The sequence below is a fragment of the Schistocerca piceifrons genome, chromosome 2 (genome assembly GCF_021461385.2).
Source record: "Schistocerca piceifrons isolate TAMUIC-IGC-003096 chromosome 2, iqSchPice1.1, whole genome shotgun sequence".
NCBI lineage: Eukaryota > Metazoa > Arthropoda > Insecta > Orthoptera > Acrididae > Schistocerca > Schistocerca piceifrons.
The window spans coordinates 516651841-516796019 of NC_060139.1; the positions used below are offsets into that span (position 1 = coordinate 516651841).

Consider the following 144179-nt stretch of genomic DNA (forward strand, 5'->3'; position numbering starts at 1 on the left):
TTGTAATGGTTTGAAATTATGCGTAAAGTTTGTTGCAAGTCACTAAATGCTGTCATTCTCAAATACTGTAGGACTATAATTTGACTATTTGCACGTTGTGAGCTTCGGTTCATTTTCACTCTCCATCCCTTTCAGAGGTAGGTGGTTCTTCCCCCACTGTGGTTCTTCAAATGTTCAAATGTGTGTGAGTTCTTAAGGGACCAAACTGCAGAGGTCATCGGTCCCTAGACCGCCTCACTACTTAAACTTAGACTAACTTATGCTAAGAACAACACACACACACGTATTGAAACACATACAAAATACTGGATTTACATTTAAATAACTTGAAATTAAATAAATATTCCTACAGCTGGACCATAAACATGCTCAAAAAATTGTTCAAATGGCTCTGAGTACTATGGGACTTAACATGTGAGGTCATCAGTCACCTAGAACTTAGAACTACTTAAACCTAATCAACCCAAGGACATCACACACATCCATGCCCGAGGATGGATTCGAACCTGCGACCGTAGCAGACACGCGGTTCCGGACTGAAGTGCCTATAACCGCTCGGCCACCGCGGCCGGCTAAACACGCTCTAATACACATTACGAAATACATAAACAGATTAAATAAACATATATCAATGGAATAGAAACAGAAGTAGGCCAGTAGCCTAATGCCTCTGTACTTTCTAAAACACAGTAAATATTTGACTAATTTCTTCATGAATAGTATATATCGGATATAAACGAAAACAAAGACGAATAAATATATTTATAAGCATGCTGCTACCGGTTTTTCGTGTAACTGTCAAGTACATATGGCCTGATGCGATCAATAGTAATCAGCTACTTTGACCTCCAATAAGTCATGTACTATTCAAGCTACATGCCTGTAATTCATACCAATTTTGGTTTACGCTAATAGCTTTCTAAAGACCCATCGATCGATAAAATCGGATGAACCGTTTACATTTTGAAAATTAGTTGCTGGGTGTTATTTGTATAATTTACAGTCAGATAGTAAACTTTAAAATAATAAAGATAATGAAAATCTCATTACACCATCAGAATCGTCCTGCAAAAATGATAATGTACGTTTCTTTTTACGGTATCATGATTCTTCTGATTATTATTAATTTCTACATGAACCGTGAAATGTCTCCCATTACGGTTTCACAAAGTCCACCATTTTTGGCACTCCCCGCATACAAGTCTCCTTCATCGACACAAAGCACAGTCCTCGACACAGCGTCAACATGGAATTCCCAGCAACGCGGTCGGCCTGGACCACCCGCTGGGGCTGCCCCTCTTGCTCTGGCTAATGTTCGGCACAACGCGGTTGCTGATGAGCCCCAGTTTGCCGTGCGGCCTGTGCAGCCACACCAGCTCCGAACTTAGAATATTTTCAGGGCGCCACAACTCGCCCGTTACCTCGCGGTATCTAATGGCCATCATTAACATCTGTATGAGGTGTGATCCCCACAGATAGCAACACAATTCTGCAGTCGTTGTGGCATGGAACCAAATGGCGCCTGAGTGTCATTTTGAGAATTTTGAGAATTCCTTAAATTGCATCACAGACATTCCTTATTGGTGACAAAGGTGAAAAATCAGGAGATACAGTAAGCTGTACATTACTCACCAGTGTTAACTGCATTGTGCATTATCCTGCTGGAATATGCCATTTAGCATTTTTGCTATGAGAAGAATTGCCATTGTTGCCGCATATTGCCGAGAATTGAGCCTTCTTTCAACAACTACCAATGTGACATCCTCCCGGAGTGTTTTATATTCTGGATATCCCCAGCTGTTGAAAAGTAGATGTTTAGATGGATTCCTCTGACAGCTGGTACAATTCTTGTTTTATTAATACACAACTGGTTTTCTGGCTTAAAACCGCACCATCAAGTGCAATCGGTATGACACCAAGGAACCCCTTGTTGGAAAGGGTAGAAGCGGCCCACAAAGGCGACTGGAACGGACTAGTCGCTTGTGTGGGGCGCTTCTGTCCTTCCCAACACCGGGTTGCCCTCCGTCACGCCTGTTGTACCTGGTGATACGGCTACATGCCGTGAAATCGGTTGTCATCAAATCTTGTTATCATATCCAACACAAACCGACGTCGTGATTTTACGAGATGGTGACAAATGCATCTAAAGAATTGCTGCTTCCTTCGACGTATCAGTGGGTCGTCTGCAGCCATGGTCGATCAGATCAGTGCAAACGGAAGAAATACCTGCCGATGAACAACATATCAATATCCTGCTGCACTCTGTCTATACAAGATGCAAGTCTTGTTATCTGTGGCTAGTGTCAGCGATAAACAACGCGAGGCAACTCGTGTTTTTGGCCCGGATTTCAGTTGCTGCCATCTGTCTATTCATCAGAGCCAGTCGACCATTCTTAAGATCTACGTACATCCAACATGACGTCAGGGCAGAACCAGCAACTTGGATAGCAAATTCGTTCTTGTAATTCCGTCACAGTTGTGTTTTGTTAAGCTGGCCACTAGTTTCGAACTATCAAGTTCATTTTCAAGTCAGGCCTATTAAAGCTTAAATACAAAACATTTCTAATAACAAATAAAAATGACATTTGGAAAACAAAATACTGTTCTTTAGATTTCCATAGGTGTTCAGTGAACTTCAACATACCTGCAGTAATAGTGCTTGGTTAGGGGTCTATAAATTCACACGGAAGTAGTACACACAAGATACATAGTCCCATGGAAGGTCAGACCAATTTCGCACTGTATCTGTATTTATGAAGTGCAGTTGAACTGGGCTAAGCACTAGCGCTGGGGGTGGGGGGGGGGGGGGAGGGGGGGGATTTCCATAGGAAAACAACTAACGTCGCTAGTGTCTGGTTTGGTATCCGTGCGCGCGCCTACAGCTAATGGTGCGTCGCTTCTCAAATCCAAAATGTTCTTGTGCATCTTTATACAGCGCGTCACATGACAAATAACAAATGACAGTTTTTGCTCCATTATCAAAACTTACGGTGATCTGTACATATAAAAAAACAATTATGACATTAGTATTAAGCAGTCTACACTACTGGCCATTAAAACTGCTACACCACAAAGATGACGTGCTACAGACGCGAAATTTAACCGACAGGAAGAGGATGCTGTGATATGCAAACGATTAGCTTTTCAGAGCATTCACAGAAGTTTGGCGCCAATGGCGACACCTACAACATGGTGACATGAGGAAAGTTTCCAACCGATTTCTGATACACAAACAGCAAACAAATGGTTCAAATGGCTCTGAGCACTATGGGACTTAACTGCTGAGGTCATCAGTCCCCTAGAACTTAGAACTACTTAAACCTAACTAACCTAAGGACATCACACACGTCCATGCCCGATGCAGGATTCGAATCTGCGACCGCAGCGGTCGCGCGGTTCCAGACTGTAGCGCCTAGAACCGCACAAACAGCAGTTGACCGGCGTTACCTGGTGAAACGTTGTTGTGATGCCTCGTGTAAGGAGGAGAAATGCGTACCATCACGTTTCTGACTTTGATAAAGGTCGTATTGTAGCCTATCGCGATTGCGGTTTATGGTATCGCGACATTGCTGCTCACGTTGCTCGAGATCCAATGACTGTTAGCAGAATATGAAATCGGTGGGCTCAGGAGTGTAATACGGAACGCCGTGCTGGATCCCAACGGCCTCGTATCACTAGCAGTCGAGATACAAGCATCTTAACCGCATGGCTGTGCAGCCACGTCTCGATCCCTGAGTCAACAGATGGGGAAGTTTGCAAGACAACAACCAGCTGCACGAACAGTTCGACGACGTTTGCAGCAGCCTGGACTATCATCTTGGAGACCGTGGCTGCGGTTACCCTTGACGCTGCATCATAGACAGGAGCGTCTGGGATGGTGTACTCAACGACGAAACTGGTTGCACGAATGGCAAAACGTCATTTTTTCGGATGAATCCAGGTTCTGTTTATAGCATCATGATGGTCACTTCCGTGTTTGGCGACATCGCGGTGAACGCACATTGGAAGCGTGTATTCGTCATCGCCATACTGGCGTATCACCCGGCGTGATGGTATGGGGTGCCATTGGTTACACATCTTGGTCACCTCTTGTTCGCATTGACGGCACTTTGAACAGTGGACGTTACATTTCAGATGTGTTACGACCCGTGGCTCTACCCTTCATTCGTTTCCTGCGAAACCCTACATTTCAGCAGGGTAATGCACGACCACATGTTGCAGGTCCTGTACGGGCCTTTCTGGATACAGAAAATGTTCGACTGCTGCCTTGGCCAGCACATTCTCCAGGTCTCTCACCAACTGAAAACGTCTGGTCAATGGTGGCCGAGCAACTGGCTCTTGATGAACTGTGGTATTGTGTTGAAGCTGCATGGGCAGCTGTGCCTGTACACGCCATCCAAGCTCTGTTTGACTCAATGCTTAGGCGTATCAAGGCCGTTATTACGGCCAGAGGTGGTTGTTTTGGGTACTGATTTCTCAGGATCTATGCACCCAAAATGTGTGAAAATGTAATGACATGTCCAATGAATACCCGTTTATCATCTGCATTTCTTCTTCCTGTAGGAATTTTAATCGCCAGTAGTGTGCGTTAACACAATTTCATTTTCGTAGTTTACATTGATATTAACGTACCTCTAACAGATAATTCGTTAAAATGACGAAACTTTATTGAAAACTTGGGCTTCAACGTTTACATTCTTACATCGGAATGATATACACAAAACAATTTCGACACAGGTCTCACTCACGAATGAATAACACTAGTCTAATGCAATAATTGTCGGCTGTATATTAACGCTGGCCGCCTAGCAACCTGCAGTATCCTGTTCATAAGACAACTTATGCCCAAGCCCTTGGACGTTCAATTAACAAAGACGTATGGCTATGTAAGCCAAAGGCCTTACCGCAGTGTTAACACCAGTTCCCGTCAGATCACCAAAGTTAAGAACCATTGTGCTTGTCTAGCACGCGGGTGGGTCACCGGCCGGTCTTCCGAGTGCTGTTGAAAAGTGGAGAGCACTCAGCCCTTGTAACGCCAAATGGGGAGCTTCTTGACTGAGAAGTAACTGGTCTGGTCACGAAAACTGACAACGGCCGGGAGAGCGATGTGCAACGTGCGTCAATTGGTCGTATAGGTGATCAACTCTGGGTGTTTAACGGCCGCTACCATACTTTAACTTCTTAAGGAACTTTGTATTTGAGAGGTATGAATGTGCTCCAGAGTAGTCTGAACTTTTGCTGCTTTATTTACGGAACTGAGAACAGACAGAGTATGGGTTACTATTCGTCGCTACCATTCCCGTAACGCTCTCAACGTAACTTTATTGCATTGATAAGGGTAGTTTTTATCTGTACCTTGATACCTTAGGACCACTTCCAGTTTATCTGAAATGTCCTTTCTTGAATAAACATTATTCAGTATAATTCTCTGTCGTCTACATCAATTACAAACATTAGAAAAGAACTCATGTTATTAAAGTAATCGTTTAACTTTTATTTTGTATTTCTGTCTATTTTAATAACTCGCAATTTTAGCAAACGCACAGACTACTGACTGCAGTATCACAGCTACAGATTATTATTTGCAGCGAATTAGCTGCTGGGCATGAAAGCAGACGTGCGAGGCTCGGTCCTATGATTATATAGAGCTATTATTTTTAAGCTCCATGGAAGCTGAGAGCTATATCGGCGGTAGCGTAGCTACTGACAGGTCCAACCTAGCCGGGCAGGTCTCAGCAGAGGAGCCAGACGAAATGTGCCTCACAACGACCCGTCTTATATCCTATATATCCTATTCCCTACCCTCTCCTCAGTTACCATTCCTTTTCTTTCTCTAATTACCTTAACACACCACTACCTTGTGGTTGGTCTCGGGAGGGCTGAAGGCTAAGGGAGAAAACCCTGAAAGAAAATCTGGAATGAGGCCCCAAAGGCGGTTGGAAGGCGTACTACGTCCCCTTTCGGCAGCTCCTGCAACTGAAGTGATACCAGACGTATTGGCTTGCCTTTCCTCTGGATATTATCATTTAGATCGAGAGGGAGATTGTGATGATTGGGCAACTAACGTGTCTTCATATTTATCGCTGAGGCTTGTAGCATCCTGGAGAGGACACTTCAGCGACGTCCAAGGACTTCGGCACAACACGGGAAGAGGCAGTTACCGGTTATAAGCTCTGTCTGATTGGCGTAAGACTCGAGTGCCAGCGGCCACTTCTGACGATGAGAGAGATCATTGCATCTCATTGGACAGCCACCGCCCGCCTCAAGATGGGCAGCCACAAGCCAATAAGGTGCTGTCCCGCCACTATCCGCCTGCTTCACGGGGTGTGTGGAGCTTTGAAGTATGAATGTTGACATCGCGGGACTGCAGGCGACGCGGCTTCCAGACGCGGGCTCTATCAGGGAGGATAATTAATTACACATTCTTCTGGCAGGGGAAGTCTCAAGACGTAGGATTTGCTGTTAAAATCACTCTCCTGGACTGTACTGTGCCACCATCCGGTGGAATAGAGCGAATTATTGCTTTAAAAATATGCTCCTCAAGCGGCAGTGTCAACATCCTAAATGTATACGCTCCCTCCTTATCATCCAGCATGGAAGAGAAGGATCTGTTTTATGATTTACTCGGTGACAGAATAGCCAAGGTACCTAGCACCGAGACACTGTATATTCTAGGGGACTTTAATGCTAGATTTGGATCAGATAATGACGTATGGCCGAATTGCCTGGGACATCATGGGGTGGGAAAAATGAATGAAAATGGCCAGAGATTGCTTGAAGTTTGCTGCTTTTATGGACTCTGCATTACAAACACATATTTCCAGCTTATGGATCAGCACAAGGTGTCCTGGAGACACCCGCGCTCTCATCACTGGCATCAACTTGACTTAGTCATAGCTGGGCGTACTGGTCTCAAAAATGTGCTACTGACACCAAGTTATCATAGTGCCGATTGCAACACTGACCACTCCCTGGTTTCGTGCACATTGAGGCTCACTCCTAAGACATATCACCACGCTAAACCGTTAGGTCATCCCCGTATCAACACAGATCATGTTCATGACACACAAAGGAAGCAGGATTTTGCCAGTAATTTTGAAAGCGCTTTCCCAGGAAACGTGCAAGCAGAAAGGAATGTTGATAAGAAATGGGCAAAACTCTCGGGTGCAATCTACAACTCAGCAGTATTGACCTATGGAATAAGAGGAAAAAGAAATAAGGACTGGTACGAGCAAAATTTGGAAGAAATGGAACCAGTCACTGAGGCTAAACGGAAAGACCTGCTTGCTTACAAAACAAACCCAAATGAAGGAACTCGAGATGACCTACGAAAAGCAAACATCCAGGAGATGCTCAAATAACTACTGGCTGAATTTATGTGCAGGTATACAGAAAGCGGCCGATTCTGGGGATGCTAAGGCAATGTACGATGGTATTAAGAAAGCAATTGGACCAACTGTCAGAAAAACAGCTCCTCTGAAGTCCAAGACGGGTGAAGTCATTACTAATAAAGGGAAACAAATGGAACGCTAGGTTGAACACTACCTCGAGTTGTATGCAGCCGAGAATGAAATTAGCAAGGATGCATGTGACGCCATCAAACAAATGCCTGTTATGGAAGAACTAGATGCAATGCCTACTATGGAAGAATTCAGCAGAGAAATAGATTCTCTTGCTAACGGAAAGGCCCCAGGTGAAGATGGGATCCCTGCAGAGATTATTAAGTATAACAAGTCTGTTCTTCTCAAACATTTATATTCACTTATCACAACCAGCTGGGAAGAAGGCTATGTCCCGATGAGTATGAGGAATTCGAGGATAGTTACTCTATATAAACAGAAAGGGAACAGAAGTGACTGTAACAATTACTGAGGCATTTCATTACTAAGTGTAGCCGGGAAAGCTTATGCAGAGTCATCCTAATGCTATTACAAATCTTAGCTTCCAGAACCTACCCAGAACCTCAGTGTGGCTTCAGACCTGGCCGATCAACCGTAGATATGATCATCTCCTTAAGACAGCTACAAGAGAAATGTCGTAAGCAGCAGAGGCCACTTTATATTGCTTTCATTGACCTCGTTAAAGCGTTTGATTTAGTGAGCAGAAATGGGCTTTTCAAACTGTTGCAGAAGATTGGATGCCCACCTAAAACTACTACAAATAATTGTCTCTTTCCATGAGAAAACACAAGCAACAATCTGCTTCAACGGTAAAACATCAGAAGCATTCCCTGTTAATAGCGGTGTAAAACAGGGGTGTGTGTCATCTCCTACATTATTTGGAATTTTCTTTTCCCTTCTGCTCAGATTTGCTTTTGAAGACAGTGAGGAAGGAGTGTATCTACATACGAGGTCTGATGGAAATCTTTTCAACATTGCTCGCCTGAAGACCAAAGTAAATACAGTTGTTATCCGTGAGTTAGTGGGGGTTAGTGTTTTTTTTTTTAACGTCCCGTCGACAACGAGGTCATTAGAGACGGAGCACAAGCTCGGGTTATGGAAGGGTGGGAAAGGAAATCGGCCGTGCCCTTTCAAAGGAACCATCCCGGCATTTGCCTGAAACGATTTAGGGAAATCACGGAAAACCTAAATCAGGACGGTTGGAGACGGGATTGAACCGTCTTCCTCCCGAATGCGAGTCCAGTGTGCTAACCACTGCGCCACCTCGCTCGGTTCCGTGAGTTGAGCCGGCCGCTGTGGCCGAGCGGTTCTAGGCGCTTCAGTCGGGAGCCGCGCTGCTGCTACGGTTGCAGGTTCGAATCCTGCCTCGGGCATGGATGTGTGTGATGTCCTTAGGTTAGTTAGGTTTAATTAGTCCTAAGTCTAGGGGATTGATGACCTCTTAAGTCCCATAGTGCTTAGAGCCATTTGAACCATTTCATCCGTGAGTTGTTATATGCGGACCATGCAGCTCTAGTAGCGAACACAGATGATGAGGTGCAGTATATAATCAACAAATTATCACATGCCTGTGAAAAATTTGGTCTACTCATCAGCCTTCAAAAGACTAAGATCATGGCGCAGAGTACTACCAACTTTCCATCCATCAGCATTGATGGCAATACTGTCCAGGTAGTTGATGACTTTACCTACTTGGGATCCACAATATGTAGCAACTTGTCCATGGACACTGATATTACTAACAGAATCGCAAAGGCATCATCTGTCATGGCTAGATTGAAGAACAGAGTATGATACAACGGACTGCTTACCACAAAAACAAAATTAAAAATCTACAATGCTTGTGTTATAAGCACCCTTCTCTATAGTTGTGAGACATGGACAACTCTTTCTAAGCATGAATTTCGACTCAACAGCTTCCATCTCCACTGTCTCCGGAAGATCCTTCAGATCTCTTGGAGAGACAGAGTACCCAACACTGAAGTCTTCCATCGTGCAAGCACAACCAGCATTTTTGCACTCCTGAGTCATCGACGTCTAAGATGGTTGGGACATGTCTGGCGCATGGATGCTAAACGGATACCGAAACAACTGCTGTACGGAGAACTTCAGGAGGGTGTGAGGCCAGTGGGACGACCACATCTTCATTTCAAGGATGTCTGCAAGAGAGACCTGACCAAGACCAGAATCAATCCAAGTCGCTGGGAAAGCATTGCAGATGACCGTGTCAGTTGGCGAGTAACTGTGCGCAACTGCGTCAAGCCCTCAGAGGACGATCGCACACAGGAACAAATCTGGAAGAGGACAAAGCGGAGTGATAGAGCGGCTTCTGTTCGAAGTCCCTCAAATTTCACATGTCCAAACTGCAGTAGGGACTGCCACTCTCGAGTGGGACCTCTTAGCCACAGCAGACGCTGCAGACACTGAACCAAGCATGTTACATCATTATCCCTCAAGGATGGACGGATGCCATTATCATTATTATTCTTTTTAAACAGAGCTGTGCATAGCCTGTAACCTCCCCCTTACTAATCGGCCTATCCTGCTTGCGATATAAAATATGACCGTGGATCGCGTGTATGCCTGATGGATTTTCACTAATTGGATAAGGCTATCTTTCCCGAAGAAATAATAGCGACAAGTAGGAGGAAAGTGTACAACAGACCCTTCTGATGGAAAAGTCTACTAAAAATTAAACCGACCAGGGTTATAATTTGGAAAAATGAAAGTTATTTTGTGCATTCACTCACGAACAACACTGGACAGAAAAGGAGTACCACTGATCTTGAATCAAAAAGTTACACTAATGAGTGAAAAGGAAATAATTAACGGTTGCCAGCCCTCTAGGGTAATTTAAACCCAAAATCCTGAGCAAGATGACGGGAAAGAAAAACATGTATTATTAAACACTGACGTGGCAACTGAAGGTTGTCATGTTTGTTGACGCTAATTTTAAGTGAGTATGTAATGATAAAGAAAACTGAGAAGTCACTCTTGTATTATGTTTGTCATTAAATTTTGAGAAAATCAATCAATTAACGATTTAAAAATATGTACTTAAACCGTATGTTAGTATTGAACTTCGTTACGTGAACAGTGACTTTCAGTGACCTCAACGTAACTTCGTCGAAGAAATATAGGAAAAAAGCCAGCACTTTTATTTTGCAGTTACTTATTTTGTAAATTGGATTTTAAATTATTGTGTGAACAACTGAGCCTTTTTTACTGACTTGAACAGAAATAAATAATAGAATACGTACCAAACCAAACAGCCATGTGCTCCAAGCAATATGTAAAAAAAAAAAGACTTCTGCACTCTTAATTTGTGCATTTCTTTAGATTTGGATTTTTTCCCAGTGATTGATTCCCAAACATGAGAAACGAAATTGCTTTACTTTACACATATACTGAAGCCTCTGTTGTACAACAGTTAATTGAAAGTAGACTGAGGCTAAAATTCTTAAAAGTGAAATTATTCATTAATACACTGGCTCTAAATATTCAATTTGTTTCTTATGATGACACAATCACCCTAAGTTTAACTGATTATTATTTAAATAAATTTTATCAATCAAATCACTTTCAGTTGTGCTGCTTGGTTAGCTGTTAATACTTTCTACCAATGAACAGTCTTACTTCAGTGCTATGCACAAGACGAAATTCAGAGCCGACGACGAATCTGTGTTGCTGGAACTGCTGCTGTTGTTGAAGACGGTAGCATCTTGTGGAGCACAGCTAATTAGAGGAAGGGCAACTGTAATTAATAAAGCCTCTTCCGCCCGTCCACTGTCCGTACTCCTGCTACTAGATATCTGGCCGGCGAGCATACATGATGCCGCCGAAATGGTACTCTCTACTGCGAGAGCGTTAACACCACACTTCCGCACACTACAAGCACTGGAACCCATCTCTGCCCCCCCCCCCCCCCCCCGTGCGCTCTGCGCAACAACTCCCTACCCAAAGATTTTACTATGCACAAGCACTGCTATTATCGTTGCTAGTTGATGCAAAAAACAATTACTTTGTCTTTTTCCCAGAGCTTTTAAGTTTAACAGTAAGACACAAATAAATACAGTGAAATATCAACAGACTTCTACCCAAATTTACACATTCGGTGAAGCAATGTCCTTACTTATTAAAAGAAAGCATTTAAATTACAAATATTTACATACAATTCAGCAAAAAATTTATATTTCGGTATCAGGTGCCATGCATCCTGCATTTCCGGTGTTACAAGCCCAAGTACTTAAATTACAAGTTGCTACAGGAAAAGATGCAACTGCTTTTCTCTCATGGACTGCTGTTTAGAAGTGCAACTACACAGCAGTAACGGTTAGGCACCGTCGCAGTTCAGACTACTGTAAGCTTTGATAATGGAGCAAACATTGTTATTTGTTATTTTTCATGTGAGGTATGTGACGCGCTGTATAAAGATGCGCATGAACAGTTTGGACTGGAAAAGCGGCTCGCTGTTGGCTGTAGGCGCGCGCACGGATACCAAACCAGACACTAGTGACATCACTTGAATTGGTATAGAGCTGTCTCCAATGGTAGTCCTTAGTTCAGTTCAACTCCACTTCATGAATACATATACATTGCGAAATTTGTCTGACAGTCCATGTTACTATGTATCATGAGTGTACTGCCTTTGTATGAATTGACTGTCGCCTAACCAAGCACTATTAGTGCAGGTGTGTTACAGTTCATTGAAGAACTACTGAAACCTTAAGAAGTGTATATTGTTTTCCAAATGTTGTTTTTATGTGTTGTTATACATGTTTTGAATTTTAGGTTTAATAGGCCTGGTTCGATAACGAACTTAGTAGGTCGGACTTAGTCTCTAGCTTAATAAAACACAACTTAAGGTCACCTCGTGTGTGGTTCATGCGGGAGGATCTGTGCCTATACTTCTTAGCACACTCTTGTCCTGAGTGCATCTCATCACCACTCGTTCTTCAATCATTTCAATGCAGCCAACAGGCCGTGTTATCTGGCTTTATCAGACTCCCGTGTTCATGAACGTGTTTTGGCGTTTTTCAGAGTCCGAGAGATGCAGATAAGCCGTCGCGCAACGTCCTTTAGGCATGCTGTGTTGCAATTTCTATCCGAAAAGTTAAAAAAAATGGTTCAAATGGCTCTGAGCACTGTAGGACTTAACATCTATGGTCATCAGTCCCCTAGAACTTACAAGGTAACCTCCCCATCGCACCCCCCTCAGATTTAGTTATAAGTTGGCACAGTGGATAGGCCTTGAAAAACTGAACACAAATCAATCGAGAAAACAGGAAGAAGTTGTGTGAAACTATGGAAAAATAAGCAAAATATACAAACTGAGTAGTCCATGCGAAGATAGGCAACATCAAGGATAATCCGAACTCAGGAGCGCCGTGGTCCCGTGGTTAGCGTGAGCACCTGCGGAACGAGAGGTCCTTGTTTCAAGTCTCCTCTCAAGTGAAAAGTTTTTCTTTATTTTCGCAAAGTTATGATGTGTCCATTCGTTCATTGACGTCTCTGTTCACTGTTTTAGGTTTAGTGTCTGTGTTTTGCGACCGCACCGCAAAACCGTGCGATTAGTAGACGAAAGGACGTGCCTCTCCAATGGGAATCGAAAACATTTGATTGCAAAGTCATAGGTCAACCGATTCCTCCACAGGAAAACACGTCAGATATATTCTATAGGACACTGGTGAAGGCTTGTGCGTCACATGACAGGAATATGTTGTCGACCCACCTAACTTGTACACTTGGCGAATGGGTAAAAAGATTCTTCTACATTGCCCGATTTAGGTTTTCTTGTGGATGTGAGAATTACTCCCAAAAAAGTGATGAAAGCATAAGAGTTTGTCACCTAAACTGCAACAAATGAATCCAACAGTTTCACAGTCGCACACTTTTCCCTGTGCTCTGTCAAAACATATGTTTTTAACGTTTTCAAATTTTTCCGTGTGTAGACCGTCAAATCCTGCATATGTCCAAGCAAATCTGAACATGTCCTGGAATTTTGGAGAACTAAGTTGATTATATGTGAGTGCCTGAACTTTGATAATTGTCTGAAAATAAAAAAATAAAATTTTACTTGAAACAAGGACCTCTCGTTCCGCAGGTGATCACGCTAACCACGGGACCACGGCGCTCCTGAGCTCAGAATATCCTTGTTGTCGCCTATCTTGCGCATGGACTACTCAGTTTGTATATTTTGCTTATTTTTTTCATACTTTCACACAACTTCTTCCTGTTTTCTCGATTGATCTGTGTTCAGTTTTTCAAGGCCTATCCACTGTGCCAACTTATAACTAAATCTGAGAGGGGTGTGATGGGGAGGTTCCCTTGTTAGAACTACTTAAACCTAACTAACCTAAGGACATCACACACATCCATGACCGAGGCAGGATTCTAATCTGCGACCGTAGCGGTCGCGCGGTTCCAGACTGTAGCGCCTAGAACCGCTCGGCCACTGGCGGCTCTCTGTTTGGATCTCCGTTACAGACGCCATTTTGAATGGTACGTGTAGCACTGTTGCCTTGCGCAATTTCATGAAACTATGTGGGCAGAAGCGGGAATATTCCGCGATGTCCCACAACAAATTCCACATTTTTTCAACTTTAATTCGCCGAGAAAAAAAAATGTTGCATTACCTACCCTAACCTCTCATACTTCTTCACAAGGTCATTTCTTTTCCAAAATGGCATGCGAGCAGACGCCAGGGACGTGCTGGCTCCAGTTGTAGGACTGCTTGAGGTCTGAGTGTGCTCGGCGTCGCGCGCGCTGCCCTGGACAGTGCGTTGTTGACACCACGGCCCGCGCACAGTGGCACGGCCCAGTACTGCTGGTCCGTCTGCACCGGTCTGCTCTGACTGGCCGCCGGCGCCGTCCTCTGTAAACACCGGCGCGCCCACACCCCGCCCCGCGGCTCATTACATCCGCACACCAATTAGGCTAAATGCAGCCGCCACTTCCCACTGCCGAGTCACAGCGCCACGCAGCGCCGCCTCACTGACACGCGCTGCGTCGAGCAACGCGGCCAGATTTCGGCCTCGGCACCGCTAAACTTTCGACAACTGTGCCGGTTTCGCAAACATAGCAACCGGCAGCGTACATCTCTGGGGGAAAAAACTGCGCACTGTTTCTGCACCTTGGATTGCATATCGTGATTTTCCACCCAGCTTTCACCCTACCTAAATTGTATCTGTAATTGTGTGTTTTTGTCAACTGACCAGACACCGTTACCTTACACCGTGCGACGTTACACAGTTATTAGCACGCCGGCTTCCTACACCAGGCAGACGGCGGATCAAATCTCCATCCAGACATCCAGAATTACGACTTAGGTGGTTTCACTAAACTGCTACAGGAAAACTCCAGGGCCTTCCGTCATACGAGATACAGAAGCCGTGATCGAATTTGCTCCCTATCCATGCCTTACCGCTTCCTTTCACGTTCTTGCCTCTGGATTATAATTTATCTTCGTTTATGCACGGTCCACCGTCCTCATTACTGAAAGGATCGCACGTCTGAATATCAGTACTGTTCGTCAGAAATGAAGTGTACAACATAAATGCAACTGCAACTGTCGTCTTATTTTTCGCCACAATCCTCGTATTGACCGTCTATCACCATCACTCAACACACACTTTCGTCTGCTTTATGACGTAGCAGATGATATTTTTCCGCTTTGCCTGTATACGGAACCTCTTGAGACACCAAACATTTCCACTACCTTGTTTACGGAAGCACCTACTATATCAGCACCAACCATTTGCCCACATTAGAATTCACTTAGCTCCGACATAATGCACTCTCAACTTCACAGAGCACTGTTCTGACCATGACTGACACAACCTATTCACGGAATTTCACAGGCGCCTTTCGTCGTGAAATACAACAGCTACTACTTTTACCATCTACAGAATGCTCTAGCACCATATATGTTATTCACTGACATCACCGAGCTTGGTAGTGCAATGTTAAGCACACTCCACTCGAATATTCTGATTTGGGTTTTCCCTAAATCGCTAAATGCCTGAACGGTTCCTTTGAAAGGTCATGGCCTGTTTCCTACCCCAACCTTGATACAATCTGAGCTTGTTCAAATGGTTCAAATGGCTCTGAGCACAATGGAACTTGACATCTGAAGTCATCAGTCCCCTAGAACTTAGAACAACTTAAACCTAACCAACCTAATGACATCACACACATCCATGCCCGAGGCAGGATTCGAACCTGCGACCGTAGCGGTCGCGTGGTTCCAGACTGAAGCGCCTAGAACCGCTCTGCCACAACGGCCGGCTCTGAGTTTGTCTTCCGTCTCCAATGACCTCATTACCAATTGGACGTTAAACCCAAATCATCCTTCCTTCTGATGTTTTAATACCTGTCCTGTCATCATGTCCCTTTTTCTTGGAAGTCTTTTCTGCACACTTCTTTCCTCACTGAATTTGTGGAGAAACACCTCATCTTTTACCTTCTCAGTCCACCTTACTTCGAACATCCTTCTATCTGGTTTCCCCACAGTTCAGGTTTCACTTCTTCTTCATAGTTGACAGTAAAAATGTCATTAATTCAATTTCTGGTGCTCCTCATTACTTGCATGTTCCTTCGGTTGGTTTACAGTCTCTAATCTGTACTCAGCAGGCTGCCCATAATGTGGTGTCACTGCCAGACACCACAATTGCTAGGTGGTAGCTTTAAATCGGCCGCGGTCCATTAGCACATGTCGGACCCGCGTGTCGCCACTTTCAGATAGCAGACCGAGCGCCACCACACGGCAGGTCTAGAGAGACGGACTAGCACTCGCCCCCAGTTGTACGGACGACGTAGCTAGCGATGCACACTGACGAAGCCTCGCTCATTTGCAGAGCAGATAGTTAGAATAGCCTTCAGCTAAGTCAATGGCTACGGCCTAGCAAGGCGCCATTAGCCTTACATAGCTTGTATCTAAAGAGTCTCACTTGAATCGCCACAATCTCCAGATGTGCAACAAGGATGGATTAAAGTTAAGTATTCCAGAAGCTACGTACTTTTCTTTATAGCATTCATTACGTATCCTGTTTCAGACCTCACGCCATCCTTCGTGTGTTTATAGCGTGCATTGCGGTCCCCTCAAATCACACTGTGTCGGCACTTCTGTCGACACATCACATAATATCCGGCATTTCCTGCAAATCTTCATCACTTCCACCGGGGATAACAATGCCGTAAGAGAATCTTATCACTGCTGTTCTTTTACCCAGAATTTGAATCACATTCCTCAATCTATCTTTTATCCCCACAATTGTGTTTTTCATGTAGAGATTTAACAGCAGAAGATAAATACTGTATCTTTGTCTTACACGCTATTTAATCCGAGAATTTCGTTGTTGGTTTTCCGTTTTTATTGTTCCTTTTTCGTTCTTATGCATCTTATATATTACCCGTCTTACCCTATAGCTTACACATACTTTTCTATGAATTTCGAACATTTTTCAGAATTTTACAATGTGAAACGCTTTTTATCAGTTCCTGGGATTGTGAGCTGATTATGTCTTGCTTCTCTTATAAACAGCAAAATCACAATGACTTCTCTGATTCTTTACCTCTCCTAATTCCAAAATTATCGTTACATAACAGATCCTCAGATGTGTTTTCCAGTATTTATATCGTTCTTGTCAGCAATTTCGATCTATGAAACATTTCGCTGGTTGATCGATAATCCTCGTTCTCCTCTGCCCTTTGTACTTTCAGAATTTCACGGATGATATTCCCGCAAAAGTCTAATGGTAAATGTCCAGCATCATGGATTCTACACGACAATTTGAATAATCGTCTTCTTGTCGTTTCTCATGTTGTGTTGTGTTGTTGTTATCTTCAGTCCTGAGACTGGTTTGATGCAGCTCTCCATGCTACTCTATCCTGTGCAAGCTTCTTCATCTCCCAGTACCTACTGCAACCCACATACTTCTGAATCTGCTTAGTGTATTCATCTCTTGGTTTCCCTCTACGATTTTTACCCTCCACGCTGCCCTACAATGCTAAATTTGTGATCCCTTGATGCCTCAGAACATGTCCTACCAACCGATCCCTTCTTCTTGTCAAGTTGTGCCAAAAACTCCTCTTCTCCCCAATTCTATTCAATACCCCCTCATTAGTTACGTGATCTACCCATCCTCAACATTCTTCTGTAGCACCACATTTCGAAAGCTTCTATTCTCTTCTTGTCCAAACTATTTATCGTCCATGTTTCACTCCCATACATGGCTACACTCCATACAAATAGTTTCAGAAACAACTTCGTGACACTTAAATCTATACTCGACGTTAACAAAGTTTTCTTCTTCAAAAACGCTTTCCTTGCCATTGCCAGTCTACATTTTATATCCTCTCTACTTCGACCATCATCAGTTATTTTGCTCCCCAAATAGCAAAACTCATTTACCACTTTAAGTGTCTCATTTCCTAATATAATTCCCTCAGCATCACCCGATTTAATTCGACTACAGTCCATTATCCTCGTTTTGATTTTGTTGATGTTCATCTTATATCCTCCTTTCAAGATACTGTCCATTCCGTTCAACTGCTCTCCCAAGTCCTTTGCTGTCTCTGACAGAATTATAATGTCATCGGCGAACCTCAACATTTTTATTTCTTCTCCATAGATTTTAATACCTACTCCGAATTTTTCTTTTGTTTCCTTTACTGCTTGCTCAATATACAGATTGAATAACATCGGGGTCAGGCTACAACCCTGTCTCACTCCCTTCCCAACCACTGCTTCCCTTTCATGCCCCTCGACACTTATAACTGCCATCTGGTTTCTGTACAAATTGTAAATAGCCTTTCGCTCCCTGTATTTTACCCCTGCCATCTTTAGAATTTGAAAGAGAGCATTCCAGTCAACATTGTCAAAAGCTTTCTCTAAGTCTACAAATGCTAGAAATATAGGTTTGCCTTTCCTTAATCTATTTTCTAAGATTAGTCGTAGGGTCAGTATTGCCTCACGTGTTCTAAAATTTCTACCGGAATCGAAACTGATCTTCCCCAAGGTCTGCTTCTACCAGTTTTTCCATTCGTCTGTAAAGAATTCGTGTTAATATTCTACAGCCGTGACTTATTAAACTGATAGTTCGGTAATTTTCACACCCGTCAACACTTTCTTTCTTTGGGATTGGAATAATTATATTCTTCATGAAGTCTGAAGGTATTTCGCCTGCCTCATACATCTTGCTCACCAGATGGAAGAGTTTTGACATGGCTGGGTCTCCCAAGGCTGTCAGTAGTTCTAATGGAATGTTGTCTACTCCCGGGGTCTTATTTCGACTTAGGTCTTTGAGTGCTCTGTCAAACTGTTCTCGCAGTATCATCGCTCCCATTTCATCTTCATCTACGTCCTCTTCATTTCCATAGTACTGCCCTCACGTACATCACCCTTGTATAAACCCTCTATATACTCCGTCCACCTTTCTGCTTTCCCGTGTTTGCTTACAACTGGTTTTCCATCTGAGCTCTTGATATTCAAAAAAGTGGTTCTCTTTTCTCCAAAGGTCTGACTAATTTTTATGTAGGCAGTATCTATCTTACCCCTAATGATATATGCCTCTGAAACCTTACGTTTGTACTACTTTTTGCTTGTTTCATATAGTGCATTTTTATATTTTGTCCATTCATTAATTAAATTCAATATCTCTTCTGTTACCCAAGGATTTCTACTAGCCCTCGTCTTTTTACCTATTTGATCCTCTGCTGTCTTCACTGTTTCATCTCTCAAAGTTACCCATTCTTCTTCTACTGTATTTCTTTCCCCCGTATTTGTCAATTTTTCCCTAATGCTCTCTCTGAAACTCTACAATCTCTGGTTCTTTTAGTTTATCCAGGTCCCATCTCCTTAAATTCTCACCTTCTTGCAGTTTCTTCAGCTTAAACCTACAGCTCATAACCAACAGATTGTGGTCAGAGTCCACATCTGCCTCTGGAAATGTCTTTCAGTTTAATACCTCGTCCCTCTTTCATTACTTACCTCCATTCCATATTCACCCACTACTTTTCCTTCTTTTCCTTTTCCTCCTATCGAATTCCAGTCCCCCAGGACTATTAAATTTTCGTCTCCCTTCAGTATCTGAATAATTCCTTTTATCTCATCATACATTTCTTCAACCTCTTTGTCATCTGCGGAGCTAGATGGCAAATAAACTTGTATTGCTGTAGCAGGCGTGGGCTTCATGTCTGTCTTGACTACAGTAATGCCTCCAATATGCTGTTCATGGTAGCTTACCCGCGTTCCTATTTTTTTATTCATTATTAAACCTAGTCCTGCGTTATCCCTATTTGATTTTGTATTTATAACCCTGTATTCACCTGACCAGAAGTCTTGTTCCTCCTGCCACCGAACTTCACTAGTTCCCACTATATCTAACTCTAACCTGTCCATATCCCTTTTTAAATTTTCTAACCAACCTGACCGATTAAGGAACCTGACATTCCACGCTCTGATCCGTAGAACGCCACTTTTTTTTCTCCTGATAAAGACGTCCTGCTGAGTAGTACCCGCCAGGAGATCCGAATGGGGGATCATTTTACCTTCGGAATATTTTACCCAATGGGATTCCATCATCATTTAACTATACAGTGAAGCTGCATGCCCTCGGGCCCGCATCTCGTGGTCGTGCGGTAGCGTTCTCACTTCCCACGCCCGGGTTCCCGGGTTCGATTCCCGGCGGGGTCAGGGATTTTCTCTGCCTCGTGATGGCTGGGTGTTGTGTGCTGTCCTTAGTTTAGTTAGGTTTAAGTAGTTCTGAGTTCTAGGGGACTGATGACCATAGATGTTAAGTCCCATAGTGCTCAAAGCCATTTGAACCATTTTTTTTTGCATGCCCTCGGGAAAAATTATGACTTTTGTTTCCCCTTGCTTTCAGCCGTTCGCAGTACCATCACAGCAAGGCCTGTTTTGTTAATGTTACAAGGCCAGATCAGTCAATCATACAGACTGTTGCCCCTGCAACTACTGAAAAGACTGCTGCCCCTCTTCAGGAACCACACGTTTGTCTGGCCTCTCAACAGATACCCCTCCGTTGTGGTTGCACCCTACGGTACGGCTACCAGTATCGCTGAGGCACGCATGCCTGCTCACCAACGGCGAGGTCCATGGTTCATGGTGGAGGTTCCTAAGCATAAGAGATTTCCCCCCTTGGGTTGAGGAACATGTCTGTCTCCTGCAATAAGTACACAACAACGAACTGATTTGCAGCTTGTATAGGGTGGTCAGGAATAACCTGGTAAGCTTGAAAGGGTGTTTCAGGGTAGGTTGTGCTGTGAAATAACTGTAAAGAAAAAATTCTAGACAACGCACCGATTCCGAGTTAATTAGTATTGGAGTTAGTGAATCAGGATGTCGCAGGCGGCAAATTCAAGTGTCCCTCCAGAGACGGTGTCGCTAAACGTGTATTCGTTTGGTTTACTAAAACCGAACAAGAGCGATACAAAAATTGGTCATGAGACGGTAGTCAAGATAGAAATCGAGCCAAAGGCTGAGCAGTCTTGTGTGCCATCAGCTACGCTATGAGATCAGCTGACACCAGTTGTATCTGGCGGATCGCTTGATATTGCGTGCGCAACGGCATGATTGACTAACTTTGACGTTAGTTAACTCGGAAACGGTGCAACGTATCGAACTGTTTTTATTCACAATTATTTCTCATCACAACCTGCTCTGAAACACCTTTACATGATTTTCAGATGTTTCGACCACCCTGCAAACAGCTTCCAGATGCGTCCACAGTCGAGAAGTGTCGTATCAGCGAACCCCTCAGCAATCAAAGAGATTCCTGGGACAAAATAAAACATAGCAATGAACAATATCACACAAAATCAAACTCGTTTCCTCAACCCGAGAAAAGTGTTCTCTCCCCTGACCACGAGTAAGATGTATGACAGATACTGATTATTTGTTACATAGCACCACTTCATATCACAAATCTGACTGAGAAAATTGCGTGATTGCTTTCAGATATATACACTATTAAATCTCCATGTATGGTTAGGGCTCGTTACCCTTTTGGATGAGGGCGTCATATCTACAGGGTGAAAAATTGCACGGGACACTGACACAAAAAATTTTGTCTTATGTCCCATTTTTCTGTGAGGATCTTTTAAATCGGTGGGAGTTTTCTCTGGATGAAAATGAATTAAACCAACAAACTCTGGGAAGGTTCGTGGCACAATGAAAACACTTTCTCTAATGTGTTTTTCTGTGAGAACGAAAAGTAACACGAACCAGTTTTGTTTCTGTATTACCGAGAGGTACCAACGTTAACGGAATACAATTACTTTAATTAGAGTAGTGGATCAAAAACGCCTTCATTGACTTATTAACAGAGGCTACACCTGTGCGTCATATTCTGCCTAACACGGTCAAAGACTGCAAGTGTGTCCTTAATTCCTACTGCTTCTGCTACTATCCACCCAACCACATGCTCTTCTGATTCAACAGGGTTGCACCTCTCTCGTCACACAAAAAAGTGCAGAGGGCTCAAATGAGGGAACCAAGCAGGCCATGGTCTGGACCTCCATTGTCAATCCACTCTTCTGGAAATTGTCGGTTCAAGAACCGACGCACTGGGAGACTGAAACGTACCGAGGCCCGCTCATGCTGGAACCACATGTGCTGTATTGTAGCGAGTGGCGGGCCAACCAGCAACTCTGGCAAAGCTCTGGCGAGGAAATTATAATATTGCCTGTTATTTAATGGCCTAGGTAGGAGATTTGGTCCAACTAAACAGTCACCAACAGTCTGCTCACACATTCACGAACTTGGCAGGTGGCTTTAGCTCATTCAACACATGCGAGTTGCGGGTGTTGAAGACCCCATCACTCCCGAACGTTGCTTCATCTGTAAATAACACAAAGGATAGAGACGTAGGATGCATTTGACATTGTTCCTGATACTGTTGTGAAAACTAAAACTGTGCTCTGAGTGGATAATCTTCTGGTTCCAGGTTGTACACATGCTGGAGGTACGACTGCTAAAAGCGGTTATGCCCTCTACAGGATTTAAAAAATGCTCACAGGTAATTATAGCATTAGAGAAAATAGTCTGATTTGGTGTCCTGTGCAATCTCCAACAGTTTTTCGGTTCAAATAATTTTTACCCTATGTAACAGAGTCATGCATAGCTGCTATCGTATCTTTCTGAATCGATGTTTTTGTTTGTATTTCAATGCTCATATCAATGAGAGACGATTTCATTGCTGGGCTCCAACTACCTAGTTTTTGCTACTTTTCAAGGTCACCCAGTTACCTACCTTAAACAATTTCGATTTAACGCGTGGCGAATAGTTACAGTTTGGCTCTAAAGGTCCAACAGTTCATCACATCATTTCTGGTCATGTCTTGTAAGTTTACTTGCGCTTGAATCCAATCTGTTTAACATATAAAATTCCGGTTGAGCAAAAAGCTCAGTCCGCTGTAACATGATACGCAGTTTAATCAGAAAAAGTTCTGCCTCGTCAGCAAAATTTCTGTTTCATCAGCAAAAATTCCCTCTATGTGATAAGACTTGACACCCGCAACTGATCAGTTTTCTGTGTTAGTGGAAAGTGTCAACATGGCTTCCCGCAAAGTGCTAAACATCCCCCACTTGTTACAGACAAATATTTTGGTTTGTGGGTATCATTGGAGGGACGAATTTAAATGTGTTCACACTCAATGCAGAACCGTTTTGTGACAACGTTATGGTGGTTAAAATCTGTGATCGATTGAACTGCCAGGAACAATTAAAGAAGGGGCGGTGTGCAATGCTAAAGAAGGAAATTTGTGCTGCATTTATCAATTATCTGCGTGGTAAACCCTCTAAGTCCATTTCTGCTGGACACGACGTCAAGGCAAAGCTGTCGTTTCTTCTACACGGGAACGACAGTGTAACAGCAAGAGAGATATTCGAAATAAGCGTTCAGGAAGCACCAGAAAACATTTCGAGAAAATATAAAACTCCGTATCATGAAAAGTGGAATTGGCTGACAGTTAAAATGGATGTTGTTATGGAACAATTGTCTGCAATACTGCAAGAGCTTCGCGTAGACGACTATTACCATTCGGACCTGGATACAATGCAAGATTTTGCTGGAGCTTGTAACAAAATGCAGATATGCAGATGTGTGAATACCTGACATCCAATCAAAACTTCTGTATTCAAGAAGGCTACCAAGGAAATAGCAGTGTGATGCAAATAACGATAGGGTAATTGCTATAAACGTTTGAACTTGTATGAAGTCCAATGGTAGAGTCAAGATAAATAAGAAATGCATCTACGGTTACAGCTGCGAACTACTGTAAAGTGCATGGAAAAAGGTACATATCTTTCCATTCACCTACTGAACGTGACAAGAATGATTGTTTAAGTATCCCTGTGCATGCTGTAATAATCTAATTTTGTCCTCATCCCAATGAGAACAGTTCTTGGAATTTTGTTTGTAGACTTCCTCCGTATAGCTTCTGCCTACCTTCAACAGTCTGTCAGGTTTCTGCCAACATCGTGACAATTCGTGTTGCCCTGCTCTGTACACATGTGATATCTCCTGCTAGTCCTCTTTGGTACGGGTTCCACACACTTGAGCAATATACTATAAAGTCGCATGAGTGATTACTAAGTAATCCTCTTTGTAGATTGATGGAATTTTCCTAGTATCCTACCAATAAACCGCAGCCTGTTACAGGTTTCACATGCGACTGAATCTATGTGATCGTTCTATTTCCCGTCCCTAATATATATTACCTTAGGTATTTGTAAGAGTTCACAGATTCCAACTGTGACTCACTGTTATTACATTCACAGGATACTATGTTTTTTTTTTCGTTTTGTAAAGTGCACAGTTTCACATTTCTGAACACTTAAAGCAATTTGCCAATATTGGCACCATTTTGAACGCTTATCGAAGTTCAAATGGTTCAAATGGCTCTGAGCACTATGGGACTTCTGTGGTCATCAGTCCCCTAGAACTGAGAACTACTTAAACCTAACTAACCTAAGGACACCACACACATCCATGCCCGAGGCAGGATTCGAACCTGCGACCGCAGCAGTCGCGCGGTACCGGACTGAGCGCCTAGAACCGCGAGACCGCTTATCGAAGTCTGACTGAATATTTTTACAGCTTTTTTCAGACTGTACCTCGCTAAAGGTAAATGCATCATCTGCGAAAAGTCTGAGGTTGAACAGCAAGAGACCTAACCCAATTCACTGGGGTACACATGAAGTTACTCCTACATCTGTCGATTGCTCCCTACCAAGAAATCCTCAGCCCAGTCACAAATTTCGTCTGATAGCCCACACGATCATACTTTTGATAATAAGCCGAGATATGCTACTAGACCCAAAACTTTTAAGAAATCGAGAAATACTGCATCTACCTGACTGTCTTGATCCATGGTTTTCAGGATGTTACGTGAGAAAAGTGGGAGTCGAGTTTCACATGATCTGTGTTTCCAAATCCATGCTTGTTCTGTGCGAGCTACCTCATTATATTCGAGCTCAGGGAACGTTCTAAGATTCTGCAACAAATAGATGTCAGCGATACCGGACTGTAGTTTTGTTGATCGTTACCGCTATCTTTCTTGTAGACAAGTGTGTCCTGCGTATTCTTCCAGCTAATGGGCACGGTTTTTTGTTCGAGAGACCTACTGTAGATTATAGTTAACAGTGGGGCTAATGAAGTTGCAAACTGGGTATAGAATCTGACAGGGACTCCATCGGGTCTCTGGACTTTATTCAGTTTTAACTATTTCAGCTGTTTCTCAGTGCCACTGATACTAACATTTATTACAATCATCTTTAAGGTGGTACTAGAATTAAGTTGGTGCAACACTTGTGGGTTTTCGTTTATAAAGGAACACTTAAAAACAGAGTCATGAATTTCTGCTTTTACTTTGCTGTTCTCAATTTTAGTTTTAACGATTTCAGCTGTTTCTCAGTGCCACTGATGCTAACATTTATTGCAATAATCTTTTCAGTGGTACGAGAATTAAGTTAGCGCAATACTTCTGGGCTTTACTTTGTAAGGAAACACTTGGAAACAGAGTTATGAATTTCTGCTTTTACTTTGCTGTTCTCAAGTTCAGTCCCAGCTTTGTCCACCGGTAACTGACACTAACTCTGGTGCCACTAACAGCATTTACATACGACCATATTTCTTTCGGTTTTGTGAAAGATTTTTGACAGTATTCTGAAGGCTTCATGCTTTGCCCTCTTGACTGATAAATGCGTCTCCATATCTATAGTCTTACGATTTGCTTTAAGTCTATTATGCAGTAGTTTCTGTTTCTTTGGATTTTCTTTTCGGTGGTTACTATATAACATGGAGACTCTCTCCTATCATGAACTGTTCCACTGGGTACGTATCTATACAGTACATGGTCAAATATTCTTTTAAACTCTTCATGCTCCTATCCTCACTGAGGTATGACATTACTGCTTCTTTGTCTAATTTGCTGGACATGTAAATCATTCTACTTTTTTAGGTACCTTTGTAGTCGTTGCTGCTACAACTGTCTCATGACAACTGATACCAGTTTCGATGCGAACATACTCAAAAAGGTCTCTCTTTTGACTTTAGGTCAAATATATTTCCATCACGAATGGGTTCTAAACTACCAATTCTAAGTAATTTTCAGCGAAGGCTTTTAGTAATGCTTCACAAATTGTTTTCTGATGCCCATGACTAACAAACCTATGATTATACCAATTTATTGCTGGGTTATTACAGTCTCTTCCAATGATTGCACTGTAGTTAGGAAACTTACGTACATACGAGCTGATTTTTCTTTAAAGTTTGAGGTTACATCAGGATGTGAGTCGATTTGTCGATAGAAGAACTCTGCTGTAATTTTATGCTCTCCCTTGATACTGAGTCTTGCACAAACAATCTCAAATGCAGCTTTAATTAGCATCTCTTCATATTTGAGTTTCTTGTATATTGCGACAAACACAGCGCCACCATGTTACATTTCCCTGTCCTTTCGGTATACGCTTAAAATTTCTCCAAGATTTTTAGCAAGCTTTCTTTGACGAGTATTATGAGAGTTTCAGTGCTTTTTAGGAGCGCCTCTAACTCTTGGCACTTTGCTGCATATGCTTCGATAGTTAACCACTACGATTGCATTACCTTCACCCGCAGAAGGTGCTCCTTTGGATCTTACAATGCTACTCCCGTATTTCCTAAAGCCATCATCTACACCTACAACTACTAGATATTCCACAATCCAACGCACGGTGCGTGTAGGAGGGTGCCCTGTACCACTACTTGTCATTTTCCCTCCTATTCCACTCACAAAGAGAGCGAGGGAAAAACGAGTGGCTGTACCTCTCCATATGAGCCCTAATTTTTCGTTTCTTATAGTCGTTGTCCTTACGCGCGAAGTACATTGGCGGCAGCAGAATCGTTCCGCAGTCAGTTTGAAATGCCGGTTCTCTAAATTTCCTCAATAGTTTTTCTCGAAAGTAATTTCGCCTTCCCTCCAGGGATTCGCATTTGGGTTCTAGAAACATCTCCTTAACACTTACGTGTTGTTCGAACCTACCGGTAACAAATCTACCAGCCCGCCTCTGAATTGCTTCGACGTCTTGCTTCAATCCGGCCCTGTTCGCCAAATCATTTATGTATACAGAGAACAACAACGGTCCTATCACACTTCCCTGGGACACTCCTGATGATACCCTTGTCTCTGCCGAACACTAGCCGTCGAGGACAGTATACTGGGTTCTATTATTTAAGAAGTCTTCGAGCCGCTCACATATCTGTGAACCTATTCTGTATGCTCATATCTTCGTTAACAGCCTGCAATGGGGCACCGTGTCAAATGCTTTCCGGAAATCTATAAATATGGAATCTGCCTGTTGTCCCTCATAGTTCTCAGCATATCATGTGAGAAAAGGGCAAGCTGAGTTTTGCACCAGCGATGCTTTCCAATACCATGCTGATTCGTACACATGAGCTCCCTAGCCTCAAGCAAGTTTATTGCATTCGAATTGAGAATGTGTTCAAGAATTCTCCAGCTGACAGAAGTTAGTGATATTGGTCTGTAATTTTGCGGGTACGTTCTTTTACCCCTTTTTATCTACTGGAATCACGTACGTTCTTTTCCAGTCGCTTGGGACTTTGAGCTGGGCGGGAGATTCATGCAAGCTAGGTAAGGAGCCCATACCGTAGAGTACTCTTTGTAAAATCGAGCTGGGGTTCCATCTGTACCTGGTGATTTATTTATTGTCTAATCTTTAAGTTGCTTCTCTACGCCAGGTTTCCTTATTTCTATGTCGTCCATGCGGGTGTCTGTGCGATGGGCAAATGACGGTATGTTTGTACGGTTCTCCTATGTGAACGATTTCTTGAACGTCAAATTTAAAACTTGAGCTATCGTTTTTCTGTCTTCAACTGCCACACCAGACTGGTCAATAAGGGACTGAACAGAACCTTAGACCCGCTTAGCGAGTTTACATACGACCGTAACTTTCTCGGGTTCTCTGCCAGAGCTTTTGGTGAGGTGTGACGGTGGTAGTTGTATGATTTGCACGTAGATCTTTTCACAGACACACGAATCTCTACTAACCTTCGCCTGTCGTCATTTGTAGGGCCCTTTTGAACCTAGAGTGCAAGAGTCTTTGCTTCCTCAGCGTCCGCCGAATTTTGTTATTAAGCCATGATGGGTCTTTTCCATCGTTTATCCACTTACTAGGCACGTAACTCTCCAGACCACGAATTGCAATCTTCTTAAACTTTGCCCGTAATTCGTCTACATCCATCTTACTCGAACTAATTCACTAAGTGAGATGTTAGTAACTGTTTAACTCCTCTATCTCACAGAAACACTTTCCTAGCCCTCTTGGCTGATTTATTAACTTTCGTAATCATAGGTGCTATAATGACATTGTGATCGCTAATCCCCGTTTCTATATCGTCGATAAGGTTCGGCCCATTTGTAACTACAAGTTCTCTAAGATATTTCAATTGCGTGAGGGCTGCCGAACTAGCTCTCAAGACTACTTTCAGAAAAGGTGTTCAAAAGTATATGGCATGACTGTCTGTCTATACCCGCCGTAATGAATACATAGACATCCTAGTCTATACCTGGTTGCATGATCCGGGTATTTACGAGCTATTGACCGTACATTTTTTTGAATGACTAGAAGTGCCGCAAGGGAATCGGGTGGCCGGTAAAAACATCCAAAAATTAACTTAGCTTCACCTAAACATGTTATACGCGACCAGACGACTTCACTGTCACAGTCACACCTGACCCATTTAGGGAGACCCTGCAATTGTCGACCATACACCGCAGATCTAAGAAGCGTAGCCTAGCATGTCACAGAAACTTCGGAGTCTCTGGTTCAAGCTATCTAGTGGACTCACAACGACGGGGCCACAATCTGTTCTGGGGAAAAATTTGCAGAAATTGAGCTTTATTGAACCTCTGTCAGCAAGGCTGGTGTTCTCAACTTTCTCTGGCAGTGGATGGAAAATTCCAAATATGACCTCGGAGACCAGACGACAGGTACCGTTTGCTCCAAAGCGTGTCACAATGTGCAGTATAATGCACCCTATTCCCTCAATGGCTGTCAGAGTAGCTTCTTCAACACGATTAATGAAGCTTCCAGGAATACACACGGAGTCCATCTTGTATTCCTTCCCGTTCCTCTCTGCCGTTTTCATAAGGGGTACCGTTATTCGCGTCACATTTGAGCTGCTGACTATAAAAACATCTTCTGCAGTCACTGTCCTTCACACAGGACACAGTATGTTTCCCAACAGATGAAGAGAATCTCACTGACCGAGTTTCGGTTTCAGTGGAAGATTACTCCACAAACCTGTTGGTTAGTTTGATGGGTGCAACATTCCTTAGCTCTCCCTGATTTCTTTCTCCCCCGTACAGAACGCCAATCTGCCACTGTACCGAGCGAGGTGGCGCAGCAGTTAGAACACTGGACTCGGTTCAAACCCGCGTCCCACCATCCTGATTTAGGTTTTCCGTGATTTCCCTAAATCGCTTCAGGAAAATGCTGGGATGGTTCCTTTGAAAGGGCACGGCCGACTTCCTTCCCCATCCTTCCCTAATCCAATATGACCGAAGACCTAGCTGTTTGGTCCCCTCCCCCGTATCAACCAACCAGCCATTGACGCGTCAATTACAGTCACGTGGACGAGTAATTATGGGTCTTGTATTAACTGCAGGACAGACAATTCCACAGTGGAGGACAGCACTTGAGATACTTGTGGTATCTCTGGTGCACGACAGTTGGAAGACCTTCCATCAAATCCATTCGCAGAGCTTCTAATATTTTGCCTGCAGCCAGTACGATTTCCAGCTGCCTACGAATAGCACCCAGCTCATCTCCTTCCCGTGAGCAGCATACAGAGTGGGGCTGCATTATGCCTGGTGCAATATTTCACAGGACAGTAAACAAATAACTTTATACCAAGTTTGCTAATTCCCTCTCAGTTTATGAGTCTGATATGTCACAAGTATTACCAGTCGTCTTTTTAGAACTAAGGGATTAACAGCAGAAAACGAGATATCTATTACAACAACAGAGAAACGTTTTTCAGGTAATGGTCACTAAGAAAATTTGACAGTAGCGTTAATTCACGATAAATGAAGACAATATTTCCTCCTATTAAAAGATAGAATTATTGTGACACGATATGTTACTAAATTACGGGAACTTTAAATCACAAACACCGATTTAATACGAAACAGGTTATGAAAAACACTCTAAATTCACCAAAATCAATGCAAGCGTCCGAAACTACTCAATAATTATCCTCTTTCACATATAAATATGTGTGTAACGGAAGTAGGGTACCCGTGGTCTAGGAGTAGCGTCTTCGATTCATAACCAAAACGTCTTCGGTCCCGGGTTCGATACCCGCCACTGCCTAAATTTTGATAAACAATCAGCATTGGCGGCCGATGACTTCCGGCATAAGAAGTCAGCCTCATTCTGCCAACGGCCTTGTCAAAGAGGGTGGAGGAGCGGATAGAGGTTCAGGGCACTCTCTTGTCCTAGGGGTGGGAAATTGCCCCTAAAGGCGGAAGAATCAGCAATGATCAACGACATGAGGATGCAGAAGGCAATGGAAACCACTGCATTAAAGACACGTAACGTGTATCCACAGGACATGTGGCCTGTAATTGAAGAAGTGTCATGATGATCTCTCCACTGGCAAAAGATTCCAGAATAGTCCCCCATTCGGATCTACGGGAGGAGACTGCCAAGGGGGACGTTACCATGAGAAAAAGATTGAATAATCAACGAAAGGATAGCGTTCTACGAGTCGGGGCGTGGAATGTCAGAAGCTTGAACGTGGTAGGGAAACTAGAAAATCTGAAAAGGGAAACGCAAAGGCTCAATCTGGATATAGTAGGGGTCAGTAAAGTGAAGTGGAAGGAAGACAAGGATTTCTGGTCAGATGAGTATCGGGTAACATCAACAGCAGCAGAAAATGGTATAACAGGTGTAGGATTCGTTATGAATAGGAAGGTAGGGCAGAGGGTGTGTTACTGTGACCGGGTTGTTCTAATCAGAATCGACAGCAGACCAACACCGACAACGATAGTTCAGGCATACATGCCGACGTCGCAAGCTGAAGATGAACAAATAGAGAAAGTGTATGAGGATATTGAAAGGGTAATGCAGTACGTAAAGGGGGACGAAAATCTAATAGTCATGGGTGACTGGAATGCAGTTGTAGGGGAAGGAGTAGAAGAAAAGGTTACAGGAGAATATGGGCTTGGGATAAGGAATGAAAGAGGAGAAAGACTAATTGAGTTCTGTAACAAGTTTCAGCTAGTAATAGCGAATACCCTGTTCAAGAATCACAAGAGGAGGAGGTATACATGGAAAAGGCCGGGAGATACGGGAAGATTTCAATTAGATTACATCATGGTCAGACAGAGATTCCGAAATCAGATACTGGATTGTAAGGCGTACACAGGAGCAGATATAGACTCAGATCACAATATGGTAGTGATGAAGAGTAGGCTGAAGTTCAAGACATTGGTCAGGAAGAATCATTACGCAAAGTAGTGGGATACGGAAGTACTAAGGAATGACGAGATACGTTTGAAGTTCTCTAACGCTGTAGATACACCAATAAGGAATAGCGCAGTAGGCAGTACAGTTGAAGAGGAGTGGACATCTCTAAAAAGGGCCATCACAGAATGTGGGAAGGAAACCATAGGTACAAAGAAGGTAGCTGCGAAGAAACCATGGGTAACAGAAGAAATACTTCAGTTGATTGATGAAAGGAGGAAGTACAAACATGTTCCGGGAAAATCAGGAATACAGAAATACAAGTCGCTGAGGAATGAAATAAATAGGAAGTGCAGGGAAGCTAAGACGAAATGGCTGCAGGAAAAATGTGAAGACATCGAAAAAGATATGATTGTCGGAAGGACAGACTTAGCATACAGGAAAGTCAAAACAACCTTCGGTGACATTAAAAGCAACGGTGGTAACATTAAGAGTGCAACGGGAATTCCACTGTTAAATGCAGAGGAGAGAGCAGATAGGTGGAAAGAATACATTGAAAGCCTCTATGAGGGTGAAGATTTGTCTGATGTGATAGAAGAAGAAACAGGAGTCGATTTAGAAGAGATAGGGGATCCAGTATTAGAATCGGAATTTAAAAGAGCTTTGGAGGACTTACGGTCAAATAAGGCAGAAGGGATAGATAACATTCCATCAGAATTTCTAAAATCATTGGGGCAAGTGGCAACAAAACGACTATTCACGTTGGTGTGTAGAATATATGAGTCTGGCGATATACCATCTGACTTTCGGAAAAGCATCATCCACACAATTCCGAAGACGGCAAGAGCTGACAAGTGCGAGAATTATCGCACAATCAGCTTAACAGCTCATGCATCGAAGCTCCTTACAAGAATAATATACAGAAGAATGGAAAACAAAATTGTGAATGCGCTAGGTGACGATCAGTTTGGCTTTAGGAAAAGTAAAGGGACGAGAGAGGCAATTCTGACGTTACGGCTAGTAATGGAAGCAAGGCTAAAGAAAAATCAAGACCCTTTCAAAGGATTTGTCGACCTGGAAAAAGCGTTCGACAATATAAAATGGTGCAAGCTGTTCGAGATTCTGAAAAAAAGTAGGGGTAAGCTATAGGAAGAGACGGTTCATATACAATATGTACAAAAACCAAGAGGGAATAATAAGAGTGGACGATCAAGAACGAAGTGCTCGTATTAAGAAGGGTGTAAGACAAGGCTGTAGCCTTTCGCCCCTACTCTTCAATCTGTACATCGAGGAAGCAATGATGGAAATAAAAGAAAGGTTCAGGAGTGGAATTAAAATACAAGGTGAAAGGATATCAATGATACGATTCGCTGATGACTTTGCTATCCTGAGTGAAAGTGAAGAAGAATTAAATGATCTGCTGAACGGAATGAACAGTCTAATGAGTGCACAGTATGGTTTGAGAGTAAATCGGAGAAAGACGAAAGTAATGAGAAGTAGTAGAAATGAGAACAGCGAGAAACTTAACATCAGGATTGATGGTCACGAAGTCAATGAAGTTAAGGAATTCTGCTGCCTAGGCAGTAAAATAACCAATGGCGGACGGAGCAAGGAGGACATCAAAAGCAGACTCGCCATGGCAAAAAAGGCATTTCTGGCCAAGAGAAGTCTACTAATATCAAATACCGGCCTTAATTTGAGGAAGAAATATCTGAGGATGTACGTCTGAAGTACAGCATTGTATGGTAGTGAAACATGGACTGTGGGAAAACCGGAACAGAATCGAAGCATTTGAGATGTGGTGCTATAGACGAATGTTGAAAATTAGGTGGACTGATAAGGTAAGGAATGAAGAGGTTGTACGCAGAATCGGAGAGGAAAGGAATATGTGGAAAACACTGATAAGGAGAAGGGACAGGATGATAGGACATCTGCTAAGACATGAGGGAATGACTTCCATGGTACTAGAGGGAGCTGTAGAGGGCAAAAACTGTAGAGGAAGACAGAGATTGGAATACGTCAAGCAAATAATTGAGAACGGAGGTTGTAAGTGCTATTCTGAGATGAAGAGGTTAGCACAGGAAAGGAATTCGTGGCGGGCCGCATCAAACCAGTCAGTAGACTGATGACCAAAAAAAACTAAAGTACTGTTAGCTGTGTTCGAGGGTATTGCGGCCAAAATTTGTGAGATGCACAGTTGACGACACACTACCTAAATCTACATCTACATGATTGCTCTGTAATTGAAACTAATGTACCTGACGAAGGGTTCATCGAGCTAACTTCAAGCTATTTCTTTGCCCTTCCGCTGTCGAATGGTGCGCTGGAAAAACGAGCACTTAAATCTTTCTGTGCGACCTCTGATTTCTCTTATTTTATCATAACGATCCTTTTTCGCTATGTAGGTAGGCGCCAACAGAATATTTCGCAATCACAGGGGAATGATGGTGATTGAAATTACGCGATAAGATCCTGCCGCAACGAAACACGCCTTTGTTTTAACGATTGCATCCCAATTTACGTATCATGTCCGGGGCATTCTCTCCCTTATTTCGCGATATTTGGGAACGAGATGCCCTTATTTGAACTTTTTCTATGCGCTTCGTCGCCCACATCTCATGTTATTCTTAATTACAATCCCTAAACATTTGTCTGAATTAACAGCCTTTAGAAAAAAATGGTTCAAATGGCTCTGAGCACTATGGGACTTAACATCTGTGGTCATCAGTCCCCTAGAGCTTAGAACTACTTAAACCTAACTAACCTAAGGACATCACACACATCCATGCCCGAGGCAGGATTCGAACATGCGACCATAGCGCCCACGCGGTTCCACACTGAAGCGCCTAGAACCGCACGGCCACACCGGCCGGCAGCCTTTAGATTTGTGTGATTTATCGAAAACTGAAATTTTAAGGATTTCTTTTACTATCATGTGAACGACTTCAGATTTTTCATTATATACAGTCAACTGTCACTTTTCTCACCATACAGATGATATCTTGTAGAGATCACTTGGAATTGGTTTTGATCATCTAATGACGTTACAAGACGGGAAACGACAGCATCATCTGCAAACAATCTAAGAGAGCTGGTTAAATTGTCTCCTAAATTGTCTGTGTAGAGCATGAACAGCGGAGGCCTATAATACTTCTCGGGGAACCCCAGATGTTATGTTTTTATATGATGGTTTTCCTTCAGTTACTGCGAGCTGTGACCTTTCAGCCAGGAACTCAAGAATCTAGTCGCACAACTGAGGCAATACTTCATAGCAACGCAGTTTTATTAGAAGTCGCTTGTGAGAAAAGGCGTCATAAACCTTGTGGGCATCTAAAACTACGGAATCAGTTTGCACTCATTACTCCTTGAGTTAGTTGCATTGCACAAGAACGATATTTTCTGAAACTGTGATATTTGTCAATAATAGTTTTCTTCCAGCTAATTCTTAATGTTGGAATACAGTATATCCATACTCCTAGTGAAAATAGAAGTTAGTAATATGGGTCTGTAATTCAATGGACTACTTCTGTTTGTTTTGTTGATTCTTGTTGCGACTTTTTGTGCAATTTTACAGCCCTTAGGTACGGGTCTTTCGATGAGCGAGTGGTTGTACTTGATTGTAATGTGTGGAGCTTTTGTATCAGCATACTCTGAATGAAACTTGAGTGATATACCACCTGAACCGCAGGTCATGCCTTTATTGAACGATTCAAGCTGCTTCTCTACACTGAGGATATCTACTTCTAAGTTGCTCATGTTGGCAGTTGTTTTAGGTTCGAGTTCTGGAATATTTACTTCGCCTTCTTTGGTGAAGTAGTTCCGGAAGATTATGTTCAGTAGCTCTGCTTTAGTGGCACTGTCACCAGTGACATCACCAGTGTTCTCAGGCAGTGCAGGTATTGAATGTGCCTTGCCGCCTGCCGGCCGGGGTGGCCGAGCGGTTCTAGGCGCTTTAGTCTGGAACCGCGCGACAGCAGGTTCGAATCCTGCCTCGGGCATGGATGTGCGTGATGTCCTCAGGTTAGTTAGGTTTAAGTGGTTCTAAGTTCTAGTGGACTGATGACCTCGGATGTTAAGTCCCATAGGGCTCAGAATCATTTGAGCCAACCTTGCCGCCTATGTACTGTACATATAACCAGAATCTCTTTGGGGGTTTCTATCAGATCATGTTCCTGAAAAGCAAAATGTATGTTTGCAACTGACGATTATCCTGCACAGTATATCGCGATACCCGTACGAGTTTTAATGCATTCAACAAGAAAATCAGGTTTAAATTTTACATCAAGGTTTTGTACCTAACTTTTCGATATGAATTTACGTGATTTTACTTGGAGGCAAAGGAAAGACTGGGAGCCGGCTTACATACATAAATACACATTACCGCGCCAAAAATGAACACTGCAGCTTTAGTTTATCTCACGAAAACGACGTGAAATGTAGAGCACCACAAACACACATCCACATGAGGCGGCTACAGTGCTAGACTGGGAAGGAAGGTTAGGTTTAACGTTCCGTCGGTATCGAAGTCATTAGAGGCGGTGCAGAAGCTCAGATTGTGTCAAGGATAGGGAAGAAAGTCAGCAGTGCCGTTTTATAGTAGCCATCCCGGCATTTGCCTACAATGATTTAGGGAAATCACGCAAAAATCTAAATTTGGATGGCAGGACGTGAATTTGAACCGTCGTCCTCCCGAATGCGAGGCCAGTGTATTAACCACTGCGCCACCTCGCTCAGTACAGTTCTACAATTTGTATGTCAGATCACTAGCTCAGCATTGTATAATGTTATTGTCAACCATCTTATGGATGTTATATTAATGACATGACTATGAGACTTTCGTGTCTTCCTCGGCTAAAAACACGGTATTAACAGACTGATAGTTACAGTATACAACTACGGAATGAATGGTGTGCTTTAGCTTGCGGAAGATTGTTTAAGTGTATAAAATGCCAAAAACAGTATTTGCAGTTTGCTGCACTGTACTCTGTGTCAGTTGCTTCTTTGTGGTGTGAATTACTGGACAGCTTACAGAACAGCGGCTGTGTTGTGTTCAACTGAGTTCTGTAATTTGTCTATCGATTCAATGAGAATAAGCAGAAGTTGACTGGTGTGCAACTCAACCTTCCAATAGTCAAGATCGAGAAAAAATTTCGGCTGTGCTCTTTTGATTTTCATGCAGGCTACATGGAAATTGTTAACACAGAATCCAACAAAGATGATATACGTATTACAAAGATGATGTAAGTATTACACTGTTTCCCACAATACTGTCAGACATAGATATTTCCGAATTAGAATTGGTTTCCACGAATAACGTTATTCTGTAAGTCTGAAGAACAAGAATAAACGTTTCACTCAGATAAAAACTATTCCCTAGTAAAGAAATTACACCTTTAAGTGTAGGTAATGTGTTGTGTGCGCACAAAAGTAAATTGGAAATCGAAGGGATGACAGTCAAAAAACCTAAGCTGGAGTGTATTATGAAAACAGTTGGCATAACGGAAGAATATAAGCTGCAATTGGAAGAAGAAGTAGAAGCCATTGCAGATTTGGAAGCAAGGCTTAAGTGTTAATTTCGAACATATTGTACGGAAAAATCTGACGACTGGGGAATAAAGATATCAGTAACTATTATAAATACCAAACAGTAGGGGCCATGTATTGCAGAAATCACAGAAGAAGATGGTTTCGAGACCATTTACTGTATTAAAGGTTTGATGAAAAATCTGTTTCAGACCTCAATTCGCATTTGTATCTGCTTCAAAAGATTAGTTACATAGTAAAATGGTTCAAATGGCTCTGAGCACTATGGGACTTAACATCTTAGGTCATCAGTCCCCTAGAACTTAGAACTACTTAAACCTAACTAACCGAAGGACATCACACACATCCATGCCCGAGGCAGGATTCGAACCTGCGACCGTAGCAGTCCCGCTGTTCCGGACTGCAGCGCCTAGAACCGCACGGCCACCGCGGCCGGCCAATTAGTTACATAGTATCTAAATGTGGTGCACAAGACATTGTGCATCTAGCAACAGAAAAGTAATTTGCAGAATTTAAAGCCTACGGAATATCTACACATAATGAGCAATTATTTGTTAAAATTGTTAACTTAAGAATTTATATGGAAATTCCAAAAAATGTAATGGAGAAGACTTTCTAACTTGCATTGAGAAATGCAGGAAATATAAGGCAAAATTAAAGTCCATGAATACTCTCGGACAGAAGAACTGTAAGAAAGAACAGAGCTAGTCGTCAAAGCCATAAGAGAGATACTTTACAGAGAAGAATTAGATAGCTACTGGAATTCAATAAGTTAATTTCTTTATATTTCTCAAATTACTGACTGCAAACGGAGTAGATTATTCAGTTATAGATTTAAATTATAGGGTAAAAATTAAGCTGTATGTCATTAAAACTACACCACAACGGACATAAGGAAAGAATTGTTTACTTTGTGAAATACTATAGCAAGCAAAATACCAAGTCACAAAAACGTAACACAACATCCAGATAAGGTTTTATTTATAAAAAAAATTATGTTTACTTTTCTCATTTTAAACACACGAACTTTAAATGTAAGTAAAGTAGCAAAGTAATTTAATAATTGAATATGGAGAGATTTTCACCTGATGTTTCAGAATGTGAGTTTACATAGAGACTCAATCCAAAATAAGTTTAATAAAACAATATGAAATGCGTCATTACTAGGAGACACAGAAGTAAAAAAAAAAAGAGCTATTTCATTAAAAGAATTTGAAGTTCAGGCATTCCTAGAAAAGGTAAATGAAGAATTTCTGTTAATTTTTATTTGAAGAATGAACAGCACAGAAATTCCACTTTGCCCATGAATTCTGTAGGCATAAACCAGGGCCGTCATCGACCAAATGTGAGTGAAATGGTTCTCAGGCGTATTAGCGTGATGTACAAAGCACAATTAGGCTACTTCTGTCATCGTGAATTTTTTTTAATTTTTCACGAGCAGAACTGGTTTAGTTTAGCCATCTTGGATTCTGATTAACTGTTTCATTTGTATGGCTCCTAAAATACTAAACTGTAATTAGCTGGAGAGGGGAGGGGTCGACGGGAGGGGAAAGGGGTTGTGGTTAGATGATGTCATTGATAAGGATGATGAAATCGCTGATAAGACAGATAATGATGCTGATAAGGAGAGCGTATCCTGTGACGTCATGGATAACGCGTAGATCAAATAACTTCACAAATGTAAACAAAGTGTACTGGATTCTACCTCGATATTCGAGTAATATTTGCGACCAACAAAAATCGTTTAAAATATTGCAAGATGTTCGTAGTTCTGAGAAAAACAGTAGTAAATTACAGTTACAGTGAGTGATATGCAGTGTGTACAGGGACGAGGAGGAACAATAAATATGCAGAGACCGAGAACGAAATGCACAGATACATTAAGACATCATAATATTAGATGAGGCTTTAGAAGGTAAAATCTGTTGGAGGAGACAAAGAATGGTACACATCCAACAAATAACTTAGGACACAAGTGGCTCTGAGCACTATGGGACTCAACATCTGAGGTCATCAGTCCCCTAGAACTTACAACTACTTAAACCTGACTAACCTAAGGACATCACACACATCCATGCCCGAGGCAGAATCCGAACCTGCGACCGTAGCGGTCGCGCGGTTCCAGACTGAAGCGCCAAGAACCGCTCTGCTACACCGGCCGGCTCAGAAGAGAGGAATTGGCCGGGTTGTTAATTCTTCGTCTTCTGCTTTCCGTTTTGACGACCTGCTAACAACGTTAATTCGCATCAACTTTATGCTTCCTATATTGTTGTTACTCTAGTATTCCTTCATGCTCATACAGTGGTTGGGCAAACATATGAAACCAAGGCGAGAAATGCGTGCATGAACTTGATGCAGGCGCTAGCCAAGACTTCAGGAAGTAACGTCGTATTTGGCCACGAACGGAACCTGTGCAATCTCAGTCGTGGTCAAAACAGTGTTTACTGTCGGTGCATTAGCCAAGTGAATTCGAACGTGGGCAAATTGGAGGTATAAGTACGGTGAGTACTTCCATAACCAAGGTAGCCGCAGTATTCGGTGTTTCCTGAGACATCGTATCGAAGATTTGTACAGCGTAGAAGAAAAGCGGAAAAACATCATCCGCTAAACACAACGCGGACGAAAGTGTGTGCTGACTGTCCTTGACTGACGGTCATTCCAGATGATTGCGCCCAAACATAAGAGGAGAGGACGACAGCTGCAAAATTCACTGCAGAACAGACTGTCTCATCCGAGAATACTGTCAGCACCAAAACAACACGAAGTGAGTTACAGGGCAGGAAATTATAGCGTGAGTTGGTATTCCGACATCACTCATTAACGATTTAAATGCCTGTAACAGGGAAACGTGATGCCGGTGTCATGAAACCTGCACTATGGAACACCGAAAGAAAATGATTTGGTTTTATGTCACACTGACCGAGAACAACCCCGTCCCAAGAGTACAATTGCTGCCAAGAGTGAGTAATGCCCTTTGGTGATGATTTGAGCTGCCCTATGATGATATTCGATACGCCTCGTGGTTACTCTGTATGATCGTTTTACTGCCAAGGATTATGTGATCATCGTGTTCCCCCATTGTGACACTGTGTTCCACGACGACAGGCACCTCTTCACACAGCTCGCACCGTCCATGACTCGTTTTGCGAGCACGAGGATGAATTGTAGTATCTGTCCTTGCCACCTCAGTCACCAGATCTCAATATCGTTAGGTTTTTCCGGTCTACTTCGGACAGAGGGTTGCGTCATTGCTATCCTTGTTAGCTGAACTTACCTCTATTTTGCAGGAAGAATTGTGTAATATTCTCTTCAAAATCATACAGGATCTGTATTTATCCATTCCTGGACGACTGGGAGCTGTTTTCATTGCCATCGGTTTCCCTACACTGTATTAGGCGTGGTAATATATCGTGCTTTCGGTGTTTCCATATTATTCTTCAATCCTTTACTCGGCAATCTTCTTCGTGCTTCTGTCCATAATGTTTTGTTATAAGTCTAATTCTGTCCTGGAAAGTTATTACAGCCAAATTTTCGATATGGAAACCATTAGTAAATTTCTGTTCACTGTATTCCCACTTCTTTCAGACTTCTTTGCATCTCTAGGATACAGCACTGAGCGTAGTGCGGTTCTGTTTTTCACTGGAAACTGTATTAACTGCCTTGTCAATCACAACTGCTTCATTCAGAGGATATATCTAAAACACATAATCCTTCGTTTTCTGACAGCACCCATGATCGTCTGCGTCTGGGAATACAGGGTAAATCACCTAAAACTTGCACCGCAAATATTTCGGGAACGGAAACTGCTGTTGACGTGTGGTTTTCACAGAGTAGATTGGTAATCATGAGCTCTTATTGTTAGCCAATCTGCAGATTATAATACTACTTAGAACGTGCATTTTTTTGTACAAACATACCTTGGAAAAATGTTTATTGACATTAACAAAATGAAAGTTGGTAAATCAGAATATGAATGGTGTTTGTTGCAGGATTCTAGTGGGAGTCATTTACGAGGTATCCTACTCTGAAAAGTTTTCACACCGACACTTGTTTGTACCATTCAACCTGCGTAGTTGCTAGGTACAAAGTAGTTATGTTTTCTTACACTGTGCTTGTCTGTTCGTTGAGTGCTTTGCGACCTGCTGGTCAGTTAGTGTGTGATATTTCAAACACTAGGTCGTGAGGGGATGATGGAATTTACCAGTATAAAAAAGCCGACATTGTCATAGTTTATGGAGAGTGTAGAAAGAATGCAGTTAGCTCTTGTACGGTGTATGAGGCAAGGTATCCCAATAGATGTCAATCATCTTGGCAATTATGTATCAACCGCTTCAACCAGTTACGTGAAAGTGGTAGCCTAACACCTACTGAACGTAACAGAAGGAAACAAGTGACAGTGTAAGTAGGCTGTTTAGGTTTTTATGTTGGTAACGCCACGTAGCACTCTGTATGAAAATCACTGGCTGTGCTGTGTGCAGTCTGTGGCTGGTTGGCATGTTGGAATATCCGCTAGTGTAGTGTTGGGCAGTTGGACGTGAACAGCGCATAGCGTTGCGCAGTTGGAGGTGAGCCGCCAGCAGTGGTGGATGTGGGGACATAGATGTCAATCATCTTGGCAATTATGTATCAACCGCTTCAACCAGTTACGTGAAAGTGGTAGTCTAACACCTACTGAACGTAACAGAAGGAAACAAGTGACAGTGTAAGTAGGCTGTTTAGGTTTTTATGTTGGTAACGCCACGTAGCACTCTGTATGAAAATCACTGGCTGTGCTGTGTGCAGTCTGTGGCTGGTTGGCATTGTTGGAATATCCGCTAGTGTAGTGTTGGGCAGTTGGACGTGAACAGCGGATAGCGTTGCGCAGTTGGAGGTGAGCCGCCAGCAGTGGTGGATATATATATATGATGACATGAACATTAATAAGGTAAATACATTCTTTGTTCTCTATTAAAACCTTTCATTTGCTAACTATGCCTATCAGTAGTTAGTGCCTTCCGTAGCTAGAATCTTTTATTTAGCTGGCAGTATTGGCGCTCGCTGTATTGCAGTAGTTCGAGTAACGAAGATTTTTGTGAGGTGAGTGATTCATGAAAGGTATAGGTTATTGTTAGTCAGGGCCATTCTTTTGTAGGGATTATTGAAAGTCAGATTGCGTTGCGCTAAAAATATTGTGTGTCACTTTATTAATGATCAGAATAAGTAAAGAGAGAAATGTCTGAGTACGTTCAGTTTTACTCATCTCTCTCTGTATCAAATAACGTAGAAGTTTACCAGGACATTAATTTGTAATTTTTCTAAGGGGACGTTTCAACGGCAGAAGAGGGGTAAATCAATGTTCTTGCTGCTGTTGCTGTTGATCCGCACGTTAGCTCCCGAGCAATTGCTCGAGGAATTGGCATAAATTAGGCAAGTGTCCTCCGCATTCTCCATCGACGTATGTTCCACCCCTATCACATCTCTCTCTATAATGAGCCGCATGGAAACGATTACGAGAAATGTGTTAGCCTAACTCTTGTACATGGGCATTAACACAGGATGCTCCAGATATATCATATATCTTGTTTAGTGATGAACCCACATTTATCAATCATGGCTAGATACACCACCGAAACATGCCCTATTGGTCTGTTGGCACCCCCATTGGCTTCGTCAGGTGGAACGTCCGCGTCCATGTCAACCATCAGCTCACAGACCCGTTTTCCATAGATGGAACAATGTACGTGCACAAGTATCACAGCCCCCTATCAGACTTACTTCCACTGACAATAGATGTCTTTTCTATGCAGACTAGGAGGAACCTATGCTAACAACATCTACATCTACATCTACATCTACATCCATACTCCGCAAGCCACCTGACGGTGTGTGGCAGAGGGTACCCTGAGTACCTCTATCGGTTCTCCCTTCTATTCCAGTCTCGTATTGTTCGTGGAAAGAAGGATTGTCGGTATGCTTCTGTGTGGGCTCTAATCTCTCTGATATTATCCTCATGGTCTCTTCGCGAGATATACGTAGGCGCGAGCAATATACTGCTTGACTCTTCGGTGAAGGTATGTTCTCGAAACTTCAACAAAAGCCCGTATCGAGCTACTGAGCGTCTCTCCTGCAGAATCTTCCACTGGAGTTTATCTATCATCTCTGTAACGCTTTCGCGATTACTAAATGATCCTGTAACGAAGCGCGCTGCACTCCGTTGGATCTTCTCTATCTCTTCTATCAACCCTATCTGGTACGGATGCCACACTGTTGAGCAGTATTCAAGCAGTGGGCGAACAATTGTACTGTAACCTCCTTCCTTCGTTTTCGGATTGCATTTCCTTAGGATTCTTCCAATGAATCTCAGTCTGGCACCTGCTTTACCGACGATGAACTTTATATGATCATTCCATTTTAAATCACTCCTAATGCGTACTCCCAGATAATTTATGGAATTAACTGCTTCCGGTTGCTGACCTGCTATTTTGTAGCTAAATGATAAGGGATCTATCTTTCTATGTATTCGCAGCACATTACACTTGTCTACATTGAGATTCAATTGCCAATCCCTGCACCATGCGTCAATTCGCTGCAGATCCTCCTGCATTTCAGAACAATTTTCCATTGTTACAACCTCTCGATACACCACAGCATCATCTGCAAAAAGCCTCAGTGAACTTCCGATGTCATCCACAAGGTCATTTATGTATATTGTGAATAGCAACGGTCCTATGACACTCCCCTGCGGCACACCTGAAATCACTCATACTTCGGAAGACTTCTCTCCATTGAGAATGGCATGCTGCGTTCTGTTATCTAGGAACTCTTCAATCCAATCACACAATTGGTCTGATAGTCCATATGCTCTTACTTTGTTCATTAAACGTCTGTGGGGAACTGTATCGAATGCCTTGCGGAAGTCAAGAAACACGGCATCTACCTGTGAACCCGTGTCTATGGCTCTCTGAGTCTCGTAGACGAATAGCGCGAGCTGGGTTTCACACGACCGTCTTTTTCGAAACCCATGCTGATTCCTACAGAGTAGATTTCTAGTCTCCAGAAAAGTCATTATACTCGAACATAATACGGGTTCCAAAATTATACAACTGATCGACGTTAGAGATATAGGTCTATAGTTCTGCACATGTGTTCGACGTCCCTTCTTGAAAACGGGGATGACCTGTGCCCTTTTCCAATCCTTTGGAACGCTACGCTCTTCTAGAGACCTACGGTACACCGCTGCAAGAAGGGGGGCAAGTTCCTTCGCGTACTCTGTGTAAAATCGAACTGGTATCCCATCAGGCCCAGCGGCCTTTCTTCTTTTGAGCGATTTTAATTGTTTCTCTATCCCTCTGTCGTCTATTTCGATATCTACCATTTTGTCATCTATGCGACAATCTAGAGAAGGAACTACAGTGCAGTCTTCCTCTGTGAAACAGCTTTGGAAAAAGACATTTAGTATTTCGGCCTTTAGTCTGTCATCCTCTGTTGCAGTACCATTTTGTTCACAGAGTGTCTGGACATTTTGTTTTGATTCACCTACCGCTTTGACATAAGACCAAAATTTCTTCGGATTTTCTGCCAAGTCAGTACATAGAACTTTACTTTCGAATTCATTGAACGCCTCTCGCATAGCCCTCCTCACACTACATTTCACTTGTTTGTCTGCAAGGCTTTGGCTATGTTTATGTTTGCTGTGAAGTTCCCTTTGCTTCCGCAGCTGTTTCCTAACTCGGTTGTTGCACCACGGTGGCTCTTTTCCATCTCTTACGATCTTGCTTGACACATACTCATCTAATGCATATTGTACGATGGTTTTGAACTTTGTCCACTGATCCTCAACCCTATCTGTACTTGAGACAAAACTTTTGTGTTGAGCCGTCAGGTACTCTGTAATCTGCTTTTTGTCACTTTTGCTAAACAGAAAAATCTTCCTACCTTTTTTAAATTTTCTATTTACGGCTGAAATCATCGATACAGTAACCGCTTTATGATCGCTGATTCCCTGTTCTGTGTTAACTGTTTCAAATAGTCCGGGTCTGTTTGTCACCAGAAGGTCTAATATGTTATCGCCACAAGTCGATTCTCTGTTTAACTGCTCAAGGTAGTTTTCAGACAAAGCACTTATACAAATTTCACTGGATTCTTTGTCCCTGCCACCCGTTATGAACGTTTGAGTCTCCCAGTCTATATCCAGCAAATTAAAATCTCCACCCAGAACTATAACATGGTGGGGAAATCTACTCGAAATATTTTCCAAATTATCCTTCAGGTGCTCAGCCACAACAGCTGCTGAGCCAGGGGGCCTATCGAGACATCCAATTACCATGTCTGAGCCTGCTTTAACCGTGACCTTCACCCAAATTATTTCACATTTCGGATCTCCGTCAATTTCCTTCGATAGTATTGCACATCTTATCGCTATAAACACGCCTCCCCCTTCACTGTCCAGCCTGTCTCTGCGGTATACATTCCAATCTGAGTTTAGGATTTCATTACTGTTTACGTCTGGTTTCAGCCACCTTTCTGTCCCTAGTAGTATATGGGCGTTGTGACCGTTTATTAATGAGAGCAGTTCTGGGACCTTTCTATAGACGCCCCTGCAGTTTACTATTAGCACATTAATATTGTTATTTCCTGTTGCATTTTGCCTACTCCTACCTTGCCGCGTCTCAGGAGGCGTTTTGTCGGGCCTGAGGAGGGAATTCTCTAACCTAAAAAACCCCCATGTGCACTCCACACGTACTCCGCTACCCTTGTAGCCGCTTCCGGCGTGTAGTACACGCCTGACCTATTCAGGGGGACCCTACATTTCTCCACCCGATAGCGGAGGTCGAGAAATTTGCACCCCAGATCTCCGCAAAATCGTCTGAGCCTCTGGTTTAAGCCTTCCACTCGGCTCCAAACCAGAGGACCGCGATCGGTTCTCCGAACGATACTACAAATAGTTAGCTCTGATTCCACCCCGCGAGCGAGGCTTTCCGCCTTCACCAATTCCGCCAACCGCCTGTACGAACTGAGGATGACCTCTGAACCCAGATGGCAGGAGTCATTGGTGCCGACATGAGCAACAATTTGTAGTCGGGTGCACCCAGTGCTCTCTATCGCCGTCGTCAGGGCCTCCTCCGCATCTCGGATGAGACCCCCCCGGCAGCAGACAGAGTGAACACTGGCCTTCTTCCCCGACCTTTCCGCTATTTCCCTAAGGGGCTCCATCACCCGCCTAACGTTGGAGCTCCCAATAACTAATAAACCCCTCCCCCCGTGTGCCTCCTCGGACCTTGCTGAAGGAGCGGCCATATGTCCACTCACAGGCAGAGCAGGCGATGCCACACGGCCAGCCTCAACATTGACCCTCCACCTCGTGCGCCGTGAACGCCGCTGAACCCGCCACTCCCCTTGGGGAGAGGGTGGCCCAACCGCGCCCGGTACCCGCGAAGATGTCTCGACAGCAGGGACAGTGGATGAAGCATGTAACACCTGGGGTGTACCATGCGACGCACCAGACTCCCCACTGCCGCTACACCCCGAGGCAGCAGCCCGAATACGGCTGCCCGCGGCCATCAACACGCTCAGCTGTTCGCGAACAGAGGTCACCTCCTCCTGCATCCGTACACAGCAGTCACACATCCTACCCATCATAAGAAATCAATTTACTATAGAGAGTTAACCAACTTTTAACTAGACTGCTAATTCACTAAAGGCGGCTGATTGTTGACTAAACTGTGGTTGCTAGCCACGTCTTGTAGAAAACAATGAAAATAGCACTACCTGTCTCTGGACTTTATTGAAAACAAACACTAGCACTACTGCCACTATGGTTGACTAAAGGGACTCTCTCTGACTGTATTCAAAACAAACACGAAATCTATGGAACACTATTACTAGCACTCGACAATCCTAAAAGCAAATACACACTTAAGAAGAAGTGACAAGTAATAAAAATACAGTTAATACTTAAATTAACGTAGCTCGCTGCACAGCAGACGTGAAGCAGACGGCAGTTACGACGACACTGACACTACTGGCACTATGGCTGACTAAAGGGATTCTCTCTGACTGTATTCAAAACAAACACGAAATCTATGGAACACTAGTACTAGCACTCGACAATTAAAGCTTCCTAAAAGCAAAAACACACGGAAGAAGAAGTGACAAGTAACAAAATTCAGTTAATGCTTAAATTAAGATAGCTCGCTGCACAGCAGACGTGAAGCAGATGGCTGTCCAGCCCATAGTGCACAAAGTACTAAAGCATGTCCTGAGAATTATTTCCAAATCGTTGGACTGGAAGCAGAGGATAGCTACCTTGGTCGGCCCGTTCACCGAATTTGATGCCTGTAGACATTTTTCTGTTAGGAAGATCTAAATAAGTTGTCTACAAGGACATACCAACTACTCGCGATGATAAGGAACGACGTATTGCTGCAGCCTGCTCGGACATCTCTGCTGAAATGCTAGCACGTGCGCACCAATAGTTCCAAACTGGAAGAGTGTATTGCCTATGTCGGTCGTCATTTTCTACATAACCTGTTACGGTCAATTGTCTCGTTACTGGTCAGAATATATATAACTAGTGCATGTACTTGTGTTGTTCTTTAGCTTGTGTTACGACAGGTATTGTGCAAGTGGTGGCTAGGGAACTTACCTAAATACGATATCTCGTAAGAGGCTGGCACCAGAATCCTGCAACAAACACAACTGACATTCTAATTTACCCTACTTCTCGTTTAAAGGCTGGCACCAGAATCCTGCAACAAACACAACTGACATTCTAATTTACCCCACTTCTCGTTTGTTAATGTCAATAGGCATTTTTCCATTTAAAAAGGTGCAAGTTTGCACAGAAATACACTAAGTACTATTACAATCCGTTGCTGGGCTGACAATACGTGCGCCTGACTGCGAATCCATTCTGTGGAAACCGTACATCAACAGCACCTTCGATTTCCGAAAATTGCAGTGCAAGTTTTAGGTGATTCATCGTGTGTAGTTAATACTTTGCTGACCGTCTCCTGTTTTTCAGGATCCCAATATCCTCAGCAGAATCCTCCATTCCACAAGTTTTATCATCCTAACTAACTTTTCTGCTACGTATAGAACTTCAGGGAGGATCACTGTCTGAAATGTCTTAATTTTGCATTGATCGAAAGGTTATTGTTGTTGTAGATGTTCATACTGAGTTTGTATACTGCATTTACCTTCTTTGTTGTGTTCGCACGTCTTCTTTTTCTGTTAGACCAGTTTCTGTCCATTCCCCTAGTTATTTAAACCACTCTATCTTTTGAACTTTCTCTACTTATAAGTTCATCCATCTGACAGCTGTCTTTCCGTTCCTCATAAACTGTGCCACCCCGATAGAGGTCTGTAAACCAATTTTTCCTGCTTGACTTTGGAGCTGAATGGTTTCATTAATATCACCTTCTGAAGATTCTGTCGTCAAAACGTCGTTTGCAGATGCCCGACAGTCTCTCTACATTTTATTCTCTTTCATCCCCATGATATTCCACCTACTCCTTTATTTCTCGTGCCCATACCCTGATTACTTTATCAAGCAACGTGGAAGTGATTGTGTCATTCTGTCTGACCCCGCTTTCAAACCTTGAACGGGTCTGGAAGCCTTCCTCTAAACTTGGTCTTGAACGTCATGTTGGTTAAGGTGTGTTGAACAAGTTCGCTGTATCGAGACTCATTTCCTTAAAAATTGGAACAGTGTTTAACTATTGAATCATAGGCTTGCTTCTATGTTTTCGATAGGCGATTACCAGGTTCTGATTTAAGGTTTGTTCCGTGCGTTGTCTGCCCTTTCTGTACCCTCTTTGGTAAGCACCAGTTCGTGGATTGTGTCTCTTTTGCATTCTGTTCAGCAACGCATTTGAGATGTCACTGTTGTTAATGGTAATCCTTTGTAGTTTTGACGTATGGGATGAATTAGTGCCGTCGGTCACTCTTTTGGAACCACTCTTTCGGAACCATCTTTGCTCCCTAAACTATACTTACCGTATGTATTCGATGTTCCCTTTCTCGTAGGCACACTTAAGGGGCTCTGCAACAATACTGTGTACCCAAGAAACTATATTGATGAAAATAAATTTGCTATGCTCCTTACCTCTTACACATTTGGTAGTTTCTAGTCTTGATCTGATTCTTTCTGATTACAGATGAATGTTTCCAAAGGTGCTTAACAGGTAAGGAGCTCTGGAAAGTACTTGACCAAGATTTGACGGTTTGCCGTGTCACCGAATACTACCTTTCAGTTCTTGTTCTCAATCCTGATGTTTGAGCTAGTCTTGAGTGTTCAGCGAAAGTCTCGCGTACTACTCTTCCGGTTAAGAATTCATATTGATATTCCTGACACTTTTCGTAGTGTTATTGACATTGCCATTATTATCATTGCCTTTAGCTGATAAAAACCATAAATTTCTAAATGTTTCACCATTATCAAGTTATGTAATTTGTGCTTACACATCGTGTTGTAATGCAGCTGAGGAACAGGTCACGTTTCTTGATTGCCTCAACAATTCAGTGTTAAAAACGGTGAAGTTAATTTTCTTTAGATACATCAATTAAGAAAACAACTATCAAAAGGAAAAGATGAGTACACAGTAATTCGAAACTCTTTTGTTTCATTCTGTTATGCGGCATAAGACTGAACTGTGTTTGTTATCGACGGCTAGTCAGGCTCTCGTTACATTTATGTTGCTCTTCAGTGCTACCTGCTAGGCGCAATTGAAGATAGTAGCAAACAAATGGATATCACAATCTGAAAAAAAGTAAATCAACAGCAAATTAAAGTGAATTGAATGCACAAAGAAAATTTAAAAATTATTGATATGTGTTATCACTTCCCATAAGATTAGATGCCTCACTAACTATAATTCAAAACACGTAGCCACTGGCCGAATGAAACGCACCTTTTCTGCATTGTTATTCTAAATGTAAGTTCACCCCTGTCATTACGGTAATGATGCCCAGCTTCATTCCAAATGCTCTGAGATATTCAGTGTTCAACATATGAAAGCTGTGTCGTAAATAATGTCAGCGTTCTGTCACGCATCAGCTGCAAATGACACTATATTGCAATGTTACTAAGCACAGGCGTAAATTAAATAACTGTATTTAAAAACAGACAAAACGTTTTCCGTTATTTAGCAAATCACTTGACACATATTTAATTAATGCTCCCAAGGTACGTTGTTGGACTGACATACCTGACGTACTTGTATCAAATTATGGCGTATTTTGACATTAAAATGAACTTCTCACGTTATATTACTTTACTAAATTTCGGAGCATAGTATAAAAGTTTAATAAAATAACGTTAAAGCTGACAAACTGTATGACATGTATTCCATTATGGTTGCTAGCTGCCTAATTTTTAGAGACTTCTGTGAACATTACTACTTTCCTTAAGGCTAGTTTTCGTCGTGACCTTGCCCAGATATACTCTCCAAAGCCAGATTTAGGTGGTTACTTACATCACAATTATTCCAATGAGAAATACAACAAAGCGGCAAAGAGACTGGTATAAGCATGTGTATTGCCGACAGCAACGCCTATATAAGAAAACAAGTGTCTGGCGCAGTTAGATCGGTTACTGCTGCTACAATGGCAGGTTATGAAGATTTAAGTGAGTTTGAACGTGGTGTTACAGTCGGTGCACGAGCAATCGGACACATCATCTTTGAGGTAGTGATCCAATGTCCGACATCGTTGCGGTCGGAAAAAGATCCTGCAAGAACGGGACCAACGACGGCTGAAGAGAATCGTTCAACGTAACAGAACTGCAACCCTTCCGCAAACTGCTGCAGATTTCAGTACCATCAACAAGCGTCAGCTTTCGACACATTCGACGAATTATCGTCTATATGGGCTTTCGGAATCAAGCGCCCACTCGTATACACTTGCTGATTGCACAAAAGAAAGCTTAACGTCTCGGCTGGACCCGTCAATACCGACACTGGACGGTTGATGACTGGACACATGACGTCCCGTCGGACAAGTCTCGTTTCAAATTGTATCGAGCGGATGGACGTGCACGGGTATGGAGACAACATCATGACTCCATAGGCGCTGCATATCAGCAGGAGACTTTTCAAGCTGGTGAAGGCTCTCTAATGACGTGGGGCGTGTGCAGTTGGAGTGATATAGTACCCCTGATACGTCTAGATACGAATCTGACAGGCGACACGTACGTAAGCATCCTGTCCGATCACCTGCATCCATTCTTGTCCATTGTGCATTCAGAAGGACTTGGGCAATTCCAGCAGGACAATGTGACACCCCACACGTCCAGAATTACTACAGAGTGGCTAGAGGAACTCTCTTCTGAGTTTAAACACTTCCGCTGACCACCAAACTCCCCAGAAATGAACATTATTGAGCATATATATGGTTCTCGGGCGAGACGTCGGATGTCATAGTGAAAACTACACAATATTTCGTCAGCGCAACTGGCCGACATCTTCTGGTGCGACGAACACACTGCTAAGGCAATTTCTTTTTTCTTTATAGTTATTTTTAAACCTGTTGACAGGCAGGCCAGCAGCAGCATACTACGCCGCTCTTTGGCCTCAGAGAAACACAAAAGATACAAATGAAGACAATGTGAGATAAAAAATATGGTGGACATACAAACGGAGACAAACACTTTTTAAAATACATGGAGCCGTTCACGGGAGTAGAGTCCAAGATAAAATTTGTTCAGACACTTGGACACATACATAGACGAAAATTGTCACATGTGAACGTAGGTGCACAAAACGAATAACACTGAACCCCTTAAGCACAAAACGACAGCACACACAGAACACGAGGCGTTGATCTCCAGCGCGCGAATGTTCACTAACCATGTACGAGTCCGGGGACCTGCCAAGAGAGGAGGAGGGGGGCTGGGAGAGGGAGAGGGGAGACCAGATGCCATGGGCAGGGGAGATAGGGGGAAGGGAGGAAGGGGGAGGGGAAGCCTGGGGGAAGTGGGGTGGAGGAAGGGCATGGGGGAAAAGGAAAGAGAAGGGAGGGAGGTTCCCTAAAGGAAAGGACACAGGAAGGGAGGCGAGGATCAAAGTTGATAGGAGGGGTAGATGGAGGGGAGGAGGACATCATCAGGGAGGGGGAGCTGGCGGAAGCCACCTTGGGAGAGGGTAAGGAGGGTGGAGAGATGGAGACCGGGTCGGACGTGGGAATACAGTCGCGGCAGCGGGCGGGGGTGGGAGAGGATGGGCGAGACAAGTGGGAGAAGAGGATCGAGTTTGAGGGGGGTGTACAGGATGTGTATCCTTTCAAGGAAAAGGAGGAGGTGGGGGAACGGAATGAGATCATACAGGATCCACGTGGGGGAGGGGAGACGGATGCGATAGGTGAGGCGGAGAGCATGGCGTTCAAGGATTTGAAGGGATTTATAAAAGGCAGGGGGGGGGCGGAGATCCAGGCCAGATGGGCGTAACAAAGGATAGGGCGGATGAGGGATTTATAGGTTTGGAGGATGGTGGAGGGGTCCAGACTCCATGTACAGCCAGAAAGGAGCTTGAGGAGATGGAGTCAGGAGTGTGCCTTGGCTTGGATTGTCCAGAGATGGGGGGTCCAGGAGAGGCGACGGTCGAGGGTGACGCCAAGGTACTTGAGGGTGGGGGTGAGGGCGATAGGACGGCCATAGACAGTGAAATAGAAATCAAGGAGGCGGAAGGAAGGGGTGGTTTTGCCTACAATGATCGCCTGGGTTTTGGAGGGATTGACCTTGAGCAACCACTGGTTGCACCAAACGGTGAACTGGTCAAGATGGGATTGGAGAAGGTGTTGGGAACGCTGCAGGGTGGGCACAAGGGCAAGGAAGGCGGTGTCATCAGCAAACTGGCGAAGGTGGACGGGTGGTGACGGCTGCGGCATTTCCGCCGTATACAAAAGGTACAGAAAAGGGGAGAGGACGGAGCCTTGGGGCACACCGGCAGAGGGAAAAAAGATGTAGGAATCCGTGTTATGGATGGTGACGTAGGAAGGACGGTGGGAGAGAAAGGAGCAAGACGTGGTTAATGGGAAGGGCGAAGGTTTCGAGCTTGAAGAGGAGGCAGTGCTGGTGGATATGCTGGTGGATGCGTCGGGTGAGGATTGATACCAGGACCTTGCTGAAGACCGAGGTAAGGCTGACGGGATGGTAGGAGGATACGGCGGGTGGCGGTTTGCCAGGTTTAAGGAACATCAGGATACAGGAGGTTTTCCACAGGTCGGGATAGTAACCGGTGGACAGGACTACATTGTAGACCCTGGCCGGGGTGGAGAGGAAAGAGACAGGAGCTTCATGAAGGTGATGGTAGGTGACACGATTGTGACCAGGAGCGGTGCTGCGTTTTGTGCTGAGTGTAGCAATGAGATCCTGTCTAGTGATAGGGGCATTGAGTTCCGTGTGTGCAATGTTGTCCAAGAACTGGAAACCAGGTGCAAGGGGAGGGACAGAGGTGTCAGTTCGATCGCGGACATCAGGGAAGAGGGAGTAATCGAACTGGGGATCATCGGAGAGGTAGGAGGCAAAGTGATTGACCTTACTAAGGGTGTAAGGGAAGGGGTGATCATCATGGAGAAGAGGATAGTAGGGGGAGGGTTTAGTTCTGGTAAGGCGACGGAAGGCTGACCAGAACTTGGACCAGTCGATAGGTAGGGTAGCATTTAAACGGGTGCATGTCTGTCGCCATTCCCGGCGTTTCTTAGCTGTGAGCAAATGACGAATGTGTCGCTGGAGTTGATGGTGGTGTCGTAGTGTGTCCCGGTCATGCGTGTGGAGGAAGACACGGTAGAGACGGCGGGATTCACGGAGGAGGAGGATGGCCTGTGGGGGTAAGGTAGGACGGTGGGGATGGATGGCGACTGTAGGGACATGGGCCTCCACGGCCTCAGACAAGGTCTGCTGGAGAAAGGAGGTGGCATGGGTTACATCGTCAGGGTGGTGGTAGGTGAAGGGGTGGCTATCAACCTGGGTGGAGAGGGTATCCCGGTAGGCATTCCAGTTGGTACAGGAATAGTCATGGACGTACTTTTGGGGATGGTCATTACGAGTGTCGGGGCGGGGTCGACGACTCTCTGAAACGGTGAGGAGGATAGGGAGATTGTCACTACCAATAGGCTCCAGGACATCCACCGTTATGCGGACAAGGAAGTTGGGGGAGGAAAGGACAACATTGGGAGTGGAGTTGGATTCGGGACGGGTGTGCTGGGGGATGGGGATGAGGTCACCTTGAAGGGAAGAGAGGAACCGATGCCACCGCCGTAACTGTGCGGCGGAACGACTATCTATGTTGAGGTCGGCGGCGATCACGTAGAAGGAGAAGGTACGGTCAATGTGGGAGAGGAAGTCGAAGGAAATAGGGGCGTTAGGGCGGACATAGATGGTGGCGCAGGTGACGGTAAGGCCGGGGAAGAAGACACTAATGATCAGGTGCTCGGTGGGGTCGGGAAGGAGAGGTTGGAGCCAAACGGGGATATGGCGGTGGTGACAAATGGCAACGCGCAATCGGGAGGGGATTTTCGGAGTGGTGAAGGAGGCAGGGTGAAGTGTGGATGGTGTGGTGGGGTTGGAGGAAGGTTTCATTGAGGAGGAAGGCATCCACGCAGCTGGTGGCAAGGGTGTGCAGGAAGAGGTTCTTGTTGGTGGGAAGGGAGCGGACGTTGTTGAAAAGGATACGGTGCTGTCGCGACATGATAGGGAGTTAGACAAGGGCGCCAAGACGGGAGAATGTGAAATGGGCGTGGTTGTTGGAGTAGGTGGCATACATTTTTAGTTGGAAAACGAAATGGGCGGCGAGGGATATCTGTTGGAGGGTGTGGGGGCGCTGAAAAGGATGAACATTCTGAAGGATGATGGTGAGGAATCTGATGATGTCCTCAGCGGTACGGGGTGGGCGAAGGGAATTGCCGGGAGGGGTGGTGGTGTCCAGAGGGCGGACAGTAACGGTGAGTTCAGGAGTGGTAGGAGGGGGTCAGGCCTTACATTTCTGGGAGTAAGTAGGATGAGGGAGGTTACAGGTATTACTGGTGGGGGGGGAGGGGACTGGAGATTGGGGCACTGCCGTAAAAGTGGGCTTGCCTACAGTGCGGGCAGGTGGGGGCCTCGCGGCACTCAGATGTCGGGTGTGCATTATACCGCAAGCACCTTTGGCAGCAGAGGGATTGAGGAGGGGAACGGGAAGGGTAGCGTTTGTGAAAGAGAAGGGCACCCTCCTTCAGGAGACGGTCGATGGTGGGGGCGTGTTCAGAAAAGACCCGCATAAGGCGGGTGGGGCTGGCTGAGTTATGGGTGCGGCGAACCGCACGCACCTCCAGATGGGGATGTGCCTTGAGCTCCGCCAACACCTCCTCCTCTGTGATCGCCAGACTAAGCCGAGGGATCACGGCGGTGAGGGTCAGTGGGCGACGTGGGGGTTGGGGTTGGCGGGAGGGAGGCGGGGAAGGAGAAGGGGTGAGGGAGGCATTAGGGCCAAAGTGGGTGACAGGGTTGTGGGAAAGGAGATCTGTGTGGAGGGTAGGGCTGGGGGAGGAGATGAGCACCGAATCATGGCGAGGAGTGAGGAGGAAGATGGGGGCACCAGGAAAATTCTGGCGAAGGAAGAGGGTGAGGTTCCGGGCCTCAAGAAGGGATGGATCAGGACAGGAGAGGATGTAGCGGTAGGAGGAGGGGGAGGAGGAGGAGGAGGAGGAGGAGGAGGAGGAGGAGGGGGCAGGGGCAGGGACAGGCAGCGAGACATCCATGGCATCTTAAACAGGTGAATGGGGACAAGACGGAGCTTTTTTGGATGCAGAAGAGGAAGAGGTGGCACTAGGGCGATTGATGGCGGCGGAGGAGGAGGTGTGGGGGACAGGAGCAACTGGAAGGTGGTGTGGAGGGGCAGGTCCTGGTGCTGGAGTCGGCGCTGGAGATGGTGAGGGTGATGGCGACAGTGATGATGAAGACGATGAAGAGGGCGAAGGGGAAACTTGAGCGTGGGCCGTGGAAACGAAAGGGGCGGAGGGGGGCAGTGGAGGGAAGGGATCAGAGGAGGCAAGGCAGGGAGGAGCCAGGGATGGAGCAACAAACAGTGAGGGAGATGGGAGAGTGAGGAGTGGCGGGATGGTTTGACGGGGGGGGGGGGGGGGGATTGGGCACACCACGTGATGGTGGTGGCGCCGGTGGAGGGAGATGTGTATACTATAGCAGTGGTGGTGGCTGCAGTGGTGGTGGTGGGGGTTGTGGGGGTTGACATGGTGACAAGGGGAAAAGCATAGGACAGGACAAAGAAGCAAACGAGGGACGGTCAAGGCGATGAGAAACACAGAGGAAAAGAGACGGAGAAACGATGAAGGAGACTGGGGTCGAAGCCCCACTCTGCTGCTGCTGGCGGGGGAGTCGACCTGGCTGGCCGGCAGGTGGGGGCGCTGCTGCTGCTGCTCCTGCTGCTGGCCAGGACCACTGCTGGCCGGGACTGCTGCCAGCTGCTGGACGCTGGCTGGCTGCTGGACACTGGCTGGCTGCTGGATGCTGGCTGGCTGCTGGACGCTGGCTGACTGCTGGGCTCACTGCTGGCTGCTGGCTGCTGGCTGCTGGCTCCTGGCAGGAACCGCTGCTGGTTGCTGGCAGGAACCGCTGCTGGTTGCTGGCTGCTGGCAGGAACCGCTGCTGGCAGCTGGCTGAGACTGCTGCTGGCTGGGACCGCTGCTGGCTGCTGGCTGGACCGCTGCAGGGTGGCTGGAACCTGCAATACACCTAACGCTTCGATTAGAACCGAAAGGCCAATCGAAGGACGGTATCCTTCCGGATTACCGCCGGAGATCGCTAAGGCAAGACCAGAGCTCCCTATTTATGCCAGTCTTAGGCAGGAAGTGCGCATGCGTGGAGGCGCCAAATTCGATGGCCAATAGCGACGGTATGAACCGATAGCTGGAAGGACAGCAACGCCACCTACAGGATGAAGAACCAAAGACTTCGGCGCACGCGCGGAGGCTGCCGCCGCTGCTCTGCGCTGTCATCGGCCGCCCCAACGACCTCTGTCGGAAGCCGCAAGCGCGGAGGCTGCCGCTGTTACTCTGCGCTGTCATCGGCCGCCCCAGCGACCTCTGTCGGAAGCCGCAAGCAAAAATGCGCGTCCACGTAGGCGCCTTGGTTATCCTCCCGTTGTCAACAGAATATTTATGTTGGTGGCGAACCGTCATCCGTCTTATGACCAATTGTACTCCTCTCTGCTGGAAGCGACTTCAATATGGACAGTGCTGGATCCGAAGCAGTACTAAGCTGAAATCCCGTGTCTCTGTTTACAAGATTCGTCGATCTGCGTATTTCCACTGCTTCCTTAGTAACACTGCCCCAGTACGAACTCATCGATGCGAGAATTTTGGTATGTTGATAATTCATAGAATGGCCTGTAGTGAGACAATGCTCGGCCACTGCAGACTTATTCCAACATGTGCTCACCTCGACGTACTTTTTATTTAATGGACAATACTTTGAACAGACTGACGGCGTCGCAATGGGTAGTCCCCTGTCACCCATTGTGGCTAATCTTTTCATGGAAGACTTCGAGGAGAGAGCACTCCAGACGTCGGATTTGAAACCTACGTGTTTTTGGCGATATGTGGACGACACCTTTGTTATCTGGCCTCACAGCATTGCATCGTTGAATGTGTTTCTTGAGCATCTTAACTGGCTTCATCCCAACATCAAGTTCACGATGGAGATGGAGAAAAACGGCGAACTTCCATTCCTGGACGTGTTGGTACGGAGAAAAAAAGATGGCACATTAGGTTACGCAGTGTACCGTAAACCAACGCACGCGGGCTTATACTTACAGGCCACCAGCTGTTACCATCCTTCGCAACGAAGTGGCGTACTGAGGACGTTGGTCCACATAGCACGAGCCATATCAGACTCAGACAGCTTATCCAATGAGCTACTCCATCTGCGTACCACTTTCCAACAAAATGGATACTCCGAACGGGAGATTCACCGTGCCTTACAACCGAAGCGGGTTACCCAACGTGAGGAAGTGGAAGAAGGCGAAGAACAAAGGGGAATGGTCATCTTGCCATACATCGGACGGTGTATCTTCAAAAATAGGAAGATTATTGAAGAGGCATAAAGTTAAATGTCTCTTTCGTCCGCCCGCAAAACTCAGAGCCCTCTTGGGCTCATCTAAGGACAGCCTTGGCCTAAGAAGACCCGGTGTTTACGAGATTCCTTGTAGCTGCGGCATGTCGTACATCGGACAACCTTGTCGTACTGTAGAAGAGAGATGTACTGAGCACCGACGCTACAATCGTCTGGAGCAACCAGAAAAGTCTGCAGTGGCCGAGCATTGTCTCACTACAGGCCATTCTATGAATTATCAACATACCAAAATTCTCGCATCGACGAGTTCGTACTGGGACAGTGTTATTAAGGAAGCAGTGGAAATACGTAGCTCGACGAATCTTATAAACAGACACGGGATTTCAGCTTAGTACAGCTAGGGATGCAGCACTGGCCATATTGAAGTCGCTTCCAGCAGAGAGGAGTACTATTGGTCATAAGACGGATGACGATTCGCCACCAACATAAATATTCTGTTAACAACGGGAGGATAATCAGGCGCCTACGTGGACGCGCATTTTTGCTTGCGGCTTCCGACAGAGGTCGCTGGCGCGGCCGATGGCAGCGCAGAGCAGCGGCAGCAGCCTCCGCGCGTGCGCCGAAGTATTTGGTTCTTCAACCTGTAGGTGGCGTTGCTGTCCTTCCAGCTATCGGTTGATATCGTCGCTATTGGCCATCGAATTTGGCGCCTCCACGCATGCGCACTTCCTGCCTAAGACTGGCATAAATAGGGAGCTCTGGTCTTGCCTTAGCAGTGTGTTCGTCGCACCTGAAGATGTCAGCCAGTTGCGCTGACGAAATATTGAGGAGTTTTCATTATGACATCCGACGTCTTGCCCGAGAACCATAGATACAACATGTCCGTCGGGAAAGCCTCAAGCAACACATTATTAAGCATATTCTGGATGTCTTGCAACGTGCTGTTCAGAAGAGATCTCCACCTCCTTGTACTCTTACGGACTTATGGACAGCACTACAGGATTCATGATTTACATTCCCTGTAACATTACTTCAGACATTATTAGACTTCGTACTATGTCGTGTTGAGGCACTTCTGCGAGCTCGCGGGGCCCCTACACGATATTTGGTAGACATACCAGTTTCTTTGCTTCTTCTGCGTATATCCACGACAGATAATTTACTGAGTAACTGCACGACCACTCCAATTTCAGTACACCATAAATCCTATTAACACTCAGAACATCAGCCACCGTTTGCGTTCTGCATAAATCAATGATTATTACACAACGGCCTATTTTTATGTCAGTGTCTGATGAGAACATGTTGTTTCAGAATAATCTTTTTAAAAGATTAATTGCAAACATTCTAGTCGTAGAACAGATGACGAACTTCGAACTCTCAGGGCGACTGTGGTTATGTCTGCATGTAGTTGCACGTACATCACTGCCTAGACGATGCAAATTCCCCTTGCGTATTTGACTTCCATAAAAGTTTCTCAGTTGAACAACGATTCCGTAGAAAGTGCTGTAATTGACGTACAGTATATTGGTCGAACCCTCCTACGAGATACTGCGCTAGTTAAGATGACCCGCTCTACGATTACCGTAGTGGATCAGCGCGTAGGTTTTGCTCCTACCTATACTCTGTGAAGCTCTCGTAGATGGTGTTCGGAGAAGCAAATCTGGAAGCGCCATGGATTCTGCAGAAGATAAAAGCAGGGGCCTGTGACTTGAATTAGTGGTGCAAGCAGCTGGTTTCAGTGAAATAAGTTCCGGGATGCCATTACAATGCGTTTCTTTCCAAACACACAAAGTTAATAAGTTCCGAGAACAAGATAAAATCGAATATTATTAATGAACAGTATCTGAATACTTTCTATCCCCGATTGTAGTTATGAACAGCTTCAGAATATGTTCTGTCGCAGACTGGTGAGCTTTTCGAGCAGCCAGAATCTCTTCCATACATCTTAACATTTCGTAGCCCTCGTTTATTGAATTTACAGTTTTACTACACAGCGTTATTATTGCAATAAGGCCCTGATGACCGGTCGGTTCCTGCTAGTATTAGTTATGTCACAAAGAGAACAGTAATCATCAATAGCCAATACAGTGAAGTCATGGCGCTAATGACTCCCCTACATATATACTGTCGAGTAAGATTCGCTCTCGAATCGCGTGTTCCACCTTCGAGCCATGTGGTCCGGATGCTATCTCTGTCTCCTTGGGAATCGACTTCCCACTCACTGTCGGCTTATTCTTCATCACTGCTTCATGCAACGAATTGATTTCGACTACCTCCCGAATTTCAATAAACGCAAAATTTGGAAAATTAAATATCCCTCAAGATAAGAGACACCTCACAACGTGCAGCGTGAGTAGTAAGACGTAATATATATATGCGAGGGCTATTCACAAAGTACATTACGTTTTCGTTTGTGTCCGTTAGGGGCGGGGCTAGCGCGGCCATCTTGGTGTCATGGCATTTCGCCGCTCAGTCGGCATCCTGCAGTGCTAGTGAGAGGTTCGTGCTGTACTTCGTTGAGTTGCTGTGACAGTTTGAAATGTCAGCGTTAATTGAAAATGGAGCGAAGTGTGAAGTGCGTGCTGCAATAAGGTTTCTGACTGCAAAAAACTGTACACCGATAGAAATCTATCAGCAGCTTTGTGAAGTGTATGGGGACAACATAATCACTGAAGGTGGAGTGCGTCAATGGGTCATAAAATTTAAAAATGGCCGAACTAGCGTTCACGACGAAGAGCGAAGTGGAAGACCCAGCATAGTGACTGCCGAACCTGTCGAAAAAGTCGATGCCGCGGTCCGTGAAAACCGTAATCTCACAATAATGGAACTCTCTATGAGTTTTCCACAAATTTCACGAAGTTTGGTGCACTAAATCATTACCGAAAAGCTTGCTTACCACAAGTTTTGTGCAAGATGGATACCAAAAATCTTGACAGAGATTCACAAAAATCAGCGAATGGCTGCAGCGTTAACGTTTTTGGACGCTTACGAGAAAGATGGCGACTCATTACTTGATCGCATCGTTACTGGTGACGAAACATGTGTTAAGCATGTGAACTGCGAGACAAAATTGCAGTCAATGCAGTGGGGGCACACAAATTCCCCCCCAAAACCCAAGAAATGCATGCAGACAATGTCGGCAAGGAAGGTGATGGCGACTGTCTTTTGGGACAGAAAAGGTGTGATTTTTGTGGATTTCCTGGAAAGAGGCACTACAATAAACTCTCAAAGGTACTGCCAAACTCTGCACAACCTCAGAAGAGCAATAAAAAACAAGCGCAGGGGAAAGTTGGGCTCAAAGATCTTGCTGATTCACGACAACGCCCGGGCCCACACGACAAATGCCACTCGTGAAGTTCTCGAATCTTTTAAGTGGGAGTTGTTTCCTCATCCGCCGTACAGTCCCGACCTGGCACCGAGCGACTTCCACTTATTCCCAGCAATGAAGAAGTGGTTGGCTATGCAGGGTTTTGATGATGACGCACAGCTTCAAGAAGAGGTAACCACGTGGTTGAAGGCGCAGCGACCGAATTTTACAACGAAGGAATTTCCAAGCTCGTCCATCGCTACGATAAGTGCCTTAATTTAAATGGCAACTATGTAGAAAAGTAGTATTTAAGTGTGGCTTTCATCTGTATATAATAAACAAAATTTTCTAATACTTTGTTTATTTTTAATTCCAAAACGTAATGTACTTTGTGGATAGCCCAAATGCATATGAATAGTACTCGTATTTTCTTTCTACTCTGAACTTTTAGCCTCAGTGCCACGAGGTAAAGATCCTCAGTCACAACCGAACTGAGAAAAGGACCGTCTTCCAGATTACAATAGCAGCATTGCTGTTTCTACAAATTTTCCAGCAGGTGACTCAAACATTTGCCAAACTATCGGCTGCCGGAACTTCTAACCGTTTAGCCGATACTGTCGCGTGTGTTACCCAGACTGTTGCACGCCTCTCTGTCTGGCGCCACTATGGTCACTATTCCTTATTCTAATGTCGCCATATTCCCAAAGCTGCGAGGAGAGACTAGATACTTTTCATTTTTATCCCTGATAATGAATCCAGTAACGATAAAAGAACTTGTCAAACTTGAGCATGCGGTATATTTTACAACTGATCTCTTATTCACAAATGTCTTGATAGAATTTGGTGGGTTTGCGACTCTTATCAATGACATAAATCCACCAAATGAGATTCAGACTTTTGTGAATAAAGGATTAAAAGAACTGCCCAGAGAGTTAGCTGTTGTAACTGCTGTGCTAATATTAGTCTTAGTCGTAGGAAAGGGGAATTTTGTTAAAAATTTAGTAAAGGCGAGGTTGGGCGATGAAGTCTGGGGCCGCTGGCAGTGTGTGGTAATAGGCGGCAGCCAGTCGGCCAGACAGAGTAAACATGGCGCGGAGCTGCAGCGGCGTACTGCACGTACGATTTGTTTGGAGTGGAGCAACAGCGAGGCAGGGAACTGCAGCGTTGCTTTAAGTTATTGTGATGTATGAGGCGAGGCGGTAGGCCTGAGCCGAGAGTGCGATGTGTAAGTGGCTGATGTATGGGAATTTACCCCTGCCATAGTTTCTGTCTCTCTCTGACACTTCCTCAGGAGCGAGGGCACAAGCAGTACAATCCACTCTGTGAAACCGCACATTAATAGGACTTTCCATTTCTGCAAGTTTTAGCTGATTCACCCTGTATTTAGTTTTGTGTATAGGGTAGTTATTACGCTATTGTTACCAAAAATCCTCAGGTACACTTTCAAGCTACCCCGATCACTTTACTTCACCAAACATGTGCAAATATATTTTACGCAAAACATAGGTTTGATGCTACCGGTGTGGCCGTGCGGTTCTGGCGCTTCAGTCTGGAACCGCGTGATCGCTATGGTCACAGGTTCGAATCCTACCTCGGGCATGGATGTGTGTGATGTCCTTAGGTTAGTTAGGTTTCAGTAGTTCTAAGTTCTATGGGACTGATGACCACAGATGTTAAGTCCCATAGTGCTCAGAGCCATTTGAACCTTAGGTTTGATATTATTAGTAATATGTATGTCTACTGGTACTACTAAGAAGTTCATCAGTAGAGTATAAAGATCTGACCAGCAATAAATCTTTTAGGGTTATCCTAAACTGAACTACGACAGTGGCTAAGATTGCTATGAGAGCAGGCAAGTTATTGGATTGAACGTCTGCAAGTGTTATGTATGATTATGATTGATAACATCCGATGTAATTGAAATAAATTTTGGTTTTCCAGTGAAGAGAAAGAACAACCAATTTCCAGGACAACTGTCCCATCTTCAGGTGCAGCCGAAAAATTACAACTAAAATGTGACGACTATACTAACTGCCAACTCTAAACAACCCAACAGAACTTATACAAATATTCTAAAGAGGATAACATGTATATGTACAGAATGTCCATATGAGGTCTGGAACCGGGCGATCGCTATGGTCGCTGGTTCGAATCCTGCCTCGGGCATGGATGAGTGTGATGTCCTTAGGTTAGTTAGGTTTAATTAGTTCTAAGTTCAAGGCGACTGATGACCTCAGAAGTTAAGTCGCATAGTGCTCAGAGTCATTTGAACCATTTGTCCATATGAATCAATAAATAAGGGTTAACATAGCGATTCTGTGGTACATGACATGCAAAGAGTAAATCCATACCATATGTTCCTTGATCAGTCTGATTAGTCGGAAAAACTCTTGAAGAGGTTCCCACATTTAAAAACGAACAACCAACATAAATAGAATCAAAAGATTAACTATTAACGACACAACATCCTATAAACCACAATTCAAACTTACAACGGTCCAGACTTAAGGATGTCACTAACATAATTCCACATAAAGCGATATTGCAGCTATTTTTCTCTGCTTGCTTCTCCCATGGCTGTTCTCCTTGGAATTCGCGCTAGGCCTTTTTTTTTTTTTTTTGTCGTGGGTGAGTATTATTGAAACGAAGGGAAGCCTCTGTCTTTTTATATCGTGTAAATGACATGTGGTTAGTGTGTGTTCCCGAAATAAGGAATACAATAAGTAAAGCAGATGGTCCAAGATAGTTGTGGCTCTTGGATTGCAGCAGAGTTCGCTGGTTCTTTCGTTTGTGCACTCACAGGGGTTTCGTGTGGGTACTGGTTCAATTCAATTTGCTTCTTTTATTTTCAGCAATGAAACCTAATATGTGGTTTTTATTGTGTTTTGTTGATAAGGCTAGTGTTTGTCTGATTTATTCATTGGTGATTTTAATAAATATAGGCTTAGGTCTACGGCTTTTAGTTTAGTGAAACCACAGAAAGCGTTCAACGTAGTGAAAGTTTTGTGTACGCTGCCATACCGTGCTATATGACGTCATGAGTGGCATAATATGAGTTATATCCACTTATATAGTTTCGATTACATCTGTTGGTATTGTAATAAGTTAACAGCAGGAGTTATTATTTGTAATAATAGTGAGTTACTTGTACATGAGCGGAGTTGGCATGATGGCAGTGGTGATATTTTTAGAGTAGATTAGCTGAGAAACCTGTCACCCCGCTGTTTATTTATAGCTGTACCCAAGACTTAGTACATGTGGAATTTATTATTAACTTACAAACTTTTTTCGTACACAACGTTTGATGTAGTGTGATTTGCGACATGAACAAGGAGGTTTTTTGGTTTACAAACACCGGAGAGAGCCATGTAGAGTAGTTCATATGAAAACCAACTAGCAGCGTCTGCGTCTTATGCTTTGTTTATGGTCATGTATGTTTATGTCCATAGCATAAGCTCACCTGGAACTGTACACGTTTAAATCTAAACATTAAACTGTTAGGAATAAGCGGAATACTGGTTATGGAACATCACTCGCCTGCACCACTTCCATCAAAATTTCTGTGATGCTACTTCAGAGGAAAGTAACTTCAAGCTTCTGTGAGCGAAGGGTTTTGACGAGAGAGATAATGCATGATAGTCTCGATCAGAGATGCATAGCGTCTCGCTTCGGAAGGAGGTTTACAAAGAGGGGGTAAAGCCTGATGTTCTCAAGGTATATCAAGTCTTGCCTCACGATCATCAATGTACCGCATGGACCTCAGTCATTTAGGCATTGTGGTGCATTCGTAAAGACTCGAACGTTTTCTTGGCGCTTGTATACATAAGCAAAACGAAATCAACATCTAATGAGTAGACAACCAAATCACAAAACAAACTTTACAAATCTGCTTTTTCCAGCAAATAATATGAATAAAGAATACCGGAAGAAGCAGTTTGTAATACACAAAGCGAAATAAGTAAATCTGTATCTGTGTATACCAGCCAATTAATTCGATGTTGGTTTTCATTCGTAAAAATTAGATTGCCTCACTTAATTCTGTCAATGACGTAAACCTCCTAAAATACATCAGTCACTTAGTACGGAAAACTAACAATGCCATCTATTGTTTCTTCGTTGTACTACGAAAACAACAGAGTCATCTATTCGTTCTTCGCTGTATTATACTGTGGTGATTAAACATCCCAACTACGAAGTCCAACAGACGATTTTACATGAAACTTTCAGTTAAAATTTTTTCTGTGTTCAGAGAAAATGACAGACACAACAGTTTTACATAAAACTTTAAATCACGATATATTGTTTCCCGTGATTTGCTTTTGATGAAATAAAGCCCATACGTTACTCCAAACTGCGCTCAAGTTACCTGTGGAAACCTCATGACAATTCGTCCAGCAGGATTTGAGATAAGTATGTTTAAACAAACAGACATAAGGTTTGAGATTTTTATTATTAGTGTAGTTTTGGCGATAACTCTATGGTGCACACTGTGCCGCCGCTTAGATGGCGGCAGCACAGTCCGGCCCTTGGCATATCAACTATGTGTGGTGTATGGGGGCGTGTATGTGCTACTGGTAAGTCAAAATACAGAGTGAAACTTCCTGGCAGATTAAAACTGTGTGCCCGACCGAGACTCGAACTCGGGACCTTTGCCTTTCGCGGGCAAGTGCTCCACCAACTGAGCTACCGAAGCACGACTCACGCCCGGTACTCACAGCTTTACTTCTGCCAGTACCTCGTCTCCTACCTTCCAAACTTTACAGAAGCTCTCCTGCGAACCATGCAGAACCAGCACTCCTGAAAGAAAGGATATTGCGGAGACATGGCTTAGCCACAGCCTGGGGGATGTTTCCAGAATGATATTTTTCACTCTGCAGCGGAGTGTGCGCTGATATGAAACTTCCTGGCAGATTAAAACTGTGTGCCCGACCGAGACTCGAACTCGGGACCTTTGCCTTTCGCGGGCAAGTGCTCCACCAACTGAGCTACCGAAGCACGACTCACGCCCGGTACTCACAGCTTTACTTCTGCCAGTACCTCGTCTCCTACCTTCCAAACTTTACAGAAGCTCTCCTGCGAACCATGCAGAACTAGCACTCCTGAAAGAAAGGATATTGCGGAACATGGCTTAGCCACAGCCTGGGGGATGTTTCCAGAATGATATTTTTCACTCTGCAGCGGAGTGTGCGCTGATATGAAACTTCCTGGCAGATTAAAACTGTGTGCCCGACCGAGACTCGAACTCGGGACCTTTGCCTTTCGCGGGCAAGTGCTCCACCAACTGAGCTACCGAAGCACGACTCACGCCCGGTACTCACAGCTTTACTTCTGCCAGTACCTCGTCTCCTACCTTCCAAACTTTACAGAAGCTCTCCTGCGAACCATGCAGAACTAGCACTCCTGAAAGAAAGGATATTGCGGAGACATGGCTTAGCCACAGCCTGGGGGATGTTTCCCGAATGATATTTTTCACTCTGCAGCGGAGTGTGCGCTGATATGAAACTTCCTGGCAGATTAAAACTGTGTGCCCGACCGAGACTCGCACTCGGGACCTTTGCCTTTCGCGGGCAAGTGCTCCACCAACTGAGCTAGTGCTGCATGGTTCGCAGGAGAGCTTCTGTAAAGTTTGGAAGGTAGGAGACGAGGTACTGGCAGAAGTAAAGCTGTGAGTACCGGGCGTGAGTCGTGCTTCGGTAGCTCAGTTGGTGGAGCACTTGCCCGCGAAAGGCAAAGGTCCCGAGTTCGAGTCTCGGTCGGGCACACAGTTTTAATCTCCCAGGAAGTTTCATATCAGCGCACACTCCGCTGCAGAGTGAAAAATATCATTCTAAAATACAGAGTGTTTCTAAAAGAATGACCTGGTTTTGGACGGAAATAGTTACGAAACATGGGATGTGGCAGCAAGGCAATGTGTGTTGTTTGAATGGGCATGACCTAGTGTTTCAGAAAATCGCCATAGACGTCAGTCTGTGCGTCTTCTCAGTTTGCAGTCAGTCGGAAGTAAGATGGCGTCCGGTCAGCAGAAGATGTTTTGTGCGCTGCACACAAAAACATTCGTCGTTGGTGTCTCCAATTTGAAGAGACAGGAAGCTTGTGCAAAGGTTAAGAGTACAGGTCGAACTCGCACTTGTGATGACATGGTGGAATGAATTCAGCAATCTTTGAGCAACGTCCACGACAGTCTACTAGGCGCGCAAGCACAGACCTGGCAATACCTCCTACGAATGTATGGCGAGTGTTAAGGCGACGTTTGGTCTATAAACCACAAACAATAAGTGCAAGCTCTTTGGGTTGGTGGTAAATGGAAGCAGATTGACTTCAGCAATTCTCTGCCAGAGGACATGATACATTTTTACCACGGTTAGTTTCCATTAACGAAGCAACATTTCATGGAAGCGGTAAAGTAAGCCGGCATAACGAACGCATATGGGGCTTCGTAGCACTCCTTATGATATGATCACGAAAGAAACTTATCTACAGTGAAAGATTTTTGTGCGCTTTCTTGTGATAAAGTGTACGGTACTTTCTTTTTTGAGGAAAGCACGGGGACTGGAATGTGCTAACTTCAAATGCTGCAGAACTGTCATTTTCCGCAACTTCAGGAGGACGTCAATGGCTTCATTTTCCAAAAGGATGCAGCTCCACCGCACTGGCACAACAACATAAGTCAGTTTCTCAATGACACTCTGCTTCAACGCTGGACAGGGTGCATGAGACCCCAAGACAAAGCCCTGCATTATTGGGATCCCATACGTTTTTTTCTTGTGGGGATACATGAAGAAAAGTGGCATAGAAGATGTAAAGAATTGAGTGACAGCCACCATAACTTCTCTGAAAGCAGATACATTGCTTAAAGTGCATGACAAATTTAGCTTTCGTCTAGCTGTTGCTCATGCTGCTCCTGCTGGACATATAGAGCATTTGTAATAGCGTTGTTAAAATTTTAAGATATGTATTTTGCAATTAATCGCATGTTGTTATCACGATATATGGAGTTTTGAAGTAGATCATTGTTTTTGAAAATCCTTTATTTATACAAGGGAACATGTCGTGTACCCACTGACACCTGTAAATTTAGAGACTATGTATCGCTTTTTCTTCTGGTTTCGGTGTGCAATAGTCGACTATCTCGCTTTATGTGGACATACATTGCTGACACACTTAAGCCTGGGTAAGTTTATGTTGTGGTTTATGTGATGTGGAAGTCGTTAATACTCTCTGCTTACCGTTTGATTTTATTTGTGATTGTTGCACCTTTTTGAAACATAGGTATCTAAATTAAAATGGCTCTAAGCACTATGGGTCTTAACACCTGAGGTCATCAGTCCCGAAGACTTAGAACTACTTAAACCCAACTAACCTAAGGACATCACACACATCCATGCACGAGGCACGATTCGAACCTGCGACCGTAACAGCCGTATGGTTCTGGACTGAAGCGTCTAGCATCGTTCGGCCACAGCGGCCAGCATAGGGATCTAACGTGTTTCATTTAGGCCCTGCTGCTCGAAAGGCTTTCCATCCGGGCTAGGAATATATGAGATGGATTTTCTGCTGACATATCATATACTAGACAGTCGCTACATTAATACTTATTAGTTGACACATATGGACATTCTCTGCGTGTATGTGGTATCCTCCTTACAATATTACAGCAAGTTCTATTGGGCTTCTAAAAGTTGGCAATTTGTATAGTTGTCACATTTGAGTTACAATTTTTCAGATGCACCTCAAGATGGCGCAGCTTTCCTGGAACCAGGTTGTGTTTAGCTTTTATTGGTAAACAAAAATGTATTACAACTGTTGCGGATGTTACTAATCATCGATAATTAAATGGTGCATACCTTTTCTGGACCAAAGTAAGTGACTTCAAGTCTTTATGTACACTCTTAATAGTTCTAATATAGATTCCATAATGAAGTTGTTGGGTTCAAAAACTGAAATCATTTATTTATTTGTGAGAAATTTCATCCAGTAACAAATATATTAGAGCACAGTAATAATATGTACAGCTCCTTAAAAAAGCCTATGCAGCAGTTTTTTTAATTTACGCCACAAATACTTCGTACTACACGTGTCTAACTCTGAAAAATTTAGCTTACCTTGACGAATCATCGGGTGTGGAATAAAAATAGCCAAAATTTGCTACCTTTGTTATTTTCATAAGGTCTATGTGTGATAACATATAACAGCAAATAAAAATTGCTTCAGCAGTTCTGCGGTATGATAGTAACAATAATAAATTTATCAGGTTGTATTACCATAATTCAAAATTGCCGAAATATTCTGTCATATTTTAAATATATTCTGTAAAACGGCTTGACAGAACACAGTGTATAATAGCATCCTGTTAGTTGTTGTTTAACCGATTATGTACACTCTTTGACATAAAACTCGACCGGCGGCCGGCCGCTTCAGAGGCTAAGTCCGCGCCGATCGCGACATGGGACAATAAAACTAGCCAACTCGCTAATTCTGTAAGTCCGGTTATCTGCACAATCTGGCAACCCTGCAGACTGCGGCACTTCCTGGAGGAAAACTTATCCCATGATAGAGATACACTAGGCTGATTACGCCTGTGGTCTAGCGGTAGCGTGCGTTGTTTCCGTTTGTAATGGCAGTGGATCGAGAGTAGCTGGCATACAATATTTTCATAGCCTCTTCTGTCTGAATGCTGAAAACGTGAATGTAATGGTAGCGCAGATTCAATCTATTTCGCTTTCTGACACACCGATATCAAAATTTTATCCAGTACCGATTTTGCGGCGGATTTCCTGCAGACTGTCCTCCTCTGGACGCCGTATGCGGCAAAGCTTCGGGATCCATTTGCTGGCTACCGGCAGCGGCCGTGGCGACAGCAGCGGCGCTGCACTCCCCCGTTCTTTATCGAAAGCGCCTGCTCCCGCTCATCGCTTTTGATGATTTAAAACGCTTTATTATTAAATGTTGCTCCACAGTAAATTTCTACGATTTCCATTCACGCTCAAAAGCAACGGAGACAGACGCCCTGATTAGTAGGCGGGTATTATATTACATTAATCGGCAAGAGCTGAGTATGGCCCGAAATTATTTTTATAGACTGGGACGAAATTAAACCACCTCGCTACATTCGATGAATTTATAAATGCTTCATACCTCGTTTCTTTTCCTTTCAAACTCAATTATTTGTGCAACTTTTGGTCAATGTTCGGATGTTTTCGTCAAGCCGGGGTGAGCGTCTGTGGTGTAAAATGTATTACAGTTCTTGTTTCATTCCTTATGGTAACTCTATGCGATAAACTGTGTGAATACCTTGCAATGCATGCTCTGTAGCAGTGCAGGAACACTGCACATTTGGAGTTCCATGTATGGGTTCATGAAGTATTTAATGTTGATCGGAAGTGATAGTTAAGGTCATCAGATTTAGACCAGAAAAATTTGTCGTTTTGGAGGTTTCAGAGAACGGAAAGGAATTGCTAACGCCGGTGTTAGAAAACGTCTACAGTTAAATGCTATTGCAAAAATTTAGGAGAGGGGAACTATATTAATCAACATGTGCACTTCATAAACAACCTTCTGACATGTTAGACCTATATGACGAACAAAACTCAAATTTATATCGTTGACAGTCGCTTTGAATCTTTTCAGGATCTATTTTACAGTGAAGCACCTTGGCATTTGCAAAGCAGACATCCATGATATTAACTTAATTTACTAAGTCGAATCGGACGAAGATTAATGTTTAAAGGCATTCTTCAGATTTCGTATAAACAATTTTTACTAGCCGTTTGCAACTCCATTAATTAAAATGGAAAATAAAAGGTTGTAGTCAGCGGCTTCCACCGAGATTGGAACTGCTATGTCATACAGTACGACCACCGCAACGCACAAGGGAACCTCTTTTTTTTAATTTTGCTCTTTTTCTTTTACTTTTTTTGACGATTACCCCTTTTTTTCTCTCTTATTTTAAAGCCCCTTAGGAAACTGGCAATAAAAAAAGAAACTAAGTGCCACCGCCACTTTTCATCCTATAACAAAAAAAAAAAAAAAAAATCTGGTCCACTTCAGGCGTTGGCTCCTGATTAAACCTACCCCAAGAGCTGCCTATATACCAGGGGAAATATGGGAATTCAAGGTTAGGGCTATCATTACAAACAAAACAAAATCTTCCTTTTTCTGAATTTTATTTTTGTTTTGATTTTTGTTTTGTTTATTTTTGTTGTGTAATTGATCAGACGCCTTCTGCGCCCCGCTGGTAATATGTTGAGTCACGTCTTCTCGAAATTGGTGTGTTCCGTTCAGTAGTTCAGAAATGTTCATTGGTTCAAACTGGAAACCTTCTTCACTCTTGGCTTAACACATTCCAGCTGCGAGGCGGGTCGTGGAAAGCACTCCCAAGGAAGTTCGAGAAAAATTGTCTGTATTTTGGGTGGCGGACAACGACATAATGACGGTCGTTGAGGTATGTCCAAAAATCGAGTACAGAGTCTACAGTTTGTCCAACTAGGTAGTGAATGGCATGTCCGCGAATCCAATTCACAGCATTGGTCTTTGTCCGAGGAAAATAGTCACGTCCCGGAACTAATAATGAAAGGGGAGAATTCGATTCAGAATGTCCCGCGTTAGAAAAGCCACAATATGACGAATAACCTCTGAGCTAACGACACACTGGCGACCACAGACAGACTATGGTCACTGCGATGTTGCCTGAGCCTCAAAACGCAACCTTAAAACACACAAACAGGTGTTACTTATGTGAAGAACGCCGTTCTTGGAGTCCAGAAATTAATTATACTTTCTAAGTGTCTCATCTTACAGTGGAATCTATCGTACGAGTCTTCGATGTGGAAAACGAATGTCAAGTGAATTTAGCGAGGTAACGCCGGCCTACACCCGGAAGTAAATGCACTATCAGAGTGTTGACAAATACTCGCTACGACGCTGCCATTTCTCGGTTCTCTTACGGGGAAGCTCTTCAGCGAAATGCTTGCCGTGATTCTCCGATACGGTCCTTCAGAGTGGAGACGCGCGCGCACGTTTGGTTTTTATGCGGCGTTCTCCCGTAATGGTTTCTGACGTCGCCTTGTGGGCTATGTCTACATTTGAGACGTTCAATTATCATTAATCCAGAATGATACAAGTTTCAGCTTCCGGCGTGGAAGAAGGCTGTTGACGCCGACATTATATCATTTCAACGTAGGGAAAGCAAAACGGGTCATTCAATGTTTCTCATTCAACATAAAGCATGTGAGATAATTTTCCGTAACGTTCATAATCATCTAAAAATACAAACGAAGTAAAAATACATCTGAAGCTTATTCGAATTGAATATAATGTAAGATACCAAACGCTTTGCACCTCGATGTCGAATTTGTCCACGTGCAATCTTTTGCAGCACACAAAAAGAATGTCATGATTACCACGAGAATGAAGAAATTTGTTGGTATGGATGGAAGCAAGGAGAGACGCAGTCAACAAATATTCGATTCCTCATGGCATTCATTTCATTTGAGACGTAAGAAGAGTTAAAGCGGGATATTACTTTCGTTAACACGAAAGATATGCCGCACATATTGATAACGAGGAAGTCTGCGTCTTCATACGTTTCCTCCTTGAAATCTGTATGCTCTCTTATATACTAAGTAGCCTGATCATTGTTTCAGTAATGTTACCCTCTTGTTTGACCCCGTAACGATGAACAGATTCCAAATGCATGTCTCTGCATGAAAGTAGCTGTTCAAACCCTTCCTGCGTTGCTTTTTGTGTTTTATTGCTTGGAATTCCTGAAGCAGACCACTGTGCCTTCTCCCCTTGTGGGTTAGGTCTCAAAACTAAACCGCTTTTTATCCAATGACAAATTTATTCAGACAGCATCAGCACAAGACTGTCAAACAAAGCCTTCCATTTACAGTTGCAACACTCTAACCAGCACTGACCAAAGTGTAATCCACGGTCATGGTCCGAAATTAGCAGCTGTCTGCTACTGTGGCAAAGTCCGTACTACACTTTCGATTCCGCAGCTCAGCTCCATTTTATCTGGTAACACTGTGTAGTTGCAGAGTTGTGCCAGCATGTCTGTCCTCACACTGTCAACTTTATGTATCTCACTTCTCCTGTAGCGTTGATCACAAGGAGCAGAAGTAAATGAGTGTATTCTGCATGACGTAACATTCAGTATTCCCTTCTTTCATAGCCACTCTTCATGTGCATCGATACCAAATAGGAATGTGAAAACTCTTGCGAGTGAGAGAATGACAATAACAATCGTAACAAGAACAATCAAATAATGAATAATGTTTATTCCAACGCAGAACGAGAATGGCTTTAAATATAAAAATCTATATCTATATCCATATCTATTGATCTTTCAGTTGGCACAATGCAAATATATTCTTAGCATTTAGTTACTGAATTTAGTTCGGGATGATTGCAGAGAAAAGGAAAAGTCGGTACTTCTCGCTAGTGTAATATAATGTGAACCAGCAACTACCCTTTCCTTAGAACACGACTCAAGCAGGTCCCCAAGTAGGTACCAAGGCACTGCTGGATTCTGTTCCCTGACATTGCTCTGATGACGGTTAATGCAGATAGTTCCGATTATGAAATACAAAACGTATTGCAGGTTAGTTCCTAGGATAGTAACATTAAATTTGCGTTGTAGACGGCACATGAACGTGACGACTATCCATATTACTCATCAATATAAAAAGACAATATTATGGGAATTTAGCAGGATTACTCAACATGAATTCTGAAATTGGTTGACTGACCGCACAGGTGCTAAACGTCGTCAAGAGTATACGATGGCCTAATTGCATTAGGAATATGAAGATCGTCTTCGACAGCTCGCAACTTTCACATTGCTATCTCCACCCTACTCCAGATAGCCCTCGGTGGAGTTGCACTAAGTTGCCGTTGCGATGTAAGGCGTCCAAACCGACAACAGACCACATATTGAAAAATACAAGCGAGTTCTCTTGCAGCGTAAGCTTATTGTAAGTAATCTAAAAATTATTGGACAGGAACATTGTCCTATTAAAAAAAAGCTGTCTAGCAGGTCCTCTAATCGCTCCTTGGTACAGTCGTTTGACTATTGAAAATGGTTCCAACAAGTCACCATTAGAAAACACTGCTCTGTATCGCAATAACTCAAGATGTAAAGTAATACCACGGTACTACAAATGTCAGGGAACACCTTATCACAGATAAGACTGTCCTTAAGGCTTGTAAGCTCACATTTATTACAATAAATGACGTACCTGAAATGTTACCACTCTCATTATTACGTCAGATTGGTAATGCACGTAGTAAGTTCGTCGTATTCATGATTTCCTCTTCAAAGTAACATACCGTACTTATTATATAACACAAAATGACATTAAAAATTTAAGTTATTCACGAGCAGCTAGTTGAGAATATGTGTGAACTTCAAATGACACGACGAACCGTCTTGTTCCGCATATGGATTCAAACCCAGCTCATGCAGACTAAGCAAAGATTTCGTTACTGACGGAAACTAACAGTCATTCCTGATTAAGCATACAGAGAGTGATATACCTCGATTTTAGCAAATATCAACTTTAAATTGCATAACGCAAACATGTTTAACAGACGCGAATTCCTACCCATCATCTATTGTCCCTGTTAACGAACTACGAGAGATGTTAAATATTGCTTCTTCACAAGTAACTTACTTGAAATGCCGTGAGGTAAAGTTTTGTGTTGGACACGGATTCGAACCCAGAACCTAATCGGATTGCTATCGAAGCACAGTCAAATGTGACATATCGGATTTTCGCGGCAGTAGCTAGATGTTTTAACTGAAATGACGAAACATTAATTTTTTCCTTCCCAGGACTCCTACCCGGCACCTATCGCTGTTATATTCTAGAGAAAACGAGCGTTAAATATGGGTTTGTTGCGCCAGCAGCGATATGTGAGCATGTTTGAACTAGAAATAATATGACGAAGAGTTCAGCGCTCACTGGGAATAGAGCCCCACACATATCGTTGTTGACTACACACAAAGAGACGTCAGCTACCGAATTTTTCTCCACCAGCTGCTCAGAATAACATCTTGAACTTACAGTCATCTCGCAAATAGTTCTGTGTCTCACTGGGAGTTAAAAACGTCAGATATCGTTAGTGTTGACAACGAATGAAAATACATTAAAAATCAAAATTCTTATCCACCAGCAGATAGGTGTTCTCATGCTAGAGCTTGATAATGCATAATTAAATCTGTAGTGCCGGGCCAGGGTCGATCCCATTCACGCGTAATATGTGGAGATGTTAAGGAATCTGCAGTTTTGAACAAACAACAAATTGTAGCCGAGCTGTATTGTCACGAAGGGATCAAATTCCGCGTTAAGGGCGGTCTGAGTTGCATTCCCAGTTCAGAACCAAACTTATCGACATACAGAAGCTCAGATAAAAGATGGAATAAGTGTCCTGTGACCATACATAGCGTTTGTTTCGTCACTTGAAATAAATAACTAGTATAAGAAAGGTTACTGGTGATAGAGTTTCTACATGTCGCCACTCCAGACTTTATTGTGGTTCAACTTACCGTCTACTTGGCAGAGAAGGAAAATCATCTTTAATGTGAATTTTCAGACCACACTGCCATTACATCTTCTTCACTTGGTGTAGCCAGGAGAGAATGGACTCTGTCTCTCCCTATCTAAAATCATTGACAGAAGTGGGAATCCAACCCAGACCATAGGTATAACTACCTACCATCCGTCCAACAGACCACGAAATCCTCTTCTCTCATTTTTCTATCGTAACGCCGTTGCGCCACACTGGATGAGAATTCTGACACACAGGCGTCCTGTAGTAATTTGCACCATGTTCAGTAAATTCATTTACTTGGTTGACCGAATCACCATGAACTAGCTGCCTCGGCTACCCAGTGCATACATTCCACTCTATATTTTGTAATCACCGAAATAAAATCACGTAACTACCACATACACAGAACTGCCAACAGTGTAGGATGCAGAAGTTTAAATAGGAAGTGTTCCTTCCCACTTGAGCTATTCTATTGCGCTATCTGTTTGTAGAAAACGTCGTTCAGTAAAAAAAAAAAAAAAAAGAAAAGCTGTAACTGTTTGTCTCTGAGAAGTCAAGACCTGGCCATATGCATAATCTCACAGTGCTGTGGAATCAAAAAGTTCTGGAGGAATAGTTGTCGAGCTCTGGTGCTGTTGTAGCTACGTGTCAGCTAGTAGCGTAGATAAGATGTCGCGAGTTCGAATACATTCAGTGCTACATTTTTTAAAACGCAATTCTGCTGTCTGCTGAAGTTGTCAATCTAATGGAACTTTGAACATACTTCCCTTCACTTCTCAACCCAAAGTAGTCGCATGTGGAAAAAGGGCTAACTACTGTGACATTTTGTTCTGTTCAGGTTTATTAAGACAGCAGGCAGCAGATGCATCTCGAAGATGTGTAGGGAGAGCGCATCGTGCCATAATATGTCAGAAAAGTATTTTCTACATTAGCTGTCGTGTGGTAGTGAGATTTTGTTCTTCTTCAAACTTTGTTTGACAGCTTTAACTCAGAACAAGTTTTCTACATGCATGTAATCAATAAACTGCACGTGCATTGTCATACTGTCATAGATAACATCAGAGAATTCGCATATATCGTTGATGATTAATTTCTCTCTCATGTTTACTATTGTTTTAACAACACTAAAGGAAACCTTACGAAAATGGTGCACTGTATTATAAGAAATGAAATAAAACTAACCACGATAACCTTACGACGAAAGTATGTTTTAGTAAAACCGAGTATCTGTACACAAATGTGCCTCTATCGACACGAATTAGTAAAATACTACTCACTTAGATTTTGATTGGGTCTGTGTTTCATTGGTATGCTGTGTCGTACTCAAGAGGTACGCAAATGTGGCATTTCATAAATATAGTTACGTATTCCTAGAAACCCAAAATTCGTTTGTCAGCAGCGGAAAGAGGCGTTGCCTGTTGTGCAGCATTGTAAGTTTTTCAACATTGCACAATGAGCCGAAAGTATTTCCTTGCGATTTCCTTATTGATGTTTGATCCGACTCCTTGTAGCTCTTTCACAGAAGGGATAAAAACGTTGCAGTCAGGGAGACTGGAACTGCAAACCACAACAGACGCTTTTCCACATGACAGCACGTTACCACAGAGCTGGCGAGGAGGTATGGGTCTAAGCGTCCTCTTACGACGGCAATAGTGCCTAGAACTCGTAAACCGCTATTTAAAGGTCGAGATTAGTTGCGATTTCCACCTGCAACGACTTTCCTGGGCTGAAAACCGTAAATTTACAATCTTTTGTTACCCTTCAAGCGATAATAACTCAGATTATTTAATGGAATTGACAGGTAAAATCAAGTGAACTTTGAGGCTTAATTCCGTACACACCAGGAAGTAATTCGTCGATTACAGAGTTGCCATACATACGTTGCCTTGTTGCCAAATCTCAGTTACAGCACCAGCAGGAAGAAGACGAACCGATGTGATCCTACAGCGGGCTGGGAAGTGACCATAGCTGGTGTCTCCAAGTCGCGGCTGCTATGGCCTGGAATACGTAATGCGTCTGACTCGCTTACTGTGACTAGGTTTAGGGACTGGAGCGTAGTTACTAATAATACTCAGAACTGACTGCAAACTAAGCACCATAAATCAGTAACTCTCATTGTTGTTTTTATATTTCTTTAGTAAGTGTACTCAAAACTAAGAAACTCATTCACAGGCGTTTTCGTGCCTCGCCGATAGTCGAGCACAACAAACAAAAATAAAAAAGAATGTTTATATATATATATATATATATATATATATATATATATATATATATATATATCGGTGTGTGTGTGTGTGTGTGTGTGTGTGTGAGTGTGTGTGTGTGTGTGTGTGTGTGTGTGTGTGTATGTGTGTGTGAGAGAGAGAGAGAGAGAGAGAGAGATAAAAAAGAATGAGAGTGTAAAAAATTGTTGTAAAGAAATTGAATCATGATATTTAAAGAAATCTTTCATTGTAATGACACGTTCCACATCATTACGAAATGTCGTATTCATGATCTATGGAACAAGAAGTAATGTAATGTAATGTAATCTAATCTAATCACATCATATTGATGACTAGCCATAAAGAGTCATGAATTACCGAAATTTTTGACAATACCAGTAACCAAATCTAAACTTGAAAATAAAAGACGACAAGTTTTGTAATATACCGTAACTCCTATCAAGACCGTGTCGTCCCTGTTATCTAACCACGAAAGATGTCTGATATACCTCCATTCTGAAGTAACAAAGTGTGCATGCATTTAAAGATGAACTGCATGATGTGAAGTTCTGTGACGGAGATACAAGCCCAACACGTAATCGGATTGTTAACTAAGAAAAATCAAATGTTACGTATCGGTTTTTCTTACGAGCCGCTAGGTGTCTGAATCTAAAATAAGGATACAAACTTTTGTGCCTAAGAGACAATCGAACTGCACACCTACCGTGCATCCACGAATGTAGCTTAAGTATCAGTTTCTTACTCACGAACAGTAAGATTGTTGGCAACACATGAACAGACATTAAAAATGCGCGTTAATTTTCACTAGCAGGTGGGTGTGCACTTGATAGAGCTGGAAATGACATTATGAATATTTTTGTACTGGATCAGGATTCGGACCCACATATTTACCTTTGGAGGAGACCTAGAGAAGACTGCAGTCTTGGGAAAAGGAACGAAATGATTGAATTATACTGTTCCGAGAGATTCAGATCCTCGAAAGGGGAGATACGAATGCGAATCACAGTCCAGCACCAAATTTTTCAACGTCTCTAGTTCAATCAAGTACAAGTAAACTAAGAGCCCTGTCCCTTTAAATGGCTATCGGTTCATCAAATCAAATAAAATTTGCTAATGTAAGTAAGCTTACTGGCGACTGTATTTCTATTTACAATGACTTCCGCTATGTCATTTCCCAACGTAAACTGGCTCTGCCCAGTTGGTAATGAAGGAACGTGATGCTTAATGCTGATTCTGGATTATAACGTCTTTCTCTTGAGGTTACCAGAGGGAAAATAAATCTGTTTGTGCCTCTTAAAAGCAAATGCCTGAACCCACGCATTGCACCTGTGATAGTTCGTTCCACCAGACCATTGTGGCCACATTTCCCAGCCCCTGGAGTGTGCTGTAACGGATGATGTGCTTAGCTTACAAAATTAATCACGGTGGAAAAAATGCGAGTCTATTAAATGGTTAAGTAGAAGCAAGCTTCTGACGCAGAGATTATGCTATTCTCATGTCGGCAGGATGTAAAGACTCTTCTAGGCATCATAGGCTGGATGTGAAGCCATTTTGATTTTTCACAAATTCAGCAAATTTCTTAGTTCGAGAAAATCCACTGTGAAGTGTGAAGTTGCCGGATAATTCGATTATTACTGTTATTATTACTATCATTTAATTCATACCGCTGCTGGAACACGACCGTAGTCTTGAGGTAAAACGCGATACCAGCTAATATGACGTCTGGCGACCGAAAGGACATATCGACAAAATTTTTATCGCTCCTTTCCTCTCCGTGCTGAAGCTATGAGTGTAATTCAAGCGAATCTACTATATAATATTATCTGGTCTCGCGTTTTACCTCAAGACTACGGTCGTAGTGAAGAGTAATGTACTAAGACTGGAGTCAACACTCCCTCTGGGAAGTGCCGCAGTCTACATGTTGCCAGATCGAGCATGTTGCCAGACATAGAATTCTGAGAGGAGCACGACTGTATTGTCCACCTTACGTGAACGACTCGGCGGTCAATTTTTTGGTCTAAGACTGTATCTACAACACATATTGCACGCTGAAGACCCAGAAGAATTAAAAAAACAAAAGTAGTTTATGAGAGCAACGTTAACCATAGCGTTCGAAGTATTCATAGTATTGTATACGTATGTGTAAACGCCTTCCAATGACCACTCAAGGAAGACAAGGATACACAGTCTAGTTTCAATATTATAAATACGCCTCAGTTTGTGGATGAACTCAGACGTAGGTTGATAATAATTTTGAATATTTAGCAGCACTGTACCAATTGGTGTTAAACTCGTTTTCAACCAATGATTCCCATAGCTACAGGAACACTACTTGTGATACCTCTTAGACAAAATACTTAAGCAGTGTTATCAGACGAAAAGATCAACCTGACACAAACTGTGGGAAGTTTGTTTCACAACCTTCGTACCTGGATAATGAGCTTTTTCCTATTTGAGATATCTGTGAACGTTGCTGCTTAAGACGACTTAAACAGAAATTAAATTCCCTCAGCTTCGATAATGTTTAAAGAAATCGTCTTATCGGCACTAACTCGTGATTTGTGAATTGTTTACCGGCCGCACTCTGCCGTATTTCGCCGGTTGGATGGCAAAAGCTTACTGACAAATTTCAGACCGAAATTACTGTTACAGTGTACTTATGGAGCCAAATGAGTGGATTGCGTATTTTCCGGTGAGAAAGAGCACTGGCAAACAGTCTTCGCTACATGAGGTTATTTAAACTGGTGTCACTCTGGGCTAGAATTTATGGTCAGGTCAATGTTTCGGATGCGAGTTTTGCAACTGTGAAATACTTTCCTACATTATAGAAGCGAATATTAAATTTGAAATAATATTGCGAAAATTTTGTACTTGGACAGCTTATAATGAAAATACTTCTGTTTATTTCAAAGGGAAACAATAGATTTTCTAAAACATTGTCTGTCATACACAACTTGAAACACGTCATGTCGACCAAATCATGTTGAAGAACTGACAGCGACGTATATCGGAAGGCAGTAAGATCTCTTGCCTTTTGGTTTGTCAGTACTCGATAGCCATTTCTAGGTGCAAGTAAATGACGAAAGGCAGCGCGTTTTAGTCATCAAGTAACGTCTTCGTCAATTACTTTAGTTTTAATGTAATCTAAGAGTAATTGCTGATGTTTGATATTAACATGAAAAGGATTCCGTAGACAGGGAAATAACCTGTTCTTGGGAAACTACTCCTATAGTAACCAAAAGGCATTAAATGATCTTCAAGCACTTGTGTTCCAGCAGTGGTATGAATTAAATGATAGTAATAATAACAGTAATAATCGAATTATCCGGCAACTTCACACTTCACAGTGGATTTTCTCGAACTAAGAAATTTGCTGAATTTGTGAAAAATCAAAATGGCTTCACATCCAGCCTATGATGCCTAGAAGAGTCTTTACATCCTGCCGACATGAGAATAGCATAATCTCTGCGTCAGAAGCTTGCTTCTACTTAACCATTTAATAGACTCGCATTTTTTCCACCGTGATTAATTTTGTAAGCTAAGCACATCATCCGTTACAGCACACTCCAGGGGCTGGGAAATGTGGCCACAATGGTCTGGTGGAACGAACTATCACAGGTGGAATGCGTGGGTTCAGGCATTTGCTTTTAAGAGGCACAAACAGATTTATTTTCCCTCTGGTAACCTCAAGAGAAAGACGTTATAATCCAGAATCAGCATTAAGCATCACGTTCCTTCATTACCAACTGGGCAGAGCCAGTTTACGTTGGGAAATGACATAGCGGAAGTCATTGTAAACAGAAATACAGTCGCCAGTAAGCTTACTTACATTAGCAAATTTTATTTTATTTGATGAACCGATAACCATTTAAAGGGACAGGGCTCTTAGTTTACTTGTACTTGATTGAACTAGAGACGTTGAAAAATTTGGTGCTGGACTGTGATTCGCATTCGTATCTCCCCTTTCGAGGATCTGAATCTCTCGGAACAGTATAATTCAATCATTTCGTTCCTTTTCCCAAGACTGCAGTCTTCTCTAGGTCTCCTCCAAAGGTAAATATGTGGGTCCGAATCCTGATCCAGTACAAAAATATTCATAATGTCATTTCCAGCTCTATCAAGTGCACACCCACCTGCTAGTGAAAATTAATGCGCATTTTTAATGTCTGTTCATGTGTTGCCAACAATCGCAAAAGGTGTCGTTATTTCTGGTCAAACACTCACACATCTTACTGTTCGTGAGTAAGAAACTGATACTTAAGCTACATTCGTGGATGCACGGTAGGTGTGCAGTTCGATTGTCTCTTAGGTACAAAATTTTGTATCCTTATTTTAGATTCAGACACCTAGCGGCTCGTAAGAAAAACCGATACGTAACATTTGATTTTTCTTAGTTAACAATCCGATTACGTGTTGGGTTTGTATCTCCGTCACAGAACTTAACATCATGCATTTCATCTTTAAATGCATGCACACTTTGTTACTTCAGAATGGAGGTATATCAGACATCTTTCGTGGTTAGATAACAGGGACGACAGGGTCTTGATAGGAGTTACGGTATATTACAAAACTTGTCGTGTTTTAATTTCAAGTTCAGATTTGGTTACTGGTATTGGCAAAAATTTCGGTAATTCATGACTCTTTATGGCTAATCATCAATATGATGTGATTAGATTAGATTACATTACATTAGATTACTTCTTGTTCCATAGATCATGAACACGACATTTCGTAATGATGTGGAACGTGTCATTACAATGAAAGATTTCTTTAAATATCATGATTCAATTTCTTTACAACAATTCTTTACACTCTCATTCTTTTTTATCTCTCTCTCTCTCTCTCTCTCTCACACACACACACATACACACACACACACACACACACACACACACACACACACTCTCACACACACTCATACACACACACACACACACACACACACACACACACACACACACACACACACACACACCGATATATATATATATATATATATATATATATATATATATATATATAAACATTCTTTTTTATTTTTGTTTGTTGTGCTCGACTATCGGCGAGGCACGAAAACGCCTGTGAATGAGTTTCTTAGTTTTGAGTACACTTACTAAAGAAATATAAAAACAACAATGAGAGTTACTGATTTATGATGCTTAGTTTGCAGTCAGTTCTGAGTATTATTAGTAACTACGCTCCAGTCCCTAAACCTAGTCACAGTAAGCGAGTCAGACGCATTACGTATTCCAGGCCATAGCAGCCGCGACTTGGAGACACCAGCTATGGTCACTTCCCAGCCCGCTGTAGGATCACATCGGTTCGTCTTCTTCCTGCTGGTACTGTAACTGAGATTTGGCAACAAGGCAACGTATGTTTGGCAACTATGTAATCGACGAGTTACTTCCTGGTGTGTACGGAATTAAGCCTCAAAGTTCACTTGATTTTACCTGTCATTTCCATTAAATAATCTGAGTTATTATCGCTTGAAGGGTAACAAAAGATTGTAAATTTACGGTTTTCAGCCCAGGAAAGTCGTTGCAGGTGGAAATCGCAACTAATCTCGACCTTTAAATAGCGGTTTACGAGTTCTAGGCACTATTGCCGTCGTAAGAGGACGCTTAGACCCATACCTCCTCGCCAGCTCTGTGGTAACGTGCTGTCATGTGGAAAAGCGTCTGTTGTGGTTTGCAGTTCCAGTCTCCCTGACTGCAACGTTTTTATCCCTTCTGTGAAAGAGCTACAAGGAGTCGGATCAAACATCAATAAGGAAATCGCAAGGAAATACTTTCGGCTCATTGTGCAATGTTGAAAAACTTACAATGCTGCACAACAGGCAACGCCTCTTTCCGCTGCTGACAAACGAATTTTGGGTTTCTAGGAATACGTAACTATATTTATGAAATGCCACATTTGCGTACCTCTTGAGTACGACACAGCATACCAATGAAACACAGACCCAATCAAAATCTAAGTGAGTAGTATTTTACTAATTCGTGTCGATAGAGGCACATTTGTGTACAGATACTCGGTTTTACTAAAACATACTTTCGTCGTAAGGTTATCGTGGTTAGTTTTATTTCATTTCTTATAATACAGTGCACCATTTTCGTAAGGTTTCCTTTAGTGTTGTTAAAACAATAGTAAACATGAGAGAGAAATTAATCATCAACGATATATGCGAATTCTCTGATGTTATCTATGACAGTATGACAATGCACGTGCAGTTTATTGATTACATGCATGTAGAAAACTTGTTCTGAGTTAAAGCTGTCAAACAAAGTTTGAAGAAGAACAAAATCTCACTACCACACGACAGCTAATGTAGAAAATACTTTTCTGACATATTATGGCACGATGCGCTCTCCCTACACATCTTCGAGATGCATCTGCTGCCTGCTGTCTTAATAAACCTGAACAGAACAAAATGTCACAGTAGTTAGCCCTTTTTCCACATGCGACTACTTTGGGTTGAGAAGTGAAGGGAAGTATGTTCAAAGTTCCATTAGATTGACAACTTCAGCAGACAGCAGAATTGCGTTTTAAAAAATGTAGCACTGAATGTATTCGAACTCGCGACATCTTATCTACGCTACTAGCTGACACGTAGCTACAACAGCACCAGAGCTCGACAACTATTCCTCCAGAACTTTTTGATTCCACAGCACTGTGAGATTATGCATATGGCCAGGTCTTGACTTCTCAGAGACAAACAGTTACAGCTTTTCTTTTTTTTTTTTTTTTTACTGAACGACGTTTTCTACAAACAGATAGCGCAATAGAATAGCTCAAGTGGGAAGGAACACTTCCTATTTAAACTTCTGCATCCTACACTGTTGGCAGTTCTGTGTATGTGGTAGTTACGTGATTTTATTTCGGTGATTACAAAATATAGAGTGGAATGTATGCACTGGGTAGCCGAGGCAGCTAGTTCATGGTGATTCGGTCAACCAAGTAAATGAATTTACTGAACATGGTGCAAATTACTACAGGACGCCTGTGTGTCAGAATTCTCATCCAGTGTGGCGCAACGGCGTTACGATAGAAAAATGAGAGAAGAGGATTTCGTGGTCTGTTGGACGGATGGTAGGTAGTTATACCTATGGTCTGGGTTGGATTCCCACTTCTGTCAATGATTTTAGATTGGGAGAGACAGAGTCCATTCTCTCCTGGCTACACCAAGTGAAGAAGATGTAATGGCAGTGTGGTCTGAAAATTCACATTAAAGATGATTTTCCTTCTCTGCCAAGTAGACGGTAAGTTGAACCACAATAAAGTCTGGAGTGGCGACATGTAGAAACTCTATCACCAGTAACCTTTCTTATACTAGTTATTTATTTCAAGTGACGAAACAAACGCTATGTATGGTCACAGGACACTTATTCCATCTTTTATCTGAGCTTCTGTATGTCGATAAGTTTGGTTCTGAACTGGGAATGCAACTCAGACCGCCCTTAACGCGGAATTTGATCCCTTCGTGACAATACAGCTCGGCTACAATTTGTTGTTTGTTCAAAACTGCAGATTCCTTAACATCTCCACATATTACGCGTGAATGGGATCGACCCTGGCCCGGCACTACAGATTTAATTATGCATTATCAAGCTCTAGCATGAGAACACCTATCTGCTGGTGGATAAGAATTTTGATTTTTAATGTATTTTCATTCGTTGTCAACACTAACGATATCTGACGTTTTTAACTCCCAGTGAGACACAGAACTATTTGCGAGATGACTGTAAGTTCAAGATGTTATTCTGAGCAGCTGGTGGAGAAAAATTCGGTAGCTGACGTCTCTTTGTGTGTAGTCAACAACGATATGTGTGGGGCTCTATTCCCAGTGAGCGCTGAACTCTTCGTCATATTATTTCTAGTTCAAACATGCTCACATATCGCTGCTGGCGCAACAAACCCATATTTAACGCTCGTTTTCTCTAGAATATAACAGCGATAGGTGCCGGGTAGGAGTCCTGGGAAGGAAAAAATTAATGTTTCGTCATTTCAGTTAAAACATCTAGCTACTGCCGCGAAAATCCGATATGTCACATTTGACTGTGCTTCGATAGCAATCCGATTAGGTTCTGGGTTCGAATCCGTGTCCAACACAAAACTTTACCTCACGGCATTTCAAGTAAGTTACTTGTGAAGAAGCAATATTTAACATCTCTCGTAGTTCGTTAACAGGGACAATAGATGATGGGTAGGAATTCGCGTCTGTTAAACATGTTTGCGTTATGCAATTTAAAGTTGATATTTGCTAAAATCGAGGTATATCACTCTCTGTATGCTTAATCAGGAATGACTGTTAGTTTCCGTCAGTAACGAAATCTTTGCTTAGTCTGCATGAGCTGGGTTTGAATCCATATGCGGAACAAGACGGTTCGTCGTGTCATTTGAAGTTCACACATATTCTCAACTAGCTGCTCGTGAATAACTTAAATTTTTAATGTCATTTTGTGTTATATAATAAGTACGGTATGTTACTTTGAAGAGGAAATCATGAATACGACGAACTTACTACGTGCATTACCAATCTGACGTAATAATGAGAGTGGTAACATTTCAGGTACGTCATTTATTGTAATAAATGTGAGCTTACAAGCCTTAAGGACAGTCTTATCTGTGATAAGGTGTTCCCTGACATTTGTAGTACCGTGGTATTACTTTACATCTTGAGTTATTGCGATACAGAGCAGTGTTTTCTAATGGTGACTTGTTGGAACCATTTTCAATAGTCAAACGACTGTACCAAGGAGCGATTAGAGGACCTGCTAGACAGCTTTTTTTTAATAGGACAATGTTCCTGTCCAATAATTTTTAGATTACTTACAATAAGCTTACGCTGCAAGAGAACTCGCTTGTATTTTTCAATATGTGGTCTGTTGTCGGTTTGAACGCCTTACATTGCAACGGCAACTTAGTGCAACTCCACCGAGGGCTATCTGGAGTAGGGTGGAGATAGCAATGTGAAAGTTGCGAGCTGTCGAAGACGATCTTCATATTCCTAATGCGATTAGGCCATCGTATACTCTTGACGACGTTTAGCACCTGTGCGGTCAGTCAACCAATTTCAGAATTCATGTTGAGTAATCCTGCTAAATTCCCATAATATTGTCTTTTTATATTGATGAGTAATATGGATAGTCGTCACGTTCATGTGCCGTCTACAACGCAAATTTAATGTTACTATCCTAGGAACTAACCTGCAATACGTTTTGTATTTCATAATCGGAACTATCTGCATTAACCGTCATCAGAGCAATGTCAGGGAACAGAATCCAGCAGTGCCTTGGTACCTACTTGGGGACCTGCTTGAGTCGTGTTCTAAGGAAAGGGTAGTTGCTGGTTCACATTATATTACACTAGCGAGAAGTACCGACTTTTCCTTTTCTCTGCAATCATCCCGAACTAAATTCAGTAACTAAATGCTAAGAATATATTTGCATTGTGCCAACTGAAAGATCAATAGATATGGATATAGATATAGATTTTTATATTTAAAGCCATTCTCGTTCTGCGTTGGAATAAACATTATTCATTATTTGATTGTTCTTGTTACGATTGTTATTGTCATTCTCTCACTCGCAAGAGTTTTCACATTCCTATTTGGTATCGATGCACATGAAGAGTGGCTATGAAAGAAGGGAATACTGAATGTTACGTCATGCAGAATACACTCATTTACTTCTGCTCCTTGTGATCAACGCTACAGGAGAAGTGAGATACATAAAGTTGACAGTGTGAGGACAGACATGCTGGCACAACTCTGCAACGACACAGTGTTACCAGATAAAATGGAGCTGAGCTGCGGAATCGAAAGTGTAGTACGGACTTTGCCACAGTAGCAGACAGCTGCTAATTTCGGACCATGACCGTGGATTACACTTCGGTCAGTGCTGGTTAGCGTGTTGCAACTGTAAATGGAAGGCTTTGTTTGACAGTCTTGTGCTGATGCTGTCTGAATAAATTTGCCATTGGATAAAAAGCGGTTTAGTTTTGAGACCTAACCCACAAGGGGAGAAGGCACAGTCTTCTGCTTCAGGAATTCCAAGCAATAAAACACAAAAAGCAACGCAGGAAGGGTTTGAACAGCTACTTTCATGCAGAGACATGCATTTGGAATCTGTTCATCGTTACGGGGTCAAACAAGAGGGTAACATTACTGAAACAATGATCAGGCTACTTAGTATATAAGAGAGCATACAGATTTCAAGGAGGAAACGTATGAAGACGCAGACTTCCTCGTTATCAATATGTGCGGCATATCTTTCGTGTTAACGAAAGTAATATCCCGCTTTAACTCTTCTTACGTCTCAAATGAAATGAATGCCATGAGGAATCGAATATTTGTTGACTGCGTCTCTCCTTGCTTCCATCCGTACCAACATATTTCTTCATTCTCGTGGTAATCATGACATTCTTTTTGTGTGCTGCAAAAGATTGCACGTGGACAAATTCGACATCGAGGTGCAAAGCGTTTGGTATCCTACATTATATGCAATTCGAATAAGCTTCAGATGTATTTTTACTTCGTTTGTATTTTTAGATGATTATGAACGTTACGGAAAATTATCTCACATGCTTTATGTTGAATGAGAAACATTGAATGACCCGTTTTGCTTTCCCTACGTTGAAATGATATAATGTCGGCGTCAACAGCCTTCTTCCACGCCGGAAGCTGAAACTTGTATCATTCTGGATTAATGATAATTGAATGTCTCAAATGTAGACATAGCCCACAAGGCGACGTCAGAAACCATTAGGGGAGAACGCCGCATAAAAACCAAACGTGCGTGCGCGTCTCCACTCTGAAGGACCGTATCGGAGAATCACGGCAAGCATTTCGCTGAAGAGCTTCCCCGTAAGAGAACCGAGAAATGGCAGCGTCGTAGCGAGTATTTGTCAACACTCTGATAGTGCATTTACTTCCGGGTGTAGGCCGGCGTTACCTCGCTAAATTCACTTGACATTCGTTTTCCACATCGAAGACTCTTACGATAGATTCCACTGTAAGATGAGACACTTAGAAAGTATTATTAATTTCTGGACTTCAAGAACGGCGTTCTTCACATAAGTAACACCTGTTTGTGTGTTTTAAGGTTGCGTTTTGAGGCTCAGGCAACATCGCAGTGACTATGGTCCGTCTGTGGTCGCCAGTGTGTCGTTAGCTCAGAGGTTATTCGTCATATTGTGGCTTTTCTAACGCGGGACATTCTGAATCGAATTCTCCCCTTTCATTATTAGTTCCGGGACGTGACTATTTTCCTCGGACAAAGACCAATGCTGTGAATTTGATTCGCGGACATGCCATTCACTACCTAATTGGACAAACTGTAGACTCTGTACTCGATTTTTGGACTACCTCAACGACCGTCATTATGTCGTTGTCCGCCACCCAAAATACAGACAATTTTTCTCGAACTTCCTTGGGAGTGCTTTCCACGACCCGCCTCGCAGCTGGAATGTGTTAAGCCAAGAGTGAAGAAGGTTTCCAGTTTGAACCAATGAACATTTCTGAACTACTGAACGGAACACACCAATTTCGAGAAGACGTGACTCAACATATTACCACCGGGGCGCAGAAGGCGTCTGATCAATTACACAACAAAAATAAACAAAACAAAAATAAAATTCAGAAAAAGGAAGATTTTGTTTTGTTTGTAATGATAGCCCTAACCTTGGATTCCCATATTTCCCCTGGTATATAGGCAGCTCTTGGGGTAGGTTTAATCAGGAGCCAACGCCTGAAGTGGACCAGATTTTTTTTTTTTTTTGTTATAGGATGAAAAGTGGCGGTGGCACTTAGTTTCTTTTTTTATTGCCATTTCCTAAGGGGCTTTAAAATAAGAGAGAAAAAAAGGGGTAATCGTCAAAAAAAGTAAAAGAAAAAAAGCAAAATTAAAAAAAAGAGGTTCCCTTGTGCGTTGCGGTGGTCGTACTGTATGACATAGCAGTTCCAATCTCGGTGGAAGCCGCTGACTACAACCTTTTATTTTCCATTTTAATTAATGGAGTTGCAAACGGCTAGTAAAAATTGTTTATACGAAATCTGAAGAATGCCTTTAAACATTAATCTTCGTCCGATTCGAATTAGTAAATTAAGTTAATATCATGGATGTCTGCTTTGCAAATGCCAAGGTGCTTCACTGTAAAATAGATCCTGAAAAGATTCAAAGCGACTGTCAACGATATAAATTTGAGTTTTGTTCGTCATATAGGTCTAACATGTCAGAAGGTTGTTTATGAAGTGCACATGTTGATTAATATAGTTCCCCTCTCCTAAATTTTTGCAAAAGCATTTAACTGTAGACGTTTTCTAACACCGGCGTTAGCAATTCCTTTCCGTTCTCTGAAACCTCCAAAACGACAAATTTTTCTGGTCTAAATCTGATGACCTTAACTATCACTTCCGATCAACATTAAATACTTCATGAACCCATACATGGAACTCCAAATGTGCAGTGTTCCTGCACTGCTACAGAGCATGCATTGCAAGGTATTCACACAGTTTATCGCATAGAGTTAGCATAAGGAATGAAACAAGAACTGTAATACACTTTACACCACAGACGCTCACCCCGGCTTGACGAAAACATCCGAACATTGACCAAAAGTTGCACAAATAATTGAGTTTGAAAGGAAAAGAAACGAGGTATGAAGCATTTATAAATTCATCGAATGTAGCGAGGTGGTTTAATTTAGTCCCAGTCTATAAAATTAATTTCGGGCCATACTCAGCTCTTGCCGATTAATGTAATATAATACCCGCCTACTAATCAGGGCGTCTGTCTCCGTTGCTTTTGAGCGTGAATGGAAATCGTAGAAATTTTCTGTGGAGCAACATTTAATAATAAAGCGTTTTAAATCATCAAAAGCGATGAGCGGGAGCAGGCGCTTTCGATAAAGAACGGGGGAGTGCAGCGCCGCTGCTGTCGCCACGGCCGCTGCCGGTAGCCAGCAAATGAATCCGGGAGCTTTGCCGCATACGGCGTCCAGAGGAGGACAGTCTGCAGGAAATCTGCCGCAAAATCGTTACTGGATAAAATTTTGATATCAGTGTGTCAGAAAGCGAAATAGATTGAATCTGCGCTACCATTACATTCACGTCTTCAGCATTCAGACAGAAGAGGCTATAAAAATATTTTATGCCAGCTGCTCTCGATCCACTGACATTACGAACGGAAACAACGCACGCTACCGTTAGACCACAGGCGTAATCAGCCTAATGTTTCTCTATCATGGGACAAGTTTTCCTCCAGGAAGTGCCGCAGTCTGCAGTGTTGCCAGATTGTGCATATAACCGGACTTAGAGAATTAGCGAGTTGGCCAGTTTTATTGTCCCATATCGCGATCGGCGCGGACTTAGCCTCTGAAGCGGCCGGCCGCCGGTCGAGTTTTATGTCAAAGAGTGTACATTCTCACTGTATGTACAAATTGGCTTCTCAGTATCGGAACTGTTTAAAAGTCCAGACTGTGACTTTGACAATATATTATTTGTACTCAGATTTCTCTGAATGCGTTTACATAATAATTTTACAATTTTGTTCGAGAATACTAACAAAAGGACAGTGAACGGAAGCACAGCACTGTTTCTTTGTCTCCTTCCTTATGTAAAGATTTCACTTCAGCGTATTTTACCCAATCTTGGAATGTTCCAGTGATATATGAACAGATACACAAACAACTTAATACGTTACTAAATTTAGAAGAACTCTATTTAACTAACTTCACTGATCTTTTACTATAACTATAAGGTTTTTATTTCAAATATGTTATTGTGGGCATTATTAATTATATGGTAGTGAGGGCTATATCCATATTACTGAAGTTATCTGTAGTGGCTGGTTTGAAACACATTTCCCCATCTCGTTTCGGAAGTAATATCGCACCGAATGCCTAATTGTGCGAACTGTTAGACTTACTGCAACGTGGTCATTGCGATTTGCAGGAATGGAAGTATGGGAGTTACAGTGCATACCCTGATGAACTAGTAGTCCTGTCAGTCGAACAGTACTTAATATTCACTTGCGTTGTTTGCGGCCTACACAAAACTGTTAATATGTTTCGAAATCCGTGTTGTATACCTTCATCTCTGAAGTGGATTCCATCCCTGTAACTAACATACATTAATTTACAATCTTAGCATTATAAGATTAAAGGATCCATGTTGAAGATAGATGTATTGTATTTAATTTACTGTCTCTATGCACTGAAACGGGAATGAAACTGGTATAGACATGCGTATTCAAATACAAAGATATGTAAACAGCCAAAATACGGCACTGCGGTCAGCAACGCCTGTATAAGACAACAAGTGTCTGAAGCAGTTGCTACGTCGGTTACTGCAACTACAGTGGAAGGTTATCAAGATTTAAGTGAGTTTGAACATAGTGTTATAGTCAGCGCACGAGCGATGGGACACAGCATCTCCGAGATAGCCATGAACTGCGGATTTTCCGTCCGACCATTCGACGAGTGTACAGTGAATATCACGAATCCGGTAAAAGATCAAATTTCCGGCATCGCCGCAGCCGGAAAAAGATCCTGCAACAACGGGACTAACGACGACTGACTCGAATCTTTCAGCGTTGCAGAAGTGCAACCATTCCGCAAACTGCTGCAAATTTCAGTGCCGGGCCATCAACAAGTGTTAGTGTCCGAACCATTCAACGAAACATCATCGATATGGGATTTCGGGGCCGAAGGCTCACTCATGTACCCTTGATGGCTGCACGACACAAAGCTTTATGCCTCGCCTGGGCCCGTCAACAGCGTCACTGGACTGTTAATGACTGGAAACATGTTGCCTGATCGGATGAGTCTCGTTTCAAATTGTATCGATTGGATGGACGTGGACGGGTAAGGAGACAACTCCATGAACATGGACCCTGCAAGTCAGCAGGGGACCGTTCAAGCTGGTGCAAGCTGTGTAATGGTGTGGGGCGTGTGCACTTGGAGTGATATTGGACCCCTGATATGTGTAGATACGTCTCTGACAGGTGAGGCGTACGTAAGAATCCTGTCTGATCACTTGCATCCATTCATGTCCATTGTGCATTCCGACGGCATTGGGCAATTCCAGTAGGACAATGCGTCACCCGACACTTCCAGAATTTCTACCGAGTGGGTTCACGAACACTCTCCTGAGCTTAAACACTTCTGCTGGCCACTAAACTCCCCAGACATGAAAGTTACTGAGCATATCTGGGATGCCTTGCAACGTACTGTTCAGAAGTGATCTTTACCCTCTAGTGCTCTTATGGATTTATGGACAGCGCTGCAGAATTCATGGCGTCAAAACCTTCCAGAATTTCTCAGACATTAGTCCATGGTACCCTTTGTTCTTTCAACTTGTACACCCCACAGTGTTTCCTTCTTTCCTCTTTATTGAGCTCAATGTAAGCAGGCAGTGAGATTCTGAATATTGGTACCTCCTTCCTTCATAGAGACCTTTTCTTCTGTTATTTTCTTTATATCTTTGTTCCTGTACAGGAACTAGACTTTATTGTTTTTCCTGGACTCCTTATCCGTGGATAAATGGACAAAAGTCATTAAACTGCAAGCAGACTCCATTTCATTAACAGTTTATTCATCTGACGCTTTCGCTCACAGTTTTGATGAGCAAAGGATCATCCTGAGGATTTCGTGCTAGCTAGGTGCTGTAACGCCAAACAGAGGTCCACCACTCGCATTTCAAATAAATTGCGACATTAAAAATTCCAAATGTGTCTGAATCTGAAACGATAAAAGGGGGAAAATGGGATTAGACGGGAACAACTCAGAAAGCAGTCTAGCAGCTGACGCAGTTGATTCTGATAATCAGGAAAAAGCATCACGTGGATAAGTTAGGTCAATTTAACTTTACATCATTACATATTTAATATAATGGGTGAGTCACTAACTATTGCCACCAAGAAAAGTACGATAGGAGCTGAAAAGTTTGTGGGACAAAAGTTGCATGGGACAATGTGGGCCATAATATGACGTTGGTTTTTTGCTACTAGGTGGGGTCGCGTCAGAGATATGAATGCCAACTTTGTTTTTTCTTTTTTTTAATGGGATGCTCTAGTTTGGTACTTATTTTTTGATAGTGGCTATCTAGACGAATCCAATGATGTTTTACAGTAAGGTCCTTGAAGGTCAACGAAGGTCAAAAAGTTGGCATGAACGTCCATTTACAGAACGTGTTAGAAATGATGAGCATTGGATTCAATGCAGTGCTGCAATCTTGTATTCATGGATTGAGTGATATTCCTTATCGCATCGACACTTACTGAAGTGCATGCATGCTCTGGCAATTCTCTCTCACATATTTTCAGGCGTAGTTGGAACGCCTTTATAAACAATGTCTTTTTCGAATCCCTACCAGAAAAAATCCAGAGCCGTCAAGTCTGGCAAACGAGGCTGCCGCGACACATCTCCTCCGTGTTCAATCCAACGATTTAGGAACTGTCTCTGCAACTCATTTCTAGCCAACAGCGAAAAATGTGCGGGACACCCATCGTGTTGTTACCACAGTCTGTTCCTTGTTCCTAAAGGTATTACTTCCAATGTCAGACCTAATGTTTCTCGCAGGAATGTGGTGTACTTCCTACCATTAAGATTTCCTTCGATGAAATACGGGCCTATAGTTCTGACATCCAGAATCCCACACCACACATCCACCGACCATCGTTTTGGTGTGAAACTTGCCCCAGACAACATGGATTTTCAGTTGCCCAGTAATGCATGTTATGTAAATTAACATTTCCATGGAATAAAGCCTCGTCAGTAAATAAAATCAAATTAATGCGTCCTCCCACTGAATGTGAAGTTGAGCTTACCGGCAGAATTCAATGCTACGCATACAATCCGTACCAGTTAATTCTTGGTGGAGACTGATATGGTAAGAATGATTTTTATGCCAATGCGGAACACGAGCAATACTACTCTGGCTCATGCCAGATTCCCCTGCGATTTGATGCCAACTAACGCAAGGATCTCAAACCACAGTGGCAAGAGTACCAATTTCCGTTTCCTCGTTAGTAACTTTCCATTGCCGGATATGTTTCCGATGGTCAAAGATCCAGTTGTTCTCAATTTATCATACACATATTGAAATGTACGATGTGTAGGGTGAGTACGTTGAGGATATCTTTCAACGTATAAGTCTCTAGCTCTGAACAGAAGTTCGTTGGCATTCTGCGTAAATGAGAAGCATATCGACTTGTTCTTCGAAGGAATTCGTCATTCACATTCGCTTGATTCGACGATATTAGTCTTACCGTTCCTATTAGTGTTGTATTGCGAAACCGTCGAAGGTGTTTACATGTCAATGGCACTTTAGGTGGATACGCCGTATACGGTGAATTTTTACTATTTGCACGATATACGAGAAAATTGTCAGAGCATGTGCTTCGATAAGTGCCGAAGTGATAAGGAATGCCACTCAATCTATAATAAGATTGCAGCACTGCATTGATCCCAATGATCATCACTTCGAACACCTTCTGTAAATGGACGTTCATGCCACCTTTTTGACCTTCGTTGACCTTCAAAGACCTTATTGTAAAACATCATTGGATTCGTCTAGATAGCCGCTATCAAAAAATAAGTACCAAACTAGAGCATCACATTAAAAAAAAGAAAAAACAAAGTTGGCATTCAGATCTCTGACGCGACCCCACCTAGCAACAAAAAAACAACGTCATACTATGGCCCTCTTGTCCCAAGAACCATTTGTTTCACAAACTTTTCAGCTAGTATCACGCTTTCGGAGTTATTCTAGGTGACACTAGTTAGAGACTGACACTGTATATCTGCTTGTTCATCAAAACTTGATCTGCGTTGAATGGAGTGTCGTTTTCCGTGTAGCTAAAAGCCGAAAAAATGGAATGACGCTTCCCACGTTGTTAATGACTGATCAACACAAACACAGTGAGCGTGTGGAGCAGTAACACACTTTTCTCATTCACAATTAGTATATGCCCCTTACACTACATTCACTTCTACTTGCTGAAAATCTGCACTGGCAAAAAGTTACATGGGCACGTGAGGGACAGAAATTTGCAAACACCAAAATGTCAACAGATTACCATGCCTAGTAAGGTGTAGAAAAACCAAATAGCTTCCAGTCATCATGGGATGGATAAATACATCCAGTACGGTTTTCAGGGGAATCTTACACCATTCTTCCTTGAAAGGTCTCTGTTGGATTCCTTTGACGTTAATTTCTTAAATCTGTTGTCATTTACGGCATAAATTCCTCTTCTAAATTTACTGTGGCGTTTCTGACTATCTGGGAGGAGACTGAGTAGTGGAACGTGTTACTTTTACACATAAACAAGAACGATCATTCACACTACTACACTTTAAAACACAGTTTATATGTAATTCATGTCACACAGTCTCATACGGAACCTACACCCGCTTTCTTTTATATACTGTATATGATAACATACTGTCATCCCCCTTCCCTTCTGTGTGAGAGGATGAATGAGCAAATGTATTTGTAGTTGCATGCTGGATGGTAGCAGACAAGCCTGTCTGCTAGAGAACAGTAGGACCAACGTCGGAACAGGTAGCTACGCTTTCTAAAAGCAGAGAGGTTTCTATGCTTAGTATGGTCCTGTCTGTCTCTTGTAATGTTGGTATAGGAAGCTGCCTCTCTGGTCACTTCCGTTTGTATTTGGGAAGCACGCTCGGTAGGAGCGCAGGTCAGTCTGTCCGTGGCGAGCGTCTGAAGTGGTAAGATCTCCGGCTAAGCGCGTGTCTGCTAAGTCCGTAGGACAATGGATTTCTTAAGTTCAGCCTAACTGAAAATTTAATCACCTTTATTTCAGGTTTAGCTCTAAAATATCTAATGTTATCTTAAATTGCAACGCAGTGTAATTCGCGTGTGAAGTTCAGAATATCTTCCGGTAGTTGCTTTGTCACTACTTTGTGAGTAAAGTGGAACCACGTGTTGATCAGTAACTCTAACTAAGATCATCAATCTTAAATGCGAATGCTCGTGTGATTATAACGTCTCGTCTTGACAATATTTTTCAATATAGCAACTTTTCTTTATGTTCAACCCACGTGGGGTGTACTTTGTGAGACCAGTACCACGTGCTTATACAACTGTTTGACCCATCAGGTTAATAGTAAGACGATAGTAACCAGTTCAAGGTTTTTCTTTAGTAAATTGCGTTTCGATGTAATTTATTTTAATTATCAAAATTATTGTAGAGTTACACTCTTTGTGCAAACCAAGTTGACCACGTGAAGCATGTGGTGAAAGCATCAAAGTAGCCCTCAGCTATTCTTTTCGGGAAGATTTCACAGAGAGTTAGTATGAATTTAATATACCAGTGTGTGGTAATTTCATGACGGACAAGATTGCGCTACGAACGTAACTTCTTTGGGTGAAAATTGAATCGGTTGGTTGTGGTTAATTTCCTCTTGCATATGTTTCAACGTTCTTCGTGTTTTATTTTATGAATGCAGTGTTGTATGGAGTCTCCCAGTCTTGGCTCCATATTTGATGTGTTCCGTAAGATTACAAACTCACATTTTCACAGTCCTAAATAAGGCACCAGCTTAGTTATGACTCAAGTTTAATATGCTGAAATTTCAATGATCAATGTTAAAATAAATTTCCAAATATAATCTGATTTATTTCTTTTTATTTAAATTCTCTTTTATATATATATATATCACCAGTTGTCGTATGACTATAAGATTATAATTAATGTTAGTCTGGTTGGGAATTTGGTAAGCTATACTGGATACCTGGTGAAACAGTTGCTCAGTAATGCAAGGTTAACTTCCTCAGACAGCTCACAGCTTTTAACCCGCTTTTATTGTCTATCAGCACCGCTTTCATAGCAAATTAAAGTAACAACGTTACATCCTGCAAAATGATAGCAAGTTCAGGTAACGATGATGGAGATGGAGAGCGATCACACACCCTCCTTTTCAAAGTAGACCACATAGGCTCAATAATATTGGGATCTGATGACTGTCGTGGGCAGGGGAGTTCTTACAATTCATTCTTATGCTCGCGAAACAGGTCCTGGACGATGCGAACTGTGTGAACGGGGGACCTTCTGTCTAGGAAACCAGCATTAACATTAGAGAACATCCATAGCACCATGGGATGAGTCTGATCAACCAAACTGGTCGCATAATCCTTAGTAATAGTGCGACCTTGCAAAGTAACAATGGAGCCTATGGAATAACACGATACGACTGCCCAATTCGTCACTGAACACAAATCATGTTTCACTTTTGGGACTAAACTCGGCCAGAAGTTGGAAACAGTGTGAAACAAATAATAAAATTTTCTCGGGCTTCCAGCCGCCTCAGGTGGTTGAAATCCCACGAGCTTTCGACCGAGCTCTACCTGGTCATTGTCAAGTTGTAACACTGACTGCTGTGTCGCCGTGGCCGCGTCGTTATATAGCCTCACTGCTGGCTGTGACGTCACTAGTGCTCTCTTCCTCGCCATATACGGTAATGTTTTCATCCCACGTCCGTCGCGCCCGTTTTAACATCGTGATAGCCGGATACCAGGCTGTGGTGAGCTGCAAACCGTCGTCCTTGTTGATGGTGTTTTCAGAGGTTTTTATTTCAATAGCTTGTTTTATGACGCTATCCCAAAATACCTTAGTCTTCGTAACGACAGATGTTTCGTCGAATAGAATTCGGTGTCCATTTTCTAAGGCGTTTATGCCACGGTTGATTTTTCTGGATAGCGTAGGCGTAAGCATCTCTCATGTTCCGTCCGGCGTTGCTTCACCGTGCGTACTGTTTGGCCGACGTAGTAACAGCCACACTGACACGGTATATTGTACACTCCATGCGTTCTGAGCCCTAGATCGTCCTTCACAGGCTGATGAATTTTTACTGGGGGGCTGAACACCGATGAAATGTTATATCTCTTCAGGAACCGGCTAATCTTTCCCGACACTGTACCACAGAAAGACAAAAACACAAGTTTCTTGCTTTCTTCTTCGGTGGTGTTCTCTCCTCTGTTGGTGTGTTTCTTGCGTGTCACACCAAATATAGCCTGAGACACATGTCTGTGGCTGTACCCGTTTTCCCGGAAGACTTTTCGGAGGTGGCTCAGTTCGAGTAGGGGACTTTCAGCGTCTGAGACGACTTTAGCACGATGGACGAGGGTATTCAGAACGCCACGTTTTTGTGCAGGGTGGTGGTGGCTGAGAGCGTGCACATACCGATCTGTGTGTATCGGTTTCCTGTAGACCAATGGGCACCTCAGCCGCAGTGTCTACAGGAAACCGACACACACACCTACGCCATCCAGAAAAATCAGCCGTGGCAGAACACGACTTAGAAAATGGACACCGAATTCTATTCGCCGAAACATCTGTCGTTATGAAGTCGAAGGGATTTTGGGATAGCGTCATAAAAGAAGCTATTGATATAAAAACCTCTGAAAACACCATCAACAAGGACGACGGTTTGCAGCTCACCACAGCCTGGGACCCGGCCATCGCGAGGTTAAAACGTGCGCGACGGACGCGGGATGAAAACATTACCGTATATGGCGAGGAAGAGAGCACCAGCGACGTCACAGCCAACAGTGCGGCTACATAAAGACGCGGCCACGGCGACACAGCAGTCACTCTTACCACTTGACAATGACCGGGGAGAGCTCGGTCGAAAGCTCGTGGGATTTCAACCACCTGACGCGGCTGGAAGCCCGAGAAAATATCATTAATTCATATCGACGCGAAACAATGCATTCACACAGTGTGAAACAAGTTAAAACTTCCAGGCTGAGGGCTGTGGTCGATCTGTAAAACTACTTCTTCCTGACGTTACGTTGCCAACTGCCGTCAACATCTTCCGAGGTGAGTCAACGACTGGCTACCAGGCCGTGGAGGTCCCGTTTATATAGAGCGCATAGAGGGCACCACAATAGGTCACGTGGGGCCGACTGTAAGTCTAAGTAACGTCATTATTCTCGATTGAAGCAAATCAATTGTCACAACTTTGATGCATCGTCGACCGCCATATCTTTTCCAACTTTAAGCCTTCCTCTTTTCTAATAAAATTATTGTGGTGTTTCTCAATTTCTATAGCTTCTCTATACATACGTGCATAACAATGCGATGTCCTGGCCAGCACACTCGTCTCACTAAATTATATTTCATGATCATGCGAAAGCCCATACGTTATGATGAGTGTGAAACAAGGCTCATCAGACTGAAGGACACTCTTTGATTAGTCCACAGACCACATTTTATGGCTTTTGCACCATGTTTTCCAGTTACGGGCGTTTGCGTCGCTGATGTGTCGTTTTGGTATTTCAGCTACCATAAATTCTCGGCTTAGGGAACTCCCTCCGTGTTGCTTCGTTGCTTATACGGTTAGCTAGCGCGACATTTAGTTCTACAATGAATTTGCAGCTGCCGTCCTCTTATTTTCAGTCACGATCCTTTTCAATGACCGTCCGCCACGATCACACAAAACGCCCTTTTATCCGATTTATGACAAAGCGGATTGTTTTTTCACCCTTTCCTTGTACGCGGTATAAATCTTCGATACGGTACCACCTTTAACCCCAAACATTTTGGATACATTGGTTACGAAATCTCGCACCAAACGAGCACCGACAGTTTGCACACTTTCGGATTCACTTATCTCCTGCATAATGAACTCATAACTACAAACATCACTTTTCTGATCATGACAGACACTTGCAATGCATTGAGGACATTGCGCAGGTGCCGTTCGAGATCAAATACAACATCACAACCCGCAGGCTTGGTTAACATTATATGTTTAAGCATGCGTTTGTCTGGGTGTTTCCATATTCTTCCAGCCCCTGTAAGCCATGATATTTGAATAATCAATCCTCTTATTTTGCACAAATTTATCACATACATTATATTGTTTTCTGGTATCAGTTGCCAAATGTGGAGTTACTTGGAAGTGACTTAATAAATACAACAGGGACTACACAGATAGTGTTATGCAACTTGAAACAACTGTAGAAAGGTGGATGAGAGGTGCACAGTACATAATTGCAGTCCTCAATGTGGATCTGTCACGTGCGCTTGCACAGTAGCATTCCAGCCACTGTGCAGGACATCAGGCGTTCTTCCTGTGTCACTCGACCGCCTGCGGCGGCGTCGACGAGAAGGGAGCCGAGCACTTGTTAGCCCACCCCTAAGGACACGTTAACAAAGGGAAGCTTAGTTCATCACGCCGCCGTGGCAGGGCGCCTCGCCCTGTCACACGGCGTGGGGCTTTGCGCCGCAGTTCTGCCAACTGCTGAGTCTGGTCGCCTCGCCACCCTTCCGGGAAGGGATAACGTAGCAGGCAAGACGACCGGCTTAAGGCCCCCGCTGTGCCGCCTCGGCTGCCGAGATAATGCGCCGTGATGGCCGACTGGCTGGGTGCCGGAGCTCTAAGCGGATGAGATAATGTGTCAGGAAATAGGTTCAGTGTCCCCGGTAATTGCCGCCTGTCTTAGTTTAGGTGGCGCTGCTGTCTAGTCGGCTGTCGTCTCTACACATCAGCTCATGATATGGGCTGGTTACCTTAGTATACTGCCCCACAGCGAAATGTGGTATCACCGACAGCGAAGTTTAATACATAATGAAATGCTTCACAATGATACTTCAAATTAATAGTTGGTGTAGGATTACCTATATGGAAAACATCTATTTGTTTTTCTAAATTCTAATGCTTTTCGCCATTTGATTGATATTTTATTTCTTTCTGGACACACTATTTCAGTTCTTTATAGCTATTTTTGGATGATTTTGCTGTTAACATACACATTTCAGTAGTAGTTCCAATGGCCACTGGCTCCTAAAATAACTAGGTGTTCACTGCTTTTACTGCTTTATACCATTTATCTTTCCAAATAGTTTATTTTCCAAATTACTTAAAATATTTCTCTAGCTCTAAAATTACCTTAAAATGAGCATGACGATGTTGATTGTGTGGCAGATCTGTGTAGACCCTCTTCTTGAAATCTGGAAGCCTGCTGATCATTTTCTTTCCAGTAAATAGCACGGCAAGAGCAGACGGCTCATGATATGGGCTGTTTACCTCAGTATACTGGCTATACTGGCCCACAGCGAAATGTGATATCACTGACAGCGAAGTTTAATACACTTGCATACATGACAAAGTGGAGAAACACCTCTCTGCTTCATATATTTTCACTGAGAAAGTAACTACAAATTTAACCTATTTCTTAACGTCACCAAACGGCTCTTGCATGTTGTTCTCAATTAAAAGCATCAGAACGGCTATTTGACTTTTCATTTCTTCAAAATAGTTGCGTGAATAATGATTTCTAATTCTGCTTTAGCTTAGATTTATTTGAAAACTAGGCTTTTCTCCACAGCTTTGTTCACATATGCGTTTGACACATTTATTGAACACACCTCCTCCTCCTCCCTCTGTCCCTCCACCTCATCCCCCCACCTCTATATTCTTCTCCCCAATCCTTATATCTCTTCATCTCCTTCTCCCCTCTCTTTTCCCATTTTCCTTAACCTCTCTCTCTAACCACGACTTTCTCCCACTCCCTCTGACGATATCCTCCTAATCCTCTCTCCACCTCTACCTCCTCATCTTCCTTTCCCACCTGCCCGGTACTCCTCCACAACTTCTACCGGCCTCATGCATCTTCTCGTCCGCCCCTCCCTCCCTCCCTCCCTCCCTCCCTCCCTCCCTCCCTCCCTCCCTCTCTCTCTCTCCATTCCTTCTCCCCACCCATACTCTTTCAATCCCCTCCTCTGTCCACCTCATCCTGCTTCAGCCATGCTCATCAGCATGTGTAGCCTCTGCAATACAATTCAATAAAGCAGGCTGGTACTACACCCACAAGATATCTGTCATACAGGGAAGACACACATCAGGGCTTGAAAACCATTTACTTGCCCCTGGCTGCTATGCAAAACAGGTAGATAAAGCATGCCGCTACTTCTCCAACAGAATAAGGTTGTCATGACATCTCGGGGCCCAGAAAACTGTTTTCTGCCACTGACACATATGCTGCCCTGGCAAGCAGATTGATTTGGCAGCCTGAGACTGTTCCCACACACCACATCTATCATACAGGTCTGTCTGTATGCCAATGGCTATAAGCACACATTTTTTGCTGTAGCTAGGAGGTTATAATCCCTACAGTGCTGATAACTGTATAACTGTGACGCATGCTGGTTATGTGCTAATCATAAAATCTACTTCATATATGTAACAGATGCAACAACTGCTCAATAGCAGAAATAATTTTTTTGGGAAGTTTGTTTTTCAGTGAAGGGAAGAAGTGCTGGTTAATAAATTAGAGCCCAATAGCTGGAGAACTGAAACTTCTGTTTGCTCTCCTTAGAATAAGTATGTCACATACTTCCTTTGCTGCTACATTACTTGTTATATACATGTCCTTGCATCTTCTTTTTTCCCACATTACGTTATTCATTGATTATGGTGTTATCAACATCGTTACTAATTTTAGAAATTTTATTTTCCATGTTGTGTGATTTATTTGCGTGGGATCAGTGGTGCGCTGTTCTAACTTGCTGTACAAGATATCCACATAGCACATTATTTTATAAAATACGTCTAACCAAATGAAAATTTTGACTGTTGCAGTTTCAACCTTAAACCATACGCCTGAGTCACAGTTGTCGTGTGGTAGCTGGTACCTTCTGTGTGCTGAAGACATTCTAGAATGGCTTCTGTATTCTTATGAAGTGTAAGGATTGAGCTCTGTTTGAAGTTTCATCTTTTGGCTTATCGATAAGGAACTCTTCGTTTCACATTGCATCTAGAATAGCCACTCTTTGAGGCGAAGAAGAGAAGTATAATAGTACATCTGTATACTATTGAAAAATACCTTTATTGATTTATTTTGACTGGTAGATTGGGCAAGAATTAAGGTCAGTTGGTACACATAATGCACATATTAGTTGATATGAAACTATTCTCTTAGAAGAGATATTACTTTTCCTTCATGTTTTAGACACCATCAACAAGGACATTTTGAATGCAAGGTGCTCAGGAGGAAGTATCATTACAAGACAGATTTGAGAATGTTCAGAATCTTCCAATAGGCTCTCCAGTAGAGAACAGATAACGGAATACCACAACCAACCGAAATTTAGAAGATACGTTGTAACCTTCCCTTCGTAATCGGTCTACTGGATTGTTATATAATTGACCATGATTGCGTATGTCTAATGAAGTCTTACAGTGAGTAAGGCTATCATTGTCGAAGGAAAATATTAGTGGGAGGAAAGTGTACAACAGACTCTTCTAAAGGAAAATCTATTCTAAACCTAATCTAAATACTGATGATAATTTTGAAATGGATGGAATACATTTGAAAATGACGACGTAGTTCGTTGAATCCGGTAACGTAACCTCCATTTTTAAAGAAATGATTTATGTGCTGTGACTATGGTTTCACTATTGAGGTGTCAAATAAACACACACATGTAACACTAATATATCATTTTGTATATTGCTGGATGTACCCTAATGTACTCTGTTTCAGCTACATCTACAGCTGAAGTGAAATGTATTAGCCGCTTGAAAATTCCAGGATTGTTAGATTCTGCTCTTTCATTATGCTCACTTAAAGCAATTTCACACTCATACAGGATTTAATACATTCAATTATTTTGGAAAGAATGTAGCGATTTTTATTTACATTGTCATTGTGTCTTTGTATATTCTGCGTGAAAGCTACGTTAAGCTGTTGTGTAATTACTGTTTTACCAAGGACTGATAAATATAAATAATCGTTCTTCTCTGCGATAGATTCTTCTAGCTTCGTAACCTTACGTGATAGATAGATCTGACACGCAGGCATATGTTCAACTTGTATCTTTACCCTTAGCAAACAGGAAGCAAGGAAAACAAGACAGTTTGTTTGTAGAAATGCAGCTGCAAATCCAGCTACTTCTTTGAGATATACTTCTTTGAAAACAAACACCATGAACACATGACTATGTATATTAACACTAAAGCACAATAAATAAATGAATACACTATTAAGCGATTCTAAGAAAATAATTCCTTTACAGGGAAGACGCACGTGCTAACAGCTTCGGTTTTGGGCTGCGTTTGACAGTCCGATGGTTCTTCCACCAGCGCAAATGCACATATTGCTAGCGATGTTTCCTCTCACCCCTCCTCCCAAAAGGAGCACCCATAAGCTTAATCACAGAGGTTCAGAAGAGAAATTGAACCTCATCGCTGCCTGGCCAACGCTTGGGCATGCATACGTGCTGTCTGAACGACTTAAGAGTTTTCAAGCGATAAAAATACTCTGAAAATGCAGATAAAATAACCTAATACACGAAAGAAAAAAAGAAAGATGTTTAAATATGCATATTTATAATTCCCACACTCAGCTTTTTTTATGGGTTCTCTGAACCACTGAACACATAGAACGCGCCACCGCTACAACACATGATTACAACATGACAATTTACATCAGGAAAAAACATACCGAGTATGCTGTTGACAGGATACATAACAGCAGACTTTTTGAAATTAATGACATTGCTTATCGAAGTAATCGTCAAGAATTCATCATTTGACCATACAGGGATCATTATTTTATTCCCACTTATATACTACATCAAAATATGAAGAGAAAGTATCACATAGGTTTTCAGCAACTGTACCCAACTGCAGTATAGATTTTCCAGTTAAGTATACAATGGCGTTGTTGGTAGCAAGATCCAACGTAACTAATTTCGAAAAGACAATAATGGAATGTTCTTTTTTAACATCTCGGTACGACATTTCATATTGTAAATTGCAATGTTGTAATAATGTACTACCACTGAAATGTTAATTGCAGATTCACTTGAAAATGGTTACAAAGCCGATGTCGCAATTGTGTTTACAGAAGGATATACAATGAAGGGCCAAAGAAACTGGTACACCTGCCTAATTTCGTGTAGGGCTTCCACGAGCACGTACAATTGCGGCAACACGACGTGGCAGGGACTCGACTAGTGTCTGAAGTAGTACTGGAGGGAACTGACACCATGAATCTTGCAGGGCTGTCCATAAATCCGTAAGAGTTCAAGGAGGTGGAGATCTCTTCTGAACAGCACGTTGCAAGGCATACCAGATATTCTCAATAATGTTTATTTCTGGGGAGTTTGGTGGTCAGTTGAAGTGTTTAAACTCAGAAGAGAGTTCCTGGAGCTACTCTGTAGCAATTCTGGGCGGGTGGTATGTCGCATCGTCTTGCAGGAAGTATCCAAGTCCTTCGGAATGCACAACATACATGAATGGACGCAGGTAATAGGATGCTTATGTACGTTTCATCTGTCAGAGTCGTTTCTAGACGTATCAGGGGTCCCAATCACTCCAACTGCACCCGCCCCACACCATTACACAGTCTCCACCAGCTTGAACGGTCCCCTGAGGACAATCAGAATCCATGGATTCGTGAGGTTTTCTCCATACCGGTACACGTCCATCCACTCTATACAATTTGAAACGAGACTCGTCCGACCAGGCAACATGTTTCCAACCACCAACAGCCCAATGTCGGTGTTGACGGGCCCAAGCGATTCGTAAAGCTTTGTGTCGTTCACTTTTCAAGGGTACACAAGTGAGCCTTCGGCTCCGAAAGCCCATATCGATGATGTTTCGTTGAATGGTTCGCACGCTACACTTACTGACGGACTAGCACTGAAATATGCAGAAATTTGCGGAAGGGTTGCACTTCTGTCATGATGAACGGTCCTCTTCAATCGTCGTTGGTCCCGTTCTTGCAGGATCCTCTTCCGGCCGCAGCATTGTCGGAGCTTTGATGTTTTGTCGGAATCCTGATATTCACTGTACACTCGTGAAATGGTCGTACGGGAAAATCCCTACTTCTTCACTACCTCGGAGATGGTGAGTACCATAGCTCGTGCGCCGACTACAACGCCGCGTTCAAACTCTCTTAAATCTTGGTAACCTGTCATTGTAGCAACAGTGACCGATCTAACAGCTGCGTCAGACACTTGTTGTCTTATATAGGCGTTGCCGATCACAGCGCCGTATTCTGTGTTTACGTATCTCTGTATTTGAGAACGCGTGGCTATACCAGTTTCTTTGGCACTTCACTGTAAAATAACAGTGATAATTGACTGTTATTATCGAATGTCCGAAAGTGTGTGAATTCCTAAGGGACCAAACTGCTTAGGTCATCGATCCTTAGACTACTTAAACTAACACTGAGCAGTTGTTATTATCACCTACATCATTCTGCATGATTTTTAGCAATGAGAAAATCGTCATCTTATTTGATTTATTTTTAATCGAAGTAAGTACGTATAATAATATGCAGAGGTTACAGATACACTATTGTTGTTGTTGTGGTCTTCAGTCCAGAGACTGGTTTGATGCAGCTCTCCATGCTGCTCTATCCTCTGCAGGCTTCTTCATCTCGCAGTACCTACTGCAACCTACATCCTTCTGAATCTGCTTAGTGTATTCATCTCTTGGTCTCCCTCTACGATTTTTACCCTCCACGCTGACCCCCCCAATACTAAACTGGTGATCCCTTCATGCCTCAGAACATGTCCTTCCAACCGATCCATTCTTCTAGTCAAGTTGTTCCACAAATTTCTCTTCTCCCCAATTCTATTCAATACCTCCTCATTAGTTATGTGATCTACCCATCTAATCTTCAGCATTTTTCTGTAGCACCACATTTCGAAAGCTTCTATTCTCTTCTTGTCCAAACTATCTATCGTCCATGTTTCACTTCCATACATGGCTACACTCCATACAAATACTTTCAGAAACGACTTCCTGACACTTAAATCTATACTCGATGTTAACGAATTTCCCTTCTTCAGAAACGCTTTCCTTGCCTTTGTCAGTATACATTTTATATCCTGTCTATTTCGAACATAATCAGTTATTTTGCTCCCAAAATAGCAAAATTCATTAACTACTTTAAGTGTCTCATTTCCTAATCGTATTCCCTCAGCGTCACCCGACTTAATTCGACTACATTCCATTATCCTCGTTTAGCTTTTGTTGATGTTCTTCTTATATCTTCCTTTCAAGACACTGCCCATTCCGTTCAACTGCTCTTCCAAGTCATTTGCTGTCTCTGACAGAATTACAATGTCATCGGCAAACCGCAAAGTTTTTATTTGTTCTCCATGGATTTTAATGCCTACTACGAATTTTTCTTTTGTTTCCTTTACTGCTTGCTCAGAATACAGATTGAATAACATCGGGAATAGGTTACAACCCTGTCTCACTCCCTTCCCAACCACTACTTCCCTTTCATGTCCCTCGACTCTTATAACTGCCATCTGGTTTCTGTACAAATTGTAAATAGCCTTTCGCTCCCTGCGTTTTACCCCTGCTACCTTCAGAATTTGAAAGAGAGTATTTCAGTCAACATTTGCAAAATCTTTCTCTAAGTCTACAAATGCTAGAAACGTAGGTTTGCCTTTCCTTAATCTGTATTCTAAGATAAGTTGTAGGGTAGCATTGCCTCACGTCTTCCAATAATTCTACGGAATCCAAACTGATCGTCCCCGAGGTCGGCTTCTACCAGTTTTTCCATTCGACTGTAAAGAATTCGCGTTAGTATTTTGCAGCCGTGACTTATTAAACTGAATAAGTCACAGATACAATTCATGATCAATAGTATCCGGACACTCCCAAAAAATACTTTTTTCATATTAGGTGCATTGTGCTGCCACCTACTGCCAGGTACTCCATATCAGCGACACAGTAGTCGTCAGACATCGTGAGAGAGCAGAACGGGGCGCTTCGCGAAACTCAAGTACTTCGAACGTGGTCAGGTGGTTGGGTGTCACTTTTGTCACACGTCTGTACTCGAGATTTCCACACTGCTAAACATCCCTAGGTCCACTGTTTCCGATGTGATAGTGAAGTGGAAGCGTGAATGGACACGTACAGCACAAAAGCGTACAGGCCTACCTCGTCTGTTGACTGACAGAGACCGCCAACAGTTGAAGAGGGTCTAATGCGTAACAGGCAGACATCTATCCAGACCATCACACAGGAATTTCAAACTGAGTGAGGATCCACTGCGAGTACCATGACAGTTAGGCGGGAGGTGAGGAAACTGGGATTTCATGGACGAGCGGCTGTTCATAAGCCGCACATCACACCGGTAAATGCCAAACGACGCCTCGCTTGGTGTGAGGAGCGTAAACATTGGATGATTGAACAGTGGAAAAACGTTGTGTGGAGTGACGAATCCCGGTGTGCAATGTGGCGATCCGATGGCAGGGTTACGGCGAATGCCCGGTGAACGTCATCTGACAAGGTGTATAGTGCCAACTGTAAAATTCGGAGGCGATGGTGTTTTTCATGGAGGGGGGCTTGCACCCCTTGTTGTTTTGCGTGGCACTATGACAGCAGAGGCCTTAAGCACCTTCTTGCTGCCCAATGTTGAAGAGAAATTCAGGGATGGTGACTGCATCTTTCAACACGATCGAGCACCTGTTCAAAACGCATGGCCTGTGGCGGAGTGGTTACACGACAGTAACATCCCTGTAATGGACTGGCCTGCACAGAGTCTTCGCCTGAATCATATAGATCACTTCTGCGATGGTTTGCAACGCAGACTTCATGCCAGGTCTCACCGACCGACATCGATATCTCTCCTCAGTGAAGCACTCCGTGAAGGATAGGCTGCCACTCCCCAAGAAACCTTCCAACACCTGATTGAATGTATGCCTGCGAGAGTGGAAGCTGTCATCAAGGCTAAGGGTGGGCCAACACCATACTGAATTCCAGCATTACCCAAGTAAGAATGGTTACTTATGTAGATATGACTTTAAGATACAAAAAAATCCGTAGCAAACATGACATCATCACATTGTTTATAATTTCAAGGCAGATGCCTGGACCACCTCTATCACACATGCTTTCAAGGACCTGAGAAATTCGAGGTGACAGGATATTGCTTACCCAAAGAACAGGGAATATAAAACAGTAGCGGAAATCAGTATGGAGGCATGGGTATTTGCGGGAAAACTAACAATGTCGGCTGGAATAGTTGTGCACAATGTATATGCAGTACTATCAAATTTAGTATATCGACCAAAGTAGTCAATGTATTTGATGTTATTAGTATAGTATATAACAAGGCATCAACGATTCAGGTGGTAGAGAGTGCAACTCGATGTAAAGTCAGTCGGCTCTGTGCGGTGTTAGAATGCGCGTACGTGCGTTTACTACAAATAGGAAACAGGCACCATTAGTGACAGTGCGGGTTGTTTACATAAACGACGATTGTGACTAAGCCATGTGAAAAACAGTTATCGTGTGATTAAAAAGCATATATCGGTGCATACAGATATATGGGACTCTCCAATCGCCAAATTGTCAAAACAGTGAACAGTTCAAGTAAATGATTGGTAATTTCGTTAGATTGGGCGCACGATATGGACAGAATGGAAAAAATTAGGCAAAGAAAAAAATTATCTGTGGCATAGAAAGGGCTACTTTTGCGCAAAGCAAGGACCAAAACCCGTTATTCTTCTTAACTTGTTACTGAATTTGCAGTTGCCAATAGCTGCCAGACGCGTACGACAAATTTTATCACATAATAAACTTCTTGCATTCAAGAAATGACTGAAGAAAACCACTCCAACTCCCAAACATAAATACGAGGGTGAGTCAAATGAAAACCTTAAATATTTTTTAAATATTATTTATTGTGCAGAAGTAGTACAAAGCTATATCACTTTTCAACATAATCTCCCCCACGCTCAATACAAGTCCTCCAGCGCTTACAAAGTGCATAAATTCCTTTAGAAAAAATTCTTTTGGTAGTCCGCGCAACCACTCATGCACCGCGTGGCGTACCTCTTCATCAGAGCGGAACTTCTTTCCTCCCATTGCGTCTTTGAGTTGTCCAAACATATGGAAATCACTTGGGACAAGGTATGGTGAGTATGGTCGATCAGGAAGGCTCTTCGTTTCCGGTTGGTGGAAGTGATCCCAGGTTTCGCCCCCAGTAACGATTCTTGCAAGGGAGCCATCACCTTCCCTTCAACAGCATCCACACGTCGTTCTCTCATTTCAGGAGTCAGCTGCTGTGGCACCCATCTTGCAGACTCTTTGTGAAACTGGAGCACATCACGCACAATGTCAGTGACAGACATTCATCACCGTACTGAACCTTCATTCGTCGATGAACTTCAATTGGTTTCACACTTTCACTACGCAAAAACCGAATAACATAACGCTGTTCTTCCCTGGTGCAAGTCGCAAGTGGGGCGGCCATCTTTATACTGATACGGCGACGGTGTGTGTGAATCTAAACTACGCTACCACCTACAGGCCATTCTACACGCTGTTTGTAGCACACTTACCAACTTACAGGATAACAGCGCGAAATTTCGATGTTATTACAAATTTGAGGTTTTCATTTGACTCACCCTCGTAGATAGATTGGAGTCTGCTGAGAAACATATGTGATGGACTTCAGAATGGAATAAAGTGATTTTCAGTGATGAGTAGAATTTTAATTTTGATGGGCAAGATGAATTTCAGTATTATTGGCATGATCTGGCACCAGAGCAGCATGGAAGAATGAGTAGAAATTTTGGCGGTGGAAATGTTATGGTTTGGGCATCCTTCAGAACTAAGGCTGATCATGTGTTGCTTGGCTCAACATTAGGATGAACTCTAACGCGTATACTAAGATGCTAGAGACAGTACAGACTAGAATATGTGAGGACCTAGGGAACGAAGGCTAATGTTTCAACAAGAAAACGCAGCTGTGTATTTTTCTACTACAACCAAAAAAGTGGTTTGAAGATAAGGATATCGATGTCGTGTCCAGACCTACAAGTAGTCCGGATTTGAACCCCGTGGAATATCTGCAAGGCGTGTTTATCGCAGTGGAAGTTAATTTGAGTCCCCATCTGTGCTGAAAAGAGCGGCACGAGAAGAAAGGGCGACAATTTCGCTGCAAGAACTGAAAAAGCTAAAAAATCAATGCCCAAGAGAAGTTTTTAGGTAATTAGGAAGAACGGGGGTTGGACAAAGAACTAACAACGCAAAAACACAACAGAATAGTGAGTACCTTTACACCAATTTCCGTTAACGAAATGGCAACCGCCGTATTATGTTACCAAAGGAATTATTGTATGTAATTGTATGACTGTTTATGTCATATGTATCTGCTACTTTTATAGTAAATTCGGTACGTGTCTGCTTCAGACATTGTACTACTTTGTACCACGGTATTACTTTTATGGAACCTCCCTTTATACCGCTTTCCACTACTGTATGATACGACACATGTAATTGCTGTTACAGGTCATTACCAGGAACCCTTAAGGAATCTTTTGGAACTAGGTTTGCAGGTAATCTACCAATAGCGAAAGGCCTTCACCGTAAGCAACATATGAAATGTAGTTTTGGCATGCATTAAAACGCGATATCGTTCGTTGTTTGTTCAGGGCACGATACGCTTCATCTCAGCAAACTGGGTTTTTAAATGCATTTATGAATATAGATATACCGTTGTGAGTAGCGGTCACATGTTAGTGGTGCATGTACTTACGGCACCATACGCTTCATTTCAGCAGACTGGGTTTTTAATCGTAAATATCAGTATCGATAAACTGTTCCGTCTAACAGTCACATGTTAGTGCTGCTTGTACACATAACATTAGGGTACAGCGATGGCGCATAGTTTTGTGCATATAGTTTACGGATTAGGAGGCTATCGTAATAGCCAATCATCGATATCCGGCATAGCATCACACATGAGGACGATGACTATGCGGACGGCTAAAACACGATGTCTGCTGGAATCTAGGGCTGACGGTGACTGGACAAGAGTATAACTTGGTTGTCGACGAGACGGTAAATTCTAATTTTTCTTACTTTAAGCAAAAAGACATACTTGTGTATCGCTGTAACATTGTCAGCGGAAATTTTCTTTTACTGTTACTTTACAGTGTAATCTCCTCACAATCTTGTGTCCTTAAATATATTGTGCCGTCCTACTGTTGAGCAAATAATACACACATTCACAACAGTTCAGTTGGCTTCTTGTATATGTGGCATGGACAGATGTTGTTAGTGCAGTTTTGATACTAACTCTTTTCATCTTTTCAGGTGCGTTAGTATTCCATTATACTTTCTTCATGATGGCAACCACGAACTGCAGCACCTCCCACATTTTTCAGTAGTTAGTGATTGTGCAAGTAACTAGTGTCTACAAAACTTGCATATCTGTTCCGAGATTAATACATGATCTTGTTTCTCGTGGGCGAAGAAAAGACACAAATTTGTTGAAAAATACCATAGGAGGAAAAGTAACACGTCTCTAAACGTCATGAAACAAATCTTAAAAATAAGCATTACGAAACCAGAAGAAGAAAGTAACTGATTTCTCGCAAGAATATGATTCTCGACGTATATTTGATTTATCGTTCTACAAAAAAAAAAAAAAAATAAAAAAAAAGACATGGTAAGATCTTATAGGACCAAACCGCTTAGGTCATCGGTCCCTAAGCTCACACACCACTTAATCTAACTCAAACTATCTTACGCTATGAACAACACACACACCCATGCCCGAGGGAGGACTCGAACCTATGACGGGGGAGCCGCGCGGACCGTGCAAGACGCCTAAGACCGCGTGGCTAGCCCGAGCAGCTATTGTTCTGCAAGCTTGGGAAATTAGAGCTACAGATGCTATGATATCACATATCCACATTTGATCAGCGTAAATCTGCAACTGTTGTAAGATAAGGCACTTAGCTCGTCATTCTAGTTTCTCTATAACTGAAGCATGACATATTTCAGGTAAGAGACAAATCAACGAACACTATTTTTCAGAAAAGATTAAGAAAATCGTTTAGATGAAATGGTGATCAAAACAATGGAAATATATGTGTGAATGTAGGCTTTGGCAATGAAATTCAGTGATGAATTCCTTTCAAGATAACAGTCAACTCAACTGGACAACATATAGCTGTTATGGCGCAGAACAGTAAGTAGATGAAAATCAGAAAATTTTATTAAAGTTCATTTAGCTTGTTACAAGCAAAGAGCAGTCATGTCAGAGGAAGAAACAGAAGCAGGAAACCAGGGTATGTCGCATGTCGGTCAGACCTCAGCACGTTACAACACCGCGCCGAGAGAGAGAGAGAGAGAGAGAGAGAGAGAGAGAGAGAGAGGTGGAGCACAGCAGACAATAGCACGGGACAGGAAACCAACGGAAATGAGACACGCATATTAGTTAGCTCGTAAGAGATGTCGAAAGAAAGTTTTTTTTTTTTTTTGGTCATCAGTCTACTGACAGGTTTGATGCGGCCCGCCACGAATTCCTTTCCTGTGCTAACCTCTTCATCTCAGAGTAGCGCTTGCAACCTACGTCCTCAATTATTTGCTTGACGTACTCCAGTCTCTGTCTTCCTCTACAGTTTTTGCCCTCTACAGCTCCCTCTAGTACCATGGAAGTCATTCCCTCATGTCTTAGCAGATGTCCTATCATCCTGTCCCTTCTCCTTATCAGTGTTTTCCACATATTCCTTTCCTCTCCGATTCTGCGTAGAACCTCCTCATTCCTTACCTTATCAGTCCACCTAATTTTCAGCATTCGTCTATAGCACCACATCTCAAATGCTTCGATTCTCTTCTGTTCCGGTTTTACCACAGTCCATGTTTCACTACCATACAATGCTGTACTCCAGACGTACATCCTCAGATATTTCTTCCTCAAATTAAGGCCGGTATTTGATATTAGTAGACTTCTCTTGGCCAGAAATGCATTTTTTGCCATAGCGAGTCTGCTTTTGATGTCCTCCTTGCTCCGTCCGTCATTGGTTATTTTACTGCCTAGGTAGCACAATTCCTTAACTTCATTAACTTCGTGACCATCAATCCTGATGTAAAGTTTCTCGCTGTTATCATTTCTACTACTTCTCCTTACCTTCGTCTTTCTCCAATTTACTCTCAAACCATACTGAGTACTCATTAGACTGTTCATTCCGTTCAGCAGATCATTTAATTCTTCTTCACTTTCACTCAGGATAGCAATGTCATCAGCGAATCGTATCATTGATATCCTTTCACCTTGTATTTTAATTCCACTCCTGAACCTTTCTTTTATTTCCATAATTGCTTCCTCGATGTACAGATTGAAGAGTAAGGGGAAAGGCTACAGCCTTGTCTTACACCCTTCTTAATACGAGTACTTCGTTCTTGATTGTCCACTCTTATTATTCCCTCTTGGTTGTTGTGCATATTGTATGTGACCCGTCTCTCCCTATAGCTTACCCCTACTTTTTTCGGAATCTCGAACAGCTTGCACCACTTTATATTGTCGAACGGTTTTTCCAGGTCGACAAATCCTATGAAAGTGTCTTGATTTTTCTTTAGCCTTGCTTCCGTTATTAGCCGTAACGTCAGAATTGCCTCTCTCGTCCCTTTACTTTTCCTAAAGCCCAACTGATCGTCACCTAGCGCATTCTCAATTTTGTTTTCCATTCTTCTGTATATTACTCTTGTAAGCAGCTTCGTTGCATGAGCTGTTAAGCTGATTGTGCGATAATTCTCGCACTTGTCAGCTCTTGCCGTCTTCGGAATTGTGTGGATGATGCTTTTCCGAAAGTCAGATGGTATGTCGCCAGACTCATATATTCTACACACCAACGTGAATAGACGTTTTGTTGCCACTTGCCCCAATGATTTTAGAAATTCTTATGGAATGTTATCTATCCCTTCTGCCTTATTTGACCGTAAGTCCTCCAAAGCTCTTTTAAATTCCGATTCTAATACTGGATCCCCTATCTCTTCTAAATCGACTCCTGCTTCTTCTTCTATCACATCAGACAAATCTCATAGAGGTTTTCAATGTATTCTTTCCACCTATCTGCTCTCTCCTCTGCATTTAACAGTGGAATTCCCGTTGCACTCTTAATGTTACCACTGTTGCTTTTAATGTCACCAAAGGTTGTTTTGACTTTCCAGTATGCTGAGTCGGTCCTTTCGACAATCATACCTTTTTCGATGTCTTCACATTTTTCCTGCAGCCATTTCGTCTTAGCTTCCCTGCACTTCCTATTTATTTCATTCCTCAGCGACTTGTATTTCTGTATTCCTGATTTTCCCGGAACATGTTTGTACTTCCTCCTTTCATCAATCAACTGAAGTATTTCTTCTGTTACCCATGGTTTCTTCGCAGCTACCTTCTTTGTACCTATGTTTTCCTTCCAAAATTCTGTGATGGCCAATTTTAGTGATGTCCATTCCTCTTCAACTGTACTGCCTACTGCGCTATTCCTTATTGCTGTATCTACAACGTTAGAGAACTTCAAACGCATCTCGTCATTCCTTAGTACTTCCGTATCCCACTTCTTTGCGTATTGATTCTTCCTGACTAATGTCTTGAACTTCAGCCTACTCTTCATCACTACCATATTGTGATCTGAGTCTATATCTGCTCCTGTGTACGCCTTACAATCCAGTATCTGATTTCGGAATCTCTGTCTGACCATGATGTAATCTAATTGAAATCTTCCCGTATCTCCCGGTCTTTTCCATGTATACCTCCTCCTATTGTGATTCTTGGACAGGGTATTCGCTATTACTAGCTGAAACTTGTTACAGAACTCAATTAGTCTTTCTCCTCTTTCATTCCTTGTCCCAAGCCCATATTCTCCTGTAACCTTTTCTTTTACTCCTTCCCCTACAACTGCATTTCAGTCGCCCATGACTATTAGATTTTCGTCCCCCTTTACATACTGCATTACCCTTTCAATATCCTCGTACACTTTCTCTATCTGTTCATCTTCAGCTTGCGACGTCGGCATGTATACCTGAACTATCGCTGTCGGTGTTGGTCTGCTGTCGATTCTGATTAGAACAACCCGGTCACTGAACTGTTCACAGTAACACACCCTCTGCCCTACCTTTCTATTCATAACGAATCCTACACCTGTTATACCATTTTCTGCTGCTGTTGATATTACCCGATACTCATCTGACCAGAAATCCTTGTTTTCCTTCCACTTCACTTCACTGACCCCTACTATATCCAGATTGAGCCTTTACATTTCCCTTTTCAGATTTTCTAGTTTCCCTACCACGTTCAAGCTTCTGACATTCCACGCCTTGACTCGTATAACGTTATCCTTTCGTTGATTATTCAATCTTTTTCTCATGGTAACCTCCCCCTTGGCAGTCCCCTCCCGGAGATCCGAATGGGGGACTATTCCGGAATCTTTTGCCAATGGAGAGATCATCATGACACTTCTTCAATTACAGGCCACATGTCCTGTGGATACACGTTACGTGTCTTTAATGCAGTGGTTTCCATTGCCTTCTACATCCTCATGTCGTTGATCATTGCTGATTCTTCCGCCTTTAGGGGCAATTTCCCACCCCTAGGACAAGAGAGTGCCCTGAACCTCTATCCGCTCCTCCTCCCTCTTTGACAAGGCCGTTGGCAGAATGAGGCTGACTTCTTATGCCGGAAGTCTTCGGCCGCCAATGCTGATTATTTGTCAAAATTTATTCAGTGGCGGGGATTGAACCCGCGACCGGAGACGTTTTGACTATGAATCAAAGACGCTACCCCTAGACCACGGGTATAGGTCAAAGAAAGTATACATATTTCATAATAACCAATATCACTGAACCTAAACAGCCAAGCGCCTGTTAAGCGAATATAGCAGAATAAGAAGGACACAGGCGCTCATTACGAAACGAGCATCGCCTCATAGCCTCACGTCAGCTCTCTTTAAATAGTCGAGCTCTCCGTCTCTCAAGGAGTTGATCATTGGGATCTACGGCATTCACAGTTATACCACTCGATTCCACGATAACGGCACTGTAGTGAATCTGTGTCCTAGATACTCCGGAACAGTCTACGAACCAACAGAAGATGTACCTGAGATAACGGTCTTCGCCTCGTGAACTTCATACTGTTCGCCACCTACAATTGCTGATGGAGAATGTCTTCCGATAGCACCACATCGGAGAGTGCTGACAGCGCCGAACTTTAGCGCGGAAACCGGTAGCAGGGCCTCTTGGGATCCACGTCCTATTCAACACTTAGGTGCCTCTGGCTGGTGAAACCTAGCTGGTACGTAGGAAGGAGACCAACCGAACACACGACTTCCCATAACACCACGCTGCCGATTATCAACGGTCGACGTAGAATTGAGAGTGGGACCGAGCACACTCCGGCAGCTAGTACGAGACCATTCGTGCTGGAGCTTAGCCGCGCCGGCAGCGCGGCGCGTGGTCACTCACTCTTCGCCTCGGCCTGCAGACTCTGCAACGTCAGCGGCAGTCCAACACGCAGCTGAATGTGACATCGGTTACAAGGCCGGTGTACAACAAGGCGACTGTAAACATGATTGCTAAATGACTGAATTTTGACAATGTTTTAATATTGTTAGAGACGCTTCACAGGTGCCTAGCTGCTATCCTGACTTAATACAGAGAAATATCAGCTCGGCCCCTCTGTAAGTTGGTGTCGGAAGTGTGTACTCTGACGAGTTTTGGCATCGGAGGAGAGCGACTCAGGCGCCCGGGATACAGATGCAGCGGTCTGCCTCTACAGCCTCCATACTTCGCAGCAGCAACCGCAACGCGCTGAGCAGAAAAAAACAGGTTTTTTTTTCCTTGTGATATGGCAGAACTAAGGTGTATTCATCGACGTGCTATGTCAAAAGTATCTTTGGTAAAACCAATGGAGCCTGCTAATTTATCAGAGGTGATCGTAAAGAAACATATTTGGTACCAATGAGACCATTTATAATTTAATGTGTCATAGTGAACCATGCACTAAGTTTGTACTGGTAACTTGTTCTACTTGTAGACGGTATGGTAGTGCAGCACAGGAGTGTACTGAGTGTCGCTGGGCGATGATGAGTAATTGAGTCTCATTTCGTGCAGTGTAAGTAGTATTTTTACTGCCCCGTATAGGTTGGTGCAAATATTTTTGGTACACATATAAGATAGTGGTAAGTTGAACAGATACGCTAGGCACTAGGTCATTTACTACTACTGATAGTACAGCCGCTTGAACGGATCAAGTGTCAAAGTTGTTAGAGGATATTGCCCAACATAAGTTACACCATGAGGCACAGCTAGAATCTTCGCGGGCCATGCGAAATTCATAGCCAGGTTCGAGTGAATTGAAGTCGTCAGTAGCAATTCCCCACTTTTCAATAGATTCTACAATAACTAACCTCATCACACCTTTCTCCAGCAAACCAACAGAGGACGTCATGGTATTCATTAAGAATATATTGGCTGCAGCCAGAATGTGTAATTGGTCAGACGCAATTACTCTGCCGATGGCCAATTTACGCCTTACGGCTGAAGCCAAGACATACGTGATGTATCATAAGACACTGAGTAAGGCTAGAACATTTCAACAGTTAACGGAAGGTTTAAGGGAAGCTGGTTTCGTCATTTGTAGATGCCGATGTCTGACAGCAGAGGTTATGTGTGGTTGAGCCGCTGTAGAACCATGAAGTATTAAATGAAATGCATTGTTTTATACGAAAAAGCATTGCGCACGTAAGCGGTGTTAATTGTGAACTGCTGATTCCGGTAAGACTGGATAACGTCTGGACAGACGAAGTGCATATCCTGAAAGGATTACTTATAGCGAGTTTATACTCGAAGATGAAGATATCGAAGGGTCACGCTGTGATCACAGCATCAGATAAACCGTCAATGCGTTTGTACTACGTGACAAGGTTCGTCACTTGAAAGTTAATGAAGGAGAAGCCATGGAAGGTTTACTGTTAAAATATTCAGACTTATTCAGATCAGATTGTCCACTACCAGCAACACCAATCACACAACATCGCATGTCAACAGGCGATATCCCTCCACTTTATAGGAAACCATACTGGACAGTGAAACACCTAAAACCACTAGTAGACGATTTCATAGCCCACCAATTGCGTAAGGGTATTATCGAGCGTAGCGGTAGTTCTTCGTCGGCAAATATAGCCCTTGTACCCAAAAAAGTCAGTTGACGGTACTTGACTGTCGTTATTTGAATCCGAACCACAATGGATGCATATCCCATACCGAACGTAAAGGATGCATTAGACATCCTAGGAAAATGTAAATACTTCTCAGCGATTTATCTTAGAAGTGGTTATCACCAACTAGAAGTTGTAAGTAGGCTGTTTATGTTTTCTTATTGGCAATGTTACGTAGCGCTCAATATGAAAATCACTGGCTGTGCTGTGTGCAGTCTGTGGCTGCTTTGCATTGTTGTAATACTCGCCATTGTAGTGTTAGGCAGCTGGCTGTGAACAGCGCGTAGCGTTGCGCAGTTGGAGGTGAGCCGCCAGCAGTGGTGGATGTGGGGAGAGAGATGGCGGAGTTTTGTAATTTGTCATGAACTGCTATATTTATATATGATGATATCAAGGTAAATACATTGTTTGTTCTCTATTAATATCTTTCATTTGCTAACTATCCCTATCAGTAGTTAGTGCCTTCCATAGTTTGAATCTTTTATTTAGCTGGCAGTAGTGGCGCTCGTTGTATTGCAGTAGCTTGAGCAGCGAAGATTTTTGTGAGGTAAGTGATTTGTGAAAGGTATAGTTTAATGTTAGTCAGGACCATTCTTTTGTAGGGAATTTTGAAAGTCAGATTGCGTTGCGCTAAAAATATTGTGTGTCAGTTTAAGCACAGTCATATATAAAATTGTTCAAAAGGGAAGTTTCATATGTCGACCCTTAGCCAAGGATACCTCACTGGAATCTTCTGATTTTTTGTTGTAGTTTGTGTAATTAGTGTAGATTTTGTTTATTGCTAGTGCGTAATTGTAGAGAAAATCTCCTTTGTAGTTGCAGACTTTCATTGTTGTACAGTAAAACAGTTGTGGCATGCATGTAGATTTGCACCAAGTATTTCGCAGCTGCAATTAACTAGATATTATTTTCAGTGCTATGTTAATGTGTTCTCTTATTTTTGATCTTCAAATTGTGTTTTTCTGTGGTGTCGTGTGAAATACTGTGACAATAATGGCTTGTGAAAAACGTAATACTAGGCTCCAAAGTAAACTGAGAAATGGCAGTGAAAATGAAAGCAGTGTGTTAGCGCCACAGAGTAATGAATTAACTAATGTTCAAAGTAGTAATTTGGTAATTGCGCATAGGGAAATGGAGCGGGCGGCAAACAATGGTGTAGACACTGAAACAGGTAGTGAACAGGGAAGCGTTATCGATCGATTGGTCGGCAACAGCTCGCCTCAGGAATCGCGAATGACAGAACACAATATCGCAAATACTGTAGATTCAGGTTTTGGGTCATCACCGTTTTCTCAAATAAGTCAAGGCACATTTTCTGCTTGTCAAAATGTGAATGTTGCCGGTGCAAATGCACTGCCGAAAAGCGTAGAGAAACAGATTCCAGACACTAATACATTATTATTGCAATTAATGCAACAAATGGAACAAAATCAGAGACAAATGGGACAAAATCTTAAAAAGTTAAGACACAATGGAACAACACCAGAGACAAACACAGCAACAGTTAGACACAATGGAACAACACCAGAGACAAACACAGCAACAGTTAGACGCAATGGAACAAAATCTTCACACCATGCTTGAACAAACACGTGAAGATTTAACTACTGAGTTACATAACATTGAATCGAAATGTCAAAAAGTCTGTAATGACGTAAAAACACAAATTTGTGAGCATTTTCAACCTATTTTTTCGCGGCATGAAAATGTATTACAGAATCACGAAGCAGCCATAAAAGAACTGCAAACCATTGTTCATGAAAATCACGACACCTTGCAAGCTAAAATTGACTCAGTTGCATCTACCGATTCGGTTACGCAACTTGCAAAAACTCAGGAAAACTTAAAGGACACAGTAGATACTCTGAAACTTGGTTCAGAAAAACATACAGAGGAAATAATTTCACTATTGGATAAAGTAGCTGAACTTTCAGATCAGTTCACTAACTTATCTACAAAGGTAGATGATGATCTGAATGACACAAGACCTGTAGCCTTCACTGACACTGAAGAGTGCGAACAAATTAGGAAATTCAAACAAAATCAGAATCAGATTAATACGCAACACCAAAGAGAAATCCGGGAAGTACAAGATCAGCTGACACAGTTAATACAAGAATTACGTATTTCAGAGGATACTCGCGCCCCAATACGGGAAGAGGGACACAGAAATACGGAACAGCCACAAAATAATAACACAGGGCATTTCGGAAGTTATGAAAGAAATTGGCAATGTGCACCGAATTTTGAGATGGAACGGCCGACACGACCTAACAATGACCGATATGCGACTCGACGACGTGATGATTTTGACTATAAGCTGTTCATTACTACACGTAAATTCAAAACATTTAAGAATTCTGGCAACGACATTCATCCACAAGCATGGCTCCATCAATTCTCTCATTGTTTTCCTCCCAACTGGTCATTGGAGCACAGATTAGAATTTATGTGTGGCTACTTAGAGATTGAACCAGCTGTAAGAATGCGATCGGTCATTCACGATTGCCACAGTGAAGGAGAATTTTACCATGCCTTCCGCTCAGCATATTGGTCTCAAGCCACACAAGACCGCGTAAAACATGGCATCATAATGATGAAACATTTCGAACAATCTGAATTCTCCAGTCTTGTGAAATATTTTGAAGACATGTTGCACAAGAATCAGTACCTGTCAAACCCATACAGCCCCTCAGAACTCATCCGCATTTGCTTAATCAAATTACCTGAACAGTTACGACATATTAATTTGGCAGGACGTTGCAAAGACGACATTGAAGCTTTTCAGGGACTGTTACAAGAACTGGAAAGTGACACTGACAATCGCGGAACACAGGAGCACAACAATTACAGATCACATCAGTCGCAATTCCGCGATGAAAGAAATAATAACTGGACGCGACAAGGCTATTCTCACAACACAAATCGTGACCGAAACAGACACCACCCGTATTACAACCGTTGGCAGAGTAGTAATAATTACAGGGAAAGATCACCTCTCCGCGGTAGTGACTATCACAGAGACAATCAGAGAAACAGACAATTTGGGAACCAAAATAATTATTATCAAGGGAGACAGAATAACTTTAGACGCAACGGTCCAACGCGCAGTTACGATTCAGGGAGAAATTCTCCACCACTTAACCGACAAGAAAGGAACTACAGGAACTACCGACATGACGACAGACGATGTGATCGTAACGACAGACCTGAATTGCAACAGAACTGGCGGGATTTAAACAGGGCAGGGCCCTCTCGTCACGGTGAATTTGTAGAAGTTAGGTCTCCAAATCCCAATAACGACGCTCGCCAACAAAGAGACAATAGGCAATGACTCACACCGCTGGCAGCCACAAAACGTTCTTATGACACTAACGACGCAGCTGCCGTAGCTAGTAATTACGTAAAAATGGAAGACATTAGGGACATCTTACTCCAGGAACACGACATAAAACATAACAATATTGCATATCCTGTGATTCACATTACAGTAAGTGATGTAAAATTTACGGCAGTACTTGACTCTGGCAGTCCCATTTCAGTAATTAGTGAAACAGCCTTTAGCAAATGCAACAAATCGAACGATTGTCCCACACTTCCGTTACGTAAGATTAAATTACAAGGTGCAATCTTTGGAAAAAGTGTAGATGTACGCCAACAAACCAACTTAGAATTCTATTGTCAAAGCCACAGCTTCTCTATGAGCTTTCTCATTGTTCCATTATTGTCGATGGAAATTATATTGGGAGTAGACTTTTTGAATGAATACAAAGCAATCTTAAACTTTCACGATGCTGAAATAGATTTAGAGAAGGAAGGTAAGTCAATAGCTTTGAAATTTGAAGATTGGCTCTCAAACCATGACGAAGAAATCAATCGGCTTTACCTTCTGTTAGACAACAGTTCGGAATTTTCTACGGAACTAGACACTAGCAATCACTCTGCAAGTACTGACAGGGATGATGTCGACGGCGCATTTGACACTAATAAGTTAATTCAGAATAAAATTCAAACAATTGAAAATTGTAATGACACTGATAGGCAGGACCTTTTTGAGATTTTACAAGAACATTCCACAGTTTTTACTCATAAAACAGGAACAATCAAGGGATTTCAATACCAATTTCGTGTTCGTGAGCATACTAAATTTTGTGTTAGACCATATGTAATTCCAGCACATTATAGGGACCGTGTTAGAACAGAAATACAATCTATGCACGACGAGGGCATTATTGAGCCTGCAGTAAGCTCATACAACAATCCATTACATGTTGTTGAGAAGAAAAATGGATCGATCAGGCTTGTCTTAGATTCGAGACAAATCAATACTATCATTATTCCTGAAACAGACAGGCCGCAGACGATGGAAGAACTTCTTCAAAATTTTAATGGTGTAAAAGTGTTGTCTTCCATTGATCTCAGATCCAGCTTTTATCAGATTGAACTTCATCCAGAATGTAGAAAATACACAGCTTTCCTTTGTTTCGGCGTTTGTTATCAGTTTCGGAAACTTCCTTTCGGTTTGAACATTTCTTCAGCAGCATTCATTCGCGGGCTAAATTCGATATTACCTGAGTTCTTAAAACGTCACATCACCTTATATGTGGACGATATTCTAATAGCAGAAGCTTCATGGGAACTACATAATCGCATCCTCAACAGTTTGTTACGTATTTTTGCAGAATCTGGAATTACAGTTAACTTGGAAAAGTCTGAATTCGGTAGGACAAAGGTGAAGTTTTTGGGACATATTATTTCTTCTGAAGGCATTCAGCCGGATCCTGAAAAGTTAGAAGCAATCAGAGCCATTCCAGTTCCATCCACAAAAAGACAAGTCCGCAGTTTTCTAGGTCTCGTAAATTTTTACCGTCGTTTTCTGAATATGCAAATTCTTGTTACACCAAAACTTTGTTCTCTCACTGGAAAAAATACTATTTGGAACTGGGACGAACAAGCACAGTTGGAATTCAATTCTTTGAAAGAAGCGTTACTTCACGCGCCAATCTTAGCTCATCCAGATCTGTCACAAGATTTCTGCCTTAGCACGGATTCTTCTAAAGTCGGTCTTGGTGCCCATTTATTTCAAGAAGCCATAGAAAATGACACTACCGTTCAGAAAACCATTGCTTTTGCTAGCCGAGTGCTAACAAAATCTGAAAAAAATTATTCCGTTACTGAATTAGAAGCTTTAGCTATCGTTTGGGCATTTAACAAATTCCGTTTCTTTCTTTCTGGTAAGCATGTAAAAGTATACAGTGATCATCGTGCATTACAATTTCTTATGTCTTCAAAATTAAATCATGACAGGTTAAAACGTTGGGCATTGTTTCTGCAAGAATTCCGCTTCACAATAGTCTACATTCCCGGCAAGGAGAACATTGTTGCGGACGCACTGTCACGCGCACCGGCTGGGCTTGAGAAAAGTAACAAAGAAGGCAACCTCGAGAAAAATTTCAGTATTCTTTACATTCAGAAAGTCGCCTTTGAAAACTTCTTCACCACATCTTTAAAAGACATTGCTCATGAACAAGATAAAGATCCGATTTGGAGAGACATCAAAAGTAAATGGCATGAAAAGACACACACTCAGATTCGGCATTATTACCTGGTTAGAAACAACATACTCTTCAAACGCTGCACTGTTGATGACAAGCTATGGGTACTTTGCATTCCCGACGATTTTGTTAATAAGCTCATTTGGTACATTCATTTCAGCTACGCACATTTTGGCCCACGAAAATGTTATCATATTCTTCGAACGACTTGTTATTTTAACAATATGGAAAAGAGAATTCGAAGAGTCTTGTCTATTTGTAAACTTTGTCAAAAGGCGAAACCATCTACTATCTCCCATAGTGCTCCGCTGTTTCCTATCATTCCTTCTAAATTAAAGGAATTTGCTGCTGTTGATCTCTTGGGACCGCTTGTCAGAACATCTAATGGATTTTCGTACGTTCTAGTCGCTGTTGAACTTACTTTAAAATTTGTTTCTTTCACACCGTTACGTAAAGCCACTGGACGGTCTGTATCCAACGCCTTTGTTAAAAATTTCTTACGTGAAGTTGGACACGTTAGTAAAGTCATTTCAGATAACGGACCGCAATTCAGATCTGCTGTTTGGTCATGCATGCTTCGCAACCATAAAATCAAACCTGTTTTTATTTCATTGTACTCACCACATTGTAACCCGTCTGAACGGATTATGAAAGAAATCAATAAGCTTTGCAGACTTTATTGTCACAGAAAGCATCAGCATTGGGACAGATATTTACACTTATTTCAAAATGTGCTGAATGAAATGCCTCATGATTCCACTGCTTTACCACCTACTCTTGTACTAAAGAATGAAGAACCACCGAACAGAATCAGAGAGCTTGTACCTTTCCCAAATACACGTAAACTTCGACACAAAGACATAATTGATTTGGCTCTTAAAAATATAAAATCTGCAGCAGACAAAAGGAGAAAACTACACGGTAAAGCAAATGCAAAGAAATTGTATATTGGTCAGAAAGTTCTCATTAAAGCTCATTCATTTTCACATAAGAAGAAACACTTGAGTCACAAATTCTTTCTAGTTTACAATGGACCTTACAGAATCCGACGTATACCACATGATAATTGCGTTGAAGTTGAAACTCTGCGTACTAGGAAGAGTAAAGGTTTACACCACATTTCACATGTAAAACCGTTTATTGAAAGATAATCTGCTTTTTAACTTTGTCTTTGCCATCAAACTTTTCACTTCACATTTCTAGTATGCTTTGTCAGATTTAGAATCTGTTAACATGTAACAATGTTTGAAGTGAAATATCCAGTCAAGAACCAAGAGAACTTATTTAAACAGAAATTACGAATGCATTGTTATAATGAACAGACGACACAGTGTTGTTAATTGTACATTCTTGCTTGTTAGTTGCACGATTACGTAACGACTATCAGGCTTACGTACTTAGGACACATACTGGTACTGCTAATGAGATTTTAATGCAACTTTTGGTTTACTTGAAAATACATTCTGGGTTTAAAGTACTTTCTGTGAGATACCAGAGGACACAGTGGTTAGTTTATGTGACAGCTACATGATGTTATCACGACGCTACTAATGAGTGACAATTCACAATGTTGCTTTTGCAGTGTATCTGTTTTATATCTGCACAGTTTTCTGAATTCTTCTAGGAAGAAAAACATGTTTTAGTAGTAACTTTTGTGGTATAGCAACAATGAGACAGCCTTTTTCGTGGCATAACAATACGTTACAGTACAGTACTTTCTTCATTACAACAATAAGCGTAATAACTACGATATCTATACGCAAAGCATTTCACTTTTGTGTATTATGAGGTAAGTACATTGACTTATGCAGAACTTAGCTTTCGGAGGACGATAACTACGACACTTCCACACAGATTATGTTGCAACAAGACGCACAGTTTAGCGCTACAGTACACGTATTTGAGTGATTAATTTTGTACTTAAAACATTTATTTTTAAAGATTTTTGAATTACAAAGAAAGTTTTCCGTGATACATTTCATTGCATTGCTGTAATCTGTAACACCTGAGGGTATAATTACATTAATCCTCAGGGGGGTACACGCTTGCTTTGTGTACCATGTGTTTGGCAAGCACAAGGAGCCCTAGCTAATATGGTATTTGCTTATACAACTTTACACATCGGTACCATATTTCTCTAACACAGAATTACACAGCTATCTGATTATTTGACAGAGAAACAAACATTCTTTTTACTATGTCAGTGACACATGTTTACGCAATTACACAGTTGGATAACTTCACACTTATGAAATTGTATTTTGTCTGTACTTTGTGAAATGCTCATATTTTTTCGGAACCATTATGATACTATGAGAGCTTTGAATGATGTATTTGGTATGGATTCATGATTTTTAAAGTACGTTTGAGGCAGATGACACTTTTGACATGAGCAGAGAATTTTTTTAATTATTGGAGGAAGCTACGACGATTTTGAGATTTGACTGAGGTGTTATGATGTTATTTTTACGACGACGATGTGTATTATGCTGCTGAGGTATGTTTATGATTAATAAGCTGGTGCTATATGAGGAATTTGGTTATGCTATGTATTTATTATGATGAAATATTGAAGTGTCGTCGCAAGGTTGACGTGTCGACGAATATAAATATGTGTAATAAGGTAAGGAGTAATGAATAGTGATTAGGGACTCTGACTTATGGAAAAGGATGTTGGAAACCAAGAATCGTACTTTAGAATTATGAAATGTGTGTACATGTGTGAATCATGTGTGAATGTATCACAATGCCACTGAAAATTTTTTTGGACACTGTTATATTCATAGGATTTTGCAAAGTAAATTCTCGACCTGTGAAATTTTGTATATATGACTGTCACTGTAGCGGAAACTGCTGTCGTAAATATTTCCGTACGAAAGTTAAGTGACCACCTGCACATAAGGCGTCGTGGGCACCCAGGTGTGTCAGACGCCTGGAGAACAAGCCATTAGTGTGAGTGCCTCGTGAGAAGCACAGGTAGAAAAAAAAGAAAGGGAAGGCCATTGTCCGCGCTACTGACATCTCCTTGTTGAAAGCATACTGTGGAGCTCGTAATTTATGATATTTACTGAAATGCCTAATGAAACGATGAGAAACATTTCACAGCTATTGCCTTGCTAGTTAAGAAAAATGCCATATGGCTTGCTTTATGTATTTATTTACACATTTTGTTTAATATCAAGTTTCTAGCTGCACTGCAGCATTGGTTAAAATAAAATTTTATAGATGTACTAATATAAATATTTTCTGTCTACAGATCGAGTATATAATAATTTTTTTCAAAAAAATGAGGGAGCACAAAGCGACATTTACCTTCACAGGAACTGCATTCATAATTTTCTTTTCAAGTACTTGGTAATTTCTTTTGTAGAATAAATTGTGATGCATCACTCTAATGTTAAGATGTGACATAGGTATTAGACATGGACATTTTAGTGTAATATTTTTTCTGGTTGCGCTATGTCATGTTTAGGTATAAGTTGCTGCTGTTTGCCAGGCATAGTGTTATTGAATTTGACTTTTGCTAATTTATACTGTAGCTTGCTTTGCAATTTTCCATTTTTTTCATTGCTGTTTATAATAATTGTTTTACGTGCTGCTGCATTGCCTCGTCCCTTAGTTTAGCATCTGAGCTCAGTAGATTTAAGTTAGCTTAAGAGGGGGTAGACTATATGAGAAACTGACTATGGAGAATAGGTAAAGAATGCATTGCGAAGTTAAATAAAAAGGGTTTGGGCCCAAATGAGTATTGTACAATCAGAAATAATTATTTTGAAAGAAATATGAACAGAATACAGAAAGCATGCTTGGATAAGATTTTTTTGGTGGAAGCAAAGGTTGAAATAAGACGAAAGATCTATAGAATGAACTTTTGGGATGGACTGCAGTACCAAATGTTACACTGAAAACGAACCCTGTCCTTTCCTTTTGTGTTATCCCAGTACGTGTTTGTGTACCCTTGTGTATTTGTTTTCTTCCTGTCTCTGTGTAGTTTCATAGAATTTTTTTTCTCTTTTAATATTAAGCTACATTCACTATGATGAGGAATAGTGTTATCCTCAAATATAATTGGCATTAATAATATATTATTTACTTTGTAAAGATGTTAGACATTATTCATTCTGTTTAAATGCTCATGTGTGAAGTTGATGTTTCAATAATTATTCTGATCTATGTATGTACTCATGTCATAATTCCTGTAACACTGACGTATATGTCTATTTCTATTCTTTTGTAAAGCCCCTATTACTACAAATGTTATCTATATTGTTATGTTTTTAATGATGTATTGTGTACCTTTGTTATTGTATTCTCATGTTATAAAATTGTAATTGTTACCAGTTCTTCAAATTAAGTAACATTTCACTGCACACGTTTCTGTTGGTCATAGTACATGGACAATATGTGAGAAGTAGGGACTGATAGTGTTTGCACGTGTGTTAATGATTCAGCAAGGGACTGGATAACAGCATTGCTGGATCTAAGGACAATTCCAAAAACTTTGTGAGTGCACAAGTGGTGGTTTATGGACTTGCTATATTCTCCGCAAGACTCTTCAATGGTGAATGTGCACCTGCACAATCGCAACAGATGGCTGCTGGCCATCTCTACAAGGACTACAGTGGGTCTGCACCTCTGGTGGCCCACCAATACCATTATCTCTACAAGGACTACAGTGGGTCTACATCTTTGATGATCCATCAATACCATTATTTCTACAGGGACTGCAGTGGGTCTGCACCTCTGGTGGCCCACCAATATCGTAATCTCTACCAGGACTACGGTGGGTCTGCTCTGTGATGACCTACCTACCAATATTCATCAAAACTTTGACTGACTCTGCAGTGGGTTTGCTCTGTTGTGACCCAATACTTGTCTGCACGTCGAGAGTCAGCACTGTCTTTCCGTTGGAAGGACAACACTACTTCTTCAAGACTGCATGGAAATCCACTACTTCCGTGTGCATTTTCTTTTACTGCTCAGACTTTGAGAAAAACACTGCTATTCTACTGTAATGAATGATCAGGACTATCTTTATGGACTGTGAGAAAATTTTAGCTTTTGACCAACATTGTATCAATAAGTGTGTGCATTTGATTTCTTTGTTATTGTAATTATGAAAAATTTTATTAAATCATTATTGGCCACTGCCCAAAAAAATTTTGTAAAATTTTTTGTGGGGAGCATGGGGGCTATGTAAGTAGGCTGTTTATGTTTTCTTATTGGCAATGTTACGTAGCGCTCAATATGAAAATCACTGGCTGTGCTGTGTGCAGTCTGTGGCTGCTTTGCATTGTTGTAATACTCGCCATTGTAGTGTTAGGCAGCTGGCTGTGAACAGCGCGTAGCGTTGCGCAGTTGGAGGTGAGCCGCCAGCAGTGGTGGATGTGGGGAGAGAGATGGCGGAGTTTTGTAATTTGTCATGAACTGCTATATTTATATATGATGATATCAAGGTAAATACATTGTTTGTTCTCTATTAATATCTTTCATTTGCTAACTATCCCTATCAGTAGTTAGTGCCTTCCATAGTTTGAATCTTTTATTTAGCTGGCAGTAGTGGCGCTCGTTGTATTGCAGTAGCTTGAGCAGCGAAGATTTTTGTGAGGTAAGTGATTTGTGAAAGGTATAGTTTAATGTTAGTCAGGACCATTCTTTTGTAGGGAATTTTGAAAGTCAGACTGCGTTGCGCTAAAAATATTGTGTGTCAGTTTAAGCACAGTCATATATAAAATTGTTCAAAGGGGAAGTTTCAAAGTGTCTCCTGAAGACAGACCCAGAACTGCTTTCACAGCAAATTCAGGTCATTACCAATATCGAAAAATGCCATTTGTATTGAAAAATTGTCCAGCTATCTTCCAACGAGTATTAGTAGTGGATTAAAACCGAAAATACGTTTGGTCTTTTAAAAAATGTAGAATATCATGTTCAACGTGAGGGTGAAGTTTATACTGGATTGAGAGCACCACACCTTACACTAAGCGTGGAGAAATGCAATTTTTTCAGTTACAGGTAATTTATCTTGGGCATATTACCAGACAAGATGAAATGAGGACAGATACTCAACTTACTTCCGCCTTATGTTATTTTCCGACATCACAAATTAAAAAACAATTATAGTCATTCATTGGGTTATGAAATTATTATCGCAATTTTGTGAAAGGCTTTGCTGAAATTGCATGACCATTAGCTAAATTGCTACGATGAGGTGTTAGTTTTCAGTGGGTATCACAATCTCAAGGAGATATCAATATCAGATCCTATGTTAATAATCCCTGACTTCGAACAGGAGTTCATACTTGCGTGTGATGCGTCCAACAGCGCTTTTGGCTGTTTCTTAAGTCTGGCTGTTGATGGTAAAGAATATCCAGTGGCAAATGGCTCCAGACAATTGAGTAAGGCTAAAACTAATTATTCAACAACTGAAAAACAAATGTTAGCAGTTATATACGGAAACACTTACACCTGTTTCTACTTGCATGGTTGTAAATTCAAAGTAGTTACGACCACGCATTTTAAAAGTGGTTATTAGGGTTATAAGATTCATCAAGTCGATTAGCAAGATAGGCATTACAATTAAGTGAGTTTGATTATGAGGTACCTCATAAGCCCGGAGCCAAACACGCAAAAGATGATGTTCTAAGTGGAAAGACAACACCTTCGAAAGTATTAGGTGGAAGCCAGACAGATTGGATAAAGGCAGAAGCAGTTGACAGAGAATGTCAATTGTTTCGAACGCAGCCTCAGTTTGAAACGCAAGAAGGCTTGCCCTGCAGATCTACAAAATACGCACCTCGAATTATAATTCCTGTAGTCCTGAGATTCGAAGCATTACATCAAGCGTATAACCACATTATCAGGCTACAGAGGAAAACGGTCAAATGATTGACATGTACCTGAAATATTTTGGTGGAAAACACATGACATTGGATGTAGAACAATATGTAACGAACTGCACAACAAGCAGATTTGTGTCATCATAAAATTCCGTCACAACGACTACCAAAAACTGACGAAGTATTCTCTTTGTTAGGGTTAGGCGTCCTGGGACCTTTTAATATAACACAAGCAGGTAAGAAATATGGTCTTCCGATGTTAGGTCATTTCTCAATATATTTACTTATGGTAGCCATTCAAGTTCAGAAGGCGAGTACACTAGCAGAGCCGGCCGCGGTGGCCGAGCGGTTCTAGGCGCTCAGTCCGGAACCACGCAACTGCTACGGTCGCAGGTTCGAATCCTGCCTCGGGCATGGATGAGTGTGATGTCCTTAGGTTAGTTAAGTATAAGTAGTTCTAAGTTCTAGGGGACTGATGACCACAGATGTTAAGTCCCATAGTGCTCAGAGCCACTTGAACCACTTGAACACTAGCAGAAGCAATGGTAAACAGCCGGTTATTAAAGTCTGGTGCGCCAAAAGCCATTATTACGGAACAAGCAGTAATTATGTATCAGACCTAATGAATCAGCTCTGTCGCTTACTAAAAATTACGAAGTTATATACCAGCCCGTTCCATCCTCGAACGAATGGACGGACAGAATGAGTCCACGGTACGTTATCCGAAATGTTAAATCATTTCGTGAATGCACACCATGCAGACTGGGATACATTAACCGTCCATGGATATGATTCGAAAGTTCATACCGTAACTTGTCTCTCGCTGTACGAGGTAGTCTATGTGTTGAAAATGCCATCACCTTTTCATGTAGTTCGACCTAAGCTGGGCCCACAAGTGAACCAGTGAAGAAGTTTGCGAAGTAGTTGAAAGAAATTTGGCGAAAAGTAAAGCGTGCCAACACAAAAGCTTTAGAGAAGCAAGAACAATTGGGCAACGGGAGAGCAAACTGCCTCACTACAGGATGAAACAGTGGATGTTATCAGATAATCCATTTACCCCAAGGGCCAAACGAAAAATATTGTAACGAAATGCCATGAGCCTTGCCACGTTACAGAAATGACTTTACTAGGGAACATCAAATTGCGGTTGCCAAGTAGAACTTCTATAACACAAGACAAGGGAGTCAGCTCGTTTAAAAGTGAGATTGATGCAATGCCACGAATTCCTTCAACCGTTACGGAAAAAGGAATACCAAGGAAACAGCTATATCACAGAAACGTATCTTATGCACTTAGATATAGAAGTGCATAGCTTAAGTTCTGGGATACAATGCACATATCGTATTCGTTTGTTACTTAGGTTAGTCTTAATTTTCTTTACTTGTCATGTTTTGTGTTTATTTACTTGTATAAAGGAAGGAGGAAATTGATGGTGCTTCGCTTTCTCTTAGGTTGCGTGCGAAGATGCCGATCAGAAAACTTTTTCTGAGCATAGTGCTACCATACTGTTGCAAAGAAGAGAGACTCAACCTCTGTATAATGGAATTTTATTTGTTAGACAATCAGATGTTGTACTATCGAGTCACAAATGGACAGTTGCTTTTACATTTAACTTTTGAGATGTAAGGAATGTCGTACGAAGACTGCGAGATAGGTTTACAACGTTACAAATGGAAGTGGAAAAAGGAGGTTTAGTGATAGATATGCAGAACGAATATCAGAAATTAAAACTCTCTTATGAGACACTCAGGACTCGCTCATTAATTATTTTGTTGCGGAAAACAGAACTCGATTATTTAGTTATTTAAAATTCTACCGCTCAGAAGCCAATATGTACCTCTTTGTAAAGATGGCCTTCTTTCCTTTCACTACTCTTACTCCCGAAAACAGTATTTGTTGTTATAAATAAAACTGAGTTATAAATGAACTGTACATATAACAAAGACAGCTATTCAGTAGAAACTAGCATTTTTTCTTTACTTTGCACTGAAAGGGATTCATTTCACAAAAATTTTAAAGTTTTTTTTAATTTTTTTTTTTTACTTGACGTCAGTTTCTGATGACTGGTTTGATGCAGCCTGCCATCAATTTTGGAGGTAGCGCTGTAGCGCTTGCTCAGTCGCTCGGACGTACATAGTACTGCACAGTAGAGCATCGGTTATTGACCAATCGAGCGAAACATTGGCTAAACTAAAGCGTTCCAGTCGGCAAATTCAATTTTGCGTGCGCCCCATGTAGAAGTTTCACTGACGTTATGCGGCAACTTCGCTGACATTTTGACCATTTCAACGCCAAATGTGGACAGGAAGACTTGAATAGACCCACAATCGTGAGGGAGAGTAGCCATGGGAAAACAGACGATAGCGCAGAGTTTTGCAATAAGCCAGAACCTTGTGGCGAGCTCGACGGCCTTCTCCCACAAAAGTATACACACAGGAACCTGGACTTCCCCAGATGGTAATACCATCAGTCAGACCGATCATATGCTTATAGATGAGAGGTACAAGAATTATGTTACAAATATTAGATCTTAAAAACGGGCTGATACAAACACTGATCCTTAGTAACAGGCTATACTACGAAAGAAAGAAGAATAACATTATCAAGAGACAGTTTGATGTTGAGCAGCTCAAGGATCCAAAGCTGTGCACCCGTGAAATATGTGTGCATAATGAATTTGAAGTCTTAATATCAAACCACGGTGATGATACAAGTGTAAATCATTACTGGGAAGATACCTCTGTAACTGAAGCAGTAAAGGAACTTCTAGGAGAGAAGAAGCCAACAAACAAGAAGAAAAGATGAATGTGAACGAGCTGTGAAGGCCGGAAATAGAGAAAGGGAAACACAATTGTTGGATAGGAATTGTGTAGAACAACAGGAAGCAGTCATGAGTATAATCAGAGAAATAAACAAGAAAAGAGAGCAGAGAAACGAAAAACATGAGCAACATGACCAATGAAATGGAAAGGGAACGCACAATATGTGATACGAGAAAAATGTTTCAGATAATGGAGCATTTATGGGACGCTCAAAGAAATGGGACGTTTGTTATTAATGAAAAGACTGCAAATGTACTAACAGACTACGTAAGCCTGCTGGACAATAGGAGAGAATATTTAAGGCTATGCTGAATGCTGATAATGTGGAGAGTGCCTTCCCAGAGAGTGTAGAGGAAGAAGAAATTGAAGTGACTTCCCAAGACGTAGAAAGAGCAATTAAAAAAGTGAAGGATAATAAAACACCAGGAGAACACAGGGTAATGGTTGCGATGTTGAAAGCCGGAAGTAAAACACATCGGAAAGAGATAAACAATTTCGTAAGTAAAATACCGAGAAACGGGATACCAATCCAGTCAAAGACAGCTGCATTATCCCATTGAACGAAAATAAATAAATAAAAAAACAGAAAAGGAAATTTTAGCAACTATATTCCTTTATCACTGTAACACAAAAAGTGCTATTGCTAACAATTCTTGAAAAGCTGAAGTCTGTCGCTAATAATGCCCTCGGAGAGTACCAGACATGTTTTCGGCCAGGAAGGACAACCGTGAATCAAATAAGGGATAAGTGCTGGGAATTCAGCCATCAGTTTCAGGTAACATTTGTGGAATTATCCAAGGCTTTTGTCAGTATACATCGGTTAGGTACGTATATACATGGTATGTATATACATGGCAGATTAAGTAAATTAATTAACTTGTTGAAGGAATGTAAAGTGGACAGGTGAAATACGATTATGAGCTGTCCAAGGAAGTCAGCATCAGCACAGGTCTAAGAAAAGGTGAGGTCATTTCACCACTGCTTTTTCAATTTGTTCGTGGAGGAAGCATTAGGGAAATGAGAAGTAAAGGCAAAGAGATGAACTTAAATGAAAGAACACGGTCATTAAGATATGGGGGCGACATTTCAGCCATAACAGGGTTAGAAGAAGAGCTGGCAGAAACTCTAGGGGTCTTAGTAAAGAATACCAGTAAGAATGGTATGTGGTTTAATGTGGGGTAGACTGAAATGAGAGAAGTATAGAGGGAAGCCCCTAATAACGTCCCATTACACGTAGGGATATGGAAAATAGCACTGTGCAACAATGAAAATATAAATCGAATGAAAATAGCCAATTCCTATCAATTCTAATGAGCTGATCGCGAATATCACAAAGACAATTCAAAATTAGGTCTAGTTTTCATTTTACACTGTTTTATTACGGTGAGATAATTATATACGAATTTTATGTTAAGTTTAAAATCAAATATTATAATAGTTTGTCAAAGTCATAATAGCTAGTAACAATGGATTATTTTATTGTCCCTGGTCTTCCTTGCGTGCAATATTTTGGATATAAACATTTTGATACCAGTTTTAGTTACCTTTTTGTTTCCCTCCGCTTCAACTTCGGTGACTTTATTAATGCATGTAATAATTTTTGCACATTTGTTTCCAGATTAACTACCAGTTGTTCAAGTTGACTGCTATTGAAGTGTACAAAAATGCCACGAGTTCGTGTTAACAGTGCTGACACATTTTGCTATGTGTGTGGAGAAGTGACATTTGCTTCACAAAAACAGTAAATAACTCCGTTGATTAAAAAAGTCTTACAGTTGTTATTTTGGGTGCAAAAAAAGTGATCAGGATAAACCCTGGGCTCCACATGTGATCTGCAACACTTGTGCCAGCAACCTCATGAAATGGATGCATGGGTAACGACGTTCAATGCCCTTTGCAGTAACCATGATCTAGTGTAAGCCAACTAACCATTTCAGTAACTGCTACTTTTGTATGGTTCCTACTATCAAGAATGGAATATCTAAGAAGAAAAGCGGAGAATGATCTATCTTAACATTCCATCTGCCATACGTCCAGTTCTACATGGGGAAGGATTGCCAATATCTGAAACACCGACTGAGTACGAGATTACTTCCGACGGGGATTCTGAATGTCCTGAAACATGTACGTCACAAGATCCAGAGTTTCTTCCAAATATATCATCAACTGATGATCGACAAAAATTGTCTCAAAATGAGTTAAGTGATCGCATTAGAGATCTGGAGCTCTCTAAAGCTAAGGCTGATATTTTAGCATCAAGATTACAACAGCACAATTTTCTGGAAGGCAATGGAAATGTTTCACTCTACCGCAGAATAGAGCAACAATTCACTCGTTTTTTAACATGCAAGATAGTCTAGTGGCATGTGTAGACGTAAATGGTCTAATGAACGCTCTCAGAGTTAATTACAACCTTGATGAGTATAGACTCTTTATCGATTCGTCAAAGTTCAGCTTAAAAGCAGTGCTTTTACACATTGGTAATGAGCTTCCTTCTGTTGCAGTTGGGCATAGTGTGCATATGAAAGAGTCATACCAAAACATGAAAATTTTATTACAAGCCATCAAGTATAATGACTCTCAATGACAGATTTGTGGTGACTTGAAAGTGGTTGCACTGCTATTAGGTATGCAGTTAAGGTATACTAAATATTGCTGCTTTCTCTGTGAATGGGATAGCAGAGCGCATGCATCTCTTTACAGTAAACATGAATCATACACCAGAAAATCTCTTCAGCCAGGTACAAAGAACATTAAGAGTGAACCTCTAGTAGACCCTAAAAAAGATTCTGCTGCCACACTTTCACATCAAGTTAAATCTCATAAAAAACTTTGTTAAGGAATGAACAAAGATGGTGATGCATTTAAGAACTTAAGGCAAAAGTGATGCCAAACTAAAGGAGGACATCTTTGTCGTTCAAAAAATGGCTCTGAGCACTATGGGACTTAACATCTCAGGTCATCAGTCCCCTAGAACTTAGAACTACTTAAACCTAACTAACCTAAGGATATCACACACATCCATGCCCGAGGCAGGATTCGAACCTGAGACCGTAGCGGTCGCACGGTTCCTGACTGAAGCGCCTAGAACCTCTCGGCCACCAGCGGCCGGCCTTCTTTATAATCTTACAGATTCGAGAGCTTTTTAGAGACCATAATTCTGATGGAATCATGCACGGTGATGAGAAGCATGCATGGGAATGTTTTAAGACAGTCTGTTTACAATTCTTAGGTTCAAATGGTTCAAATGGCTCTAAGCACTATGGGACTTGACATCTGAGATAAGCAGTCCCCTAGACTTAGAACTACTTAAACCTAACTAACCTACGGACATCACACACATCCATGCCCGAGGCAGGACTCGAACCTGCTACCGTAGCAGCCACGTGAATCCAGACTGAAGCGCCTAGAACCGTTCGACCACAGCAGCCGGCTACAGTTCTTAGGGAACAAACGAGCAATAAATTACAATGAGATGGTAGACAACATGTTGTCATCTTATGAAAAACTTGGTTGCAATATATCAATGAAAACGTATTTCTTACATAGTCGTCTTGACTTCTTCCCCAAAGATGAACATGGGGAGTGATTTCATCGAGATATTGCCACATTTGAGAAGAGGTATGCCAGGAGGTGGAGCCCTAGTATTTTAGCCGATTACTGCTGGACTGTCAAGGGATGTTCCCGAGTATGTGTATAAATGTCAAGCCAAGCAAAAAAGGTCATCTTATGAATTTATCTCTGAACAAAATATGTAGCTGTATTTACTGTACATATGGACATCTAACATTTGTAATCCTTTATATACATTTGTGACCAGTAAAATAGTACATTCTCTTTTGTGGTTTACATAATTCTGGTGCATAGTAAACTTACAAAGTATTTTCATTCATTTATTCTTAACATTTTACTTTTGTACTTCCAGAATGGCACTGAAATTTATCAATGTAAAACACTGAAAATTTGCTATGCTGAATCTTTGAACATGAATGCATACTTAGTTAGTTATACAAAAATGTAGATTACTTTTAAAAAAAAACTAGAGCTAAATATTTATGAAGATGACGATTTTGTATCATTTTATACTGAAATATACATAACTAACTCAAAATCATGCACTTTACACACTTCCGCTTCAAGTTTGTTGATCAGTGTAGTTAGAATGGAAAATTTTAAATATCGTGGCACCTGGGCCAACAGCCATAATAACTTAAAAAAGAATTAAACAACGTATTTTCAATGGGTCTAAAACTTCCATCGGCCTCGAGCAGATAATGTAATAAATAAGACAAAACTAAAAAATCCTACAATGTAGTTATATCAACGGATCGTTATATGGGATAGAAACCTTAAAACTACAACAAAAAGAAATTTCTCTTGTGCTGGCCATTTGCGCAGCAGCTGTGAATAAATTCCAGGACTCAGAACAAAAGCACCTTTTGTATGCTGCTCACTAAGATTTTTTGTTTATATTTTGCACCAAGATCCGTTTCGCCTTAAAAAAATGGTTCAAATGGCTCTGAGCACTATGGAACTTAACATCTGAGGTCATCAGTCCCCTAGAACTTAGAGATACTTAAACCTAACTAACCTAAGGACACCACACACATCCATTCCCGAGGCAGGATTCGAACATGTGACTGTAGTGGTCGCGCAGTTCCAGACTGAAGCTCCTAGAACCGCTCGGCCACACCGGCCAGCGTTTTGCCTTAACTATAACGTATCTTCAGTAGGCGTCGCGAAATATCAGACGATTTCTCAGTTCGCACATACAGAGTAGCCTTCGTACTAGTAGGTTATAGATTTAAAACAGTTCTTTGGGATTTTATAATAAAATGAAAAATTACTGATCTCAGCATCTAATTCTTTATTTCTAAGTCAAACAGCGCTCTCTTTGGTGGCAAACTGGTTGCACTTTCCCTTTTTGTCACTTTTTTCAACATATGGCATTTTAACTGCCATTTTTGTGTTTATAGTGTCATTTGTTTCTGTAAGTGTTGCCATCAATCTCAGATTTTGCTTTCAACTATTTGTTGTGTGACTGTACGTGTGTGACTATACTGTGTGTGTGTGTGTGTGTGTGTGTGTGTGTGTACTTTTATTTTACTTTCTGTTTTATTTCTTATATTTATTAATTTTTTATGCATTTGTATTCTTGGGAGAGAAATTGTATTTTATAACCAGCCACTGGGATTACTCTTTATTATATAATCAATCAGTGTAAACAGTTAGTAGTTAGTCATATTCACTTGCTCATTTAGTAATACATTCCTTCCAGCTTTTGTTTTTTATCTGTGGTAATTTTCTTGTAAGGTTAGGAAGTGTCTTTCATTATTTACTCTAAATATTTTCATGTCTTTCGCTCTTTTACTAAGTTTACGATTATATTTGTCTTACATTTTCTGCAGAAGTTGAGTGGCTTGTCACATATATCCATGCTCTGATATCATCTTTGTACGGGCTATTGAATGTTCTGCTGGTTTGTCCCACGTGTCTTCCACCAAATGTCTCGCATTATAGCTGGTATATCCCTACTTCTTGGTAGATGTCTCTGTCTTTTACTATTTTTGGAATGTGTTTTTGGATTCAAATGCTATGTTTATGCCTTGTCTTTTGAAAATTTTTTTTATTTTATGTCTGAGGTTGTGGTTGTACGTCACTGTGTACCACCTGGAATCTTCTTTCCTTTTTTATGTATTTTTTTGTGTCATTGATGTTTTTTATTGTTGTTGTACACCGCGCGGTTTAGGGCTCCTTGCCACGGTTCGCGCGGCTCCCTCTCGTCAGTGGTTCGAGTCCTCCCTCTGGCATGGTGTGTGTTGTCCTTAGCGTAAGGTAGTTTAAGTTAGATTAAGTAGTGTATAAACCTAGGGATCGATGACCTCCCTTAGGGGCTTACCACCAAAACTGCACAAAGACCTTCGGCGACTGCATGTCCGCGAGAACTGGACGCACAGCCCACAAAGTCGCCCTCTATGGAGGAATACGGTAGCGTGGTTCAAGATGTTCAGGGCCCATGATCACCGATATTTATTTATGCATGTGTGTATGTGTGCCTGTACTCGACAGTACGAATGGGAGCTTACACATAAAAATGGTGAAAATGGCAGTAAACGAGGCTTTATACATTGCAGCTCAGACTTGGTTCATGCAGGTATGCAGAAAAAGCTCTTGAGACAAAAACAAACAGCGGTGTAGCATTTATTTTGTAGCTAAGACCGGCTGACTTACGCGTTTCAAACCTAGACATGAAAATAATTAATTGGACATCAAAGACAAAACCTGTCGGATGATCCTTAAGCATTTCAAAATTTCAATATGAGTTATAAAAAAATTAAAAAAAGATTTGGCTGAGAAGTATGGCTACAAATGTTTACAATGTCGACGAATGTGGTTAATACCGGATGAAACGTCAGCATCTAGGTGTAAGGGAAGCAAACCACGCCTCACTGCTGTGCGAAAACACACTATCTTTGCTAACCACAGGGACGTCTCCCAATCAATGACGCTTTAAGGCAATAAACAAATTTCGATGACTTATATGAACCAAAATAATTCATATTCGTATGTACGCTGAAGAAATAAGCTTTCGTAAATTGAAGGTTATCCAAGGAATAGGTTACCTGCGCCCCCTCCCCCATCTCGCCACCCCCTCCCCCCCCATCACCCTCCCCCCGCCACGAACGATGGTCCCCTTTTCTAATATCTTTCGAAGCTGACCTCACTTGACAGTGATACAAGCTTCACGTAGACTCAGCTAGGCCAGTCTCTCCCTCTTGCACGCTTTATTCGCTCTGTCAAATCCCAGAGGGTTTCCTTATAGAAATGAGAGATTTCTCGCTGGTGGCACACCTGCTGGGCACTAAGCGAACGGGAACAGTTTGTGATTACAAGTAAATTAAATTCCAGAAACTTCACAAAGAGGTACAGCTGTAACGCGAGCGGCCGTACCAGCTTCGATGAAGTACTGAGCTATGAATTAACTCTTGTGACAATTTTATTCCTTGGATCATTCGTCAGCACCAGATGTTTTGGTTGCTGTAGGGGTCCTGCATAACAGGAGAAATCGTAAAATCTGGTTCAATTTTTCTTTGCCATTGCAGTCTGGTGCCATTTCAGAAGTTCTGCTTTGTCTGTTGTTCCAGCTGATACTGCAGTTTTTGAGCGTACAGTGAACAAAATTAACGTGAGGATACTGTCATCATTGTGGCCACTTCAAGAAGAACAATCAGGACTTTAAAATATCGTAATGGCAACCATTTACACTTCAGGAAGAGATCGGTCGTAACCGCTGTAATGATAGTTTTCCTTTCTTTTGCCTGCGGTTCAAATGGGTATCTGCCCGACAGAGTCCTTTGCAAAATGCTTTGAGTATCTAGTTAATTATTGTTTATTCTTTTACGTTTCCTGCGGATATGTGTCATAAACACTGTATGAAGAAACGTATGTTTTCAGAGACAATAACGAAGCTAAAAAAATGGTTCAAATGGCTCTGAGCACTATGGGACTTAACATCTATGGTCATCAGTCCCCTAGAACTTAGAACTACTTAAACCTAACTAACCTAAGGACATCACACAACACCCAGTCATCACGAGGCAGAGAAAATCCCTGACCCCGCCAGGAATCGAACCCGGGAACCCGGGCGCGGGAAGCGAGAACGCTACCACACGACCACGAGCTTTAACGAAGCTAGAAATTTTCCGAAATGTTCTCTGTAATAAATCGTATTCATGATATGTATTTACCCTATACAATGGAAACATTGCCACAAAGGGAAAAAAAACTGTCTCGTTGTTGCAGCAGAGCTTGTTACGGTTTTTAAACTTCTTTAGCGACGCAACCATTAGCCGCAAAGGCAAAAAGTTCACTGCGTTCAGCTTGTTCTCTTGTGGATGTGTAAAGTGAACATCAAACATGTTCATAAATATAGGAATTTGTGTCGTTACACAACTACCCATTATTTTCCGCTAATTAAACAGAACATCTAGATCACTAGCAGTTGTTTCCACGTTAACATTATTTATCGAAGTCATGTGCTCTACGTGATACTGACACTCTATGCAGAAGTTATGCCGAAGAAACGGGCTTATTTACCACACTGAAGATGGCAAACATTGGAAAAGCTATGAGAACGTGTTCATTTTCGCTATTTGTAACACGCTCCTTGTACCGATTATGTGCTCACAGCTCTTAAGGCATGCATTTTAGAGCCCATACTTACTGGACATTTTTGCTTATTTTGGCCAATAGTACCATCTCTGAAAATTTGTCGGTATATAATTGTGCTTTAACTGCTCTTACTGACGTCGTTTCATGCAACGCATAATGTTATATTCGGCCTTTACGATGATACCTATCGGATATTTTGCTGAGTAGTTGCTCTGTAACCAGTAGTCCATACAACCAAACCAAACATAAATTTACCCAAAAAAAAAGTATAGTTCGATATCACGGTGTCTAGCGGCGCATATCTGCTTTCATGCCTAGTTAAATCGCTGCAAATAATTACCTGAAGCTGCGATCCTGCAGTCAAATAGTCTGTGCATTGACTAGAATTGCGAATTAATAAAATGTACAGCAATATAAAAAATAAATGAATAATTTAATCAAAATGGTTCTATTCTAACGTTTGTAATTGATGTAGACGACAGAGAATTATGTTTCATGTTGAATAATGTTTATTCAAGAAAATAAAACTCAAATGAAAGTGGTCCTATAATAGCTACGTATAATATAGGCAGAAATTATTTTATTACATGCAGTAATGTTGCTTCGAGAACGTTACGAGAATGTTAGCAAAATCCCCAAGCTAAATAGTCACACAGAGAACTAAGTCCATTTCGTGATAACAATACATGAAATATTCGCCAGGTCAAAATAAATCAGACTTCAGTATGACGAGT

The 144179-nt window shown here is 42.2% G+C and overlaps 1 protein-coding gene across 1 annotated transcript; it reads right to left on the bottom strand.

Moving 5' to 3' along the window:
* Positions 1–14035: 14035 nt before the first annotated feature.
* On the bottom strand, positions 14036–119291 carry LOC124775535 (translation initiation factor IF-2-like). Its single transcript, XM_047250366.1, has 3 exons — positions 119251–119291; positions 56254–56621; positions 14036–14274 (listed from the first exon to the last, which is right to left on the bottom strand). The coding sequence occupies exons 1-3, from the start codon at positions 119289–119291 to the stop codon at positions 14036–14038; spliced, it is 648 nt and encodes a 215-aa protein (XP_047106322.1).
* Between the last annotated feature and the right edge of the window lie 24888 nt (positions 119292–144179).

What these genes read in the sequence shown, in the direction of transcription:
- LOC124775535 (XM_047250366.1), bottom strand. Translation starts at nt 119,291, where the DNA reads ATGACGTCCTCTGTTGGTTTGCTGGAGAAAGGTGTGATGAG. An exon ending in CTGGAGAAAGGTGTGATGAG is followed by an intron (nt 56,622 to 119,250) that starts GTTAGTTATTGT and finishes GGTGTATTGCAG; the next exon opens with GTTCCAGCCACCCTGCAGCG. An exon ending in CCCCCGCCAGCAGCAGCAGA is followed by an intron (nt 14,275 to 56,253) that starts GTGGGGCTTCGA and finishes CGGTGTTTACAG; the next exon opens with AGGACGGCGCCGGCGGCCAG.